Genomic DNA, 140599 nt, shown 5'->3' with positions numbered 1-140599 from the left:
CCTTAAGGAAGCAAAAGTCTCTTCTGGTAAAGCTCAAGTTGCAGCAATGAAAGAGGACTTCAAGAAATTCACTGCTAGGAAGGTTTTGATTGCATATGAAATCTCCGAAGTCGACACTAAACTTGAGGAGCTGCATCGAGAGATTACCAAGTTGGAGAAAAAGCGAGCTGATTTGGTCGAGGAAGGCCCTGCTGTGAAGGCTCAGTTGGAGGTGCTTACCAAGGATTCCAAGGCTCTGATCATCTCGACAAAAGATGTTATCAAGGAGTTGGAAGTTGACCAGGCCGTAAAGAAGGATCTCGATGCCAAGATTGCCACCTTTGCTGATCGCTTGAATTCCTTTAAATTCCTGCTTTAGAATTTTATCTTATCAATATGTAATGATGGCACTATTTTAACCATGGCTTTCGATGCCGATTTGTATGTAATATTTCGACAATGGTTTTGGCACGTAGGCCATATAATTTGACGTTTAATTTGCCATGTCTTTTCAGTTTCCACTACGCCTTTATTCTGACGGCTATTCACTTATTGTTGCACCGTTCAAACTTCCTTGCACCCCCTTACGTAGTCGTTGCTTGGTTTCTGGGGAATGAACCCATTTATTGCAATCTTATACCACGTTTTCTTGATTCAATGTAAGTCTTTGTTCATTAAAGGCCAAAGCTATTCACGATGGTAGTGGTGATTTATGTGGCCGGTAACCATAAGATGAAGAGTTGGCAATCGATTGCCACTAATTAATGCACTCCTTTGTTGTTTTACTATAAATAGAGCATTCTTGGTTACTTCTTTTCAGCAACTTCTTCAAGCTCTTCCTTGCCTTTTTCTCAGAATTCTTTTCCTGCTTCCTTTTCAACCATGGCTAGCCGTCGTGTTCTTAACCAGATCCGGAGCTTGGCCTTTGAAGAAGACCTGTTTTGGGAATTGCATTCCTCCCTTTCTCTGGCTGAAGAGCTTACCAGGCTCGTTAACCAGCTTTTGCAGAGGAATATTATTGCCTCTGTAAAAACTCCTCTCCTGGAGTTCCTGGGCCTCCTGCATGAAGCTGTACCCCTATATGAAGAACACCGGGAGCTTACTGCTCGAGTGTTCTTTGATGAACACCAAATTGAGGAGAAGATGGAAGAATTTGAAGAGTTGAAGGCTGCTCTGAACCGAGCGGACCCTAAGGGGAGTGTGGGAGCTCTGAAAGCCTTGGTGGACAAGCTTTCTTCCGCTGCCCGTGAGTAGCTGGATCTTCGACAGGAGAAGTCGAGACTGGAATCCCAACAAGAGGATGTCTTGAGGCGCCTGGAGCCTCTTAGGGCTAAATACGATAGTTATAGGGCCAATCCCCCTTTTTAAATTTTCTTTGCCATAGTTGTAAATGCTCTATTCCAATTAATAAAACATTCGAGTTTGGCAATTTACTTTGTTTATTTTCTTATTCTTGCTTCCTTATTCGATGTTTACTTCATACAACGTTGGCTTATACGTTTTTAAGTATTTGCCATTTACCGTTATTTGTCGATTTCGACCTTCTAATTCTTTAATCGAATAAGCGTTGTGTAAAAGTACTTTCTCGACTGTGAAAGGGCCTTCCCAGTTTGGGGCACACTTTCCATAGCGTTTATCCCTTTTATCGACTGGTAATACAACCTTCCATACGTAATCACCGGGCATAAAAGATTTAGCTCTAACCTTTTTATTATAAGCTTTAGCAACGCGATCCTTTTGCCTGGTTAAGGTATCCAATGCCAATAGTCTTTCTTCGTCGAGATTGACTAATTCATCAAGCATCATATTCCAATAATCTTCACTTGGAATTTCCTCTTGCCTTTGAATTCTGCATGATTGTAAATATACTTCTGCTGGTAACACCGTTTCTTGGCCGTACGCTAATCGAAATGGCGTTGCCCCGGTAGCTTCTTTAGGTGAATTCCTGTAAGCCCAAAGCACTTGGCCCAATGTTTGATGCCATCTTTTAGGTTTTCGACCAATATGTTTTTTAATCAAGGAGATCAATGTTTTGTTGGCCGCTTCTACTTGACCATTCGCTTGAGCGTAATAAGGAGTCGAGGTTAGGAGTTTTATGCCCCAAGATTCCGCGAATGATGCCACTTTTTGGCCTACAAATACTGTGCCTTGGTCTGTAGTAAGTGACTCAGGTAACCCGAAACGATACACTATGTGATTCTGAATGAAATCGATCACCGTGTCCTGGGTAACATTTTGTAGAGGAATTGCCTCTACCCACTTGGTAAAGTAATCTATAGCCACTATTATGTACTTGTGTTGCTTAGAAGAACATGGGTTAATTTCGCCAATTAGGTCTAAAGCCCATCCCCTGAATGGCCAAGGTTTAACGATTGAGTGTAATTCACTTGCTGGCACATGTTGTATCCCTGCGTGTCTCTGGCAATCTTGGCACCCCTTGGCATACTCCATACAATCTTTCATAATAGTAGGCCAATACATCCCTTGTCGAAATAGGATCCATTTCATCTTGATCCCTGCCTGGTGGGCACCACATAACCCATCGTGAACGGCCGAGATTGCTATGAACGCGTCGTCTTCACTTAAACACTTCAGTAGTGTTCCGTCGACGTTTTTCTTGAATAGCTCGTTTCCCATGATGACATAGCTCATTGCCCTGTATTTCGTCTTTCTGTCTGTGGTACCCACAGGATTTTGCAAGTAATCGACAATTGGCTTTCTCCAATCATTAGGTGCCATGTTGTCAATGACTAGGACGTTGAGGTCAGAGGGGTTTAGTTTTTCTTTGACTTCGATAAGCTCTTTTAGCCTATATTTATCGACCATATATCCTGACGCGATTTGTGCCAATTCATTGGCCTCTTGATTGTCTATTCTGGAAACATGGCCTAGCCTAGCGTCGTCGAATTTGGCCAACAGATTATTAGCTTTCGTGTAGTACTTAGCTAGATTTTCACTGATGCATTTGTATTCCTTGGTGAGTTGCTTTATTACCAACTCAGAGTCTCCTTTTACGACAACGTTCCTTGCCCCCAAGGCTATTAGGATCTCGAGGCCTGATATCAAAGCCTCATACTCGGCCTCATTGTTCGAGCACTTCTTCTTGATCCTAAACTTGAACTTCGTGGGGATGCCCCCTGGGGATACTATGAACATCCCGATTCCGGTGCCATTTTTATGGCTAGAACCGTCGAAAAATAGCTTCCAAGGTTGGACACCCACATAGGTTACAATTTCTTTAGGCAAAGTATGATCTACTAGGAAATCAGCGACTGCTTGCCCCTTAACTGCCTTTAGTGGGGCATAAGTGAGTGAATATTCGGTTAGGGCCAAAGCCCATTTGCCAATTCGACTGTGCAAGATCGGTTTAGATAACATGTGCTTTATTATATCATAATGAGAAAAAACCATTACATCAATTGGCTTTATATAATATTTCAGCTTTACACAAGAGAAGTACAAGCATAAGCACAATTTCTCGATCATGGTGTATCGAGTTTCTGCATCATTCAACACCCTACTTAAGTAAAATATGGCTCTCTCCTTGCTATCTTCATCTTCTTGAGCCAACATGCTTCCAATGGTTCCATCTGTGGCAGAGATATACAGCTTCATTGGCTTTCCTCCTATAGGTGGTGTCATTACAGGTGGACTGGACAAGTACGCTTTGAGTTCATCGAATGCTTTCTGGTGCTCTGCTTCCCAGCGAAACGTGTCTTCTTTCTTGAGTCGAAGAAGTGGGGAAAATGATTTGGTCTTCTCGCTGAGGTTGGCAATAAATCTCCTTAGGAAGTTAATCTTTCCTAACAATGATTGCAGTTGTTTCTTGCTGGTTGGTGGATTTGTGTCGAGAATGGCTTTGGCTTTGTTCTTGTTGATCTCGATGCCCTTTTTATGCACCACAAAACCCAAAAAGTCACCTGCAATAACACCAAATGCACATTTAAGGGGATTCATCTTCAAGCCATATTTTCTCATCCTCTCAAAGGATTTCCTTAGATGCAACAAATGGTCATCCCTTGATGGGGATTTCACCACAATGTCATCAATGTAAACCTGCATGAAAGTTTCGATAAAATCATGAAAAATGGTATTCATTACCCTTTGGTAGGTCGCGCCAGCGTTTTTCAATCCAAATGGCATGACCACCCACTCGTATGTCCCCAAGGCACCAGGACATCGAAAAGCTGTTTTCGACACATCCTCTTCTGCTATGAAGATTTGGTTGTAACCTAAGTAACCATCCAACAAGCTTAAATATTCGTGACCAGCAGCTGAATCCACCATCATCTCAGCAATAGGCATGTGATACTCGTCTTTTGGAGTGGCAGCGTTAAGATCTCGGAAATCGATGCAAACTCTCATCTTTCCATTCTTCTTGATCACTGGAACCACGTTGGCTAGCCAGTCCACGTATCGAGCCGTTCTGATAAATTTACACCTGAGGAGTCTTTCAATTTCTTCCTTGATTTTCACCAACACATCTGGATGGAACCTCCTGGGCAATTGCTTGACCGGTTTCTTGTCTTCTTTGATGGGTAACTTCAATTCCACCAAATCTCGACTGAGGCCAGGCATTTCATCATAATCCCAAGCGAAACAGTCTTTTAATTCCTTGAGTAATTTCACCATCCTGTCCTTCAACTCCGGGTCAATGAGAGCATTGATGTATGTTGGCCTCTTTTCTAAGCCATCTCCTAGGTCCACTTCTTCCAAAGGGTCTTGTGCTTCCATTTTCTTGGAAATGTCGACCACTGGCTTTTCGAAACCTAATGGACCGTCATCATAGATGCAATCCAGTCTCAAATCGCGAAGATCCTCGAATTCGCATTCATCGACTCTCTGCTCGTTTTTTCTTATGCACGTGTTATCCTCATTTGCTGTTGCCTCCTCTTGGGATGTCATTTCGACAGGCAGAATTAAGGCATTGGTTTCTTCAGTAGCCATTTCTTTGGCTATTCTTGCGGCCTCTAAGGCCGTCCTTATTCTGTTTTCGGCTGCATAAGCCGAAATTCGAGCTAGGCTCGAATTAATCATCTTTAACCTCATTTTGCCACTCAGTTGTGGCATCCTTTTCTTCATCGCTGTGCCATCCACTCATGGCATCAGGTTTGTATGCTTCATTAAGGTTCAAACCCCTGATAGGATCTAATGTCACTGAGTACTCTGAGTACGGGTTGAAATATTGAGAGGCCACTGTGTCTAGAGGAGCAATTGTGGCTAAACTTTTGTCGAAATTCTTTTTGCTGACGTAGCCTGTCTCCGCTAAGTAGTAGCTCTGATCTGCTTGCACGTTCTCGACGACTCCATCTGCTTTCCAAATGGAAATACGTTGGTGCAGGATTGAGGGCACTGCCCCCACGCCGTGGATCCATTCTCTCCCCAATAGCAGGTTGTAGTTGGCTTTTGAGGGTACCACGATGAACAATGTGGAACGGGCTACCGTTCCTACGGTTATGTTCAACATAATTGCTCCTAAAGAAGAACCTGTCTTCCCCTCGTAGTCGGAAAGGACCATGTCGTGAGGGATTAGGTCTGCTTCAGTTTTGCCCAATTTCTTGAGCATGAACTTAGGCATTAAATTGATTGTGGCTCCTCCGTCGACAAGAACTTTATTGACTCCTTTTTCGTCGACTTTTGCCCAAACGAACAACGACTTCAAATGGCTTTTCATCTGCTCCGTTGGCCTCTGGAAAATAGCTCTTTCGTCTTCGACGGATCCTTTTTGCATCACGTAGTAGCACAAGGGGTTGTCATCCGGCTCTTCCTCGTCGTAGTAGTCCTCTTCATTTTCGGTTACCTCTGAGATTCTGTCGAATTCAGCGGGTAAGATAGACACTATGCAGATGATGTTAAGATCTTCCCCATCACTGTCGTCGAAATCGTCGAGCATGTCTTCATCCTCATCCTCAGCCACATCTTTCCCTTTTTCTTTGGCCGGGTTTGGTGGCACAACTGTTCCTTGTTTGATGGCGTGGTCGAGCTGGTTAATAATCGACGCCACACTAGGTTCATTGCGAGGGTTATCTTCTGGCTTTATGTAACGCCCCGATTTCTCGAGTGTTACACAGTAACTAATTAACCAATTTTCGTAAAGAGTTTTCGTCGATTCACTTATTAATCTCGAATTAATGATAAAAGTTCAATTTTACAAAATTCTCGAAACTTAACCATTTCAAACTTGCGGAAATAATCATCAACGTAAACCTCAACTTTATTAATCATTGAAAAGAGTATGAAATAAATATCCGGAAGAAAACTTCAAAGTAAATTACATCAAGTTAAACTATCTCAACTAAAATAAAGTAATGGTTCAATACTTCCAAAACTCGGTACTCTCAACCCAAAAGAAAAATGGATGTCTCACAACCCAACCATATCCTTGGCCCCTTCCTCTTTATCTTCTTCCTCTTCATCAGAAGTGTAGTCGTCATCTGTAGTGGCTCGTCACGTAGCATCAACTCCCAAGAATGAGTCGTCGCCATTTTCTTCACGACCATCTACCCCCCCCCCAAATAAACACATAGCAAACAAGAAAGGGTCAGGTCTAAAAGAAAACAACAAGAACATACAGTACAGTGGATATAAATGAACATCATCCGCTATCGAAATAATTCTCTTTCTCTTTAAAGTTTTAGATGTTAGTTAGTCACCTAACGATTCCTCACTTCGCACAACCCGCCAAACACTTCCATGGCCATCTTCGTGCTTCCGCAGAGGCACGGTAATCACGGTGACCGCAGTCAACCAAACACGTGGAGCCGCAATGATCCACAAAAATCACGGTGACCGCAGTCAACCAAACACGTGGAGCCGCAATGATCCACAAAAATCACGGGTGACCGCAGTCGACCCAAAATCTCCCTCGCGTGCAAGCCCATCGTTCTCATGGACCATAGTCTACCCGACCTATGTCCGTAAATTAATTAATTTCACTTGCAAGCGAGTCACAACAATATTAGTTCTTTTTCTCTTGGTTCTTAAGGCTCTAAGTCAGTCACCCTAAGTCTTTTAGCTTAATCGCACACAATAAATAGCACCATTCACGATAACAAGGGAATTACAGCTAGGTGAGCGACCCTTTGAATAATTTCCAATAATATCACAATTCACATAAGGCATAGCAAAAACTTACACTTACGCATGGCACATCATGGCATAAATTATCAAATAAGGTAACATAAGGCTTATGCATGGAAAACAACACATTTTCGCAACTTAGCTTTTTGGACAGCAGAAACAACGTTCATTGAAACTGGTCTACAGAATGCGTCCTCCAACAAAAAATCATGTATAATATCTTTCTGGAAAGCTATTTTAAAGATCTACAACTCTCTAGTTAAAATCATTTTCATTTGAGCCCCAGAATTATGTGATATTACTCCTTAAAGTTTCTGTCCGACACAGGGAAAAACAGCAAGTATGACAGTTACCCAAAACGACCTACAACACACAATACTAGACCAAAATTTATGATCTTTATATGCCTGGAAAGCTCTTTCGAAGATCTACAATTTGTATTTTAATCATTTCTTTATTTGACGACCAGAAACTAGTGAAAATAGGACCTGAAGTTTACTGTCCAGCACAGAAATCTGACAGAGAATGCATTTGCCATCAATTTCGTTTAAGTCATTCTATTCTAAGGGTTCTAAGTCATCTACCAGCATCAAATATAGTAACATGTTCACAGTGTAACCCAATATGACCTGGAAAAGTCCAGCACACATCGCATATTCAAAACCTCAAGCACATCAATCAAGTTCATACATAAAATCATGTCAAAGCATGGCAAGAATCATAATTTTTCCAAGAAAACTCATGATATAACCCCTATTCTACCCAAAAGATCCTAAGACCAGCCCTTACCTTGTTTGGTGATGGAAAAACAGAAGTTTGGAGATGGAAAGAAGGTTCAAAAGCTGCTGTCCTCGTTCTCTATTTCCTCTCCCTCGTGAATCCCTCTCTACTCGCGCTCTCTCCCTTGCTCGCGTGCGTGACCGGCGACAATGGTGGTGGCTTGGGCGGCGGCTCCCTTCTCTTCTCTCACACGTTCTCTCTTTTCTCTCTTCTGCTCTCTCTCTCTTTGTTTTTCACGTGAAGGTGCTGTAGTGTATCTCTGTTTTCTGATTGTGGAAGAATAGGGTTTCCCCCCTTGGCTAAAATCCCATGCAACCCACAAGTGGGCTAGGGTTTTGTTTTTCCACAAGCCCGACCCAAGTTCAACCTTAACCCACCAATTTAATTACCTAATCAGACCTGAAACTTACTAAAACCTAAGCCCTCAAAGGTAAATTCATAATTAAATTCGGACTTAGAAGAAAAACAATGTAATAATCCCGCTGGCACTGTACAGCCGGAACTACGTTCACTAAAACGGGGATATCTGGAGCTACAGATATCGGATCGACACGAAACCACTTGGAGAATTTTCTAGACTTGAGGGGCTACAACTCTCATGAAGGAAGTTTTCCCAAATTAAGTCGTTAAGACCCTCTAAAAATTCACACAAGTTGACAGTTCTAATCTGCCAGTTATCAAACATAGCCAAAAACTTCAATTTTATTCAAACTTCCATAAAATTGTTCCAAATTGAACTTAGGGCCTTACACTTTATGTCCCATAAGGAACGGAACTTGCCACCTCTTTCTCTCTCAGCTTTTCTTTTCCTCAGGAAACGTCTGAATTGAGTTTTGGTCATTTGCTCAGGGGCATAGTAGTTTCCAGAGCCATAGGAGTAGCTCCGTGATACGCGGGAGTTGTTAATATAGGAAGACCCCTGGCCCAAATCGATCTTCGACCACTTCTGGTGATGCTTCGGTTTTGGGGGTGCTGGCCTGAACCATTGATTCTTTGGCAAACCAGCATCAGGGACATAAGTCTTGTCCTTGATTCTTGACTTTTGGCCTCTATTGCCATCGAGTTCTTGATCCCTTTCAATCCACTCCTCGTGGGGATATTTCAACCTTCTGGACACAGGCATTTTGCTCTGGTAATGCTTCTTCATCTCAGAATCTTGATAGGCTTTAGCTGCTGACTTGTCGAAAACGGCACTACACCGAGGACAAAGCATGACCTCTTTCTCGCCATCTTTGCTTCGTGACAAAAACTCAACAAGAGTTTCTCCTGCCTTGGGGTAAACCTCCTCTAGGCTCACCTCTTTCGCGACCTCTGGTTCTTCGACAGCCATGTTTTCCTCCTTTGCTTCCTCGAGTGTCAGGCCCAGATTTAGCTTCTCATAAATGTCGACCATGCCAATGTAGAAAGGTTCCACGTAGTTGGCTTCAGCTACCTGCAGTGGGTCGGAATCAATCTTCATTTGGCTTTTGGCTTTCTCGTCATACTTGAGCCTTCCCGAATCCAATGCCCCCTGCACAAGATCCCTGAAACGAACACATTGTGAGGTCCAATGACCAAAAAAGTTGTGATATTTACAATATTTCTTCCCTTTCCTTTGTTCAGGAGAAGGAAGTTTTTGGTCTTTAGGGACCACAAGCAAACCATCAGACACAAGTATATCATAAATTGCATCACATTTGGTCACATCAAAAGTATAAGTTTTCACAGCAGGAATCGTGTTCTTGGGGTTTTGCTCCCCAAGTTTGTTTTCACGTGGTTTCAATGCTTTACAAACATAAGGATCCCCTGGCTGAAGTTCAGCCAGATTGACATCATTTAATTCGACGTCTTCAGGAACTTCTCGATAGACTCATGGACTTTGACATACTGGATCCGCATCTATGTACGCTACCTTCTCCTTCTTTGGCCACTTAGTAGTCTTGGCCCTTTCCTCAGACTTTTCGGCCTTTAGCACTTCGATGTGCCTCACTCTATCTGCGAGTAAAGACATATCGCGAATATACTGAGTGTCGATTTTCTTTCTAATGGAATACTCTAGACCACCAACGGCTAAGACAACTAGCTCGTGTTCAGGGACATGGGTGAAACATCGAGATTTAAGCATCCTAAACCTGTTTAGGTAATCATCAATTGACTCTGCTGGCTTTCTTTTAACACTAGCCAAATCTTTCAAACTCACCTTGCACTCTCCCCTAAAGAACTGCTCATGGAAAATCCTTTCCAATTGGGCCCATGTATGGACTGACCTAGGAGCGAGGGTGGTGAACCAGGTAAATGCATTTTTGGTTAACGAACTCGGGAAGTACTTCATTTTTAAATTCTCATTGATGGCTAGGTCTCCTGCTTCGATTTGGTACCTGGCTATGTGTTCTACAGTGGATTCTCCTGAATCCCCCGAGAACTTAGTGAATTTGGGGACCTTCCAGCCTCGAGGAAGTTCTGATTCGAGAACCTCCTCTGTAAAGGCTGACACAAAATGGGGTCTATTCGCGAAACCCACGTTGAAACCATGTTGGTTCAACAATTGCTCTACCACAGCAGCAACATTTTGTTGCCCCCCAGCGTTCTGGTGTCGAATTCTTTCTAGCACACCATCAGCGTGTTCTTCCCTGTTTACCATATATACATTTTGCAATGGCGGCTGCACTGCCTCGTACAAAGGGTTTGCCCTCATCTCTTGGCGTTGCGGCGCCTGGTAGCGCATAGGGGCAGGGACATGGTTAGGCGACGGGATTTGGTTAATCCCTGGTGCCGGTTGGATTTCGACTGGTGCCCCCAGGGCTGTCGCCAAACGATCCATCTGTCGTGCCAAATGATGATTATTGGCATTATTATTTTGGAGCACAGGGTTGATTAGCTCACCTATCTGTCGAGATAACATGTTAACCATTTCATGGTTACTGTCATCTACCTGTTGCCTAATGGCTTGAAGTGAACTAGTATTCATACCTGTAGATAAATAAACTTGTGAACTGGATCCAGGAATAGGAGGGCTAACTCGACTCCCCAAATTTAGCATTGTTCCATTTGCCCCAAAAGGGGGTATGCTGAATGGGGGAACATTTTCAGGGAACGTCGAATACGTGCCTTGTATGCCTTGCATCATGGACGTAGGCATACCATAAGGCATGTTTTCCCTCGTAACTGTTGGAACAATTTGTGTCTGCACTGATGTAGATACAGGCATTTCTGCAACTGCAGAAATTGCTACATCCTGGGTTGGCATAGTGGTGCCATGCCCCATTCCAGTAGACACTTCTTCATTATTGTTACCACTACTTCCCCCAGGGCTGCTCTGATTACCCACGTTAGACCCTTGAGGAGAGGTTCTTCCTCGATTGCTCGCCATACTTATAGTCTTACCACTTCTCAGGTGCATATAAATCACAATCAAGGCAAGTAACAAATACCAAATAGCATGCAGCAAACAAAACACACGAAACGCTTCTGTAAAACTTAGTTTTCACAAAAACGGTCCCACTGGGTGTGCCAATTTGTTTACGTGGTTTTTTGGTAAACAAATATCCTCTTAGTTCGACTAAAGGAAGTTTAGATTCAGGGTCCTTTTGAGAAAACGCTTTGCCAAAGTGTTGCGTGTGTGAGTGCTTTTTCGATAACACCAAGTTAGTTTAAACAGAACTGAATTTCATTACACACGGGTCAATTACAAAGAAATCACATACATCTAAATAACATAAAAACTACAAAAGATGAAGATCTCGACAGGGAAATGCGTAGAAGAACTGGGGAATTAACAAACTTAAATGCAAGAAAACTAAAGCGTTGGTTCTGCAACATACTCCTCCATCATCACGTTTTGCTCTCTGAGTCTCATTGATGCGGACGTTTAGAGCTTTTTGGTGAACTTTCGGAGTTTTGAGTTGGGAACCCTTCTTTCTGCTGCTACTTCTTCTATTTATAGTGCTGTCATTGCCCACGTTCTTGACGGTTTTTCTTGGGTGCATGATGGCTTCGTGGGTTTTGAATTTTGGCGCCATGCCCCACGTTTAGCCGCTGGTTTTCGAGCACGTGACTCTATTGCCACGTGGGTGGTTCTGAGTCGTGGGCAACCGTTGCTATTCGTGGCATCATGGGTATATGCACGTGCTTGTAGTTACTGGTTACTCGGTAACTGCCTCTTCCATTAAGATGATCGAGATTTCTTCATCTGCTGAGTTTGTCGAGATATAACTCTTCCTAACTTGACTTTGAGGGGCACCGTATGCTGAGTTGCCGGTTTCGCCATAGCCCTTGTTGTCGAGAACTCACCTTTGCACCATGATGTCGAGAGTCGTAGTCCTCGTAGTTTTTAGCCACCGCATTAGACCGTGGTGTAATATACCTTTTCGTTTATTTTGTATATTTTTTTTTTCTATCAATAATAACCATGATAATCTAATTTTTTTTGGTACATCGGAAAATTAAAAACAACAGAAAGAAACTACAAGGCTAACAAGTCCCTAGCCAAGATGGGAGCTAACTGCTGAGGCGGAGCCTCAAGATACTCTATAGGACATTGGAGCCCTCCCCCCATGCCAGCAAGACAATCCGCTGCTGCATTTGCATCCCTAGAAATATGGGTAAGCTCTATGCACCAATCTCGATCCAACAAGAGTTTAAGATCAAGGAGCTCTGAGGCCAACTCATGAAACTGATACCTATTCTCAGATAAAGCCTTCACAATCTCAAGACAATCGACTTCACAGATCGCTTTTCGAATGTTGGCGTTCCATAATAAAACCAAACCATGCTTAAGAGCTCCAATCTCCGCTGTAATGGGATTCCCCCCCACTGCTGCCAGCATAAAACCCGGTTACCCAATTACCGGTTCCATCCCTCACTAAGCCCCCCATACCCATCCTGGCTCCGGTCAAGTCAAAGACACCATCAGTGTTGAGCTTGAATTCACCTGCGGGAGGAGCTCTCCAAAACGCACCTCCACCCATGCCCAATGTCGTGGACAGATCACTAGAAAGGAAGGAGAAATAGTCATGATGCTCTGTAGAAATCCAATTCATAGTACTAATAGCGTTCCAAGACTTATCACCCAAGATTGCATTGTTACGCCACCGCCAAATTCCCCAAAGAGCTGTAGCAAACAAGGAACCATGAGGACCACACACCTGGTATTTGATCCAAGCCTGGACACTCCCAACTAGAAACCGAGGCCACGTGAGAGCATTCAATTTATTCCAAATTTCCCTAGCAAACCTGCAGTCCCGCAAACAATGTAAAATATCCTCCATAGAATGTTGACACCGCGAGCACGAGGGTGAGGAAGCAAGCTTGCAACGACATGATAATCTAATTTAATAAAAACACAAGGATTTTAAAAATAAATTGAAAACGTAAAAAAAAGAGTTGTTTTTTTTACAGCAAAAAAGAGTTATTTAAAGATAATATTTTTGGCCTATCTTTTTTGTTGATATATAAGTCTATTACTTACAAATGTTATCTTTAAATAAATCACATTTATTAAATTTTTTTATCAAGACAATGAATATTTATTTGGTTCAAAACATAATATAATTTCGTTTTAAAAGTTTATTAAAAAATTAAATACTTGTTAATTTCTTGATGTTGGACATTTGATGATAAAAGTCTTAGGCTTAAATATATTCTAGGTCTCTAATTAACTTTGTAAAAAAAACCAAACTCGGTCCCTAAAAAAATTATTTAAAATATTATTTCTTAGAACCTTTTCAATCAATTTAAGTTCTCTTTTTGGTGTTAAATTAGTTTTGACACTAAAATTTATTATAATTCATTTTATTAAAAATTTATTCTATACATTAATCTCATAGTAAAAATGTTCGAAAAACTAAGAAAATTTTATGTTCTACTATAAAAACAAATAAGTCAAGAACTTGTTTATGGGATAATTCAGTAAAACATACTATAATACCAGAAAAGGATATATAAAGATAAAGTTCTTCATCTTATGCATATCCGGTGAATCAAATTCAAACAATATTGTATAGGAGAGGGTGATGTCATTGCTAGCGCAAGATGAAAACTATTATTTGAATTAAAAATGTTTTCATTGTCTGATTAATATAGTAAATTAAAAATATTTGCATAACTATTTGTTCCTTAATTCTTTTTATTTCTAATTAATCCATGTGAGATCATAACCATATTTGACATAATTTTTATTGAGTCATTAGTTTACGTGACAATCATATAATCTAACATATGTAGCATGTGAAATTTTCATATTAGTTTTGATCATTCAAAATTATCTTTAACATTTTATAGTCTTTCTCTTCCCCCTTCCCACTTTCTTACCCATCCTAGCTACACCTACTATCATCACCGCCCAGCCACCACCCAACCTCCACCACCATCAACCAGCCACCACCTTCCCTCAACTCATCCAAAACAGGCTTTTGTACCCTAGTAGTATAGTTTTTTTTGGAAATTACAGCTTTGGGGTACTTTTTCTTTTATTTACCAATCTAGTATAAATCGTCACTGACAGTGGCGATTCTATTTATTTTTTTTTATTTTTTTAAAGAATCGCCAATAGCATTGGCGTTTTCATTTTTTTTTTCGTTTTTTATATAAATCGCCAACCATATTGGCGTTTTCTTATTTTTTATTTTTGTTTTTTCTGACAATCACCAATTATGTTGGCTTTTTTACCTTTTTGTTTTTTTTTTAAATCATCCACACGTTTTTTTAATTTTTTAAATTAGTAATTAAAATGGTATTTAATCAATTGATATTCACACACAATTTTGTGTCATTACTCACTTTTGCAGCACTTTAATCATAAATATTTGAACCGATATTTAAAGATAAACATATGCATTACATAGTTTAGTTGGGGATGAAGAGTATTGGCCATCTTACTCAGGTCCCAATTGCATGCCAAATCCTCAGCTTAGCGCGAGAACTTGCCGGTAGACCAAATAATTTATTATCAAAGTGCTGCAAAAGTGAGTAATAACATAAAATTGTGTGTGAGCATCAATTGATTAAATACCATTTTAATTAGTCATTTAAAAAAATATTAAAAAAACGTGTGGGCGATTTAAAAAAAATTAAAAAGGTAATAAACGCCAACATAGTTGGCGATTGTCAGAAAAAAAAAATAAAAAAAAGAAAACGGCAACATGGTTGGCGATTTATATAAAAAACGAAAAAAAAAAAAAATGAAAACGCCAATGCTATTGGCGATTCTTTAAAAAAATAAAAAAATAAATAGAATCGCCACTGACAGTGGCGATTTATACTAGATTGGTAAATAAATAAAAAAGTACCTCAAAGTTGTAATTTCCAAAAAAAACTATACTACTAGGGTACAAAAGCCTCCAAAACATCTCCACCTCTCCTTCCCTTCCCTTCTCTACCTTTTAGAAACTAAAATTAATGTTTAGTGTACATCTCTTGGATTTTTTTTCTAAATAATGTTAAAAAATAATTTAATTAGCAAAAAGGGTGGAAAAAAAATTATTTAGCAAAATGGGGTAGTTTTGGACATATAGGATCTAACGTGGATAGGGTCTTTTGAATTCGCAAGTTTTTTTGCGAATTGCACAGTTTTTTTGCATGCACGGACTACCATGATTGCTGACAAAGGTGGCAGGATTCATAAAGATTATATATTTAAATGTCCAAAATATATAAATAAACGCATTGTGCTTTGGTGGTGTTGAAGCTTTTAGTTGCTTAAGAGGTCCTGTGTTCTACTCCTACTTGCACCATTTTAGTTCTTTTTCCATCATTGATTCTTTTCTTTTTTATTTGTTTTCTCTAACCATGCTAGAGAATGCATTATCAATATTTTTCAAATATAAGAGATATTTAAGGACATTAAATTGGTACACACCACATTCAGTTAAATTAATTTTTTCATTTATTTAAATATTTCATATTCAATTATGTACATAATCAATTTCTCAATGTTAATGTGTTTTTTAATTTTCTTTTTTATTATGTAAAATTAATTTTTTTTAAGAATTTAATTTTAGTATTTATTTCTTTTGTTTATCAATTAAAATTCTAAAAGAAAATAAAGAATTATAAGTATAAGATGTGGGAGCGTAAATTAAAAACAAATTATTCCAATTAATGTACATAAATCATTTCAAAAAACAAAAGTACATAAATTATCAAATATTTATTTGATAAAAATTAATGATGAAGTTATAAAAAGTGACAGTATTGAAATTATAAAGTGAAAAATTTATAAAAAGTGACAGTATTGATAATTTATGTACATATTTATTTGATAAATTAAAAACAAATGATTTATAAAAATTAATGATGAAGTTATAAAAAGTGACAGTATTGAAATCAAAAGTGACAGTATTGAAATTATAAAACTGTTAAACTCTTGGTAAAAATAAAAGATAAGAAAAGAAAAAGCTAAAATGCTCCAAGTAGGAGTAGAACACAGGACCTTCAAGACAAATGGAAAGTTCAAAACCGCCAAGGCACCGTCCCTTTATTTATACCTGCTGGATATTTAATTATATAACACTTATGAATTCGCGAAATTTATTGCGAATTCCGCAGACAAATACTGCCACTTTTGACCATAAAGATGTCAGTTTCATGCATGTAACAATTCACAAAAAATATTGCGAATTCAAGCAAACATGGGAGTCCATGCATGCAAAAAAATCTGTGCAATTCGTAAAAAAACTTGCGAATTCAAAAGACCCTATCCACATCAGATCCTACATGTTCAAAACTACCCCATTTTGCTAAATAAATTTTTTTACACCCCTTTTTGCTAATTAAATATGTTTTTAACATTATTTAGAAAAAAAAATCACATCTCTTGAGTGCTAAGTGCTAACATCTAGAGTAAAGCGAAAGGATAGAGGGGTAAGTAGTCAATGTGACATATGATCTGATATGACAGGAAAAGTGCGATAAAGTAAAAAATGTAGGCGTATGAAAAGTATCGCTACATGACTATTCCATAAATATGGGCGTATAGAAAGAGAGAGAAAAGGTAAACAATATGGGTGTATAGAAAGTGTGTTACCGTTAATGGTTCCAAAGGAGATTAATCGTGATCCAATCATGTTTTTAGTTGCTTAGCCGGTTGATTCCGATTCAAATTGTACTTGAATTGAGGAAAGTCATGTTGGCCTTGGTGTTTTTTGCTTTCTAATGTTGTAATTATGTTTCTTCTATTTCATAATGAAATCGTTTTCCCAAAAAAATTGTAAATTAGTAATAAATAATATAGTTTGTTGGTGCCCACTAGGGTGGACCTTTAATTTTTTGGTCCACCCATGCACCATACTTCATCAGCGTTAGATCTTGGAATATTAGAATATTCCTTAATTGAATGACTAGGATTGAATCAATGATAAAAGGGTAATAATGTAATTTTCCAATCCTAAATCAAACCCTCTTCTCCCTGCTTTTGGACAGGCATCAGTGGCCCAGCCTACCATTATCTCTCTCGCTGCCGCTGCTGAATCCACAACGGCGGTTTCCTCCGCCACTGCTGGTTTTAATGCGGAGGTTGCTGTGTGAAATTTTCTTTTGTGAAAGAATCGTCTGTTTCCTTTTGCTTCTACTCATCTTCTACTAATCTTTCTCTCACACACCAGTACAGAAAAAAAAAACATAATTCTGCTTGAGGTAGCCGGATCTGGTGTGAGAGAGTCCAAGGACGCTTGACCTGCTCCTGTCCGACGGAGATGGAGCGTCAGAGAAGGCCGGCCGGTGACGCGAGATCGCGAGCCGAGAGGTGGTGGTCGGCGGCGATTTCACAAGGGAGCAAGAGAGGCCGCGAAACAGTTAACGGATCTTGACTTGCGCACAGCGGAATCTCCTAACCAATTCGGAAAACTGGTTCCACCATAGAACTGAATGGTGAGTTTCTTCAAGTTTGTTGATGGCTCGAGCTGTTCAAGTACATGCCTTTCCATTTGCGAGTCTACAGTTGCATTGCAATCCCATTCTAAGGCCAACTTGTCAATTTGTTCTATCTTCTTCAAGTTGGCTTGAAAGGCATTAGAGATTCAAAGGGGTCGGTGACATTTTGTAGCTTTAAGATTGAAAGTTTTCCTTGTAGATGGTGAAATTTCCATCGAATGTATGAGACTATGAGGTCTGGGGACGAGGACGGCGGTAGCTACACAGGATCACAGATAATGTTACGAATTTAATTTTTGTAATATATTTTTATTTAGTGTAAATTACTAATATAACCTTTGGGTGCACCGGTGGACCAAAATATAAATGGTCCACTCTAGTGGGCACCTAGTTTGTTATGCGTAGTATTAATCACGGTGTATCTTTTCTCTGCAACTGTCGAAAATGTTCTTTCGCTGTATCGGACCTAAAAGAAATGGGTTGCGCCTACTACTGGTTGGTCCAAGTTGAATGTTGATGCTAGTTATAGTCGGAATTTTGGGCTACATGTGATTGCTAAGGAACAATAGTGATGAGTGGGTTGGCTGGTTCTTATCTAGCTGAGCTCTTGGTTGTTATTCTGATCTAAATCTAGCCTAAAGTGCGGGTGACCGTAAGATTGTTTGTGAATCAGACATCTTTGGTGTCGTCAATAGTTTATCGCGCATTGGCTCCTTGAATCTACACTTTTGCACAACTCATAGTGTTGAGACGTGTTTCTTAATTCCTTGAATCTAGTAAAATAAACGAGTTATTTTCCCAATCTGAACAAACCATCAACTGTATAGATTCATTTTCTTCTTTTGCAAAATTAGAAATTTTTCTATATATCTATCTGCCAGAAAGAGAAAGAAACGGAAACGACAGCAAAACAATGTTATAAAAATCCACCGAAGATTCTAGTTTAGTATGCGACGCCTCGACTTCGAAATTTTCCCCAGTTCTTATGTTCAACTCTGTTCCATTTTCTCTCTCTACCTACTTCCAATTTTATGGGAACTTTCTCTCTCTTTTTTTTTTACAATTAGATTTAGAAATTTTCTTGCTTGGTTTCCAAGTTTATCATTATTCTATGTTTTTATATTCTACTTAGATCCCATATTCTTTTTCATCCTCTTCCTTCATCATTGAGTGCTTCTTCCACAAAACACCATTTCTGTATCTCTTTATATATTCCTTCCTTTTTTTCCTTCCTCTTCTGCCAACATCCCATGATTTTCACAGAGAAAATACAGTGCATGAAGATGAGGTTCCCTAATTACATCCAAGCATTGGAAGAAGAGCTCCTGAAAATTCAGGTGTTCTCCAAAGAGCTTCCTCTTTCATTGGAGCTGGTCACACAAGGTAACCAAACAAACAAACACATACCCTTTTGTTCTTTTAGTCTGAATATGCCACAACCTTGGTTTGTTTTCACTTTTCTGAGATCCTGATGTGGATTTTTGGCTTCTGGGTTGATTTTCTTTGTGTGCAGCTATTGAAGCTTGTAAGCAGCAGTTGTCTGGAACTACCACTGAGAATGGCCAATCGGAGTGTTCAGAGCAGACAACATCAATGGGAGAACGTGTTTTGGAGGAGTTCATTCCGATCAAGAAAAGGGCATCCACTTATTGTGATGAAGATGAGCTACATTCTCATGAGAAAAATGTTTCAAAGGGTGATAAGAACAACACTGATGAGAGGAAAATGGATTGGCTTAGATCTGTTCAGTTATGGAACCCGGATCCCCCAGCTGGGGAGGTATGAAAAACAAGGCTTAATTTTCAATTCATCATTGTTGCTTCAGTGTAGAACAGAACATGTAGTGAATTGGTTATTTCTGTGAACAATTGTTTAGGATGTGACTAGGAAAGTGCCTGTGATGATGGACTTGATGAGAAGTGGATGTGGTGGTGGTGGTGCTTTCCAGCCATTTCATAAAGAAGAAAGAGCTGAAAAGACAATTGAATCATTGAGTAAAGCACCCTCCTCTTCTTCTCCGGTAGCCACCGCAAGTTCTACCGCAGCGAAGGCCACCACCAGTCACAGTGGTGAAAGCAGGAAAAGAGTGGAGAAAGAGGGGCAGAGAAAGCAGCGCAGGTGCTGGTCACAGGATTTGCACAAGCGCTTCTTGCATGCCCTTCAGCAGCTTGGTGGTCCAGATAGTGAGTGTCCTTAATCTGTACTGAGTTTTGATTTGTTATATCTTTAGGATGTTCATGTAAATGCTTACTGATATCTGATATTTGGGGGCTTTTGCAGCTGCCACACCAAAGCAAATTAGGGAGAAAATGAATGTTGGTGGCCTCACAAATGATGAAGTCAAAAGCCATTTACAGGTTTGTATATAGGATAGATTTCCAAAATGTTTGGTTATCAATTTTGGCTTGAGATGCAAAATCACAATGGAAGTCTTTGCTTTGAATTTCTTTAATTTTCACTGTCTTGTGTTTCTAGTTTTTCTCCAGTTTTAAGGGATTTCAAACCAATAGCACTTTTGGATTAAGTGTGTGTTTGTATCAACGTTAGCAGAATTGCTTATAGACAAAATTTGTTACTACTTAAATTGGGTATGGTACACGTGAGTTAAAAATGTTGATTTATGTGTGGATACTTTTATGAAATAAGTAGTTTTTGCAAGGTAGTGTTATGAAATTCAGTTGTAAGTTTTAGGATAGCTTCTCTTTCACCTGAAAAGTCAGAAGCTAAATTACAAGAGCTTGTCCTAAAAATTGATAGTGATTTCAGAATTAATTGTAAAAGAGTTTTCAAATATGCACTATGCACTAAAAGTTCTGTTGCAGAAGTCACAATAAGTTAATCTCATTGAGTTTGAACTTCCATAGTCTCAATTATAGTCTCAAATTTTCTTTGTGTTTTTTGAACAGAAATACCGTTTGCACTCTAAAAGACCAAGTCCTGCAGTTCACAACACAGCCAATTCTCAAACAGCACCTTTTGTCCTTGTAGGAAACATTTTTGTTCAACAGCCACAATATGCAGCAGCATCAGGGGAACTGAACAAAGTTATGGCACCTGCCGGAATTTACGCGCCGGTGGCCACACATCCTCCAGCTGTTTCACACACACCAGATGCTTCAATTAAGAAGCCAGAGTTCAAGAAACTAAAGCTATTTGAGCAATCAAACTTAGAAGAAAGAGCTAACAATCACAGTGTAGGAGGAGGTGTTCATTCAAACTCTCCTTCCTCATCATCCTCCACACATACCACTACTACTTCCCCTGGCTGTAGAGTTTGAATGTACAGGATTTGTAACTAAATTGCTGTAGAAAGTCTCTAAGTCCTTTGATATTTTCTTCTGAAATGTTCTGTTTTATTGACTTTTTTCTCCTGTTGTCTGGGATTTAACTTATATAGGTAAAATACACAGAAAGTGACATTTTTGGTGTTAAATAAACACAAGGTGAGATGAAGTTTCAAATTTTGAATTTGGAAGCATTTTCAATGGCACTGTGTGTGTGCTGAAATCTCATTAATTCAGTTACTAATGGTTTGTTTTTTTTTTTTTTTTTTTTTGACTTAAATAAGTTTTTCGTCCCTAACCTTTTCATAATACCTGGTTTTCGTCCCTCGCCGGAGCAAAGGTGGGGTTTAGTCCCTAACCTTTGCCAAAACGTTTGGTTTTCGTCCCTCCGGAGCTCTGGGTCAACGCCGGAGCTCCGGTGGCCCATGTGGCAATGCCACATAGGATTAGTCAGGCCACGTGTTATTATTATTATTATTGTTAAATTTTGGATCTCATCCTCATGTATAAAATTGAATTTGGTTTTAGTCCCTGGAATAATAATCATGATTTGGCATGCATCCTTACATAGAATATTGATCTGTGTTTTGGTCCCCTATTGGACATTAAAAGGCTACTTAGGAAGAAAAAACGTGTTAAAGTATGACAATTGCAAATGCCACAACATAATTTCATGCATAAGTCAATGGTGAAAACTTACTGGAGGGGTTGGAGCTGTTGTTGGTGCCTGGTTTCCAGCTTGCTCCTGTGCTGGTTCTTGAGGATTTGTCACATTCCAGCTTGCTCCTGTGCGTGCTAATGTGGATGGACCACTATTTTTATTGATGTAGCCAAGTTAAGCCACTTGTGCAATTTATGTCTTTGTGGATGGACCACTATCATTTTGTAAGAATATTTTGACTTATGCATGAAATTATGTTGTGGCCTTAGCAATTGTCATACTTTAACACGTTTTTTCTTCCTAAGTAGCCTTTTAATGTCCAATAAGGGACCAAAACACAGATCAATATTCTATGTAAGGATGCATGCCAAATCATGATTACTATTCCAGGGACTAAAACAAAATTCAATTTTATTCATGAGGATAAGATCCAAAATTTAACAATAATAATAATAATAACACGTGGCCTGACTAATCCTATGTGGCATTGCCACATGGGCCACCGGAGCTCCGGCGTTGACCCAGAGTTCCGGAGGGACGAAAACCAAACGTTTTGGCAAAGGTTAGGGACTAAACCCCACCTTTGCTCCGGCGAGGGACGAAAACCGGGTATTATGGAAAGGTTAGGGACAAAAAACTTATTTAAGCCTTTTTTTTTTATGATGAACATAATTCAGAAGTGATTTCACATGGAAGAAATAGTGATTTTTTGTTGCAATTTTGGTAACGATTTGGTGTACAGTTTGGTTGGAGATGAATAGGAGAGAGGTTAGGTAAGAGAGAAGAATCACCTTTGTTGGTGGAATCCATTCACTTTTGAAGTTTTCTACATATTGTGAAGAAATAGGGACTAGATGCTCACATTTTCCTTTACAACTGTACATTAAATGGATTGTAACTAGTTAAAATTTAGTTTGTGTTTGGAGTGAATTTGATAGAGTTAATAGGATAACAGCAATGGCATGATGAATTGGTGATTCTGAAAGAGGGTCGAAGAATATTCACTATTCAGTAAACATAACCTACAAATGACCAAGAAGATGCAGATATATGTCAGTTGTGGAAACACCAATTTTAGCTCATGTGAATTGTAAAAGATTACTTTAATTGGACTGGACACTATGGCAATTGTGAACTAAAAAAAGATTTTGGTTTGATGTTTGTTTGAATACCAGTTAAGCGCAACATAGACTATTATCTCAATAAATAAATAAAGAGTTTTGTTCATGTTTATCTTAATGTATGTGTTAACGTTGATATAATGAATATATACGGGATGCGATGTTCGGGGACATCCACTTTCTTAGAGATTTTTCTTTGAAAATTGTTGGTGAATTTACTTTTTTAATCTGCCTACAAATTTTTCGTCATAGAGCAAAATACAGAAATCCTCAATGTTAAGAAACGAATTTTCATGGTGGAGTGTAGAAGTTTTTGATTGGTTATCATTAACCCAATCTTAAAAGGTGTTTTATAGTAAAAAAAACTTTCATGTTGCCATTAGTAAGTTTCTTGCTTAAATTATATCCGTCCATATAACAATGCTCTTCAAAATAAGAATTTGTTTCTCTTTCAAATATTGTAGCGGTTCAACCCGCCGCATATTAACCATCAAAAGTTTTAAGGAAAAAACGTAGATCAAGTTTCTTACATTTTTCTATTTTTTATCAAGTTTTCCGTCAAATCATGACAATGAATTTTATTTTTAAAAATAAATAGCATTCATTGAAGATTTATTGTTAATTTTTAAAAATAAAGAACTTGTTGAAATAGATATAAGTTCTGTTCAATTTTAAATGGGTCAACAAATAAATAAGAAGAAGTAACACAAAGTATTGTGTAGTGGTTAGCTCACTTTGTTCTTTAAGAGAGTGAGAGCAAATGCAACAAGGAAATAAGTTGCTGCAGTCGGATACCCAAACTGTTGAGAATTCAAGTGCGGAGTTTGAGTCTCACATTGGTTAAGTTTGGGTGAGGAGAAAACTTTATAAGATATGTGACCCATAAATCTAATGTCTTAAGGTTTTGGGTTAAGATGTGGCGTCGATATCTCTTGGTGTCTTACTCCTCGGTCATGAGCTCCCTTGTCTCCCCCAACACAAACCTCACCCAGAAAAACAAGAAGAAGCTCTTATAATTTTTGATCATTTAAAATCACTACAAATTATTAAACTCCTTTGTCACTTTCCTACTGCTTGATGTGTTAATCGTGAGGCTAAAATTTAGTTTCACGACTGGTGAATACCTTGGAAAACAATTGCAAATTTTCAAGTCAATTAGTGTCATAGTCTATTGGTTCAATCATTATTTCCAAATGTATTGCTTGCATACGACTTTATCTATGTATTGAAGAAAATAAACAGAGCATATACAATAATTTAGTATTCATCTAACTCACAACCTATAGGCAATATAAATATGTTCCCCATCAGGAATATTCCAGGATAAGGAGGCATATTATTTTAAGGGCCCGATTAGTGACCAGGACAGGATAGGATAAGACAGGATAATAATCATATCTTGTTGTTATCTGTTGTTTGTTGCGCCAGCAGGATATGATAACACTATCCTGTCTCCTATCCTATCCTGTCAGTTGTAAGGCCCTAAGTTCAATTTGGAACAATTTTATGGAAGTTCGAATAAAATTGAAGTTTTAGTTAATGTTTGATAGCTGGCAGATTAGAACTGTCAACTTGTGCGAATTTTTAGAGGGTCTTAACGACTTCATTTGGGAAAACTTCCTTCATGAGAGTTGTAGCCCTTTAAGTCTAGAAAATTCTCGAAGTAGAATCAGGTCATTCCGACCTCTGTAGCTCGAGATATCATCGGTTTAGTGACGATGGTCCTGGCTGTACAGTACCAGCGGATTTAATTGATGTGTTTCCTTTCAATTCCGAGTGTGATCGTGATATTACTAAAAAGGACTGAGGTTTTTGATTAGTTTCAGTTCTGAGTAAGTTCTTAAGTGATGGGGTCAAGGGTTTTGACTTGGGTTGGGCTTGAAAGAAAACAAACCCTAGCCCAAGAGAGGGGACGCAGGCTATGAAGGGTCTTGGGAGGGAAAGGGTTTCTTTTCACACTATTCTGAAGAAAGAAACCTTGAACACTTCTGAAACACGTAAAACAGAGGAGAAAGAGTGAGAGAAACTTTCCCCTTGCACCCTAGCCGTCACCGTCCCAAGCCCCACCACCGTCGACGTGTTCGCGCAAGGGAGAGAAGGAGTTTGCGAGTGAGAGGGAGAGAGGAAGGTCACGCGTGGGAGAAGAGGAGAGAAACCAGAACCTTGCTCTTCACTTTCATCTTTTCTTCAAGCCTAAGGACAAAGGTAAGGGCTGGTTCTAGGAATGGGTAGGTTCTTTAGGGAATATGCCATGAATTGCCATGAGAAACAACTTGAGTTTTGGACTGTTTTTGCATGATTTCCTGTACATGCTTGCTTGCTGGAATTTTTCTCTTGAAAAGCCATGAATATGATCCTCAAACGTTGTTTATGATCTGAATCTATGATTTTATGCGAGTTGCCATGGTATTTGTTAAGTTTTGTGCTATTTTACACTTGTTATAACATGATCCTTGCTAAATGTTTGGTTCTGAAATTTTGAGTAGATATTTGGGTTGTTGGGGCTGTACCAAGATTGCCATGATCAAAGGGGAAGGAAGGAAAATTATTTTTGAAAACCATAGAGCCATGGGAGTTTCGCTGCCAGTTTCCTGTACTGGACAGCGGACTTCAGAGCCCCTTTTTACCTGTTTATGGTCATCAAATGAAAAAGTGATTAAAATGAAAGTTGTAGATTTTCGAAATATCTTTCCATACATATAAAAATCATAATTTTTGGTTTAGTAATGTGATCTGGGGGTCGTGTTTAGTAACTGTCACACCTGCTGTCTTCCTGTTCCGGACAGTTAGCTTTAAGGCCTAATATCACCTAATTCTGGGACTCAAATGAACAAGTGTGTAACTAGAGAGTTGTAGATATTTAAAATAGCTTTCTAGAAAGGTATCATACGTGATTTTTGGTTGAAAGATGCATTCTGTGGCTCTATTTTTGTGAAAGTTGTTTCTGCTGTCAATATGTTGAAGTTGCGATGATATATTATGCATGAGTGAATGTTCTTGCGTTCCTTTACGTGGATTATATTTATTTTCTGAGTTAATGGTTCAAGGGTCGCTCACCTAGCCGTAATTCCCTTGTAACCCGTGAATGTTGTGTTGTGAAGGTTGTTGTATAAAGAGTATGATAAGACTCTAGGATTGATTTTAGAGACTTAACAAAGAGAAAAGTGTAATAAACTCGCTTGCAAGTAAATGTGAATAATTGGACATAGGTCTGGTGAGGACTATGGACCATGAGAACGATGGTACCTTGCACGCGAGGGTGTTTTGTGGGTTGTACGGTGAGTCCCCACGTGATTGGCTGACTGCGGTCGCCTTGTGATTCTGTGGACGGACGGTGAGTCTGGCGGACGGTGAGTCCCTCCACATGATTGAGGGTTGTACGGTGAGTCCCCTCCGAGATTTGTTCATCTGCGGATGATCGTGATTATGGCCATGGAAGTTTTGGTGGGTTGTGTGAAGTGAGATTCCGTTAGTAACTGACTCTTTCCCATAAAAGACATATAATGTACTTATATTATATATGTTGTTGTTGATTTTGTCATTATCATTCTTTTGTTGGACCTGACCCTGCTTGTTTGCTATGTGTTTGTTTGGGGGGGTAGATGGTCGTGAAGATAATGGCGATGACTCATTCTTGGGAGTTGATGCTACGTGACGTGCCAATACTGGAGGACGACTACACTTTAGAGGAAGAGGAAGAGGCTAAGGAATAGGGTTTGGGTTGAGAGTCTTTTGTTTTCTGTTGGGGTTGAGAGTTTCCGAAGTGTTGGTATCGAACAATTTTATTGCTTAAATTCGAATGAACAAGTTTTGATGTAATCTTTATTTTCATTCAGGCCTTTGTTTCGTACTCTTTACAGTTGGTTATTTAAAAAGTTTTACGAAGTTGGTTACTTCCGCGTGTTTTTTGGAAAGGTTATGTTTCAAGAGTTTTTGTAAAATGAAAGGTTTGTCATTAATTGAAGATTAATAAGTGAATCGACGAAAACTCTTTACGAAAATTGGTTAATTAGTTACTGTGTAACACTCGAGAAATCGGGGCGTTACATCAGTCATGTGTAAAAGTTATCCTGAGGGGTGAGCTAGGATAGAGCAGGATAGGATACCAGTTATATATTTTCTTTCAGTATCCTAACTCCAAATTAATTTATTTTATTATTATATAATTTATAATTTATAATAATATTAATTAATAAATATAAAAATATTAATTTAACTAAAATAAAAAATAAATAAAATTATTATTCATAAATAGTAAAATAGACTACTCACTTACAAATATTGATTTATTAATAATAATAGACTAATTTAATATTTTCATCTCCTATTATTTAAAAATTATTTATCTACTTATATAAAAATTTAAATATAAAGTATTTTTAAAATAATAATATTTTTAATTTAGTTAATTTTTATTGTTTATCACGTGTCACAACTAAGTGAAAAACATTGATTATAAATATTGATTTTTTTAATAGTAAAAGATTAATTTTTTATTTTCATCTCCTATTATTTAAAACTACTTATCTACTTATATAATAATTTATAATTCAAATATAAAGTACTTTTGAAATAATAATATTCTTAATTAAGTTAACTTTTATTGTTAATTATCACGTCTCACAGCTAAGTGAAAACCAATCGGTTAACTGCATAATTTTATTTGAAATATAGGGTATCTTCAAAACAATAAAATAGGCTAATTATTAAAATTTAAATTAATTTAATTTATAATAAAATATACTCATTCATGAAAATGTAAAGAAATTAAATTTAATAGAAGGATCAATTTTAAATGTATTTTTTATTCAAATAAAAATCTGATACATTTTTCCGTATCATATCCTGTCCTTATCATGTGCACCTCAAACACAGGATATGATAAGAGTCTATCCTGCTCTTATCCTATCCTGTTGATATCATGTTCACATATCATATCCTATTATATCCTATCCTGACCACCAAACGGACCCTAAATTTCAAGGGTCACCTAATGAATGTGCTAGTATATTCTCTTTTGTTTATATTATCTTCTTCTGGGTAAGAATCAGAAACCAAACAAAACATATTTCGAACCCTCCAGCCTAAGTTTCCATCTAGATTCTCATATCACACAAGAGATTTTACTCAATTAATTAGACGAATAATACAACTTAGAGTGATATTGATTTGATGTATATAAGAGTGGTAGCTAGCTATTAGCTAGCAGAGTACATATATGCGTATGTGATGACATGATAGTGTGTAAATTACTAAATTTAAGTGATGAAGGATATTCCTAATGCAAATTCCATGGAATATATATTCATCTTTAACATATATTATCTTAGAGATGTAATGCTCATAATGGTGTGTATTCCAATAAAATAATTAAATCCTTGTTTCATAATGCATACCAATAATTTGATCAAATTTCTTTTCCACATCTCAATTTCTAGGTACACTCTTTTTGTACATTATTTCTCCTTTTTTTAACTTATTATATTTAAATGGTTTAATGGTAAAATTAATCCTGATTTTGTAAGTGAGTTTGATTTTAGTCCCTCAGTGAAAAAATAACATTTAACGGTGGTCAAAATGACGTTTAGAGACAGGTTTTTACCACCACAAAATGTCATTTTTCTGCGAAGGTTTAAAATCAATCCCGCTTACAAAATTAGAGACTAATTTAACCATTGACCCTATTTAATTTTTATTTTAGCTCACTTTTTGAACCATGAACATTTTCAATAAGATCATTATATATCTTCGAGTCGAGTATGACCATCATAAAAGATAAAAAAATTCTACCAAGAATTTACTCGAACCTGAAGCCCTTATTTATTTTAATGATTATACCTTCTTGAAATTAGTAGTTGTAAACATGACCTACCGAAAAATGGAATTGAAAGATGTTAAAGAATTTAGTGGGCATGGTTTATAAATTAAACAAAGTACACTACAAAAAAAAGGCATATTGCGGCGCTTCTGGAATCATTTTGCGGCGGTTAAAACCGTCGCAAAATGTATAATGAGGCGTTTCCTTGAGCGCCGTAGTTACGAGCGTTGGGGCCGTTCTGCGGCGCTTATTTCCAAGCGTTGGAATAACCGCCGCAGAATATAGCGGCGGTTGAAAGCGCTGCAGAGTCTGTAATTCATTCCGCCTCTATTTTGCGGCGGTTTCAAACCGCCGCAAAGTTCTAAAATGAATTTTCACCCTTTCATCAACAACCAACGTGCCAGAAGCGAAAAATAGTTAACAAAAAAAAGATTCAACTACCTATAGATAATATTATCCCAATAGCATATCTAGTATCTTAGAAGTTAGAACAAAATATAAGCTAGCCAGAAACTCCACACATTTGTGTGATTTATAAAATAAAAATACCATAACAAGATACAAGGGACAAATATATATTCACTTAACATGAGGTTCTTACAGGCATAAATAAGAAACAAAACCAATCAATTAAGGTTTCAAATAGCACCCAAAAGATCCTACATACAAAGACGATAACAAAGAAAGGAAGTATATTAAAAAATGGTTTGTAAGCTTTTAACATTTTGAGAAAATGATGTACAAAAGGAATTAGATACAAATCCCAAATACAAAACTTACTTGACTCCCATTGTTGAACTTGTAGTAAATATGCTATTAAAGAAATAGGTCTCCTTTTCATCATAATATCCAATTCAAAAATCACATCAGCGTGATTATATGAATCGTGATGATGTGTTAAAGTGTAAGGTGGAACTCAGACAACCACACTCACTCTTTTACAAAGGAAATTAACGTCTAATACCAAAATTACCAATTGAGATTCAGTCCCTTCGATTCGCGTATATAATTATCTTGGAAGTGTGGTGTACTATTTAACTTTTTTATTTTACAAGGAAAAGTTCATTTGGCTCATAAAAAAAACATGAAAAATGGAAAATCAGAGTAATTAATTAATTATTAACTAAGGCGTATCCATAATATATAGAAATAGGAATTGTTCAGGGTCTCACTATTCTAGGTGGCATTTCAACACCTACTCTTTATCACAATCCACGTGGCATCTTTTCAGAGAATTTTCCATTTTCTCTTTTCTTTTTTCTTTTTTTTCTTTTTCTCTCAACTTTTCAAGTTTCACGTTTCAGCATTTCTTCACACTGTAATTTCTCTCTCTCAACTCCTTTTGCTGCTAGAGCTGAGCGAGAGCCGAGAGGGGAAATGATTTCACACTGTGATCGCTAATTAGTTACCTCTCTCTAGATACATTTTCAAGAAATTCAATCGTTGTTAGTGTTCGTCGTGCTGACTCTCATCAAGGTATCACTGTTCTCTCCAGTTCATCCCGATTTCTTCTTCATTATGAATTTCTTTGATAGTGCAATGACCATGGTGGTTTAGGGATTTTGCTACATGGGTATTTTCCTGTTAGTCTTGGTATTATCAGTGGAAGGCAAAAAAATGATTTTCTCAAAAGCAAGATGAGGGCTTTGCTGCCCTATCAACAGAAAATTTTTTATTTGCCTTCCCCTAATTCAATTGAGTAGGTAATTTTTGGTTCTTTTCTTTAGCTCTATTTGTTAATCAAAGTTGGTTTGTTCTTGCAAGGCATGAAGTTTGATAGTCATTATTGCAAATTGTTTTCGATGGTGTCACCATCAACTGCTGAAGCTTGATAGAGATGGTAATGGCCAATTAACTCTGTCAGGTACCATTTTAACCCTCCAATTTAAAATTTTGTTGCTATACATACGTAGGTAGTATGAATTCAAATCCTGTAAATTTCTCTCCTAAATTTTCAAATTCCAAATTATTTTCCCAAATTGAATTCAAAATTTGAATACAAAAATAAATATCTACTGCACATAAAATCAAAACTGAATCTGTTATTATATAAACGTTGAATCTGACCCGCTCAACTTGATTAGTAGCACTTGCAAAGTTGTTAAATTTGTTTCCTAATTTTCAAAATTTAATTTAATTCTTTAAAAAAAAGTAATTACTTAATTGATACGTAAACATATTAAGAAAACAAACTTTCCATCACGTTTTTTACCACAATTGATATCCGCACATTTTTTTTTGTTACATGATATCTGCACATTGCTATATTGAGTATATACTTTTGACTCTATGCTAAAAAGGGGGGAAATAATTTAAGAATCAATTAATACATATATAATGGGTTTTCGAAACCCCTATATGTATTACTCTCACAATTCATTCTCCACATACTGTATATAGTTTCAACTTCCTTTGATTAGGCCTCTAGGTAATTTATCCTAATAATTGTTTTTAAGTATGAGTTGTTAAAGTGAATCACTACAGATTATTTTTCTAAGATAGAAACTACCTTTATTCTCATAGTTGATCATATCAGGTTGCGATCCTTGGTAGGATTCTAGGACCGGAGGGGTTGTTTTAGGTTCATCTACAGGTTATGCTTTCCCTATTAACCTTCTTACCTATTTCGTTATTTTTAGATTTTGCAATCCTTTTCGTCTCACTTAATTTCCGTAGTGGTTTTTCTTCATATTATTGCTTCTGTATTAGAAATGCTTCTTTCATTAACAGGTTCATACTTCATACTTTCCCATTTTACCTTCTAACCCATTTTGTTATTTTAGTTTTTGCAATCCTTTTCATCTTAGTTCATATAATTGCTTCTCTTAGTATTATAGTAATGCTTCTTTCAGTAGCCCATATGAAAAATTGAAAGTGTTCATGAGATTGATTTTTGAGTTCTGATCATTTTGAAATAGTTCTCTGAATTATTATATGTAAAATGTGTTCTTATGCTCATCTTTAAGTGAACTTTTCACTGAGATGGTGTTTTATCTCTTTTTTGACATTGGTTCTTTTGTTTGTTTTTAGTTCTAAATCGATATGTATTGTGTGCCTGCCAATGTTTTTCTTTTTGTCCATGACTGCCCAACATTTGTTTAGAAATTTGATAGACTGTCATGGGCGGGAAGTGATTATTGAAGGTTTAATTATTGATTCTTTGCCCCTTTTTTTAAGCTTATGCTTCATCTGAAACCAGTTTAGGATACTGTGTTTTACAAAATGTGCTGGTAGAAGATCTTATCTCCCTTAATTTCAAAACATAGCCCACATAGGTGACTGAAGCAGTTAAAAACATAGCCCACATTGAGATGAAGGAGATTGTGAATGTAAATCTTAAAGTCAAACAAAAAAAGGAGAGATTGACAAGGTGATTTTTTTTATATACTTAGCAATGCCTAAATAACTGAATAACAAAGAGGTTCAAAAAAGTTAGAACTCAATTCGGTGTTAGGTACACATTAATGGAAATGTGTATGCCTCTTCTTCTTCCTCAAATGAACTGATGCATTTATAGCTGAGACAAAACCAAGGATTTAGTAGAAGCTCCATGTGTTGCTTATTTTGTTGCCAAAACCAAGGATTTAGATAAGTGAGTAACTTTAAAAAAAAGGACTCTCCAAAAACTGGACACACATTTGTATCAAATAATGAAAATATTTTAGTTTCTGTTGTACCTTTAGATGTTATTTTATATGTTAGACGTTTAGTACCTTCATATGCTAATTTATATGTTATTTAGATACACTTATTACTCTCCTCTCTTTTTCACTATATTGATGCGGAAGCAGTTAAGTAAGAATTTTGATGTTTCAAATATTGCCAAAGTCTCATTAATATTGGTGGAAGTACTTTTGAATTTGCAGACTAATGTACTCACCTATATTTAGACAATCTTTTGTGTACTGAAGGACATGGAGTTTAATTCTATGACATGTAGACTGATGCACTCACCTATCTTTAGTCAAACAATTGAATTTGATCAAATATTAAAGAAGTTAATGTCTGTAGTGGCTTACTATACTTTTGATGCAGAGAAAGAGAGTTTGGTGAAGGAACTGCACCAAGTATCAAACCAGACTGGCCCCAAGAACGGCTAGCATGGATTTGTTAATTTATCTGGCATATGAGAATTTAGTATGGAAGACAACTAAAAGACCCATTTGCCTAACTTCTGTGACTTTATAAATTTTAGCAGATCTTTCTCAAGTAATCATCTTTCCATGTTTCAGTCTATGCCATTTATCCCCAAGCTATGCTACTTTTTAGGATTTTTTTAGATGTTTTGAGACGATCGACTATGAAACGGATTGGATTTGTACTAAGAATGCTGCTAAGGTTATCGTGGTGTGTGGATAAGTTGGACCTTTTTATTATTTCTTTAGTAATTTTAATTTAATTTCAAGACATTTTTATTATTATGTTAGTAATTTTAGAATTCTTGCACATGTAAACAGAACAAAATAGAATTAAAAATACATCAAAGTATGGTAATTTGATGATAAAAACAAGTCATGCGAAGATTAGAAAACATTACTACATATATATAACCAAAAAAAGTTTATAGAGTTAAAATCTCGCCTTAAAGCATGTGCGAAGATTAGAAGGATCATTTTACATGAAAGTATTTATATGTAAAAATTAATAGAACAATAAAATTTAATTAAATTCACTACTTTACTAAATAATTTTATGTTAAAAGTGTACTACACAACAATATAGTTTCATTTCATTTTTGTACAAAATACGGGAAAAAACTATTACGGGGAGGAATAGTTTTCATGAAAATCCATTTGTGTTAAAACTAATAAAAAAGAGATATTCATAATTTCACAATAATTTTTCGTAATTTTTCAATCATTTTAAAAGTAAATATATATATAAAATTATGAAAATTTAACAGGTAAATTATACCGTATGGAGCTTAAAAAGTTAATGTATATATATATTTAACTTAAAAAACTATTTAAGTTTAAATTACATGATAAAATTCTTTCCCATTCACAAAAAAAAATTATGCGATAAAAACTTTCACAAGAAAAAATGTTTTGATGTTAAAAATAATATTAAGCCAGAGTCCATGGACAAGGACTTCTCCTAGATGCGAACAAGATGGACTACCCCCTATTGAGTCCATGGACAAGGACTTCTCCTAGATGCGAACAAGATGGACTACCCCCTATTGCTGAGGGATAGTTAAGGTGAATGGAGTTGCGGCTTCTATAGCCACGAGGTTCGAGGGTGCGCTTTTGCAACGAAAGCTATGGCTCTTCGTGATGGGCTGGCTATGGCTCTTCGTGATGGGCTGGCTATGGCTTGGCGCAACGACACTCGACAATTGATCTGCGAGTCAGACTGCAATGATCTTATAGAGGTGGTCATGAAGCGTGCCCAGATTACTCATCACGCTCAAGCTGGAATCCTACAGAAAGTCTTCGAGCTTGTGGACAGGTGTTGGAGGGTGGAGCTCTATTGGGTTCCCAGAGGTTAATTGTGCAGCTGATTTTAGCCAAGCAAGGTGCTTGCATGAGGAATCGAGGCTTCCAGCAAGTGGAGTTCCTGTCCCTAGAGCTTGAAGCCTTATTACTTCAAGATAAGCTAAGAGTGCCTTAGTTTTCGTTCTTTTTGTCATTTTCCGATGTATCAAAAAAAAATTTAAATAAATTTAAATATAATTTCAGTATATATTCATAATTTTTTTATAAAATTTATAGAATTATAGAATATCTCCCCGTGAATGCACGGGTATAAAACTAGTTATTAGAGACAAGGGAAGGGCCGAAGGGGGGACACGTGGTTCGAATCCTCTACGTCAAACCCTATCTCTCTCCCTCTTCGTACCTTCTCCATCACTTTACCCCCAATTGTCAATATTCCAATTCCAAACCCTAACCCTAAAACCGATCCCTCCTCTGATGAATTTCACCACGCAAACCTCTCCGATTTCACAATCGCTTTCAATTCCCTGACCCTCGGAAAACCCATTGCTTCACTCGCAATTCTTCTTCTTCTTCGATGGAGGGCTCTGCGGAGGATCTCGGAGCCCCGGAGTCATGGGAGGTCGCCGATTTGGACGAGTCCATGAACCGCTTGAACCTCTTGCTCAAGGATTCCAAGCCGCCTCCTCGCGACCACACCGATGATTCTCCTCCTCCTTCGTCTAGTGGTGATAAGGTCTCTGATGATGCCATCAACCAGGTTGATCAGTTCCTTGGTGAAGCGATTCAAAACCCTCGCGAACGCCTTTCAAGTAGGTTTACCTGTATCTATGAAATGTGTTCCCAAATTGTGTGTATGTTCACTCAATTAGTGCTCTAGAATCTAATTAAGCTATTGATTTAGGTTCTGATTGCTTATAAATTATTCATGGATGATTGCGATTGATACAATGCTGGTATAATTATTCCCTTGTGTGGTCTGATTTGGAAAACAATTCCATTTCCAGTATATCAGATTGTGATATTGAGCATGATTAATTGATTATCCAACTGGAGATATCGAATGATTATCTAACTGGAGTTGCTTTTGAGTGTGATTTTGAGCATGAATTAAAGCCTGTTTTTTTGGAAACAGTGATCTGTGGCATAGGCTTTTTTCTGTTGCTTATTGATTTTGAATTTTGAGGTGATTTATAGATATGTTTCAAGGGTAGATTAATGTTTTTATATGCATGAATGAATTTGCCTCGCACATCCAAATGGGGAATGTGAGAATCGCATCTTTGAACAATGGACACTTAGCTGAATGTTTCATAGTTCTCTTATACATGCTACTGATCTTATGACTTTGTTATGCACTTGATGCATAATTTGAATATATTATCTGTTTTATTTTAGATTAAATGCAGCTTTACAATCCTGGTGGTTTTTTTTTCCGTAGATTGATTTAGGTTTTTGGTTTGATTTGTTCAGTTTTGCGGATTGAGCAAGATGTTGAGAATTTTATTCGTGATCCTAATCAACAACAGCTTGAGTTTAAGGAGCTTCCAACATCCTATTTAAGGTTGGCTGCACACCGAGTGGCTCAGCATTATTCGTTGCAGTCAATGGTTTTACTGGATAATAGTTTACCGGATGGTTCTGGGTCAATAATTATTGTGCGTAAAACCTCTGAATGTAAGCTTCCTATTATTCGCCTTGCCGACATCCCAGTAAAAGTAGCTTCAGAAAACAATGCTGTCATTAAGGTTGCAATCAAACAGAGGCCGCAGAAGCGGACACAGATTATGAGCAATGCGAATTCAAGCTCAAGGAAGAATAGTGACTCTAATAAAAGTGTGGAGGAGAGGAAAGAGGAATATAATCGGGCTCGTGCTAGGATCTTCAACTCTAGCAATAATGGTGGTGCAGTGAGTGGGAAGCCAGAATATGAATCAAGGCAGCAGGACAACTCATTGCATGGTTCCTTGGGGGTTGCTAAGGGGGAAGACAAATCTGCTTCTGTATCTGATGTTAATTCCAGTAGGGGGCTGGTTGATTCTTCTATGAATACCAGTAGGGGGCTGGCCGAGTCTTCTATTAGTGCCGGTAGGGGGCTGGTTGAGTCTTCAATAAATACCAGTAGGGCTAGAAGTAGGGCAGAGAAGGATTCAGTTGGTAGATACAGGCAAAATAATAGGGTTGCTATATTCCGAGACCGTGAGGTTGAGCGCAAAGATCCTGATTATGACAGGAACTATGAAAGGTATGTATGCCCTTCACCATATTATTGATTCATGCACTTGTCTGCTAAAAATTGTGGCTTGTTGTGCTGTTCCCTTTTCTCAAAACGAATGTCTCGAGTTTTGAGACACGAATGATTTGTTGCTGTTACCATTAATGTGATTAGACATTTTTATATGCTTACTTCTAATCATATCACATTTCATTAATATTTTAGTTATAAGATGCAGACATTTTTATTTATGCACATGTTTGTTTGCTTCTGAAAAAAGAAAATTATCAAATTCGAACACCATCACTTCTCATTCCCTACTTTAACTATTCAAGGCATTTGGACATACAGTTGGCATACATTAAACTTCTCCCATGCACATTTACAGGATATTGGCTAGCACTTCTGTCATATTTTGAAGAATTAATCTTTTATATGTTTTCTTGTTTGAAGAATAATTGATGACTTTGGTTAGCAGATTATTTCAATTTTTTTTTTTGTCGTTTGCTAGTGCTTTTCAAACCTAGGATATTAAAACTTATGTTGTTGTTTTCATATTAATTCAGCAATGCTGTGTCAATTTTGCATATTTGTAAAGTAGTAATTACCGTTGTCGAAATTGAGATTTTACCTAGGATTGGGAGGGGGTGAAAGGTTGTGGATTTTGTGAAATAGAGATGGTAAAATTCTAACAAAAATACATAAATGTATTTTAATAAAACTAGAATAGTATAAATCACTAATACCTATTATAATAGAGATTGTATTTCAAATTAAGACCTGAAACAAGCTAACTCTTGGATCAGAATGTTAACAAATACTTAAGAATCATGAGTGTAAAACTAATGAAGTGTGATAGTTTGCGTTATTAGTTAACCTGGCCAGTGATCTTTTTCCTGTAACTTTCATGGCAGGTATATGCAAAGATTTGATCCTGGGTTTGGGTTCAATGGAGGACCGTACACAATGCAGCCACTGTATGCACCGGTAGTGAATTACAATACTGAGTTTCCACAGCTTGGATCCGCTCATGGACCCCAACTTTCTGCTGAACACCAACCACGACCTTTCCCGCAGCATATACCTGGGTCTTGGGCTACACAACCAGCACCTGCTGCAATTGGATATGGACATCCAGAGTCCATGATGCCTCCATTTAATCCTAGTCAAGTTGGTGCACACTCCTCATCAACCATGTATTTGCATTCATCCCAATATCCCTGTCAACACCCTGGGATGCCTTTTATCCATCATGAACATATTCACCAACCCTTTGCACAGGTATGAACAGCTCCCAAAATCTCCAATTTGTAATTGGTCAAGTCCTATACAATGTTGGATGTTTTGACAAGGTGCTTAGGTTCAATGTTTATGACTTAATATCTTGCTAAGGCTAATGTTTGTACAACTCACATAGTCACATGAACTGAAATGAAGCAATTCTGAAGTGTTATGCGAAGCTTTAGTGACATAAATCTCCAATCTTCAAAGCCATAGAAGGAATTTGATAACAGTTGTATGCACATATAGTTCAGCTATCTAATAGAGTAGATGAGTATCTCTAACTGGGAGTCCATTACCTTCCCAATTCTGCCAAGCCATTTTAATTTATGTATGCTAGTGAAAAACCTGAGCAATACATTGGGCATAATTATAAAGATGAATAAAATTAGTAAGTAGTTTGATTAGTTGAAGGAAAATTGAAGTTTTCTATTCAAATCAGTGCAATATTTTTATAATTAAAAGAATAGCCTGAATTAAGAAGCTGAATTCAGCACTTGCAACTTCATAAAAAATATATACATATACTTCGATGGTTATATAGTAATCCTAATACCAAGTTAAACGTTTAAAATAAAAGCAAAGTAAAATGTTAACAACATAAAAGATCAATGTGCAAGTGCCTTTGACCGGTGGTATCCTGAAATGTAAGCACTTCGAATTCGATATGCTTGTGCCATTCTCATATATCTATTTGCACTAGATAGTCTACAATAATGAGATTACCCACTATAATTACAAATCCTTAAATACTAACAGATAAACTTTCATTCACATTACAATTTAAACTTTTGAAGTGTCACTTCTGTCAAAGGCCAGTTCTGCTGAAGTCATGAAATAATGGGTTGTTTATGATTTTTTTTGAGGTATGCTAACTAAACTCATACTAACCAAATAACTGCATGAACATTAAAAAAAGAAATCTAACAAAAGTGGGAAATATATCATTAGAGCCCTCGAGACAATTCCGAATAATTTTAAACTGTAAGTGTTTATTTGATTTTTTTTTTGAACTAATGATCTTTATGCAGCAATTTGACCTATTTTATCATGTTATTTGAAAATTGTTTGACTGTTTCTTTGAATACACTTGAATTTTTTTTTGTTCTAGTTGATGATATTTTATCTGGATGTATATATGTGTATAGTCTTCTAAGTTTTTGGCACCACTTTTGCACTTAATGTTGTCAAGTTTTCCTCAGCTGTATTGTTAATTCACTTTATAGTTTCCCATCTATGCTGCTCATGCAGCAATACCATATTTCCAAAGAAAATGCTTTACTTTTTGGGAGCTGGTGGAGATGTATTCGTGTCTTACATGCATCTTATCATTTAGTTTTCATTTTTCCTTTGGATCTAATTGCACGCTTTTGTACTTGATACTGCAGTCACATCAGCAACCACCTGATGCAAGTTTTGGATTGGCCCGGCCCCGGTGAGGGGCGTGGGCCATGCCTGCACTCAATCAGCTTCAGCCATGCAATTAAGATGATGGGCTGCTGCCTGCAGCTCCAAATTTCTTTTAGCTGATTAGAGTGCAGGCCATATAGGCCGAGTTTGGCTGGGATGGATTTGTTTCTGAAAAATCAACTTACCAACATTGTTCCGTTCCTCCCATCTCGGTTTTGCGAGGGTGCTTCTTGCATTTTCCCTCGGTCCATGATCGCTCTTGTGCACATTCAAATTTTTTATGAGGAGCTTTTTAGAGCACATATGCTGCTGTTCATGAAGAAGAGTGAATTGAGCACTTCTTCAGAGCTGAAGAAGCTTGTTCTTGACTTGGATGAAGGTATGCTTTATCTAACCTGCACTGTGAGATTAAATTGTTTTAGTTTGAGTAATTGTTTCTTCCTTATGCTAGAAATTTATCAATTTATTTCTTGAAATTGGGTAAATGAATAAAGTGAAATCATCATCAGGAGCACTTACATATTTCCTCACTACGTTCCTTTTAAAGTAAATTTGTCTTGGGCCTCATCACTTGAATTGTAGTGAAAACTGATTTTATAGCGTTCAGGATGACCTTCAGGATGAATACATGTAATGCTGATGCTACATTTGTTTTAGCTGCCCTTTAATAGATGAAATATCAATTGATATTTTTTTGCACGTGTTTTAATTTTTTTAGCTATAGCTTCCTGAAGAGCTTAAGGAGTTTCCGATCTTGCTTCATTTGCCTTCAGATTGCAGGAATTTAGTATACTGATGTTACTTGTCGTTGTTGTTCGTTCAATATGATTGTCATCCTTAATCTTATGTATAATACATGACAAACTTCTATGGACTTGAGATTGTATATTTAACTACATTCTTACAATCTTTTTCTGCATTTACTTATTATTGTATGGGTTATGTGCTTTCATGTTTTGCCCATTTCTTTTCATAAAGATTGATGGCGCAGAGCCATACATAAAAGAAAGCTGTTATTTTTACGAGTTTAATTTTCATGTGTAAAGTTTTACCTTTACATTCAATTGTTTCATGTCAAACCACCTCCAAAGGACTTGATTTACTATTTTAACTGAAATCAAAACTTACTTTTTGATGTGCAAGCAATCATTTGGTGTCACTGTAAGTGTTACAGTCACAATGTATGTACATTAAATCCTATTTTATTGTTATTCTATTTGATGTCTATATTAATCATATCAGGTATTGGTATGAGTAAACATTTTGCTAGATTTTTCTGCCCTTTTTAGAATATATGGTCAAGTAGTATCATATATAATATAAACATTATTGATATATAATCCAAATTAAATTTATAGTAAATTATTTCTTTTATAACTTATACTTTGAATTTGAAACGAATAAATAAATTATGATGTGTGTATGCAGTACAATTGTTTTGAATTTGAATCAAAATTAAGGCTCGAGATTGAAATAGGGGAAAATAGAAAATTAGAATTTAAATGTACGAGCAGATGAAGTTTAGAAATTTAATAAATTATAAAATAAAAAACTAAGAAAGAGTAGAAAATAAGTTTAGAAGTAGAATAGGAATTATCTGTTTCAGCAATTTATGATAATAATTATATGTTAATTTTTTCAATTTATGGATCAAAATAAATTAAATTATCACAATTAGAATTTTGAGTATATATATTAAAAATAAGGTCTAGATTAGAAAAGAAATCGAAAACCATCATCTTGTTCCTTCCACCTTGATGCCCAGTCCATTTAGATGTCGCCCATCACTTTGCTCCATTCCATGCCATCAAACTCAACCTCCATTGAGATGTATCGCTCCAACCATTGCATTAGAATCATTCAACGCCAAACAATCGCAAGCCCTAGCAAATCACCTTGCGTCTTGCACCACCTAATCAAACTCCCATCTTTGCTTTGCACCCAAACCAACCCAGAAAGCCACCAGCAGCCTCAAATTCATAATTGACTCAAGCCTTGTGAGCCATGGGTTCGAGCAATGACCCCATCCAAACCACCTCCCTCATTTGTGTTGATTTGGCAATGTCGTAGTCACCCCAAAGGTCGACTCCTTCATCCACGACTTCTTCCTCGAGCTCGACACTGTCTTGCCAAGGAGATCGAACCACCATTACCATAATAGAAACCCGACCTAAGAAGCTATGGTCATGGTAGCACGAGTTTGCAAGACAAAGGGTGACAATGTGGGTAAGTGAAAGGTGTCTTTGTCTGACCTAGGAATGAGAAAGCTTGGCATGGGTGGTACGTGGCGGTTGTGTATGTGTGGATGTTACGATGAACCCATGCTGCTTTAGGTGAGAGTTGCGGTGAGTGATTGGAGGAAAAGAAACTTTATATGACTAGACCCACTACTTGATCCTTGGACTCTCCCCGTTCATGTCCGTAACCTCAACTCTTATCACTTGAGCTATTATCTGTAAATATTATGCAAGCACTTTACGTCACTTGATATTATTTAAAAAAAAATCCAGAATCTTTGATGAAAAATTTCAGGGATTAATTTATTTTAAATTTTATATGTTAGAGAGGTGAAAATATTGAACCCAATAAAAAACTGATTTTAGGACATGCAATTAGCATACGTGACACTTTGGAGATAAATTCTCGAATCCGAATGTCATCAAATCAAAATCTATCCCCAATCCCCATAGCATTCTCTCACTCTGCTCCCAATTTCAAATCCCCGTTTCTGAACCCTAACCCTAGCTCATGAAATCGTCTCCACAAACTTCACCTTCGGTCCCAATTGGTCTTCTCTGATGAACCCTTCACCTCCCTAACCCTAGTAAATCCCCTTTCTCTACAGCAATTCTTCTTCCATGGAGGGCTCTGCAGAGGATTCCAGAGCAGCACCGGAGTCATGGGAGGTCGCCGATTTGGACAACCGCTTCAAATTGATGCTCTCATCCGACAATCACCACGCTGACGGTGCTACTCCTTCTGCTCCGCCTAGTGCCGGTGCCGGCGACAGCGTCTCCGATGACATCATCAACCAGGTTGACCAATTCCTCCGCGACGCGATTCAGAACCCTCGCGAACGCCTTTCAAGTGAGTTTTACTTTTCCCCATTGTAACTAACTGTCTCTGCTTCAATTGATGTTAAAGTAGTCAAATTATCGATGCTTGAATGATTCGCAGTTTTTCGATTGTACTAATTAGGGTTTCTTATTTAATTTACAGTTTTGCGAATGGAGCAAGATATCGAGAAGTTCGTTCGTGATCCGAATCGACAGCAGCTGGAGTTTCAGCAGCTGCCGACGTCCTATTTGCGGTTGGCTGCGCACCGGTTGGCTCAGCATTACTCGTTGCAGTCTATGGTTTTACTGGACAATAGCTTACCGGATGGTTCCGGGTCAAGAATTATTGTCCACAAGACTCCTGGATGTAGTAAGCTTCCTTGTATTCGACTCGCTGACATTCCGGTGAAATTGCCGTCGGAAGACAATGAAGTCAGGAAGGTTGCTATTAAACAGAGACCGAAGAAGCAGTCCCAAAGTTTTAGCAATGCAAACTCAAACTCGGAAAAAAATAGGAACTCGAAAAGTGTGGAAGAGAGAAAAGAGGAGTATAATAGGGCCCGTGCTAGGATCTTTAGCTCGAGCAGTAGTAACGGCAGTACTGCGGGCGGGAAGCCTGAACATGAATCTAGGAAGCAGGATAACACCTTAATTGGTTCGTCGAGGGTTTCGGTTTCTAGGGTGGAAGGAAAATCTGCTTCTGTGTCTGATGTCAGTTCTGGTAAGGAGTCGGTCGAGTCTTCAACAGATTACAGTAGGGCTAGAAGTAGGACAGAGAAAGATTCGATTGGTAGGTACAGGGAAAGTAGTAAGGTGGCTGTATTTCGGGACCGTGAAGTTGATCGCAATGATCCTGATTATGACAGGAACTATGACAGGTATGTGTGCCTTTTACCATTGTACCATTGTATTTAGTTTTGCATTTTGTCACTTGTCCGTCAGAGGTTGTGGTATTTTTTTCTTGTTCATCAGCCTTATGAAATAAAAGGGTTTGAGAGTCACTGTTGGAGCTGTTAGATGGCTTGGATATTTTAATAGATTCATTTTTTTATCTGGCGTGTCATTTTCGTGAATATATGAGTTGTGGGGTGCGGACATGATGCATCTGTGTAGCTGTATATTTAGTGTTGATTCACTATGGTAGGAGACCAGGAGCTAACCAGCTTTATGCAGTGAAGATTTCTTCAGTATTTAGATTTGCTTCTGAATAAAAACACTCAAATTCTATTTCTTATCTAACATCACCTGCTATTTCTGGTTCCAACACTTAAAGAATTTGGAAATTAGATGAGCATCTATTAAACATCTCATGTGCACATTTTCAAGGATATAGGCTTGGCGCCCATATTGAAGCTTTATTTTGATATACATTTTATTTTTCAAATATATAATTGATAATAAGTTGTCTTTGGTAAACAGAACATTTCAGATTTCCTCTTCTTTTCCGCAACTCCTTCAAAATGAGGATATTAATTTTTTTGTTATCTTGTTATTTTAATATTTTAATATCAACATGCAATTTTATATTAACAACAGCTATATATTCTACTGAAATATGTTTTGGGGTTATTATATAATATGTATTGTAACTGATTGTAAGGTGAACGTTTTTGCATATTTGCTGAAATGCCACGGTACCTAAACACCTAGTTTTATTTTCAGTTTGAAAATATCACAGTGGTGTGTGCATTTTTTTTCTGCTCGTACATATGCTAGAAAAAGCCCCTGAAACATCTTGGTGTTACCAATCAGTTGATACTTCAATAATAAACCTGTTTTCAATCAAACAAAATAGAAATAAGAGTATTCTCATTTCTCAGTGTTGGTCCCCAATCCCCATATCCTAACTCCTAAAAACTCTTGAAATAAAGTATGTACTTTAATGCTGCACAATAGATATTCAAGATTCTAGAGATTTTGATACTTAATATGTACTTCATTCTTGCAACTGTTCTGCTGTAGGTCTCTGCATCCGAATGAAATGCTATTTAATCTTTTAATGTGCTGACATGTTTGTATGTTACTATGTTCCATAAAAAATTGCAAGTTTAATAATATAAATGTTGAGATGAGGTTAGAGTATGCTGGATTAATCTGATCAATTATTTTTTCCTAACTTCCATTACAGGTATATGCAAAGATTTGACCCCGGGTTTGGGTTCAATGGTGGTTCATACACCATGCAGCCAATGTATACACCAGTAGTGAATTACAACACTGAGTTCCCACAACTTGGAGTTGGATCCATTCACGGACCCCAGTTTTCTACTGAACACCAACCAGGACCTCTACCACATCATATGCCTGGGTCATGGGCTCCATCATCATCACCTGCTGGAATGGGATACGGACATCCAGAGACCATTTTGTCACCATTTAATCCTAGTCAAGTTGCTTTACGCTCCCCGTCAACTTTGTATTTGCATTCATCTCAATATTCTTCTCAGGGTCCTGGAATGCCTTTTATCCCTCATGAACACCAACCCTTTTCACAGGTATAACTCCCCCTAAATCTTCAATATTTGGTTGGTCAAATCATATACAATAAATCAACAAGGTTTATATTTTTCCTTTTCTGTGATTTTATATACCGTTCAGCATACTTGTTGCACTGCATTCATGAGTCGAATTGAAGCAACTTAAAGTACTATTGTTAAGCTTTAGTTTTATGAGAACCTTCAGAGGACAAAGCCATAAAAGGAATGTTAACTATTTTTCCTTTTCTCGTATGCAACTGATTCTAGTGGTGCACTTGCACATACATGCGATGCATACAGAGAGAGAACCATAATATCATTTCATGAAAACTGTAGGGATGTGTTTCCGTGGCTTTGAATGAGGATATTCCTATTTTTAGATAATTGTGCTTTGTGCATGTGAATTGTGAATTCGTTATGTGCTTGAACAATTTCTAAAATTGACCTGGGGGGTACTTCTTTCTTCAATGCTAAAAAATTAATTTGGAAATGAAAAGTGAGTTGGAAAATGTCTTTTTTACTTTGCATCTGTGGAAATTAAATATTTGGCATCAGTTGTATAGATGCAGGTCACCTGTCTGATAGAGTAGATGGGTATATATACAAGCGAGGCAGTTGCATCTGCAAATCTGCTAGCTCATTTGGTTTATCCTATTACTATCCTGTTTCTTGGAAATTCTTCTTCTTTTACCTTTTCTTAAAAAATATTTTTGTTTTCAGTAATGTGTGATAGTCTTGGTCTTGGAGGTGTGGTGTGCATCCCTTCTTTTTCTTGAGGATGTCAGTTTTTCCGCATCTGTTCTGTACCTTGTGTTTTTTTTTGTTCAAGGATAGTGATGTGGGAAAATCTATTGATGCCATCCCCACACCTACTCTCACCATATTTTAGGTTTATTTTCTGCTTCATTTTGGTCATTGAGGTTTCACATATTTAGAATTTTGCCTTCCATTTGGATCTGATTTTACTCTTAAATGTCCTTGATGCTGCAGTCTCATCAACCTCCGCCTGATGCAAGTTATGGATTCGCCCGGCCCTGGTGAAGGGGTTGGGCCATGCCTGCACCTGATCAGCCAGTGACATATAGCTGATGGGCTGCTGCAGCTCCAAATTTCTTTTCGCTGATTGGAGTGCAGGCATACAGGCTGAGGTGGTCTGGAATGGCTCAGAAAGACCAACATTGATCCATTCCTCCATTCTCAGTCTGGCAAAGGATGCTTCTTGCATCTTCCATTACTGTGGCCCTTGTGGACATTTGCATTTTCTGTCAGGAGCTTCTAGAGCGAGCATATTGCTCCTGAAGATTAACAAGGGTGTATTGGGGATTTACCCAGAGCTGATTAAGTTTGTGGCTGACTTGGACGAAGGTATGCTTTGCTTGACCTATGCTGTGGAATACAGTTCTTTTATCTTGGCTGCGCAATTAATTCCTATATCTATTGAAAGTTCATCATTTCCATTTCTTGAAATGGGGTAAATAGATTAGAAAGTGTTGAATCATCAGGGAGACAGGGAGACAGTGACACATTCAAATATTCCTTTACTAAAGTTGTTTGACAAGTTAATTCGCACTTGAAACTTGCCATCTGAAAAATAATGTGAAACAATATTTCAATTCTTCACTTCTAGCCAAGTTTATGCAAACATGTAAAGTAAATGGAGCTATTGTTCAAGTTACCTTTACAGAATGAGTATCAATTACTTATTTTCTGCTTTCGTCGTTTGGCTACAGCTCCCTTAAGAGCTTAAGGGCTCACTGCAAAAGAGTTTGGCGTGCTCATATTGCTGGAATTCTTGATGCTGAGATTCAAGTGGAATTTCTGAAGATCTAATCGCGTGTCGCAATGCTACAGTATGGTCTGATGAAATTACATGTTGTACATGACCTTTTGTGGACTGTGATTGTATATTAAACTATTTAACTTTCCCTTTTTTAGTTTGGATTTCATTGCTATTTATCTTTTAGCTTTTCGTGCAAACCATGAGGTGCTCATTGAGTTATTTGCTTACAATTTCCCCCTCCTGTTTTTATGTAAATCACTTAATCGAAATACGTAATCTTATTCTGCGTGGATACATTTTAGTGGTAGTATGTGAGATGGTTTCTGCAGAGGATTTGAGCCGAAAAGAGTTTGTTTGGATTGACAATTTTGCCATTTTTGAAAAATCAAGTGTGTTAGCATGCATGCATGCGCTATTTTATTCGAGAGTTATCCATAAGTAAAATGTGTTTTCAAAGGTTAAAAGTGGTTTGACGAAGATAAAAGTTCAAAAAATGGTGACCAGCAGATGATTTATTTTTGTAACAAGTTATTTCTTTTGCATATAATCCTGATTTGATGTGGATTGTTAAATTTAATACTTTGTCCTTGCTTATGTTTGGGAACAACATGTATGTGTGTGATTCATCATTTAGACCACAAGTTACGAAAAATTGGGTGGAAACTAAGGTGATCCTTTTATAAAAAGGACAACCGGTAGTCTCATGAGCTAGTTAGTAATTACGCATTTTCAATTCCAAGGTCATATCATATTGTTCACCGGTGCTTCCTTCTAATAAATTTACAAAATCCGTACATACTCATCTTGTTCTTCATTTCCATCCCTTCTTCAAAATCAAAAAAATCAAATCATGAATAGAAAATTGGATGCCTATATAAATATTTTATATTATGAGTGCATCACTATTAAACTCAAACACATGTATTAATGTGTACATACAACCGTTGAGCACATAAAGAAGGGCTTTGCAAAAGTAACAAAACCTTTACATAACCAAACTAAAAACTAGCCAAGAAAACTCATGTGCTTAAATTTTAGGAGGAGAATCAGGCTTTGTTCTCTTCAGATTCAATCAAAAAATCCTGCACTTTTCCGAAATCAATGCTGGCTGAAAAAACGGCTCATATATCCACAGTCAGCTTCTTGTCTACGCTTGAAAAGCTTTGATAGAAAGCTTTGAAATGCTTGTAAGCGATGTCTATATCTTCCTTTCCACATATTTCTCTTATACTGCAACCAAAGTATGAGCAGACTCAGATAACCCATATTTTATATCCTTGGAGTGGGTCAGAAATGAATGGCACAAGAAAGTAAAAACATTTGTTCTTTTACAGCATGGTTTTTTCTTGTAATTATTTATACAAGAAGAAATTAAATAAAAATTAGACAATTAATCAACAGAGATAGCAGGTAATGTGCTTAGTAGTGCAGAGAAAAAAGACATTTCCCTATATCTGATACCTGATTTTAAAAGAGAAAGTCAAACCTTAAACCACAAAGTGATTTTTTATATGGCAAATGTAGTTGAGCCAATTGACAGAGATGGTTATACTTGTTATACCTTTTTAGTATCAAGGCTGAGTATATATGACAAGATTTCACATTTCACAAAGGCTTTAATAATATAGGTTTTGTAATTATTATTTTTAAAAGCATTCATGCAAAAATCAGTTGATACCTGTGCATTGAAAGTTGAGCAATTCCACAATCGACAGTTCGGATGCCAACCCCAGAAGCAAGAATTGGACCTATGGTTGATCCGCATCCCATGTCATTTCTAACCGCAAATTCCTGCAGTATTAGCAGACAAGTTAACTTTCAGCTACCTAAATTGTGTGATACAACAGCCATAAGCAGAGAAGTGAAGTCCATCATGCACCCTCCTAATCTATAAAATGGCTAGAACTATACATTAGTTAGCCATGAATGAACTAGTATGAACGGGCAGTTTGTTAAAACATAAAAGCAAAAGTGATTCTAAGGAAGTGGGAAAAGGTGATTTATTTTTTAGAACTTACATATAAAGCAGAAGCTAATTTGAACTTAGTTACAACTTACAACTATAAAGACATCTCATTTTTTAGTACGGGCAGCTTTTTAGACATTTTATATATAAAGCAGAAGCTAAGAAGTTGACATTTGCTTTTTTTTTGTTGTTGTAAATTTTGATATTTTCAAAAGCTTATCCAAACAAATAAAAATAAGTGTGAAGTACTTAAGTGTTATTTTGTAAAGTAATATGAAACAAACACATTCAATATCTGATTAGAAAAATTTCCTGTAGTTCTGCATTAAGACAGTCTCCAAACCTTTGTAATGAATTTTTTACATTCATAATATATTTGAACAAATGAAATCATAGAATACCTGAGTTGGAAGGTTATGAATTTTCCCAACTTCTTTAAAAAGAAAAGATGTGATTCCATTGGTAGCATAGCGCTGATTTGCATTGTGCTTAATAACGAGTCCTTTCTGAAGCTCTGGTCGGTGGAGTTCTTCATGCTTATCCATAAAATTTGGATGAACTCCATGGGCCATATCTGCAGACACTATTATGGATAGAACCCAAAAGGTACTTTAGTATTCCTTTTCAGACTATTATGTCCGACAACATATTAAGGACATCGTCAAGTTCACAATTGCTTGCAAAACATAGGAAAAGAGACTACTGTCCATTCAATTCAATATGTCCTTTTACCCTGAATAGAACTATTACATTATTACAGCATTTAAAATCTAATTAAGAACAAAAGCTCAATGCTGCACGGACAAAATCATTAACACATTTTCATTGAATCCTGAAACAAATTTTGTGCATAAGTTCTTCCTCTTTCCCTCTTCTTATTTTTTCATTTTAAATTTCAATTTGTCCCCAAAATTTCAAATTGCCATCTTAATAGATCCAGTGATTAGGAGAGCCCCAGAAACATAATAATTAATTAAACAAATTCAATGATTATTTCCTTAGTCATATACCATAGAAAAATTAGTCCAGCAACAATCGGTCACCATGGCCATGACTGAAACAGATCATGCGACTCTTTTTTTTTTTTTTTTAAATTTCAGCCACTATTTTGAATACCAAACCCACTCCAACATTATATATCAATTCACAAAACCTGAACACAGTTCCAAGCAAAAATCCATAGTGTGAGTGAGACCTTCAGGAAGCCACTATAGTTATCTATTCTAGATGAGATGAACTATAAGTCTATAACACATGATTGACAATTGAAGTTTGCAACCAAGCACATGGTATCAACACTATTGTTCATTCATTAGTCACAACTTAAAAGGTTGATAAGAGGATGATATACCAAGAAATGACTGGCGAATAGTGCGTTCAAAAGAGCCTTCACCAACATAGCTATTTGCTAAATCAGAAACTATACGTCTCATGGCCTGAAACATGGTGGGTGCACCAGCTCCTTGAACAGAATCTGAACCCACCTAAATAGCAGCAGTTAGACGTAGCATTGAGAAATCAACAGTGAAATGTCAGGATATTGGAATCAAAAAATGTGTATACCAACACATAAAAAGGAGAAAATCTATAACGTAAAAAAAAGAATATAAAATCCATATAGTATATTATCCTTGTATTCATGGCTTGAATTTTAAAATGATGGAATTATCTTTTTTTTTTTCTTTGGGTAACGGTTTCAATTTGAGGTTATTCAGAACAATTCAAAACATGATTAAGCAAGGAGAAAAATACCTCCTCATTGTCAAATAAAGCAACCATCCGAATGGCATGTTCGCTTGCTAAGTCGCCAGGAGATTCACATGAGTCAATAAGTGCCCTTAATGCACAATAACTTGAAGCTAGATTATCTAATCTTCCAGAAAATATAAATTCGTTGTTTCCACCTCCAAGGCAGCTAGGTTGAGTATCACAAACATTCAGTTCAATATTCACTATGTCATCGACATCACAGTTCAACTCATCTGACAATATCTGAGGATTGAAGACGAGCTATTATAAAGAAAATATAGGTAGGTAATTTACAGTTAAAATAAAAATTTAGAAATCAGCATCTTCGTTATTGGATAAGCATGTTTTAATGTTCTATAATAGTTAAAATAAATAACATTCCTCCATGAAAATGGCATCTTGTTCTATTATCAAACCCTTTGAGAGCAATTCACATTCAAAATCAACTCAAAGGTAGTAGGGGAAAAAAGCTACCTGCATAAGCAATGGATGATGAGAAGGTTTGGATGACAATGTCGTAGCCTTCTCTTTTGACTCCAAAGAAGTATCCTCAAGTTTCAATGAGAGTAAAGGAAGAAGATGATTCTCTAGATTTGGTTTAAAACCATCCTGGTTCACTGTCCTAAACAATGAAGCAAATAAGAAACAGTGATAGAATCAGCTAGCCTGCATGTTTCTGTAGCAAAAAATTGGCACATCGCAAACAAGCAATAGGGAAAAAACAACAGTATAGCCAGATAAGAAAACCAAATAAACTCCTCCATTAACAGTAACACTATAATGATAGTTTCAACACAACAGCCTATAAAGATCAAGCAACTTGAAGTATATAAAGCACATATGAAAGTGCTTCAGTTTGAACCCCAAATCCCAAAGGTATCATCCGAATCAGTAAAGTCATTATCTGCAATTCTATATATATATATTTTTTGATAGGCAAATGTTATTCGTTAGTAAATTAGTCCCTCCTCAGGTTCGAACCCTTCACCCTTCACCCTTCATCCCACCCAACCCCTACGTCCCCTAGCTCTTATCTGCAATTCTATATAACTAGGACTTGAAAATATCAACTAAGTACCTAAAATTCGATAAATGTACACGCAAGCAATGTTAATGACGGTCACGGTCCTTTCACTCAATAGAACAAAAGTTAAGTGGCTAGTAATTGCTTATCAATCATAATTGAAAAATATTTATTCAAGCATATCACATAATCAAAAATTCATAGCGCGCTATAGCGGGGCAATAGCGCTATAGCGTAGCGCCCTGGGGGTTCACCGCTACTCCACTATTTACCGCTATAGCGCCGCAATAGTGCTCGAAATAGCGTTTTTTGGGCTTGCCGTTACACTACGCTATCCGCCATTAACAACCCTGATATGAATATCAGTCAGCTCCACATGTTATGATGATAGACTGATAAAATAGTATGGTATGAATGCGATGAATGGTAGAAAGTTGAGTTAACAATGTACCGGTCAAGGTGAATGGCAAGTGTGGGTATACGCAAGATTGGTTTCTTAACTTTGACAAGCTTATGAAGAAAACAATTTCCATCACCATCACCATCACCACTACGATTTCTGAGAATGACCCTTCCTGCAACACTCAAATCTCTATCAAACCACGTATGCCACAAGCCACCACCATAGGTTTGAACATTGAGCATCAAGTAGGAACCCTTCGACGACGCCGTTTTGGGCTTCAATTTGAGGCAGGGGCTATCAGTATGCGCCGCAATGGCATGAAACCCACCATTACCGAGCTGGTAGTTTTCTCCGACGGCGAAAGCGAGCAAGGACGACATGTTGCGGGTGAAGAAGTAGCGTCCTCCGGGTTTGAGATCCCATTGTTCGTTCTCGTTCAGAAGCTCGAAACCCGCGGCGAGGAGTTGGCGTTTTGCTTCGGCGGTGGCGTGGAAGTGGGTCCAGGATTCGTTGAGGAAGTCGAGGAGGTCGCCGACGATGGAAATGGATCCGGGTTGTTGCGGAGGAGGTGTGGTGGAGTTGGCTTTGACGGCGGAGGAGAAGCTACGGCGGCGAGTGGGTACGGCGGAGAGTTTTGGGAAGCGGAGGAGATGGGATGAAGAAGAAGAATAGGAGTGAAGTAGAATCTGGGGTCGAGTTATCAATGCCATCTTTCTAACTGACTTCAGCCACTTCTATTCTTTATGGTTTTTTAACCATTATAGTTATGTACAATTTTGTGTTTCGAATAATAGTTCAAGGGGTAAGAATTGATGTATATATAGATTAGGGAGAAGGTCTACGAATCAACTTGGAAGCCCTGTTGTTTGTATTTCTGACCCGAGTAAGACTATTATGAGCGACAAAATTGTCTTTTGAAGTATTGAACACATCTACATTCAGATGAACTCAAGCCCAAGACATCTGTTTAAACCAAAACAACTCATGTCGGTTGATCTATGTGTTTGATAGTGACAATTTTTTTAACTGTGCATTAAAATTAACCTCTTTTAAGTGGTTAGTTCACTTCATCCTTTAACCTTAACTATGAAATTAGAGATTTCATCATCGTCCAAGAGACTTGTTTACGGCGGATTAATTGGATAGTCAATGTTGGAAAAAATATTAAGCTAGTAAAATAATTTTGTTGGAGAGATCCATAGGACCTATGAAACTGCGAAGATTATGATCATATGATTATTCTAGACTATCTCAATATCAAATATATACACCTTTTAATGTGTTTGTTAACGAATTCTTAGGAGTAAAATTGATGATTTTATGGCATTCCATTTTGATATTACTTGGACAAATTGTGCTTAGAGCTCTGCAAGATTTAACTGCCTATATATATATATGCCGCTTAGTTGGTGAACAATTTTGAGTTGCACAGATATATGAACTTAGAGAAATGTATACGAAAAAGAAACTTTGGGAGGGAGAGAAGAATATGAAAAAAGATTACAGAGGTACTCAAAGTAACAAAGACGTAATTAATTTGATAATCTAGTCCTGCTTGATTCATTGCATTAAATTTGTTTGCCATATTACTCCAGTAACATCATAGTTTAACTGTTTAAGTATAGAAACTATAACTTGATGAATCAACCACAATATTCCTCATGCCACCAATTGTGGATGCCAACATGATGCACACTCCTATGGATATTGAAGCCTGAAACACACATGAATTCACAGTCAATACACACAGGAAACAACTCAGTGATCCTCTGGATTCTTTCATCTATTTTATATTGTTTCATTTGATGCCTTTTAAATGAAAAGTTTCTATTGTGAATTGTTGATCATTCATTACCCAATTGATGAACCAGTTGGTGCTGAATCTCTTTGGCTTCTTGATTATCAGCCACATTACGCCAGGAAGCTGAAACAATCAATAAGCAAGTACATTGTTCTTCTGGTTTTTGAACTCTTTCTTGTAAATAAATTTGGCAAATTATAAGCATAAGGAGATTGAAAGGGCAAGAGAGTCTTACAAAATATGAAGTGGGAGCAAAACCAAATCCACCAAAGAATCCAAGAAGGTCGCCAAAGAAAGGGAAAGTAACCCCAATGAACAATGTAAAAGCTGAAACATTTTCACAAATTTGGTAAAATCAAGGATTTTCATGGGGAAAACAATTTTTCTCTCCCTTACTCTGCTCTTTAGAACTGACAGATTGCCTTGTAGTGATATTATGGATTAGTATTGAGTTTTGGAAGCTCACCTACATAAGAAGATCTAGCAACAAGTCTGAGTGCAAGTCCACGTGTGAAGTTCAATCTTCTAATCATCATCCTCTCAATCAAGTCAAAAACAGGCATGGCATAAACCTAGAATACACAATTTCATATTTACCTCATCAATTAAGAAACATGAATATCAAAATTGATCAATAGATGGTTGGTTCAAGCGATAGATAGTTAATTTTCACTTAAGTAGGGTCTCAGGTTCGAGTCTTGGGAATGAAAAAAACTCACGCTGGAAGAGCTAGTTTCATCAGGATGTGGATGTTTCTTGCTCGAATAGAACTACTTCACGTGGAGGATACTAGTACTAGGGCGACCATAAAAAAGAGAGCAAAATTTGATGTGAAAACTACAAATTTTATATTTTTACCTGGTAGCTACCAACAACATGGATGAAAACCATCAAGTTAGCTGAGGCGATAAGCCATGAGGGCCTTTCAAGAGCCATAAGCACATTATCATCAACAGCTTGCCCAAAAGCCCAGTATCCAATGAGTGCAACAGGGAAATAGCATATTGCATTGACGAAATAGGCAGCAATAGCACCTTTCCACATTGATATCTTTGAGGGTTTCTCTGGGGTTGAGGGAATTGTGGCCTGGATTTCAAGGGTCACTGCATGGCCAGCAAATGCAAATGAAATTTGACCAAGTGCATTGAAGACCCTGAACATTAAGTCTGTTGTGCTGGTTTTCTTGTAAGCATAGCTAACATTGTCAATCCTTCCTCTACTCAAGCAAGCCACCCAGGCTATAGTTGAATAGCTGCAGTCAAAGCCACATGAAAACCAGGTTAGTGTTTTTGAAATAATTATTCACTTGACTTTCAATTGCTTTATGGTATTTACATTTTATCTGTTTGCATTTCATCAAAACTATTAAACTATCCCCAAATAGTAAGGAAATGCAGATGGTTCATTGCTGATGCTTATCTAGGTGTTATAGTTCATAACTTTTAATATAACATCAACACCAACACGAGGGCGAGCCTCGACACAACATTAAGGTTGTTGCCATGTGACTTTGCGGTTTCAAATTCGAGCCGTTAAATCAGACTTTTGGAAAAAAAAATGCTAAGTTAGACTGCCTACATTAGCACTAGAATTGCCCTTTTTCATATAACATCAACACCTTGGTGGTCAATTGTGCCATATGGTGAAATTGGATTACCTACTTTGCTATATGTTCTTAATGAAATATACGAGCCCACCAATCTTGATTGAACAGTTTGGATTTCTTGATTGCGTTAATGCAGGATTGCCTTAACCTTAACCCAAAACCGTCATATGGCCTTGTAGGATGTCAATATTCCATCTTAATCAGGGTTAAGCAACTAGTCTAAACTGTTATGAAACAAATATCCTAAATGCTAGACATCATGAGATAAAGAAGTACCTTAATGACATCACAGCTGCTGCTAAAGACACCCCAGCAACAGAATTGAAATTTGGAAGCTGAGACAGGAAGAAATGGATGGCACCAAAAATCAGAATCCAGTAAGTTTGCTTGAGTTGTGTGCAATTGGTGCATGCTAACTCTGTAAACTTCTTTAGGCACTGCCCCCCAATAACCATGTAGACAATGTCACACCCAACTTGAACAATAAGTTGCTGGGGGAGCACAATCCAGGGTCCAAGTTTTGGTCCAAAAGCATGTCGACCAAGATCAATATAGCGATCGAAACGAGTTCCCGGAACACACTCATGTAGCTGGATCATTTGCCACATTGAGTTTAAAGTCAGACACCATGATAGCATCAACAACAAGATCCCTGGAACCCTACAGAGAAGAGAAAAAGATAAACTTTCAGCAGGAAATTTGTCAAATTGCCAACTTTTTGTGTGGGGTTGAAGCTAGTTCTTCAAGTTTACCATCCTAGATATGCCATGGCATATGGCAGGCCAAGAACACCTGCCCCTATCATGGCTGTCACTGTGTGGAAAGTTGAGTACCACCATTTGGCGTCGCGAGAGGGGCCATTCTCCACCCATTTTCCTTCTGATTGAGCTTCCTGCAACTGGACAAGATGCAAAAACAATAAGAGAAAATATGATATAAAAATATTCATATAATCTTTACTTAACAAATTATGTTTATAGCTGGTTGTATCGGAGTCTTTATGACTAAATAGTCTAGAATTTCAATACAAGGTATGTGTGCATGTGCATTTTGAAATAGTATAAGCTATTTGTGTGATATTTACTCAACATTTTAAGCTTTTGAAATAGTGGGTTAATGAGAATAACAATTGCAAGAGACCTTGCTGAGTGATTATGGATATGCACTGAAATGGAATTACCTTAGAAGGTGGAGAAGGAGCAGAAACCATTTTAGCTAGCTCACAAATCAAAGCAGACAAAGAAGACAATGATTTTGGAGTTCAAGTGAAGTACATCAGCTATGTATATATATGTGTGTGGTGATTAATTGACGTGTAAAAAATATTTGATGCAATAATTTTATAAACATCTTGACCCTACTACATAGTGACTTAACACTTTCATATCCAACTTTGCACTATTTTAGGCTTTTAGCTTCATCTCTGCCTATAAAGCCTTTTTGGCTTAAATCAAATCAAAATAAAAGATGAGTGTATTCAAAGAACAACAAGTTTGGGAGAAACAGGAAGTCTGATCACTTGATAAGTTGCAAGATATGGTCAACCCACTAAATCCAACAGTCAATGGGAGGTTAGTGAGGAATTACTTTCACATCACTATCTGATTCTGATAATACTTAAGCCTAACCCAAATGCTGCCTTGTTACAATGTATGGGAGCTGTGGAGTTTAGAGTAATAATTTTCCTTTGTGGATTCACTTTGTTAAAATATATAACTCAAGAGAATACTTTTTATGATGGAACATCATATCATAAAAACTTGCACTTTTTATTAGGGGAGGTGAGTGAATTGGTCTGATGGCCAAAGAATCAGTATTGAGAAGATCACATATATTATTAATATGTAATGTAAAAGTGGCCGAATCCTGAAGGTAATGAGAATTTTGAAAGATTAATTTAATTTTGGAATAATGGGAAGGTTTTGCTTTGCAGGTAAGAGGGTAAGGCATATAATCTTTCATCATTACACATCTTGACAGTGGTATTTTTTTTATCCTTGGAAATTAAGCCACTAAATTCTGGGCTAATATGATTGAATTTTATGAATGCTATTCTTGTCAAGTTAGTGGAGGGGAGGGGTCTCATCATCCTTCTTTGTGAATGGCTACAACATGTACTACCAGAAATAGTAGTTATTTGGCCCATCTTATCATGGTTCTACTCTTGCCGCCAAGAAGAAAATGAACCACATCAGATGTTAAGGAACCCACTTAGTGTGTATTTGTTTATTCATTGAATTGAATGTGAATGGATTTTTTTTTTCAATCCAACTTGGCTTAGTTGAAAAAACTGTATTGGAAATCAAATATGTTTGTTGAATGTGGTTTCAACCAACCAACACACTCTTTAAGACTTCATATATAATTCAATTGTTTTGGTGCAAAAAATCATTATTCGAGAGTCATTATTATGGGGTTGACTAACTAGATTTATATGGATTCAGTTCTAGTAATACTAATAGCAAAAAGGAAGATTGACTACAAGACCCACATTAAGCACGGATGAAAGTCGGATTTAGTGATCCTACATTGCAAAGTAGAAGGGTCGTGCTCAATAGATAAAAGTTACTTTAGGGATAACAGACTAATTTTCCCCATAAGTTCATATCAATGGAAAGGTTTGGCACCTCGATGTCGGCTCTTTGCCATTTAGAGCTGGGTTGTAGTGTGTTCTAAGGGTTAGGTTGTTCGCCCATTAATGAGTTAAGCTGGATTCAAAGCGTCGTGAGACGATTCAGCCCATATCCAATGTACCGGGTGTTAGAGCATTGAGAAGACCTTACACACCTGATGCTTCAGTATTATAGGAAAATAAAACCAAAACACAATCATCAAACAATAATATAACGTGAAAAATTCCAAAAAGTCAAGAAATAAACGTGATCTGTCACTATGTGCATGCAAGTTTTTACAACATATAGACTTCACTCTCAAACACTTTATGAATGCATTAAACTCACACTTTCCAAAGTAAATATTTAAAATATTTAAATTGAATAATTATTTCTTCACACCTTATTTTTGAGGTGTGGAGAGGTGGAGGAAGAGAGAGATATGAAGAAATGAGAGAGAAAATAAAGATGTGATAGATGATTTGATTGATAGAGAAAAGAGAAATAAATGAGAGAAAATGTGGAAAATGAATGAAGATGTGTGTATATATCATAACCCATTTAAACTACATCACACAATAACATAGAAAAAAAAAAAACACAAATATAAAATTAAAGTGTTTCCCACCAAACCAATTGTGCATCTTCAAACAAAGAGTATGAGTTTGCAAATTGCAATGTTGTCGTCGTCGGGCTCAATTCCTTGAGGAACCTCCACCGTTTCGCTTATATTGACGTCGCCGCACAATCCACAACCTGAAAACAGCGCCGTCAGGAGACCTAAGAAGAAGATATGACTGTTCCCCGCGAACTCTCCTTCTCAAAAAATTAGGAAGTCCATCAAGGAGTTTGGTGAGATGTTTGTCTCTGGTAGCTCACGATGCAAGGTCAAGACACCTTCAATTTGGAAAGTAGCTAAAACGTTGTGCAGTGTTCAATTTTTTCGATGAAACATCATATCTTGTCCTCCGCCAATCGTTTACTTCAATCGCTCTACTCCCCCAAGGTCAGTTTTCTTCATATTCCTTCCAATTATTGTTTTTTTCTTCTTCCAATGCCAGATATCTGAATGTTGCATTTTCCAAGTGCTACCTACATGTTGTTAGATAACCTCTAATTGACAAAATTTGATAATACTTTACTAGGAATAGAGAAATATTGGTGTGGTTGGCAGGTTGCTTTCATGACAGATAGCCCAAATGAAACAATAGCTTTTCATTTTTCTTGAAGCTGTCTAACATGATTTAGTTAGCAGCTGGTACAAAATCAAGTATGAAATTATGAGGGAGTATGGACACCATTTTCAGTCTACACTCTTTCAAGAAACTATTTTGCTTGGTGATTTTTTATATGAAGCTAAAAATCATGGCTGAGACAGTTAAGGAACTAAACGAAATAAGAAAACTGGGACAATTTATGTGGAGTGATGAGGAGTTGATCACAAAATATTTTTAGAGTGGGACTTTCTTATATTTATTTACTTTTTAGATTTTCCAATTACACAGTGTTCCTTGCACTTTCTGTCATTTAAGGGCTCCCTATATATATGTTGGTAGATAACCTCAAGTGGCATTTGGTAATATTGGGGTAAGAGAAAGATCGGTGTGGTGTGGTGTGGTGACTTAGATGATAGATAGCCCAAATCGAAACCTTAATTTCTCATTTTTCTTGCAGCTGTATATCATGAATTAGCAAGCACGTGGAACTGGTTAAACATCCAGTTTGCAAGTATGAGAGACACCATTTTAAATTTAGACTCTTTCAAAATTCTGTTTATATTGGTGATGAACTAATGATTGAGAAGGAGGTAGAAACGTAATCAGTGTCAAGGTTATCAGTGCATCTAACTTGCCGTCACCACCAACCCCTTCACAGAACTTTCTTATGCAATCCATGTTAAATGTACTACCAAGGATCCCTCAGACTAGCCGAGGAGCCCATGTTCATGTTGTATCTGAGAAGGGTGCTAACTAGTGGCACGCAACAGCAAAAAAGGGAAAGAGTAGCAGATTGCATTCCAAGCAAGTAGGATATGATGCAGAGGATTTGGAGCTTGCTGGAATGATTCAAAACGTGAATCAAATGCCCAAACATTGTCCATCAGAAACCATATGGCAAAGAAAAGCTCTAGTGCTCTTCTAAATTTGTTCATCAAATGTGAGCTTCTAAAATTGACTGCAACAAAAAGGTTGAATGAATTAGTGATTTTTAACAATTTACTTTGAATTTTGATTTAATATCACTGTTCCCAGATCTGCCAAGTGGTTGAACGCATTCCCCAAATCTGCCAAATGGTTTTTTTATATATTAAAATAAGTTAAATTTGATCTGGAAAACACAGGATTGGAAGTTTTGGGGGTTAATGATCTACGAAGGAGGAGAAATGAAGGAAGATTAAATAAAGCTTATTTGGGGACCACTCAACAACACCATTATCAGTGCGAGAAGATGTTATTCGTGTTTGGGATTCGGAGACAGGGAAAACTTCCAAGAGTATTTTTTTATCAGCCAAAGTTCAGTATATAAAAAGGGAAGTATCAGGGGTACTTCAACCCAAGGGAAACAAAGAGCTAGGAACAAACAACAAACAAGAAAAAAGAAAGGAAAACGGAACAAGAAGCATACGCAGCTGCTAGGAACATGGGAGAAAAGAGAAGCTGATAGTTTACATTTTGTTACTAGCTCCTTGATAAGTAATGAACATTTTGTTTTTAATTCTTTACTTTCTATTTCCATCTTCTCCATAGTATGACATGATTTGATTTTCAATTATCCAGTTTTTTTAATGTCAATGAATGTCTTGTGGATTTTAACTGGCTTTGGGATACCAGAATGTTGTCTCTTACGAGGACATTTGTGACAGAACTCAATGAAATTGCAATGTCACCTCATTTTGATCATTTATGAGTATGCGCATTGTACATTTGTTAAGCTCGAGTTTATTCTATTCATATTTATATTGTTTTGCGAATCATTGGTGGTCGAAGAATTTGGTTCTACTTTATTTGGTTTATGTCTTCTTACTACATGAATGTGTGCTTTAATTCTAGGAGGCCGGTTAAAAACTTATCCAATGCTAGATCCTATTCTTCTATGGTTCAAACTTATTTCTCCGAAGCTACTAACTCTACTTTTGCAGTTTTGCTTGTAGCAGTTGGTCACTGATGAAATGAAATGAATTCCATTCGTTTATTCTTTTTTTATAGCACCAAATAGTTAATCCTCGACTGTGTAAATGATAATCTCCTATCTATTTCAATTTCCTTTAATTTTACTTTGACAACGCAATTTTTTTTTGAAATGGACAACATAATTAATATAATTGTATCATATTAATATTCAAAAAAAAAAAACACACCGCGCAACGCGCGGGTTATAGTCTAGTCTAGTTACAATTAACTTCAACAAAGTTGCGAGCAATATTTCATGATAGCTAGCCTATAAAGCACGAGTTTTGGCTGTCGTACCCAACACCCGTACTCGTTTCTCTTCTTTTAAATCAAATTTATTTTCTTCTTAATTTGTTTCTCGTTGATTTTTTTTTTGAAAGATACGTATCAGTATCTTTATGAAATTTGCAGTATTTGGACTTAGTTTTGGAACCTTATTCTAAGTTTACTATCATAAATTTGTACCAAAAAAGTTTACTATTAAAAATAATTTGTTATTTTATGTCTTATCATCACCAGATTGGAACACCTTGGGCTTGACACAAGCGTTTACTATATAGAAAGCTAATTTTTTTAAAATGAATTTCTTTGAATATAATAGTAGTCATAGTCAATTTGAATAAAGGGAAAATAGAACTAGTGCTAAGTTTTCAATAAGTATAAAAGTTACCGTATAATCTAAAAAAAGTTTTTTTTATTCATATACAATTTGCGTTATATATATTTTTTTAAATGGAAGGGTGAGCTATTTCATGCATGTATGGCATGCAAGGGAAGGGAGTGTGGGATTTTGTCAACCTTATAGAACGGCCTGTTTCTTGCCTAGTGATTTGCATTAAAATAATATATAATATATTCTTATTTGGAATTTACAAATGAATAATGTTTTGATAAGGGTGTTCCACAGTCAGTAGCCATCAGATTAATTTTTCATTCCTAGGTCAGTACATTAAGTGGTAGAGAATTGACCGAACAAATAACTTTCTTTATTCATAATTGTTGAAATCGAAGCCAACCACACACATGAAGTTGTAAGAAAAAGTTCAAATGAATAATCATTTTGTGATTGAAAATAACAAAACCATACTTTTTGTGTACCATTTTTAATTTTCACAATTAGGTCCTTTAACTTTAAAAATTGATGACTCTTCAGGAAAAAAAAACTTAAAAGTTAAAAACTTTCATGAACAAGGCTAAAGTGTTTGCTATGCTTAGTCTTATTGAAAAAACAACAAAAGTCAGCTTCAGCTAATGAGTTAAGCATGTGGACAACCAGTGTGATCCTCTTGGTGTCTTGTTCCTGCCACGCTCTTACCACAGCCCACAGGATCGATCATTCCATAGTTCCTCCTGCTCACACTCATATAAATTAGTCATCCTCCTAATGTTCAGTTTTAAGCAAAACCACTTTGTTTGATGCAAACAAGTCCATCTGATTCTGAGGTGCATAAACATGTCATGGTGGAGTGGGCTCATTGAGCTGAGGCCTTTGTTTCACTTGCTGTTTCCCCTTAGCATCCATTGGATTGCTGAGGAGATGACAGTTTCTGTTCTTGTTGATGTCACAACCTCTGCCTTGTGCCCTGGAGGGTCAACTTGCCCCAAAGTTATTTACATCAATGGGCTCCAACAAACGGTATGAGTATGCATGGTCTGAATTGAAATCTTTTGTGTCTCTGTTGGTGCACCTATCTCCTCTCACACCAATCAAATTGTGTCAGTACGTGTCAACTAAAAAAAATATACAGTTATGACTTTACATAACTGGTTTTTAAATGACATGAACATGACACAAATTTTATTGGTGAGAGAGGTAATCGGACACCAAACGGGACAAAGAATTTCCATCTGCATGATTCCAACTCGGCCACTCCACTACTTCCTCTTTTATGCTCATGTGTAACATGTTCTTTTGAGTTGGTGGGAAAATGAATTTTAAGGCCTTGGAATTCAAGGTTTCTATTTTTGTTGTTATTAGTCTATTCCTAAATTCGTTTTTTTTAGACTACTCATATATAATGGACCACCAGCAAACATTAATTCCTGCAAAATTTCAAGCTCCATATGTCTATTTGTGGGGCGTGAGGGGCGTGTTGAGAAGTCTGTTAGGCCTAACACGAATTCTAATAATTATACAATTGAAAAAACTTGCTGTTACACTTGTAAATTTGTCCTGCAGATTGTTGGAATTTTCAAAATGGTGGTACTCCCACTACTAGGTCAGCTTTCAGACGAGCATGGCCGTAAACCTTTGCTGCTCATTACCATGTCCACCACCATATTTTCTTTTGGTAAAGCATTAATACTTTTGAAATTTATCATCTTAATATCTCATTCACTAAAATCACAGCAAAAATTTAAATGATCCTTTTATTCTGCTATGCTTCAAATTTCCCTTTGCTGTCTCTTCATGATACTACCAAATTTATCTTAAGATGCATTTATTGCAGATTATTTCTTCACATTTGTAACCTTTTCAACGTGTTCTTGTTTCAGCTGTACTAGCATGGGACCAATCTGAGGAGTTTGTCTATGCCTACTATGTGCTGCGCACATTTTCATATATAATAAGTCAAGGGAGTATTTTCTGTATATCTGTTGCCTATGTGGTGAGACTTTATCTATAAACTAATTGAATATAAACAAAAAAAATGATAAATAATTTTATTTACACCTTTATACTATCTCTCTCAGGCAGATGTTGTCAATGAAAGCAAAAGAGCAGCAGTTTTTAGTTGGATTACTGGTCTCTTTTCTGCTTCACATGTTCTCGGGAACGTGCTGGCTCGGTTTCTTCCTGAAGAGTACATTTTTGTGGTATGTTTGTGAAGTGAGAGTTCTATATTCATGTTCAGATCATGTCATGATTTTTTTCATGCTTCCTGTTTATTCATGAATAATAATACTCTCTTATTTATGATTTGCTGATTTCAGGTTTCTATAGCACTGTTGACCTTCTGTCCTGTTTATATGCAATTCTTCCTAGTTGAAACGGTGACACCGGCTCCAAAAAAGAATCAAGTGTCAGGTTTCTGCACTAAAGTTGTTGATGTTCTTCACAAAAGATACAAATCTATGAGGAATGCTGCAGAAATAGTAATTTTCAGGTTGTTTGATGTTATGTGTTGTTACCTTTACATTTAATTTTCTGTATAATTTTTTTTGTGATAATTTCTTTGTTCGTGAAATACAAAATGTGTTCACTAATTCTAAAACTGTGATATATTTCATTTTTCAGTCCTACATTAAGGGGCATGGCTCTTGTTTCCTTCTTTTATGAATTGGGAATGTCTGCCATAAGCAGTGTTTTGCTGGTATGTATATACAATTAATTAAATATTTACATATCTTTTCTTTCTTGAGAGTTGTTTAAGGGAAATTGGAATTTGGAGTTTGTTGAAAATCACATATAAAGCAACAGATCTATGATTCATTGATCATTATGACATGCTAGTATTACATTTACTTCTATTTTCAAGGTTTATACTTAGTTGACAAATTTCTTTCTTGCATTCCATTTCCATAGCTTGACAATCTCATAATTGCTGTGCAGTACTATTTGAAAGCTGTTTTTGGTTTTAACAAAAACCAGTTCTCAGAACTTCTAATGATGGTGGGAATTGGTTCAATATTTTCTCAGGTATAATGTTGCCCAGAGAAAATTTCTTCCTTTAATTCCTCCATACTCAAAATTGTAAGATAATTAATGTTTTTTATTCCAGATGGTGTTGCTCCCAATACTAAATCCTAAGGTTGGAGAGAAAGTGATACTCAGCGCTGCCTTACTTGCATCCATAGCATATGTAACACATCTTGTACTCTTCTACCACTCCATTGCTTCCCTGAAGCAAACTTGCTGATATATCATTGTGCTTTTCATGTTATATTTCTGTATAGGCTTGGCTCTACGGATTAGCATGGGCACCCTGGGTAAGTGAACTTGGTAATTTTCCATGTGTAATTTTAGAGAAATTCTATTACGAATCCACCCATGAACCATGCTTTTCTTTGCCAATTGCATCAGATGTAACATTTTCAAGTATCTTGAATATTTAGTTATAACTGGAGTTTGTGATTTGTTTACCCTACCTTGTGCTATGCAATTTATTAGGTACAATGTCATTTTACAAATTTGGAGTGCTTATCCAGCTAGCTGAAAATTTTATATACCAATGTAGGTACCATACTTCAGTGCCTCATTTGGCATTATCTATGTCCTTGTGAAACCCTCTGTGAGTAGTAGATGAATTTTCCTCTAGTGTGATAAAATTATTACCCACTTTTCTAGTTAGAATAGATGATTGTCTTGATATTGCTATTACTTTCTTGTCATGCAGACTTATGCTATTATTTCAAAAGCATCAAGCTCAACCAATCAGGTTTTCCTCTCCCCTTTTTTCTATCATGTAGTCATTTGCTCAAAAACTGCACAGAATGCAGAATGGAGCTCTACAAATAGCATTCTAACAATGAATTTTCTCACTATGTCAACTCCGGCACAAATCTTTATCTATAACACACTTTGTATGCTCCTAATTTTATGCTATGACTTCACTGCAGGGAAAAGCACAAACATTTATCGCTGGGGCTCAATCTATATCTGATTTGCTATCACCTATTGCTATGAGTCCATTGACTTGTGAGTGGAATACTATTTTAGCTTACAGCATATTAGAGACCAGTTAACAATTCTCAATACTTACCATATAAATAATTGTTGTTTCAGCATGGTTTCTGTCTAGCAATGCTCCCTTTGATTGCAAAGGTTTTAGCATTATATGTGCATCTGTCAGTATGGTAAGCTCTCTACTTTCTATCTTCATTAATACATCCTTTGCCTCAACAATTTATGTTCCACATTCCCATATTAACAACTATGATTAGTTTTTAGGGAAATTTCCAAACGAACAATTTCAACGATATCTTTCAATTTCTTATTTTACTATGTTCAACTCGATGTATTCCTTTATAGGTAAAGTACATTGAATATATAGAAATGGTTATAACAAAGTTTCTATTATTCATATTAACAACTACTTTAGAATGAATGTGTTTATGCAGCGCTAGCAACTAGCAAGTTCATGACTATTTTTGTAGCTCCAAAATGTTTCAGTTACTCTTCATAATCAGGTTGCGGAAACAGAAAATGAAAAGCTCAAAGAAAACCTCCAGGATGAAAAGAATAAAAACATAGAGCTAGAAAAACAGATGATCAAATTGAAGGCACAATGTACTTGTTCATCAATGGTTGTGGGTCCTGGTCAATTGAACCAATAGGTCTCCTCGCCAACTTTACTTGTTTGATTACTAAAGGAGAGATTGAGAGCGAGTGTGCATTTAGTTGGGGTAGTTATGTTCTTTTTACCACTATTGAAATCAAAATAAGCAACAAGAACATCATTTAGCAATTCAACTTAAATGTCAAATGTTGGTTGATATCTTCGTCTTTGTGATATGTAATGTCCTTCTTTGGATGACTTTTTTCCTGGTCTTGTTTAACTTTTGTGTTTGGAGATTTTGATTATCAAAGTCTTATTTTGGAAGTGGGAGTGTTTATAGTATGCATGCTCTTGCACTCAAATGCAAAGACATCAAATTCTGATCAAATGATATAAATATAAAGAAAAGAGGGTTACTTTTGTGTAGTTCAGCTCTAATATAAATATCTAGCTCGCTTACCCTACAATTTCGTTTCACTTATCACAAGCACATATCAACCTATAACATATTTTGACAACTAGAGACAAGGATTAAAGTCTGGTAGAGCTATGTTGAGCAGTGAATAAATGCTAGAATTTAACCGATTCCATTTCATTAAGATATCCAAGGTCACTTTGAAGACCAGGTCCTCTCTGTACCTAACCTTAACCTTATGTATTTTAACATTCAAAGCTTGAATGAATTGCTTTGCATCCACCAAAGCCATTTCTTGTGGTTTTCTTCCCGACTACCCCACCATTCATGTAGCCATTCTTTGTGGACCCGCACGTTGGATATATATATATATATATTTATTAAAATAATATTTAATTTAAACTAAAATATGTAAATTTTACTGTAGTATAATTTATGCGTTATTTTCTTTTGTCCCTCATAGATCCATTGAAAGAAATTTTGATTTTCAACATGTATGCGATGGATTTTGTTCACAAATTAAAAGATTTATTTGCAAGTTAATTCTAACACACATAACCTTAAAAAAAATCTAACACATAAAGAGCATATTATGAATAATATATATCAAAAGTAAAAGTATGTTCATTTTTCTAAAAAATAAAGATCATAGGTGGACTAGGTTAGAACATGCTACACAAAAGAACTATCGCCTACTTTATACTTATTTATATTTTATTGTCATTCTATTTGTGCACTCATGGTATGTTGGTGGTTAAACAAAATGCAATTGTTAATCTCATCATGATAATATCATGTATGTTAAAGTATTGACTATCTTATTAGTTTTAATAAAAGAAATATTAATATATTATAATAAAATTCAATAGGTTGTTAGATGATAGGAATTGTGTTTCCATTTTTATGCCATATTTTGTATTGTATTATATGATTAATAAAAGTTTTTATTTTCTTGAATTCTTATTTTATTAATTGTTATTAGAGATGACAATGAGCGTGGATAGTACATATCTGTCACCCACCCTGCTGATAAAAAATCACACTCGTACCTATATTTAACGGGTTCTATAATATCTATGGGTATCCATGGCTACTCATGGTTTATAAAATAAAAATGTCAGTCTAATAGTAAGCAAGGTTAATGGTCAAATTAGTCCCTGAGTTTGTAAGCGAGTTTGATTTTAGTTCCTCTGAAGAAAAATGACGTTTAGTGGCGGTCAAAAACCGTCAGTAATTGTAAAAATGACTGCCACTAAATGTCATTTTTCCTGAGAGGAACTAAAATCAAACTCGCTTATAAACTCATGGACTAATTTGACCATTAACCCTAGTAAGCAAGTTCCATCTTGTTTAAGGGTGAGAATACAAGTTCGAATTCAGAAAAAACAATTGACAAAAAATCTTGGTCCAACATGGAGGCCCAATTCAATGGTCCAACACCTAGCATCTCTGAAATTGGTTCGACCAAAAAAATCACATAGCAACTCTGAAATTTTCTTAGCTTGTATGTCTGAACTATCCAAAGCTGTTGGAAGTTTTTGCATTACCACTGAGAAAGATTCACAGACAACATGGAAGTGATGTCTGTGTCTGTAATGTTCACCAAATGTCAAAAAATTTCCTCTGTAAACCCAAACAGAAGCCAAGTTCACCAACTTCCAACAAACATAACATTACCCAACAAATCTTATCATTCCAATCTTCCTTCTTCATCTTCTTCTTCAATTTCATGTAACAGGTTCTTTACTATCATAGCAGCAGCAGCAGCAACAACATACCCTTCCTTCACTCCCTCTACCACACACAACCGCCATTGGATGGTGCTCATGGACAAGCCACCTCTTGGGGTCATTTCCAAGTCACAAGTCATTGATTATTATGTGAAGACTCTGCAAACAGTTATGGGCAGGTAGTTATGTGATGTTTTTTTAAACCCATTTTCATATTTTCTTGTTTGGTTGAAAAAGGCTATAAATTTGGTTTCAGGAGTGAGAAAGAAGCTCAAATGTGTCTCTATGATGCTTCCTGGGATACACACTTTGGTTTTTGTTGTGACATTGATGAAGAAATATCCTCCCAGCTTGCTAGTAAGTTTTTGTTTTTGTTCTTGTCTAGTTAGCCCAATTCTTTCATTTTTGTGACAATCTTGGGAGTAAGGATAATTGTTTTCATAATTTCACATGTGTTTTTGTCTGATATGAATGATACTTAGTTGCTGCAAACATAAATATTTGAACTAGTCTTGTGGAAAAGGTATTCTTATTATATACTGAATTTGATTCTTATGTATAAATGTTGCTAGGTTTGCCCGGGGTCTTGTCGGTTAGGCCTGACCCGGATTTCAACTCTTTGAAAAAGGACTATAGTTTATCAAGTGGCCAGGCAGGTCTGTCATCAGGATTACAAACTAGAACCAATATGTTGTTTCCTGCTGGAAATTCAAAGCATTGGCTTGTTAGAATGGATAAACCTGGGGTTGAGGTTGTTACCAAGGCTCAGATTGTCGATTACTATGCTCAAATTTTGACTAAGGTCATGGGAAAGTAAGGACAGTGAGCTCTATTTCTGCTTTCTTTATCAGGTTTCTCCTTTCCCTTTGAGTAAATGACAATCGTGGCTGCAGTGAGAAGGATGCACAGATGTGTATATATCATGTTTCCTGGAAAACCAACTTTGGCTTTTGTTGCGAACTTGATGAGGATTGCGCTCAGGATCTAGCTGGTTAGCCTTGTTGAACTTTAAGTTTAGTGTCAACTCATAAACTACCCCATTAAATGTAACGCTTGCTGTGGTATAGGTGTTCCTGGGGTCTCATCAGTTCAGCCAGATGACAATTTTGAGTCTGAAAATAAGAATTATGAAGGTTAGCCATTTTGTTCCGCATATTTTTTTTTTTTCAGTTGGCAACTTCTTGTTTTATGATAGATTAAATTTTAATTTTCTTTCAATATTGATTTGATTTCAACTGATGTTCAACTATGCCTGTTCATGGTTTCCTAGACTCTATTACTGATCATATGACATTTCTTTCTCTGATTTTCAGGTAGTAACCTGGAAGATAGTTTGAGTGTGCCAAACTCTTCAGAAGCAAGTCAGGAAGCTTCCTTGAGAACAAAGAAACTTTTTGTGACAGGTTTGATAATAACACTGATTATTATCGATTGCTCAGATGGTATTTGTTTGTATCGTTTATGTTCAGTTTGATCTCCCAACCTATTCTTGTAAGAGTATAGATCATTGTTGCAGGAGAGCATTTTTTTGTTATTGCAAGAGATTGACAATTATTTGTCTCTTGAACAGGGCTATCATTTTATACATCTGAGAAAACCTTACGTGCAGCATTTGAAGGCTTTGGTGAGCTTGTTCAAGGTAATTTCAACTTCATATATTTGCTCAAGATAGAAGTAATCTGTCCCAGATTTTACTAATAAATGGTTATGCTTCCCAGTTAAGGTTATTATCGATAAAATTTCAAAAAGGTCCAAAGGTTATGCATTTATTGAATACACCACGGAGGAGGCTGCAGGTGCTGCACTCAAAGAGATGAATGGCAAGGTAAATTCATCTTTCATTCTTACTTGAAAAAATGTAATTTTCCTTTGGATTAGTGCTGCTTTGCAATTGTCACAGAGAAAGAAAAAGAACATTGGTTCTATAAGTTTGTTGCCATGATGATTTTGCTCTGATGATTTTTATTGTTCATGCAGATTATCAATGGCTGGATGATAGTGGTAGATGTTGCCAAGACTAACCCACCAAGATTCAACAGGGGTCATGCCAGACCACCAGCTTAACAAGTGAAAAGAAATTTGTAAGGTGTCATATGAATTAAGTTCCCTTCAGAAGCTTATGTGCTCTACCTTCATACTTGGTTGACTTATAGGCATGATTGAGCAAACTAGACTCTTGTTCCTGTTGGAATATCTACAAAATATTAGAAAATCATGTTTGTCCTCAATCTTTGGAGTTGTCTCCTACTTACTTTTAGTTTTGCAATCTATTTCTTTATTTGATTAGGGTTAAGAGTCTTATTTTATTAGTGGACTTTGATTTGTGCAAATTGTACTATGTAAGTTCTTGATCTAATTATTAGTGTAAGTATCACATCAAATGAATCAAATTTCATATTGCTGAGAGCCTACTTTCTCTCTTTTTCTCCTTCCCTATCTAAGCTCAATAATTTCAAAAGTTCAAGTTGGCACATAGTCATACTCATGCACAATTCAAATAGTAAAACAAATTACTTGATCTACATCTTAAACCAAATTGTAGAATTTACAGATCAAATTCTGATCAATGCCATACACATTTCATAAACTCTACAATCATCTCCATCAACATTCATGTGAGTGTTCACATAGCATAAAAAGCCCGCGTCCTAATTTAGTTTTTTTTTACAAATCCATTTTGGATCACGTGATGTTAGTACTCAGCACACAGAACTAGATTTCTTCGAAGTAAGTTTTTAGTTTTTACCTTTTAGTTTAACTTCTTCATGTGATTTTTTTTCTTCATATTTTAATATCATTGTATATATTTATTTAATGTTCTATAAATGTTTGTGTCAACACGTGCCCAATTTTATCCATCTTCACTTAATTTTATTTCCCATCCATAAGTTCAATTTTAATTTTCTTATTTCAATTTTCATTTTAACATTATTCACATATTAAAATAACAAAAAAATTAAAAAAAAAAGGAAAATGGCAAGAGAAAAGAACAAGTCAAATAACAAAGAATAATAACAGAGCAACATCAAAGAATGTGCTGTGCGCTAAAGAGCAAGAAGCAGAGAAAGGAAAACAACATGGAAGAGGAAACATGAGAGGGATTAACACTGTTGTTCCTGTGGAAATTGGAAATCATGAAAGAGACCATATACACTTGCAGCAGCTGAGAAAACCTTACGTGCAGCATTTGAAGGCTTTGGTGAGCTTGTTCAAGGTAACTTCAACTTCATATATTTGCTCAAGATAGAAGTAATCTGTCACAGCTTTTACTAATAAATATGCTTCCTAGTTAAGGTTTTTATGGATAAAATTTGAAAAAGGTCCAAAGGTTATGCATTTATTGACTACACCACGGAGGAGTCTGCAAGTGTAGCACTCAGATAAATGGCAAGGTAAATTCATCTTTCGTTCTTACTTGAAAAAAATGTAATTTCGCTTTGGAAGTTATTTGCAAAGACTTAACAAAGGTTAAAACACCATTATTACTCATGTCAAGCACTATAAATACAGGTTTGAACTTTGATCATTCCATCACTCAAGCATTGCTCATTGCTTACATACTGCTATTGTAAGACTTTGAACTTTCTCTCTGATTTTGGGCTGACTTGAGTGCAAATTATACAATTCAAATAAGATAACACTGCAAAGGAGAGCACAACCTGACAATCTAGCTTACCAACTGATTAATCTAGAGAATACTGAATACTAATTGGTGAGGGACATGGTGGAACTGACACTTCAACAATACCTTCAAGCATAAGCGTCACAGTTCTCATGGTGGGTCTAAGACCCGGATCCTCTTGAACACACCAAATAGCAATCATCACCAACTTCTCCAAGTTCTTCTCATCCTCCAATGCCTCCTGATCACCCTCAACCAAGGCAAATAAAGCACCATCGTTGTAGCAGTCATAAGCCCAATCTGTTAGGATTGCTTTTGCTTCATCTTCTGGCTCCGCTTCTACACTTCTTCTGCAGGAAACTATCTCTAGTAGCAGCACCCCATAACTAAAGACATCCACCATAGCCGTGATAGGCATGTTTTTGAACCATTCAAGTGCAACATACCCTTTTGTTCCCCTTATGGCAGTGTTGGTTCTGCTCTGGTTCATCTTCAAGAGCTTGGCCAATCCAAAGTCGCATATTCTTGCACTGTAGGAATCATCAAGGAGTATGTTCTGAGGCTTTATGTCACAGTGGATGATCTTTGTGCCGCACTCTTCATGTAAATACGCAAGTCCTCTAGAAATCTCAATTGCAATTTGTAGCCTCAGTTTCCAACTGGGTTTTCTTTTTCCCCCATTGAAAAGAAAACTTGCCAAAGTGCCATTGCTCATGTACTCATAAATTAGTAAACGCTCAGATCCTGCCTCACAGAATCCAATTAAACGAACCAGGTTCTTGTGGTGAGTAAGACCAATGGCATTCAACTCATTCTTGAACTCCTTGTGAACCTCTTCCAAGAGGAAATTGTTCAACTTTTTCACCGCGACACGAGTTATTGTGGAACCCATGTTCAGGACTCCTTCATAAACAACACCAAAAGCTCCCCTTCCTAGCTCTTTGTTGAACCCGTTGGTGGCTTCCTCCAGCTCCTGGTAAGTGAAGCAACACAAATTTGTTTCAAGTTGAACACCACTACCAGTAGTACCTTTTCTAAGCTTCTTCTTGTACTGAAGAATAAAGAAAGTGCTGAAGCATATTGCTCCAATCAATACAACATTGAGAAAAGCAGAGGTACCCAAAAGCACAGACCCAACCAAAGCTAAAGTGTTCCTGTTCTTGTTTACGATGATGGGAAAAGGAATTGGAGGAACATCAAGAGAGGAATTGTCTTTCCTTACTTTCAACAAGGCCTTAGCACCATTTAGAGTGGCATCAACTCTCCCATTTGAAAGTGGCATTTTCTTCTTCCAGCAGCTATCACCTGCCCTGAAAATGGCAACAGAACACAAACAATCTTCCATACAAGACTTCCTGCACTGTTCTTCAGTGAAAGGCTTTTGAAGCACAGAATCGGAAAGAGGCCAATCAGTATCTATCAAAACCTCATAGTCATAGAGGTCTTTCTGGTGACTGAGTTCATCTTCTGCACACCCCTGGATAAAATCAGGCTTGCAGCTTCCATAAGGATCATTAGGATCAACCAGTGAGTATCTTTTTGGGCACTGACATTTTGGCCTCTTATCTTCACTCAAGGTGCAGTAGCTGTTATATCCACAAATGCCACTACCTCCAGAAACAATGTAATTGCAGATATTATCTGGTTTAGACCACACTTGAGTCCAACCTCCACCCCCAGTTGAATTCTTCGGATACAGATAGAGTGTGAGCACCCCATCAAAATCAAGAGTTGCTCGAAGATAAAACTGAGTAGTAGATACTGTACTCTCTCCCTCTGACACCTTATACTTTTTATTGTTCTCTCTCAAAACATACAAATCCCCTGATCTGTCAAAGATCAGTTTTGTTCCAGGACTTGATGAGCTGGATCCTGTGGTTCCACTTTCATAGTAGTTTTCATTGACATACCCAGATGGCAAATTTATAGAATGTATCACAAGGTTTCCATCATCTTGAAAAAGGAGCTCAAACCTTCCCTTGCTGAAATTTGTGTCCCTGAGCCTTGAAGAAAGCTCTCCACCCTTATCAAGAACCTGAGAGGGCAACAAGGTGTCTCTAGGATCCTTGAAACTCTCCCAGACAGGGTTGGAGTTACCATCCTCAAGCACAAAGTTGCCAGTGTCATTCAACAAACCAAGAGAAACTCCAGCACTAATTTCCCAAGTGTTCCATAACTGCTCACCACTGGGAGCAGTGAGCACTAATCCTTCACCACTGAGCACCACCTTTGAGCCCCTTGGAGCAGGGTTGCCTTTGTCAGCATACCAGACAATGGTCTTCTCTGGAATCTTGGCATACCAAGTTGAAAGCAAGAAAAGGTCATCAGTACTGTTCTTAAGTTGGAGAAACCCAAAGGCAAATTCACCAGAAGGTGAAACCACCCAAGGGGAAGTGCTTTTTCCAGCATTAAGAGAATCACCAATGGTTATGCTGCTTCTGGTTTGTGATAAAACACAGATGGGTAACAGAATCAGTGAGCACAAGAGAAAGGGAAGCAGAGAGGAAGCCATGCCTAGCAGAATGAACTTGGTCCATACGCTTCAGTTCTTCTACTTATCAGTATTGTTTTAAAGTTGACTAGACTTTTTTTTTATAGTAATATAATCATATATACTTCCATATGATAAAAGCTATTCAAATAAAATTGGCTTAATTGCAACTTTGGTCCCCGACGTTTACCAATGACACGATTTTGGTCCCCACCTAATTTAATTACATGGATGGTCCCCGACGTTGTAGGCCGTGTGCAACGTTAGTCCTACTGTTTATTTCTTAATGAAGGAGGCTTACGTGGACGTCCAATTGGAGAGAGAAATGAGGTATGAGGAGAGAGGGAAGCACGTGAGTATCACGTGACCCTTATCTGAACCCATTATACCCAAACCCCTGACCTCCCTGGAACGAAGAAGGTAACGCGATTTAGATCCCTAGGGTTTCAGATTTGGGTATAATGGGTTCATATAAGGTTCACGTGAGTTCACGTGATACTCACGTGCTCTCCTCTCTCCTCAGATCTCTTTTTTCTCTCCAACTAGACGTCCACGTAAGCCTCCTCCATTAAGAAATAAACGGTAGGACTAACGTTGCACGCAACCTACAACGTCGGGGACCATCCATGTAATTAAATTAGGTGAGGGACCAAAATCGTGGCATTGGTAAATGTCAGGGACCAAAGTTGTAATTAAGCCAATAAAATTTCATATCAAATGAAATTAATTATTAATTTTAATACTAAAAAAATAATTAGTTTTCACTAAAAGTTAATGCAACAGACAACAGTCTTTTGTCTGTTGACTTAGTCAATTTACCAGTTTGGATGGCTAAAAGTCCTACCGGTAAGTACACGTCCAGGACTTCGTCAATTTAATAAATATTACAACTGCCAACAAGAAATGTCCTTCAATACATTAATTATTTCAAAAAATGAAAATTGAAAAAATTATGTTTTGAACACGATTTTTTTTGTACATCGGAAAGCCAAATTATGGTTCTATAAGTTTGTTGCCATGATTAGGGTTAAGAGTCTTATTATATTAGTGGACTTAGATTTGTACTAGTTATACTATGTAAAAAAGATCTAAAATAATTGTTATTCATTTTTTTTGTAGTATTGTATCAACTTTTATTATTTTCAAAACTTTTAACATGTCTTCCATTATTTTATATTATTTTTTCTCCATTCCCTACAGTTTGACACTTGTGATTTGTCTTTGCAATTTTGACACGATGTGAGTACTGGAACCATCCATTATGAGCTAGCTGCCTAGCTGGCTTCCAATGAATTATTTGCTAAAATCAAAATACAAAACAAAATAATTTTCCATCAAACCCAGTTTCATTTCACACCACCAAAACCCAGTTTCATTTCACTTTCATATTTTCCATCACCCTCCTGACATAATAGTGGAATTTTGGCTTTCTGCAATCCGCAATTGACAACAATGGTAAATGGCAACTTATCTATATGGAATCATTTCCAATCAAATTACATGTCCATTTGGAGAGTTGATTATGTAAAAGGCAATATGCTTTTAGCATGGACGTGCAAACACAAGATATCAAGTGAACATTTGTTGCATGCATAAAGTGCATATAGCTAATTAGAATTGGAGATCATTTTTTTAGGAAAAAACAGTATATATTTAAACATTCTATAGCAAGAATACATGAGTAGTGTAGTCATAGTCTTCACATTCTCATTTAGGAGATTAGGAAAGCTTAACTTCATAAGTGTTCCTCATCCAAACAGAAATCCCCAGAACATTAGATTCCCCAACTAACTAAACTTCCTTAAAAACAATTTTTTTTAGTAGCCAATATATACCTAGAGCATTATGAATTTTTTTTTTTAACAACGTGAAGCAGTGTCTCTTTCTTTTTAGCCAATCCCCAGAATTTTTTTTTTAGTTGCCATTGCAGTGTCTCTTTCTTTAACAACGTGAAGCAACAGAAAATTTTAGAGAAGCAGCTTTGGACATGTCAAGATTTTGATTTTACGCAAGTCACAAGCAAAATAGTTCTCAAACAGAGCAATTAAATTTTAATGAATTGTAATCTCTAAATGAAGGGGAAAAACATGTTACCAAGTATCTTGAACGATGCATCAACATCAACACATGTCCGTAAAGGTAGTCAGTTCGGACGACTAAGCGCAAAGCATTCTTCTAACCAACTGGCTCAACATAAATTAAATTGTTAGAATTGTAATGAAATCCACTTAAGCAAGGTTAAAACCTCAATGCCACCAAAATCACATGCTAGCAAATAGTTAACCGCCTAACTACCACTATATATAGGTTTGATTGTATTGTAAGTTAAATACAACTCATTTGTTCTCTTATTGCTTTTTCAAACTTTGAGATTCTCTCTCTAATCTTGAGCATTAGAGCTCATTTTGCAAGTAGATCCCTCGCCCCTCGCCGTGGATTCTCATTCATCATCATACACCACTACGTTTGATCTAAAGTTCGTCTACCTCAGCTAATTAAAGGTAGAAGTTGAATGTTTGTTTGGATGACAAGTAGCTCTCAAACATCATATATTTTAACAGTTTTAATTAGTACATGGGAGCATGTAACCGTGATATGAAAGATTGTTGGCATTTAGCTACCGATGGAAAAGTCTTTGTTTTAAAGTAATGTGAACCGATCAAGTTAAAGACTTAGGCTCGTACACAAACTGACAAGCACAAATACAAATAGTAGGTCGACATGATCCTTTTTCACACGGGAAGTATAGATGCCATAGTTGAGTTGGTGCCATATAAATTCAATGCATCTGAAAGATTGCCAAATATCTCTCACACTCTCATGTCATGTGGTGTGAACTCTGTTATGTAAATGTTATGCCAACTCTCTAGAGCATTCAACACTCACCCTCAACCTCTGATATCATCAATGGTGAAGCAAATTACTCTTCTCACTTTGCTTCTTCTCTTCTTCATTGTAACAGGTACGCACATAGTGACTTTGGTTTTCATGTCATTGGTTGGTAATTAATTGCAGTTAATCATGTAAATTAATGTTGTATGCAGAAGTGGAAGGGGCTAAGAAGTCATATGGGGTATACAGCAACAAGAACAGCATTGTGAAGAAGCTGTTTGTGTTTGGAGATTCTTATGTTGACACAGGGAATTTCGTGAACTCAGGATCGTATAAGCCTCCTAGTGGAATTACTTTTCCTGGTAAACCAGCTGGTAGATTCTGCGACGGTCGCGTCCTCACCGATTACGTCGGTAAGTGTTATAAATAATAATATAAAGTCATTTACGTCGTAGATTCTGATTTGTTTAATATGGTATCTTAGTCTCTATGGCCACGCCGTCTAAAGTTCGATCAATGGCGACCCAATTCTTTTAATGAAGTTGAATTTCAGCACATGACAGTGACTCAGTCTGTGCATTCTTCGCGTTTCGAGACTAAAGATGTTTTTTTCGTGAGGGGCATGCTAAAAATAATAATATAAAACATTCAATTCATGTGACATATTATACCTAACAAAACGTTTTGATAGTAAATAATGACCTTCCGTCTAGTATGCCTTCAAAGCAGGACAATATAAGAAATAAAGTTATCATGCTATTCTCATGGTTTCAGTTGGATTTTATAATGTGATATCTGATATCATACTAAACATTTTCTTACACTCATTGTAACTGATATCGTGTGCTATGCAGCTTCATATCTGAAAATTGAAAACCCCACACCATACACGTTGAGAAATTCCTCAAAACTGCAACATGGGATCAACTTTGCTTATGGAGGGACTGGTATTTTCAACACTTTGGTTGATGGACCAAACATGACACTCCAAATTGACTCACTTGAGAAGCTAATCCAACAAAAAGTCTACACCAAACCCGACCTTGAATCCTCAATCGCTCTTTTAAGCGCTGCTGGTAACGATTACGCAGCATTTCTAGTAAAAAATAAAACCATTTTGGTGAGTAATGAGTGCTTAAACTCATTATCTTTTCATCTTTAGCACATACTTTGAATTTGATGATACTTCATATTAGGATTCTCTGCTTCCACTGCAGCAGCAACAAAATGACAAGAGTATAAAAGTTTTGACCAATTTAACCTTTTTATGAATCAATCTGAGCCATTTAATATAATAATCAAGAGTCAAATAGATTTTGAAGTGTGCAATAAGTCTATGTTACTAGTAGATTTTGCTAGTTTTTGAAATGTAACTATGCTTTTGAAAATAAGTACACATATTGATGTCTTTTTCATGTTCCTATGTTGCAGGAAATAAAATCCTTCACAGAATCACTTATCAAGCAATTGACTTTGAATCTTAAGCGCGTCCAGAGCTTAGGAATAGGTAAAGTAGCAGTTGGGTTGTTACAGCCTGTGGGGTGCTTGCCTGGGTTAACTGTGGTGTCTTTCCATCTGAGCTGCATTGACCCCTTAAACTTGGTCTCCAAAACTCACAACCAAATGCTGCTCCAAACTGTGCAAGAACTCAACAAGGAAATGGGGAAACCAGTTTTCATCACACTAGACCTCTACAACTCTTTCCTCACCACAATTAAAACCATGCAGAAAAAGCATGCTGGTATGTTCTTTTTGGACTTTCACTAAGTGCTGTACTTTAATGAGTCAAATTGTTGAAGACTTACAAAAGCATTGAAGTTTGTTTTCCAAACTAAAAATAATGTGCATGTTTAGAAATTCTTTTGTAATTGATTTTGGAAACAGAGTCAATTGTGAGAAGAAACTTCTGAGTAGCTTTTAAGTTTCAGAGTTGATTTTGAGGAAAGTGAAGTTGATACAAACATGTTATAAATGTGTGTTTGCATGGAAACTTGATAGGTTTTCTACATCGAAGGGTGAAATGATTCCGAGAGAAGTTTCTAGGAGTAGTTTTTGTGATGATAAAAATATTTTCAAAATGTAATCATGAATCCGAACACGCTATAAATTTGAACAAATCAGTGTTCCTACTTCCTATAGAATTAACCATTGTGTATTATCATAGGAAATACTATTGATGATGACTTCCTTTTTTTTCTCCATTTTGCAGAAAACTCAACACTGATGAATCCACTGCAGCCATGTTGTGAGGGAATTAATTTTAAATCTTGTGGAAGTGTGAATGATAAAGGAGAAAAGCAATATAAGTTATGTAAGAAACCAGAGTTTTCACTCTTTTGGGACAATGTTCACCCTTCTCAGAATGGTTGGCATGCAGTGTCTATGCTATTGCAACCTTCTCTCGATCAACTTATTTAGAAAAACTTTTGATAGTTATGGAATTGTATTCTTTTAGCATCTTCAGCTTCAGAAATAAACCTTTAAATTACAATTAAGGTTGAGTAATTGAGCAGATTATCATTTGGATCGAAAATCAATTTGTGTTGAACTCAATCTCTAAAGGTGATCCTTTCACATTTTTCCTCAGAAGTACAAATTCAGTCAGTAAACCTGATATTAAAACAATTAATGAATTCATGTCATCTAACATAAAGTAAGATATCACATGTGAATGTGGGAGGGGTCATCACCCTGAAATTTTCAGATTCCCATAGAACTATAGAAGTATACATATGACAAGAACCCTAAAAAATATCAAAGTATGGTGATGGAAAGGATTCAAGTAGTAGCTTATAAGTTCAAGTTTCTTGACAATAGCAGAACCCCACTAATCTTTCAGGACTCCTTTTATGAATTGGCACTGGGACTCAATCTATAGTCACAAAAGTTGTCTAAGGAGCATGAATTTCAGGTGTAACCTGAAGAAGTGTTTGGGTATGTGAGAGAATGAACAAGGAGACTTAGAGGTGCATGCCAATCAGGTGTTGTCATTTTGCTTTCATTTAAGAGAAATTGGGAGCTTTGCCTCAACTACTCAAAGGACTTTCACTAACTTTCACATTGAGGATAGTGTGGATCTTTTATAGGGGGTATAGATTAGTCTTGCTCTCCAACTATGAGAGTGTATGTGAGGAGAAATAATAAAGGAGCAGGGAACATAACCCCTAACTTATACAATAGTTGTATAATCTATTTGTGCAACTAATTCTAACAGCTGAAAAATTAGTAACTAACCAACGGTTAGTTAGTGAGGCCAATAGAGGGAGTCAAAAAATAAATAATTATAATAGAAGGATATCTATTTGTAACTCTGAGTAGTGGGAGAGGTCCTAGAACTCTCAAATTCTTATGGGTTTACATTGTATATCCTTTCTTTGAATCAGACCTGCTATCACATTGGTGAAGAATTGGGAACAAAGCACAATTTTATTGGTGGACTATTCGAATTTGAGTTAGATCTTACTTTACCCCAAAAGCGCTCAGGGGTGAGTGTTGTTCTACTATTAATAAGGACTATTTTATGATATCTTTAAAACATTATGTCACTTCCATTGCAGCTATTCAACAGTTGAAACACAGATTCAACTACCCCATTGTATATGGTCTAATAAGGACTATTTTATGATATCTCTAATTAATGTGAGACTTTTCAACACACCTTATCACACCCATGACTAATACCACAGTTGAATTTGAGCTAGGTTTAACTCTTTCTAAATGCTATCTTAGGAATGAAGGTTGCTCTACCATCTCATGAAAATGGGACACCAAATAGTGAGAGGCTGACAAAGCATTTTGATCCCATGAGCAAGGACTTGGGGAAACAGACTCAAGCACCCAAAACATAGAGGTGTCATAATGTGATTGGTGTCGTGAATTTCTAGACGGGCACAGGAGTAAATGTAATCTAACTAATAGGTGCCAACTTTAGTGTGACATTTCTCAACCACTTACCCTGCCTCTGTCTCACCCAGCAGGATATAATTAAACCAAACCACAACCTCCTCTGCTACTGGCTAATGATCTTCATTCATCAATGGCGAAACAAACTCCATCTGTAATCTCTATCAATCTCCCTTTGCTTCTTCTCCTCTTCACTATAGCAGGTACACATATAATGACTTTGTTTTTCAAATTTTTTTTTTTTTGAAAAGCAAACTTTGTTGTTGGTAATTAATCATTTTAATTAATGTTGTATGCAGAAGTGGAAGGCAACAAGAACAACACTATGAGTGTGAAGAAGCTGTTTGTGTTTGGGGACTCATATGTTGACACAGGGAATTCCATGGACTCAATATCCTATAAGCCTCCCAGTGGAATTACTTTTCCTGGTAAACCTGCTGGTAGATTCTGCAACGGTCGCGTCCTCACCGATTACATTGGTAACACTAGAAAAAAACTTAGGGAATTGATCATTTCTCTCATGTGACATGACCACGATATCTCTCACGTGGCTCACTATTAGAAATTAGGAGGCCTATACTCAACCACAAAAGCTAGCTCAAGAGTTAAGGTTTGCACTATCCTTATAAAGGCTATCTATGCTCTATCTCTAGCCAATGTGGGACTTCTAACACACCCCCTCACGTCCAGGACTGAACAACCTGGAACGTGGGATCAACAACAACGGGTGGCCCAATAATGGGAGGTCTCCACAACAAACAACAAATGGATCTAAGATAGGCTCTGATACCATATTAGAAATTGGGAGGCCTATGTGGTCATGTCAGAGGAGAGGAATGATCTATTCATCTTCCCAAAAACTAATCACTTATCTAATCTAATTAGTCTTTACTCATTCCATATTTCCATTGACATGGTGTGTGCTTGATACAGCTTCCTTTCTGAAAATCAAACCCCCTGCACCATACGCATTGAGAAATTCCTTAGAGCAACAACATGGTATGAACTTTGCTTACGGAGGAACTGGCATTTTCAATACTTTGGTTGATAGGCCAAACATCACTGTTCAGATCGATTCATTTGAGAAGCTGATCCAGCAAAATGTTTATACCAAACGTGACCTTGAATCCTCAGTTGCTTTGGTGAATGCTGGTGGTAATGACTATCTCACATATTCAGTAAAAAACGGGAGCATCCAGGTGAGTGAGTGGTTAAGCTAATTATGTTTGCATGTTAGCTCAAATTTTTCTTTAGTTGAAAAAAAAAAAGAAGTGGTAAAAGTACATTTACACTATCGGTCAAGGCGCTAGTGACATGCTGGGAATATCATCAGAGACTCACTCCTTACATAGGAGCGCAAGGGATCTTGTTGAAACACAAATGATATTAATATTCTTTTTTGTTTTTCTTTGTGGCAGGATATATCAGGCTTCACTGCATCCCTTGTGAAGCAAATGTCTTTAAATCTGAAACGCATACACACCTTGGGAATAAATAAAATAGCAGTTGGATTATTAGAGCCTATTGGGTGTATGCCTATGTTTACTGCAGCTTCTTCACAAGACAAGTGCATTGAAACTTTCAACTTGGTCTCAAAAAATCACAGCCAAATGCTCTTCCAAACGGTTCAACAACTCAACAAGGAAATGGGAAAATCGGTTTTCATCACACTTGATCTCTACAACTCTTTCCTCTCCACAATTGCAACTATGAAGAAAGGGCATGCTGGTAAGTTCTGTTTGTGCTTTCACAATTGCAATTTGCAACCATCAAATTTGTTAAAGTAATACTTGAAGGCGACAATGATCGAACTCTATTCCATTTGGTCATATATAGTGCCTTGATAAGCACCAAACTTTTCCAAAAAATTGAAGCTATAATATAATATATAGTCATAGTTCACATAATATTTGGTTGCATTATTAAAGGAAAAGCTCTCAATGGTGACCTCCTTTTTCTATATTATGCAGAAAACTCAACATTGATGAATCCGTTGCAACCGTGTTGTGTGGGAGTGAGTGCGGATTATTACTGTGGAAGTGTGGATGAGAAAGGGGAGAAGAAATATAATATATGTGAGAAGCCAGAGTTTTCATTCTTTTGGGAGGGAGTTCACCCTTCTCAACAGGGTTGGTATCAAGTCTACAAGAGGTTGCAATCTTCTCTACAGCAACTTAGAGAGTGAAAAAATTCTGATCATATATTGTGAAATTGTATTATTTTAGCATCCTCAGCTTTTTGAAACGTTAAATAATATACAGTATGCTTCAATTAATTAGAAAATCTGCAAATCTGGTTAATTTGAAGTATAGCATCTTCAATGAGAGAGGTTCTTATTTTTAAGGACGGTTGTTTATTTTGGGGAACAATTGAAGCATAGTGACATGTCTTGTTACTTAAACTTTAGCAACGTTGCTTATCTAACCAATTATTGCTTATTCTCTTTTTGATTGCTATTTAACTAAAAATTTATATTTTCTCATTCATTCAAGACCCAACCATAAATATATGTAGTATATGAGACTCAACGAAAAGTAAAATAAGAAATTGTGGTTGGAGTGAAATTTGCATCAATTGCTTATGAGTCACTTAAATCTTATGTGGCACTTTGGGCCCATCAAAATAATGTTTAAGCAACTCATTTGACAACTTATGGTTCGAGATGCTTTAAGCGTGAATGATACCAGTGGGACAAGATTTAAAACAAAACAACTCCAATACACATCTATGGAGGAGAGAAAGGCTATGCTTGGCATGCCATTTCAGCTAGCTTATAGCTTATTTGACTAGCTTAAAGCTTATTTGACTAGCTTAAAAGCTCTTCAAAAGTGTTTGGTGAAGGAGCTTATTTTAGTAGCTTAAAGCTTTAAGCTATAAGCTATCTCAGGTAGCTTATAGCTTAAAGCTTATAGCTTATTAAATTTATTCTCATTTTTATCCTTATTATTTTATTAAAATTTTACCATTACCCTTATATATTTATAAAAACACTAAACTTATTTTCCCCTCACACTTACGTATGCAGTTTCCGCCATCATTCCCGCCAGACCGCTGCGCACCACAAGTATTATAAATATTATATTAATATAAATAAATAAAAATAAATATTATATTTTTAAGATGATATATAACTGTAGCTAATAAAAATATTTAAAGTGATAATAATTTTAATATTAATATCATATTGGTATTAATGTGAAAATAAAGTAATGTTAAATATAAAAATAATTATACAAGTATGTCCTTTTATGTCATTTTACAATTTCAGCTTGTTTAACAGCTAGTTCTACCAAACACTTTTGTTTCAATCACGTAGCTTTTCAGCTTTCAGCTAGCTTATCAGCTTTCAGCTATCAGCTAGTTTATAAGCTTTCAGCTAGCTTTTCAGCTTTCAGTTAGCTTATCAACTAAACATGCCAAACATAGCCAAAGTATTGCTACAATTTATCGAAAGTATTTGAATTCCAAATTTTTGTATATGCCCTTCATTTATCGAGGAGAAATAGGGGCACATATTCAAGGCTGAAAATTTGGCTAAAATTGCTAAAATATGTTCTTTTCTATAGATGTTATTTAAAATTGAAAGAACTTGTTGTGACTTGAAGGACAAATCGTTCAAGTGAAACTTTGACCTAAGAATCTAGAAGAATAAAGGGTTCATGATAACCCTAATTTATGTCAAAAGATTGACCACATTCTTTCGCGGAAGAAGAGAAAGTATGGAACCTGACTTGCAACCAACAAACACAAAGCTATCAGGTAACATTTAGGAGGATTCGTATTGAATCTTCAGATAAGATATCAAGCAACTACATAGTTAGAATAATTCGTGTTGAATCTTGAGATAAGTTATCAAGCAACAAAACAGTCAGAAGGATTCGTGTTGGATTTCAAGGTAAGCTAGCAAGTAACATAACAATTAGGAAGGTTCATGTTAGACTCCTCAAAAGGTTTGATTCCAGATGTTTTGAGCTTGGCGAATGCTTAGTCATAAATGCAGCTATTTGTTGCATTAGTAGTTAAGACATTTAGTCTATAAATATGATTTCCTTTGTACTCTGTAGAGGTTTACAATCATCTACAAAAACTTTAACACCACACATTCTGAGTGACAAAGATTTCATAACATAGACTAAGACATTGTTGATACAACTTTTCTTTTTAATGCAATTTACACTTTTTTGGGGAGAGGCATGGGGAGTTCACGGGCCAACAATACAGACCACTAAGAGAACCAGACATCATATTTTTACCCAAAATCTTAAAACATTACGTTTATGGGTCACATTTCTTATAAAATCTCCGCTTCACTTATTTTTAACTAATGTGAAATTTCAACTCAGTTGCATTCTCACCATTATGTCCTCATGGTTTCTCATAATGAGTTTTCTTTCTATACCACTTTTCCTTTATTCCAAATAATTAATAAAATAACATTAAAAAAGAAAAAGAAAAATTGTGGCATCTCGCGACAAGAGCATGGGTTGAGGATTATATTCTTTTGAAGTTGAGGACAGATTCTTATAATTCAGTTTTATATTGTTTCCTAGTATGTAATATTACAAGCTCTTACCTCATATTTTTTTGTTTTTGTTACAAGCTGTTACCTCATGTTTGATCATCTATTTCATCTTTTACTAAGCATATCTAAGTTACACAAAAAGTGTATCAAGACCTAAATCCAACCAAATTAGAAGGCTTTGAACCCCAATAAATCATCATGATCAATCTTTTATTTTATTTTAACTTATCAACTCTGAATATTTAAACCAAAATTATAACTATTATTATTATAATAATGTTCTAAAGTTTATAATAGGTGTTGATTGTTGAATAATCAGTTAAATAAAGAACGAAAATTGTTGCACAATCGCGTTGTTTTCACGTTGCGTAAAGTCAACAAAACCAAACCCAACTCAACCTACGCCACCCAACGTTGTCACCTTCCTCTGCACATTATTATAAAAACAAACATCATCAATCTCTGTCCCTCAAACACAAACCCCTTCATCATCATCATCATCACAATTCATATCTTCTTCCACCGACAACGCTTAACCATGTCTCAGGTGAGTGAATTCATCTTCTTCTTCTTCTTCTTCTTCTTCTTCTTCTTGTGTTGTATCGTCTTCATTAGATTTGGTCAAAATTGAATTCTGGGTTTTGGTGAAAATCCTTTTTTGTTTAACAATTCGTGGATTTATGGCACGGTGTTTGTTTCCTCTTTTGTCAATTGAGTTATTACTGTTTGTGTAAGACTTTATGAGGTATAGGGAATCTGTATGTATGTATCATGATCTTAAAGATTTGATGCAATTAGAGGGTTTTGAGAATTAAGATGATTTTGTATTATTTTTAATCCCTTTTGATCTGAATTTTTTGCATTTGGATTGCAGACTGTGGTCCTCAAAGTTGGTATGTCATGTGAAGGATGTGTTGGAGCAGTGAAGAGAGTTCTGGGTAAATTGGAAGGTATGTTTTATTTCCTTGCATTTAAGTTGCCATTATATCAGGCTTGTTAATAGCGCGTCATAGCGGTGGCGCAATAGCGCTATAGTGTAGCGCCCTGGGGGTTCACTGCTACTCCACTATTGGCCGCTATAGCGCTCGAAATAGTGTTTTTTGGGCTTGCCGCTATGCTACGCTATCCGTCATTAACAACCCTACATTATATTGTATTCAGCATCCATTTAAATAACTTGCTTGTGCAAACTTTCTCTGCTGCCCAATATCTAATATCACTAGCCACTTGAGTTTATAGTTTTGTACGTTTTGTCAATTCCAATCAATGAAGATATGTTGTCAGCTTGATATCCTGATTCTCCAGAGCTTATAGTTTTGAATGTGTGTCTGCTGTTTCCTTAATTTTGTAGGGCCTTCCTGAACTTTATTCCCTTTCCTTTGTGAATTAATTTAGCGCCATCAGTCCAATGACATACACCCTAGAACATTTGGAGTTCTTGTTGATGCTGTTTTTCTCTCTTTCCTGTTGGGCTGTCATTATATGATCATGTAGATTTCATTTTTGTGGTTAACTTTTAGCCATCATCAATACTCTTAGATTTTGTTATGTTGATGATCTCTTGTTAATTCTGGTTACTTAAATGTTATTCTGATTTTGGTATGGTTTGTACATAGAGCTATTGACAGCCTTCTTTAGGTGATCTTTCATCATAGTTCTATTTTTTAATTCACAAGTTGCAGGTTTAATGTATTAACCCTGTTTTCTTAAACTTCTCTTCATATACCTGGAGCATATAATCTGACCATTAGAAGCATAGTTCTGATGTCCCTTTCCACCCATGAATTGAATTCATGATTTTATACTAATCTGCTACCTATTGAGATGGAAACTTCTATTTCTTTCACATATGAACTTTTCTTTTTAGCTGTCCTTTGTTAGAGTGCAGTTTATCAAAGTATCTACTCTGTTTTGCACCAACAGAATAGCTGCACTTCCCCTTCCTCCTCTAAATACTTTGGTCTGCTTGTTTATATTTTATTTCTTCAATTGTAGATTTGTATTTATTTTTTCCTTTGCTGGATGGAAAATTGGGTAGTATGCAACTATGCGTAGAAGAAAATAATCCAAGTTTCAATGCCAATTTCTTTCTATGGATACTTTGGCCTGCTTGTTTCTATTTTATTTCTTCAATTGTAGATTGTATTTATTTTTTCCTTTGCTGGATGGAAAATTGGCTAGTATGCAACTATGCATAGAAGAAAACAATCCAAGTTTCAATGCCAATTTCTTTCTATAGTTTTGATTCCCTTGGTAAATGAATGTGTTAGAAGTAAACACGGACATGCTTGGATTAGCTTCTTTGTTGAATCAATTCTGAACCTCAAAACCTACTCTAAAATTGATCCTGTTTGCAGAATCAATTGTAGAAGGGCTTCCAAACATGCACAGAATCTTAATATTAATTGAACAAATTGACAGTAGACCAACTCTAGTTCCCCCTGCAATATTGTAAAATAATTATAAGCATTGGTGTTATTTACAGGTGTGGAATCATACGACATTGATTTGAAGGAACAGAAAGTGGTAGTGAAAGGAAATGTCCAGCCAGACACAGTTCTGCAGACTGTTTCCAAAACCGGGAAGAAGACTGCCTTCTGGGGAAATGAAGTAGCACCAGCCGCCACCAGCACCAGCTGAGACTAAAACAAAATAATTGTTGGCTGAGTCTGTGTGGGAACATTAGCTCTGTGAATCGAAAAAAAAAACTACTTGATGGATTTGCAAAAACTATAGAACATGTCATCTGATGTATTTAGTGTGCTATAATAAAGTCTGAAGAATATTTGCTGTTTTCCCCAGCTATTGTACTGTATTGATGTGCTTCAATTAATATCTTTACTTCCGTTGTTGATGTTACTATTGATTTTCTTCTGTCTGTTTAACGTATCTTCCCACCTCCTAACAACAAAGTAGAATTAATGATAGAATGTTATGGCTTTGATTGATTTTTGTGAATGATTTTATGTAACGAAATAGAAGGTTGATGTTGTATATTTCTATTTCAATCTCTATAATACAAAACTGAAAGCCTCTGTTACTATACAACACTTTTTAATTGAAAGAACATATTTAGTGAGAGAAAATTCTATCACAAAATTCATAATTAAACGAGTAGCTAAAGGTGAGAAATTTAATGATGAACATGTTAGTGACAGAAAATTCTATCACTAAATCCGAAGTTAAGTATTAAAAAACAAGGACAACGTTGAGGTTTATCATTTTTGCACTGATCTCACTTTATGTATATTATTGAACAAGACATTTGTCTCTTTTATCTTATTTAACAAAACACTAATTACTCTTACTTTATTGAGAACATTGCACTAATCTCACTTGAGGTATACCATTATTGCACTGATCTCCTTTATTTATCATTATAACAATCACCACCCCTTAAAAATAATTTATATATTTTCATGAGAATTTGCAGTTAAATCTGTAAGTATTCGCTAGTGTCATATTGAGAAATTTAGTCTAATAAAAAAGCAATATCCCCTATTATATACATAGAATTTCATTTGAATTATTGAAAGAATTTTGATTATGTAATTTTCACAAAATTTAACATAACTGCACCTACAATAGGTGAGATCACAGTTAAATAAAATATTAATATACTTTTTTTTTGAAAATAAGTATTAATATACTTCTTAAAATCAAACAATTTTGTTTGCATAAACCATAGGATATAGAAGATTTAATTCTAGAAGAACCTTAAAAATAGTTCCATAGAAGAATATACTAGGAAAGAGGTTATATTATAGAAAGTATTGCTAGCAAATTAAAGGACTTTCCCTATAATTTTTAGGCTATAAGTCTGAAATACACTAATAAAAGTCATTGTTTATTCTTTGGTTTATATAAATAAAGGGATATGAGAAAATTTTAACTTCCCAACATGAAACTCACATAACAAAATTTAACCATCAGAATGTAGAATGTGATAATCAAATTATATATTTATATTTAATTTCCACTTTTACTGGAAAAGAAATGAAAAAAATATGATTGTACGCGTCCAATTATAAATGTTTTTGAATACGTGACACATAATTCAATTATTTCCACATAATATATAGGAAAATACAATGAATAAAATATTTGCTGAAATTTGCATTTGTCCAATTCAAAGTATCATGAGTAAAATTAGCAATGCCAGGCTAGAAGGATTTGACCAATTCAAGTGGCTTTTGCATCCATGCGGTGAAGAAGAAAATCCCCTGTGATCCTTCACAAAAAGCTCTAATTTTTTAGGTAAAAATCTTAGCACAAGCTTTTTATGGCAATTGATCCCATCACAGGCTTCATGCTTCCAGTGTCACTCCTTTTGAGATTTCTTCACTAACAATTTCGGTGAGTCTTCTTACCACTATGTGTTTTGCACAATCTCATTTTCCCTTGTTTCTTGAATGTTTTGTTAATTGCTGTGTTTGGAATTCGGATCCTGTTCTTGTTTGGTTTTGTTCATTGTCATTTTGGACATTGCATTGTTATGAATGGAGTTTCACATATAATTGGTGATTGTTAATAACACTTGTTAATTTGTGGTGATCTTGATTTTGTAACATGCTCATATGTTTCCAGAATCCAATAATTCATCTGAGGATGGAATCCAAATCGAAAAGGATAACCGATTTAGAGAATGGTGATGAGGGAGAAGACTTAGTTCTAGCTACTTTGGTTGCAAATGGAGATGACATTAGCCCTCTTGTGAGGCATGCTTTTGAAATGGGGCGCCCCGAGGGTTTGCTCCGCCAGCTGAATTATGTGGTCAAGAAAAAAGAAGCCGAAATCGAAGAGATGTGCAAGACACATTATGAGGAATTCATCCTCGCGGTCGACGAGCTTCGCGGCGTCTTAGTTGATGCTGAAGAGCTCAAGAGTGAGCTCCAGAGTGATAATTTTAAGCTGCAGCAGGTTGGGAGCACCCTCCTTGTCACGCTTGAGGAGCTTCTTGAGTCTTATTCTGTCAAGAAGAATGTGACTGAAGCGATTAAAATGTCAAAGAATTGTATACAGGTGTTGGAGCTTTGTGTCAAGTGCAACAATCACATTTCCGAAGCTCAGTTCTACCCTGCGCTGAAAACGTTGGATTTAATTGAGAAGAGTTATATGCAGAACATTCCTGCCAGAGCTCTCAAAATTGTGATAGAGAAGAGAATTCCTTTCATAAAAATGCACATTGAGAAGAAAGTTTGTAGTCAGGTTAATGAATGGATGGTCCACATTCGGAGTTCTTGTAAAAAAATTGGGCAGACAGCAATTAGTCGTACTGCATCGGTTCGCCAGAGGGATGAGGAAATTCTAGAAAGGCAAAGAAAGGCTGAAGATCTAACTACTTCAGGAGCGGAGGATCAAGCTTATAGTTTGGATGTTGAGGAAGGGGATGAAGATTCCGCTATGAAGTTTGATCTCACGCCTCTTTATCGTGCTTGTCATATCCATCGCTGTATGGGGATCCTAGAGCAGTTTCATGACTATTATTATAAGAATAGATTGCTACAATTGAATTCAGACTTGGAGATTTCTTCAGCACAGCCTTTTGTCGACTCGTATCAGACATTTTTGTCTCAAATTGCTGGGTATTTCATAGTGGAGGATAGAGTTTTGAGCACTGCTGGGGGACTTTTGGTACCAGATCAGGTTGAAACTATGTGGGAAACTGCTTTAGCTAAGATGACATCAATGTTGGATATGCAATTCTCACATATGAACTCTGCCAATCACCTTCTACTGGTTAAGGATTATGTGACACTTGTTGGATCTACTCTAAGGCAATATGGATATGATATAGGTCCACTTCTTGATGTTCTTGACAATTGTCGCGACAAATACCATCTACTTCTTTTGGAAGAATGTAGGCAACAAACTGTTGATGTTATTTGCAATGACTCTTATGAGCAGATGGTGATAAAAAAGGACAGTGATTATGAAAACAATGTTCTTGCATTTAACCTTCAAACTTCAGATATTATGCCTGCTTTTCCTTATGTAGCACCATTCTCCTCCATGGTCCCTGATGCTTGTCACATTGTGAGATCCTTCATCAAAGCCTCTGTTGATTACTTGTGCCACGGTGTGCGATCCAGTTTCTTTGAGATTGTGAGGAAGTATTTGGACAAGTTCCTGATCGAAGTATTGAATGAAACATTACTTGATACAATCAACAGCGGGAGTATCACCGTTTCTCAAGCCATGCAGATTGCTGCAAACATAGCTGTTCTTGAAAGAGCTTGTGATTTTTTCCTTCGACACGCAGCTCAACAATGTGGTGTACCAAGCCGATCAGTTGAGAGGCCTGCAGCCGCGTTATCTGCAAAGGTTTTACTCAATACTTCAAGGGATGCGGCTTATATTACACTGCTGGGTTTGGTAAACACAAAGTTAGATGAGTACATGAATCTTACGGAATGTGTTAATTGGACTACGGAGGAGGCAAAGACGAATGGGAACGACTACATGAATGAAGTGGTGTTTTATCTTGATTCCCTTATGTCAACAGCACAACAAATTTTACCCTTAGATGCCATGTACAAAGTCGGGACAGGCGCGCTTGAGCACATTTCCAATGTAATTGTGGCTGCTTTCCTTAGTGATAATATCAAAAGGTTCAATGCAAATGCAGTTATGAACATGAACAATGATGTTAAGATGTTGGAAAATTTCGCGGATGACAAGTTCTATTCTTCTGGCTTGGGTGAAATTTACGAGGGTAGCTTCAAGAGCTGTTTGATTGAAGCGCGGCAATTGCTTAATCTTTTGTCAAGCAGTCAACCTGAGAACTTCATGAATCCTGTTATAAGGGAGAAAAATTACTACTCTTTGGATTACAAGAAGGTGGCTAGCATTTGTGATAAATTCAAGGATTCTCCAGATGGGATCTTTGGAAGCCTTTCAAATAAAAATACAAAGCAAAGTGCTAAAAAGAAATCAATGGACATGCTCAAAAAGAGACTTAAGGATTTTAATTGATGAGGCTTAGGGAAATGTTCTTTCATTTTCATTGTAGTGTTTCCTCTGATATGGATGTTAAACTTCAGAATGAATAGTGTTCTTTGAAGGTTTATTATCATCTGTGTATGATTTCGCTGTCACTACACCATTCAGCTGCTGGAATAATATATGTTTCATAGTATCATTTCCTCAACATCTTATTATATAGGTGATTTTTCTATAAAAAAAAATTTATTAGAAATTAACATGCATGGTAATGGCAATGGGAAGCTAACGATCTTTAGATGTGAAGTGGAAACTAAGAGAAAGAAAATAGAAGAAAAGAAGATGGAAGGAAGAGAAAATAAAGAATCGTGAAAAGATTTTTAAGTTGTTTAAATTGAGTAAAAAAAAAATAGAATGACTGATCGGATTTTAAAAATATTATCCAAAATTGAAGGGAAACACCAATATATAGCCCTTGACAAGCTGCGGGCTAAACGAGCCCATGGTCCAGTATATTCTAAAAATTCACATAAAATTAACTTAAAATTTAATTTTAGGTAAAACAATCATTTTTCTATTTTAAATATAAAACATGAAAATAGAAAAAAAATTAAAAGTATACTGTTATTTTTTTTTATTTCCTTTTGATTCTATTATTTAAATATGTGCATATTTAATAAAAATTATTTTCTGATGTATTAAAAAAACATTAAATAAAAAAAGTGCTAATTAGCTGGCCAACCTGGTAGCTAGCACACTTCAAAAGGATTGATTTTCAAGTTGGGTTGGGTTAAGCTAAGATTAGATCATACATGGTTTATTGGTCCAATTCACCCTTTAACTTGGGTTGTTCGGAGTGAGCCATTGGGTCCACCTCTAATAAGAATCACAAAAGAAACAAGGAAGTAGTGTATTCTACCTAGCTAGAGCCATAGGAAGGAGGATATGGATGATGTGGTTGGATTGCACATGAGGTGGACAAGTGTGCTGACGCGGTGGTTTGTGAGATGGATGATATAGACAAATCAAGTGAGGGAGATATGCAAGTGTGTAATGTGATGGAAATGGAAAATCTACCCGGCTACAAGCTAAGCTCACTCGTTTACCTGGCAGTTACGTCGATCGTATACATAAGCGAGGAAGGTAGTCAAAAAAAGAAAGAAGAACTCATCTTCTTTCTTTTATAACTTATGAGTCATGCGAGACTAAAAAGGAAGGAATTAACACTACTTGGTGAAAATAGGTTTTTTAGAATCAATTCTGATAGTGAAGAGGACTTATGGCACAACACATCACATTTCATAAATGAAACGAAGCAATTTAATTCACGACCAATATAAATTAGTGAGGATTTAAGATTTAAGGAAGTAGACGGTCATCTCCAGGGTAAAACATGTGAGAACGAACACCATAAGATTTTCATAAATAAAGCTATAGTAAAACTAAATAAATATACACAATTTCAAAATTTAGATAGTGCAACTAATCATGAATTAAATACAACTAACCTTTCCAAAGTCAGAAAAACATGTTGTATTCAAATGACATTGAATCTCTAATTAGCACTTACTCCCTCACTGCCACTCGAACCCGACATCATATGTCCTCCATTGCTACCACCATTGATACCTTTCACTACTTGACACCTAACACCATCGCTTCCACCATAGACTTTTCAGCCATTACCCAAGATCTTCTGCAATGTATGGTGCAATGTGTCTGGTGTTGACAATGATAGTGACAAAGGTGTTGGGTAGCGGTAAATATGATGAGTATACCACTCAACAATGAATGCGGTGGAGGTGAAGGATAAAGAAACTAAAAGAGGCAACATGCACGCAGAGGTAATTAATATTTGTTTGCTACTACTTTAACTTTAATACATGGAGTCATGGAGAATAGATATAGTGGGGCAATTCATTTTTTTTCCGTTTCCCTCAATCTCACATAAAAATGAAGCTCACGATGTTTACACCCTTAAGCAAAATAATATTTGTTGAAGGCTACTAAATATTTGTTTTATATGTGGTTGGACAAAATGAATTTTAATTTAAAAATAACTTTCTCTTTACTCATTCTCTATCTAACCAAATAAAACGATAAAGATTTCACCTTTTTTTTCTTCCTTTTCTCAGTCGTAGATTGAATCCAAACATGACGCAAGGAGACTAGAAAATACTTTTGAATATATTTTCAAAAGCAAAGTGTTAAGAGGTTGCTGTTGATATGCTCTCAAATAAAATGTTTTTATTTATTTTCAAACAAGATGCCGTTGATCTCCTTAATTTCTTTTACGAAAATTTTAATCTATTAATTCAAATGATGGGACGCTAAGTCCAAAAAAATCCAATGTCAAATACAAGGAGGGGCATACCCAAGCTTCAGAACATGTCGTGAAGGAGCCTGCGACCGCTGCACCGAGGGGCATGCACAAAGAACCCTGAAGCCAGTCGTTTGATCAACGCATGATTTATGCACATTATTTGTGATATTCTTGCTTGATTACATTAGTTTTGTGCATTATTTAGATGGCTTAGTTGAGTTATGACCCCTTACACTTATTGGGGGTTTTAATGAAAAAAATGCATAACTCTTAATTTTTATCTTCTACTACACTTTGCACTGGAATAGGTTGAACTTGGAGCTCCACTGGTGATCGCATAATTTTTCGTTGAAAATCGAGAAGAAATATCCACAACTTTTATGTTAAGCTCCACTTGTGAATCAGTCTCTAACGTGGTCAAAATCTAGTTGCAATAGTTGTTGTCTCTAGACCTGCGAGTCTGAACAGTCTAGACCAAAATGACCAACATATCTTGGACTACAGAACTTTGAATCGGGCCTTGTTAGAATCCACATGAAGCTAACTTAAAGAGCTACAACTTTCATGCATAATTACTGTGAAGATTCAGTTGGTAAGTGGGTCCCATGAGAGTCTGAAGTTTATTGACTGACGAATTGGGCCAACTAAATACTGGGCTGCTTACTTCTATTGGGCTTGGATCTGTGAAGTGCTGAAGAAGGGCAAAAGAGGCACAAGTTTGCTGCTAGTTTTTCCTATAAATACTAGTAGAATAGGCTAGGTCAAGACACTTCATACTATCTTATGCTTTGCCGTTTGCACTTGTTTTCTGCAAATCCTTAATTTTCTAGTTTCGATTGCTTTCTTTCCTTTTAACTTTTCCGAGTTTTCACCCAAATCCATGGGTTGCTAAACTCTTAGTCGATCTTAAGGTTTAACCTTGTATGTATGCAGACTTGAGATCCTTTTCTTAATGAATATTTTGTTTCTTGCTTTGGTATTTGATTTATCTTTCTTCTCGTGAGATTCTGATTCTGTTTTTGTGATTTATCTAATAGAGAGAAACCAGTGTGAGAAACGGTTGTAATCACACTTCGTTTAAGAAAAATAAATCTTTCGCATCAATTGGTGTTAGCTTGGGGATTATGTGACTAAATTGTTCTTATACTTTGAATGCTTGATTGCTCTTTTTTTACCTGAATCAATCAAATTCTTGACGATTGTCTATAAGAGAATTAAAAATCTCAATTCATGATTGTGAGTTTGAATTCTACCCAATAATTAAAAAGAAACAATTTTTTTTTATGATCAATGATTGTCTAGTGCAACTGCATGTTATTTCCTTAAGATTCGCGTCTTTCTCATCTGATTCATAATCACTTATTTACTGGTTTAGTTTCTTGCAAATAAATCGATCAACTCCACCCATTACTTGTGTTTTGCTCTCTTTCAATTGATAATGTATCGAGTTATTGTGAGAAGTGAGAACGATTCTATGACATGTAAGAGCGAGGTGGTGCGTGGAATGACGGAATTGTCCTTGAGGGTTTTTGCTTTTTTTTTTCTCTCCTTGTGTTAAGGAACAATACATTTGTGTAATCTTAACCATCATTAAATGAGTTCTTTTTTACAGGAGATATAAACTTGCATCAGAAAATATTACACAAGCAAAGGAAAAACCAGAAAACAACAACTACTCTACTGCATCCAACAAAAGGGATGGAATTAAAATTCTAACGTAAGTTCATTTAAAATTAATTTTTGTTAAAACTTAATTCATTAAGTTGGACTATTTATTATTAAATTGAATATAATGGTCAATATTATGATATTATCTTATCACATCCTTTTATTAAAAATAACTCTACTGTTAAAATATAATAAAATACTACGTATTATTTTATACCTGCCTTCACATGTGTGTTAAATGAATTTACGTTAGAATTATGAGTTATAGTGCAATACATTGTATTCTTATCCATAACATAAATGTTTTCATGATAGGTATTTAATAGTAATATATAGCAATAAATGATGATGAATTGTATTGAAAATACTTTCCTAATTTGTTAATAATAAAATATATTAATAATTAATGATTAAATGAAAACATTGACTACACATGTGAAGGCATGTATATATAATAGTATTTTATTATATTTTATCATTAGAAAATTAATTTTCAAACAAAAGGATGAGATAAACATGACCAATATATTCAAAATTAATGAATAAATTTTAACAATAATTATTAAATATTTTCAAAAATTTAGAGAAATTTGGAAAGAAATATTTCTTTTTTGAAGGAATTTGGAAAAGAAATATTAAATGACATAATTAGTAATGAATATTAAAGATCTTTAATATTCATTACTAATTATGTCATTTAATATTTCTTTCCAAATTCCTTCAAAAAAAAAATTCTTTCCAAATTTCTCTAAATTTGTTATATTTTAATATATTTTTTTAAAACACTTAAAAAACAAAAGTACAAAACAAGAATATATCAAACTAGAAGTCAAGTCAAGAAGCATCCCATATTTTTCTCCCTCTGATACCCCCCAAATCCCAACACTACTACCGTCTCTTTCACTCACACGTCACAACCCTCAAGGACAAATTTGTCATACCACACACCACCTCGCTCTTACGTGTCATAAAATATCCTCTTCTCTCTCTCTCTCTCTCTCTCTCTCCCCTCACACCAGAAAACGCTCCTTGCAGCCATTGAACCTCACTCTCTCTTACCCTCCTTTCCTCATCGTGAAATCTCCACCGTCCATTTCTTCATCCAACGGGTCACATCACTCCCTCCCCCACACACACCATAAACCCTACCCAAACCTCTCTCTCTCTCATCAGAGGCGCGCGCTCTTTCCCGCTCCTTCGCTTTCTCTCTCTAAACCTCGATCCCTCTCTCTCTCTTCGTAGATCTCGCTCTTCGCGATTCGATTCTGGATCCTTCGTCTTCATCGCTTTCTGTATCGTTGTGTTGAATTTTTTTCAATTTTTTCCCTCCTTTCTCGGTGATTTGATTTTCTTGATCTGTCATCGTTTTCTCTCCGACGGTGATTATGCGGTGGTTGTTCTCACCTGATTCAGGTTGATCGTTGTGTTTGAATCTGTGTGTGTAATTTTTTTTTTGTTAGATTTTTTTTTTGAATTTTGCGGATTTCTGAAGAATTTCTGAGTTGAGTTTTGGTGTGATTTTGATTCGTTTTTGGGAATTCTGAATTCTGAGACGTTACCGAGTTGACTCAATTCGGTGACTCAGTGAGTTTGGGGGTGAGTTTTGACTGACTAGTGTGATTTGGGGACGGAAGGGCAATGCCATCGGTTGGGATGAGGCGAACGACGAGGGTGTTTGGGGTTGTGAAGGGCGGCGATACCGCTCGCGTGTTGCGGTCGGGGAGGCGGTTTTGGCCGGATTCCGGGGAGGGGAAATCAAGGAGAGGGAGTGAGGGAGGAGAAGAGGGCCAGGGCGGGGTGAAGAAGCCGGAGAAGAAGGCGGAGCGGGCCGTGGCAATGGTGGATGGTGATGGCAAGGATGATAGCATCCGTCTTTCTGAGATGGTTAGGCAGAGGAACCGAAGGACTCTCAGTTTGAATGATGGGAAGAATGGCCGTGATAGATTTTTTGGGATTGTGTACTTCAGAAAGAGGAAGAGAAACGGTGGTGCTGGAAGCTCTGTGCTGACAAAAAGTGGGAATGGTGATAGGAAGATGTTCCGATTGCAGTTTTCTAGGCGGCAACGGAGGAGGAGGGAGCGGCGCGTGCTTACGGTTGTCGCGAAGCCCTCTTCCGGCGACAATGGTGGCTTGTTTTTGCGGTTCTTGTTTCATGTGTTGAGCCAATTCAGAAGGTTTCGCATCACCCTGAAGGAGCTATCTACCTTCCTTCTATCAGAGCCCATTTGCAGTGCTTATGCTTCACGAGGGATTCAGTTCTTGCAGGTAAATTAATTCAGTTTTGTTCTGTTTAGGGTTTGTGATTCGTGTTCTGTTCTGTTCTGCCCTGTTTTCCCCTGCATGTATAAACAGTTAATTTAGTTCCTTTCTTAGAATGATGAAAGTTTTGTGAACTGAGATTTTGTTGTTTCTGAATATCTATGTCAAATGGTCTAGATCTTTGGGGATTTTGGTGTAATTTTATTTATTCACATGTGGGCGATTTCATATTTTTCAGAAGTTAATTTGATTAATTTGTATGGATGGTTGGAATGGAAGGTTTATAATAGCATACGATTTTGTGTTGTTTTTATTTATTTATTATTTTTGGTATAAAAAGTCAAAGAATTGATGTTTTTCTTTAAAAAATTGAATCTTAGTAATTGTCTGCAAATGGGTTAGTCCACGCTGTCAACCTTTTACTCAGGACAACTATATATGAGTTCGAATTAATGTCTGGTGATTTATGATTCGTTCATATTTGTAGTTTGTCCCCCAAATAAATACATAAATAATTTAATAAATTAAACAGTAACTATCTGATGGTTGATTTCCCTGTTTTTTTGTTTTACCCTATAGTCTTAAATAACATTTTTAAGTTTGATCTTGTTTCAGGGTTCTGTTACTGCAAATGTTGGGGTTTGCCAGATTTTTGGAGTGACGCAGTTCATGCCATTGTTCTCTGTGGATTTCTCTGCTGTTCCTCTCTGTTTTAAGTATCTGCATTCTGCGATGCTTTTTAAATCTATGATTAGGTCTTTTTCTCTTGTTTATGCTCCCGTGCCTAGTGATGTTGAGGAGGAAATTAGTTTGTCAGACTTCCAGAATGAAGTGAGCATTTCATGCAATTCCTTCAAGAGAGAAGCTCTAGAGAGTGGAATAATCATTCCCAAAGTTGTTGATATCAGTGATGGTTTATCTTTGGATTTTTCTGTCAGGAAGAGTTCCAGATTAGCTAGTCGAAATCGACAATATAAAAAATCCTCGAAGAAGAGGAGAGTAAAGTCACTGAGGAAGAGGAAAACTCAAAATCCTTCAAGCAATGGAGCATTAGTATCTGGTTCAAAGCGTGGACGGGAAATAAATCTTTCTGTTGTTGCATCTAACAAGAAACTTCGAACGTTGTCCAACAGCAGCACCAATGTAAGCCTTTCAGAAGCAGACCCTGCCATGGAGGATTCAAAAGAAGGGCTGAATTCATCTTCCTGTTCTGCAAATATATTGATTGCAGAGGCGGACAGATGTTACCGGATAGAAGGGGTGGTCGTCACTTCAGAAGAAGTGCCTGCCGCTGGAGGATGGCTTCTCGTGGTAAAGAAAGATGGATTGACAAAATGCACTGTCAAGGCTGAAAAGGTAATGAAATCCTGGTATTCCAATCGGTACACCCATGTGAGAATGTTTCCGTTGGACAATGGGTGGAAACTAGAGTTTGTTAATCATCAGGACTGGATTGTCTTTAAAAATCTTTACAAGGAGTGCTCCGGGCGTAATGTTCCCGCTCCTGTTGTGAAATTTATCCCAGTACCGGGTGTTCATGATGTCTCTGGCTACGCTGACAGTTGTGGTGTTCCCTTCAACAGACCAAGCACTTACATATCTGCAAATGGTGATGAGTTGTCCAGGGCAATGAATAGGAAGACTGCTAACTATGACATGGATTCTGAAGATGAGGAATGGCTGAGTAAATTCAATAAGGAGTTTCAGGAACATGTGTCAGAGGAGAATTTTGAACTAATTATTGATGCTTTGGAGAAGGCTTATTATTATAACCCGGACAATTGTTATGATGAAAAACATGTGGCTAATTGGTGTCAGGATCGTGTTAGCAAGGAAGTGGTAGAAGCTGTGCATAGTTACTGGATGAGAAAGCGGAAACAAAAATGTTCATCACTGCTCAGGGTTTTCCAGGTAATTTTGCCATCACCTCGTAGAAGTTGTTTTTTTTAGCAAAATAACCTGAGCTGTTGTCTTCTCATCCTGTAGCCAAAACATGGGAAATATTTAGGACTTGTGGTTTTCAATTGTCCTGATATGAATATATAAAATATCTTGAATCCACTTTCTTTCTTCTGTCTTTTTCAGTTTCAGATGGTTACATTTGCTTCCTATTTTGAGTTATTTTTCATTTTTATTTGCTTTTTAGCATCTTAATTTTCAATATCATGTTTTTCCTCTGTTTTTATTAGAATCTAAATTAGGTGTTGTAGACTAAATTGGTGGTTATTGTTGTAAACTGCAATGCAACCTTGTTATCTGACTGACATGGTTGATATGATTTCTTGTGTCAGTGTCATCAATCAAAGAGATCTCAGTTTATTCCTAAACCCTTCCTACGAAAGAAGAGATCATTCAAGAGGCAGCCTAGTCAACTTTGTAGAGGCAATCATCCAAGTGTTTTGCAAGGTAAGATTATAATTGTATCAATAATTGGAACTTGGAATGGGGGTTGCTCTAGGTCTGTCAGAATATTGCGAATTTGATGCTTTTGTTTTCGATACTTTAACCTGTTGGTGTTGTGTTTTGATTTAGCGTGTTTGGTTCCCCGTTGGTAACCTCAAAATCAGTTCTCGTTGAGTAAACTTTAGATGACAGTATAGATGTTTGATAATCATCTCAGAATTGATTTCAGCCAAAATCAATTCTGTGATGAAGCGAATATAATTAATTCTGAGATTTCACTACATTGCCCCACAAAAATCAGATTTCATGAATGTATCCACCCACTTTCTAATCTGTTCATTTCACTTTTACCATAATCAATTTGACCATAATCAATTTTATCTGAAATCAAGTGTGACAACGATGGTCCAAACACACACATAGTTCTTTCTTCTTGACCTTGTCTGACAACTGACATGCATTTTTTTTATAAAAGAAGTTAGACTTTATTTATGAGCCATTTTAACTGGAGGTGTTTTTACATATGCATGTTTTAGAAACTTAGTCTGATAGTATTCATTAACAACAGTTGCAGCTGACCAAAATGCTGTGGAGCTTAAGAATGCCATGCTCAAGGTTGAAGCAGCTAAAGCTTCTGTAAAGGAATGGAAGGAAATTGCAATACAAAAACGCAAAATGGCTCAGTTGCTGATGGAGAAAGCAGATTTGGCAATGTCCAAGGCCATAACGTTAGTTAGAGCAGCCGAAGCAGTATCTTCTCAGGCTAGCGGAGAACTGGTGGAAACCTTGGCCGGAAACTTTCTTGATTGACGGGTAGAGAAATATTCCTTATGCTAATTATCATATTATTATCATAGCACCCAATTTTCATCACAGGAAGGGTTACTATAGCCATGTTTTATTTATTTATTTTAAATTTGTAACTGTGTATATATCTCTTACTTGTATATACATCTTGCCGTATAATAACCTCATACCAGTCTTTTGTACAAGTAGATTAGTTGATTAACTTGGAGGAAAGGATTCTAAGCAGGGAGGGAAAAAAAATAATGAAAAAGAGATTTAGTTCTAACTCAAGCTTTGTGTACCTGTGCTTCTCCAGTTTTGTTTGTTTTTCCAAGCCCTTTTTGTGAACTGTTAGATTTTGACAACTGAGTTAGAACTCATGTTCATTGGGACTTTATGTAGAATAGAATTCTTGATTACTTATTATGTCAAGGAGTCCCAATTAATTATATGGCGTAGCAAGAACCAAGATGAAGTGGCTTTTTGTTTGTTTGTTTTTGGAACAAAGAAATTGGTATGACTACCTCAGTGGCCATTTTTTGTTAAACTCAGTGGGCTTATGTGACATATTTTCTGGAGAAAAAGATAACTTTGTTTTTCTGGTAAAAAGAAACAAGAACTTTTCGTTATTGGGCCGTGGTCTCTTTCTATTGTTAATGGGTATTTATGTTTGACAAAAAAAAATCTTGGTATTAGTCTTTGGACCCCAAAAAACCCTTCTTGGTAACAACAATAGATTAGATTATGAAAAGTATAGAAAATGTGACGAACTATGTTCTAGATGTTACTTGGTATATTGTTGCAATTTTCTTTTCGTTCTATTGATTGGAAATAGTTTGCTTATGATTTAAAATGAATAAAATGTTTTCAGAAGCTGAAAATAATTCAATATAAATAATACAAATTTTGTTCATTGGTTTGCACAAATGAAAATGTTAGTATGATTAGTTTATTTTATTTTAATTGATATGTTGACATGAATAATTATATGTATATATATATATATATATATTTTTTTTTTTTTTTTCATTTTCATGATTTTGTAGAGGAAATTCTGAGAATTATAGTTATTTAACTTTTTTTTTGACAATTATTAAAATATGAATATTATTTCAAATAACTATAGAAACTATTAACGTAATTTTATTTTATTCCTAATTTTAAATTTTGGAGAAGGAAATTATAAAATAAATTATAGAAGTTTCAATTTTTTTTGAAACAGTTTCAAATTAAAATAAGGTGATTTGTTTTTTTGGTGAATAAATAAAGTGATTAATTTTAATTAATAATAAAAATACACTCGCTGAAAATGGTAAAATGAAACATACATTTTCCCCGGAAAATGCTGGTCCAGTGCTGGAATAAATAAGCAATTACAATTGAACTAGTTGAGAGAAACTTGAAAAGTTTATATGAAATCATAACTTTAATTTTACTACCACTGTTACACATATTTTTCAGTTATCACTTCATCTATACTAATAATATTCTTGGGTCAAATTCACTATAATTTTTTTTCTTGGTTAACCTTATATCTTTTTTTTTTTGATAATATTTAACCTTATATCTTTGCAATTGACGCAGGTCCGCAGGAGCATGACATCAAAGACTTAGTATTCAGAGCATGATTTGGCCCATGTTGTTTTGTATGAAGAAATTGTCAGAACAAAGCCCAATTCCAGTGCCATATTTTGCTAATAGGTACTACTTTGAAAAAAATTTACATTTAGATGAATTAATTCATCAATTACTTTCGAAGTTCAGCAAAGTCTGTTTTTTCTCATGAAATATTTAGAACTTGTAATTGCTATTAATTTTGATATTTTCATTTGCTTGGGTGGTGTTCCAAGCCAATCTATTTATATGACTTTTTGCTGAAATAAGGCAAGCTAGTTGAGGATATCATTCAGACTTGGTTTATCCAATGAAGACAATCTTCAATTAATACTTGTTTCTTCATTTGTTGAGTTTTACTGGATGATGAAATTTTCCTTGCGTCTTTGCTTAAACTTTTTTTGGTTTTGGGTGGATTTCAAAGTATGGTGAATGTATAATTAACTTCTATCAGTAGAGTTTCAGTTTCTTGGAGTTGTTAATTTTATCACCACCGCCCAATATCCCTATCTAATCTAATCTTGTACATTATTCAAGTAGTGTCTAAACAAGACAAAAAAAGGAGAGTTGTTTTAAGATAGTCTTTTTCAAGTTTTGGTGAGTGAATAAACCTATTTTTTAATTAACAAGAGGGCTAATTGCCCAAACAAACAAAGAAACTAAACCAAAATAAATCTAGGAAAAGAAACTCCTACAATCTAAAACAGTAATGTTCGATTGCCCTTAGGAAGTTCGTTAAGAATGATGATTCCAAGTGTTCTGAAAACCAGATGGTCCGACTAGGCATCGGTTAAGAACTGGTTAAACATGTTCAAAACTGATGATTAAAATAATTTGAATTCAACTGGTCAATTTTATTTTTTACTTTTTTTTTAAATTAAAAAATTGATCTTTTTGTTTATTTAAAAAAATGTTTTTAACTGGTCACTACTTGCGGCACCACGCCTCATGTCAGCCTCTTTGCTCATTTGTTGTTAGCGTCACAATGGAAAAAAATGCTAGGGTATGAAGATTTGAGAGAAATGTCCATGGTGCCTCGCTCATCGGCCTTTGTGTGCCAGTGCCTATAGGGTTTTTGGTAGTAACAGTGAGGGAAAAAGGATGTTGGCCACGACGCCAACTTGGTTGTGGGTGGTCAGAGGTTGGTTCTTAGTATGGCTCGATAAAGATGGGTGAGGGTTTTACAACGAAAGTGTTTGAGCTACGGTTTGAGGAAGGATTCACCGTCGTCAGTTGTGATGAAGTTGATGGCTTCTAGTCTATGAGTTAACCCACAACTCGTCCCATTTTGAATGCCCACAATTCATTTTTCTTTTTTTTATGGGCTAACTCACCCACTGCGAAATGAAACGAGAAGACTTATCCAACCAACTTTTCAAATGTACGACCGGACGAGACAAGTCAATTAACCTGTTTTAGGCATATTGATGGTGTGGCGGGTTTCGCTATATATCCCAATCTACTATGCATTTTTATAACATGATAAGTGAATCATATTAGACGAATAAGAATTAGCTCCATTGCAAAATTTTGTTAGGTGAAATAGTCAACTATCCACTTGATTTCAGTTTTGGTAGGATTCATCATTTCACAAAAAAAATTATTCTCTGTTTTTGCTTTTTCGGTTGAAAATAATTTCCTTGTATATATTTTGTTATAATATTGTGATACACAATGGGCCCGTATTTAAAGATAAACCCACCCACTAATGCTTAAACATGTCTCAACGTCTATAGAAAGTTCAATATATATTATCAAAATATATTGAACATTTTGCCTAGACATTTGATTGTGCAGCATATGGCTTTTCTTTTTCTATTTGTGAAGGTATAGAATATGATTTTGGATTAGTGCATGTATATGAAGCAGGTTATATCTCTTGTGAGATAAATGGGTTGATATTTATTTGGTATATGATTTTGGATCACCCAGCAAATATGGATGTAGCTTGGATTAATCATGTGAGATTGTGAGTCATGCTGGTTCTTTTTTTTTTTTTTTATGCGAATAGCGCTTGTGATGATCATAAATACAAAATTCTATTAATCATGTTTTGCAAACAACGTAACCACAAATAATCTATGATGCTATTATTTAATTTAATTTAATAATCTATGAAACTAGAAACACAACGAAACCTCGTATCTATAAATGCCAAATGTGCACCTACTAACAACTTTGATGTTGGCCTCAGCCTCCAATTAATGCACGCAAGAAAAAGTAGAAAGAAGCACACGTGGTTGCAATGATACCAGAATTCCAGAAAGAAATTTGTTTAATTTATTACATGCACTAAAGTGGGTAACTGCCGACATGTGAACTTGTTCATCTTTCTCCATGGTTTGTGTGATTGTGAAAGAAATGAAATGAAAGATACTGCTCGTGAAATGAAAAGCTAACCACAAAAAAAGAAGAGAGCCACGAAAGAATGAACTAAAAATAGACGAAACTTGGCATTATAATTATAGAACCATGATTAATGCAGTCGGAAAAAGCTGATCAGAATTTGGTAGTAATTGGTTAACATGTGGACTCTATCATCCTTAGCTAGACACCCAGGTCAATAAGTCTAAGAAAATGTTGCATGTTTTTCATGTGACACAATCGACACACATTAACGGTAGTTTAAATGTATCTTGATTGTGTGTAATTGGAAAAGTATAGATCCAAATTTTCTGCAGGTTAGTACTCTTGATAATTATTGTATTATTAAATTAAAATTATGATCATTTATATATAGTTGTAACTTGTAAGATAAAAAGATTTTATGTCTATTTAAGAAATATGAAGAGGAGGTTTTTAGGAGGATACATACTATGTAACATAACATTACTCACCATCAATGATTGAGGACAATAGCTGCTCATATGTTAAATCCTCATTTAATTTAATTTGGCTGAGTTGTCAGCCTGTCCTGCACTATTTTGTTAGGCATGTTTTCAGTTTTTCATATGAAAACTTGAAAGTTGAAAGTGGCATTATGTATTTAGTTTTGAATTTTCCCATGTATAAATAAAAAAGTTTAGGCTTAATACATCAGAAGGCCCCTGAAATTGTAAAGGGAATCAGTTTCAGGGCCTGTAAAATTTTCGCATCAAATTGGGTTCCTAAGAATTTTTTTTTAATTCAATTAAGGCCAAATCTCAATTTTGTCCTAGTCATCAGTGACACCTGGCTTTTATAAGTTTTTTTTTTTAATTAAAAAAATAATTTTTAATTCCAAGTCAACAAAATAATCAGAAAAAAATTTTAAAAAACTTAATAAAAACCTAATCTAATAATCCTAAACTAAACAACCTAATAATCTAATAAACCTAATTTAAAAATCTAATCTTCAACACCATATCACCAACCCAGAAACCCACCGCAACCCACGCCACCCTCACCCCCACCAATCGCAACCCACCCCACCCTCACCCCCAACCCCACCCAGAAACTGAGCCCACAAAGAGAAGATGAAGAAGAGGAAGAGGAGAGGGAGAGGAACAACCTTGCGATCAGATCTAGGCAAGAAGAAGCACCACCAAAACCCAGCACCCAGCTCACCTTGTCATCATCTTCAACATCTCACCCAGAAACTCACCCACCTCGTAACCCACCCCACCCTCACCTGCAACCCACGACAGAAACCACCCCCACCCAGAACCCATCACAACCCACCCCACCCCACCCGCAACCCAGATGGAGGACAAGAGATAGAAGAGGGAAATGGCGCCATCATCTGAGTCTGTTCCGCTCTACCTCATACCACCACCACCACCCCCACCGATTCCCCTTTCGTTTGCTGCTATTATTTTGGTTGTGGGATCCATGAATTTGACAAAATGCAGAAACAAGAGTTTCCTCTCTCTCTCTCTCTCTCTGTTTCTCTCTGATTCAGATTCAGATTTCAAAGACGGTGAGAGGGGCTTCGCTTCGTGCTTCTCAGTGGAAAATGAAAGTGGGGTGTGGGTTGCTAGTAGTAGCTCTCAGTGGACGGTGGCTGAATGGGAGGGGTGGAGAACGACCCAAAACTTGTCTCTTTCGATTTGGTGGTGGTGGAGAAGGAGGAGGTGTTGATAATGGTGGAGAGGGAGGGATCATAAGGGTTGAAGCTGCGGGTTGGTGGAGGGTTAGGGTTGAGGGTGGTGTCGGGTTGAGTTTCCTGGTGGGGTGGGGGTTGGGTTTTTTTTTTTTGTTAATTTATGATTTGGAATAAAAAATTTAAGTTTTCAAAATTTTCAATTAAAAAAAATTAGAAATGCCACGTGGAAAAGCTGAGTAGGCTAAAGTTCGAGCCACATCATCTGCTGGACCACTTTGTCCTTAATTGAATTAAAAAAAAAAATTTAGGGACCCAATTTGATGCGAAAATTTTTCAGGCCCTGGAATTAATTCCCTTTACAATTCCAGGGGCCTTCTGATGTATTAAGCCAAAAGTTTATTAGTTTTAATTTCTTTTGTAGCACTAAATGATTAAAATAAATTTGACTATCAATATCAGTATATCGCTGTTTTTCATTGTGTTTGAACTATGGATGAAGATGAAAAGGAAAGAGAAATAAGATGCAGTGGAAGAAGATGATGAAGAATTAGAAATTAAGAATTTTATTAAGAGGTACTGAAAATATGATTTAAAAAAATTACAGGAGTAAAATTGATTTGAAAAAATCCACGTGGACATTATTTGCTGACTAGGCTCGCCACTAGACCGTTGACCAGTCGAAATCAATGAAAATAGCTTAATGTGATTATAAAAATTACAAGCATAACATTTCAAAGAAATTTTTTTCAGGGACCCAATTTGATTCCTCTTACAATCTCAGGGACTCCAAGCATATTTAAGCCTAAAAATTTTAATCATTTTTTCTTAAATCTTTATCTCTATGGTGTTTTTCATCTTCATCAACCTAGAAATTCCCAAAGATTATGAGAATCAAACAATACCACCAAAAGAAAAAAAATCAAGACTAAAATACCAAAAACACAACCTTAAGATCAAATGCAAGGTAAGTATGTAAGTGTCTATACAGTATGCAACGACACAAGGGACCAGGACATAGGGATTTGAATTTGGTATTATTCATCTTCATTTTTCCTACTTAGTGTGGATATGTGTACACTTCATCATACTTCTCAGTTCTGACCCACCCTCTTCCTCACTCAATGCCTCCCAGACACTACCTTTTTCAGTAAAATTAAATACAACCTTCAAATCCACAACCACCAAAAAGCCTTCCCTTCGGATAATTTGATGTTAAGTTATGTTAATTTGGGGTAAATTAGTGTAGTAATTAGTAATTGAATTGATGTTGAAGAAGAAGAATTATGTTTTAAAATGGTGTTGAAGAATGTAGATGATTAGGTTATGGTAATTATGGATTGATGAAATTGATGAACACGAGAGAGATTAAAGATTAAAAAAATTTAACTACGAAATTTGGATTAGGTCCCCATTTTTTTAAAAAAATTGGTTTTGGTCCCTCAATGAAACACCTGGCGCGCCACTTCAGCGCTGCCATACATCTAGCAAGTCACCGGAGTTTTTTTCTTTCCGGCGAGGACCAATGCCATCTATTTCCCAATGTCTGAGGGCATATTTTAAAATATTTTCTGAGGAGGGACGAAAATCAAAACTCGCTCAAAATTCATGGGGTGAGAAACTTATTTAACTCTACTACATATTATTTTTTCCAAAGAGAAAAATTTAGCTACCCAGATGACATCATTTGCACTTTTTTCTTGTTGAATTGATGCTGAGCAACTACACAATTGTCATCACTTGAAGTTACGCGCAACTAAGGGAACTTGGAAGTTGGGATGATTGAATGAATTGTACTAACTCTTTTGGACTTGCCATCCCTTGTTTTGTCTTGTGTGGACAAAGACAGAAACTTCCTTAAAATATCTCCCAACCCAGTTACTGAATGTGACTCCACTCTATACTTTCTTGATTTCTATTTACACCCTCAACTATAATCTTTTATATATTTTTTCATTAAACTGTGTAAATAGTAAAAAAAAAAAACTGTAACTATATCTTTAAACAACCGGTGAACAAATAGATTTAGAGTGTCTTTCAATAGTTTAATTAAACGCTTATGATATTAATCACTTATCGCATAAATGTTTATTAATATAAATTCTTATTTATAAATTAATCTAAGAAGCTTATGGAAAAATAAATTCAAAACAAACACTTGCATAAATGCCTCTTTAAAATGAGAGTTTTCTGAGAATATTAGTTGTTGGAGGAACTGTCATATTTTTTGGGAATGAGAGTTCCGTGAGATTGAAGAAAAAAAATACTAATAGTCTATTTATACTCCAATAGCTTCTAAGTTCTACTAGTATTCTATTTATACTCCAGTAGCTTCAAATGATATCTGAATTGGTTCATAGAAGATCAAACCTCCACACATAAATTTCATTTGGGCAATCTGAATTAGAGTATTACCTTTTCACTCTGTCATGGAGGAAGGGTTGGAGGCAGATGATTCTATTGTGAGGTCACTGAACAACAGCACAAGGATGAGCATAGGATCTTGGAGCAGGAGGAGTTGGGCCTCAGTAACTGTTCCTGAGCTCTGGAGTGGGCATGGTGGGGATGTGTTTGAAGGGAGCATGAGGAGGGAGGTTGATGATGAGGAAGAGCTGAAGTGGGCTGCCATAGAGAGGCTTCCAACATTTGAAAGGATGAGGAAGAGCATAGTGAAACAGGCTTTGGAGAGTGGAAGGTTCAACTATGAGGAGGTTGACATATGCAAGCTTGGTATGCAAGACAGAAAGACACTCCTTGATGGTATTCTAAGGATTGTTGAAGAAGATAATGAGAAGTTCCTCTCCAAGATGAGGGAGAGGATTGATAGGTTATTGCCTTTCTCTCCTAGTTTCTTTTAGAATACAAAATCTGTTTTTCGAATCAATTCTGGCATTCTGCATCGGTTCTGGTGCTCAAAAACTATTCACATAAGTATTTGGTAGAATTTACTCTAGTTTTAAAATTAATTGTAGAAAGAATTCTATCATTATTGTAACTTAGTTTTGATATGAGTAATGAGTAATGACAGTTCTGGTTTTCTCTCCTAGTATCTTCAAGAACACAAAATCTGTTTTCTCATAACGATTATGGCGCCTAGAAATTACTCATAAAAGTTTCTCTACAAAATTGATTCTGGTTTTAAAATTAATTGTTAAAAAATTCTGCAATATTGTAATTTTGTTTTGATATGAGTGATGAGAGTTTTTGGTTCTGATGATTGGCCAACGAATTCATGTGTTTTAGTCATATTTGAGCCGATTTTTGAATCATGGGAATATTTTTATTAATTTTGTTGATACTGCAGGGTCGGTATAGAGATTCCTAAGGTTGAGGTTAGATTTGAGCATTTGAATGTAGATGGGGATGCATTTAATGGAACCAGAGCACTTCCCACACTTGTGAATTCCACCATGAATGCGATAGAGGTATTTTTGCTAATTCCACCATGAATGGAATGTTACCTTCCAGTATCTTCCAAATTTCTCTCCCTTTTTCATTTCTATTAAAAGAGAAAAACTTCTACGTTCTACTTTGTATGAATTTATCCCCGAATGATAGGTCAAGTGTTAAGAAACATATGAGATTGAGAGAGGAAGGTCTAGGGAATAAACATTGGTGGACACCCAAAGGGTGTAGACCACTAGAGAAAGATAGGAAGAGAGGAGAAATAAGTGATGAGTGTGACATATGATGTGATGTGGCTGGAAGAAAAAAGATAAACAGAAAAAAAAATGTGTTTAGAGGTGTTTGCACTATTTAGTGGTTCATGAATCATTGTTGAGGTCTAGAGATCAATCTTGAAGGGTTGTAGCTTTTCTGTTTGATGTAAAAAAAAAAAACTGAGTTTTACATGTTAATTCAACTCATTTATTCTACAGATAAATGCTTAATATGTAAGTTTTTGAGTTAATTGTTTTTTATTTCAAAAAACTTGAATAAGATATATTAACAAAACAAGTTAAATACAATCACAGAGTCATGTTTAATTCTCACGTTTGAGTTTATTTTGTTGTTGTTGGTGGTTTATGGCAAGCAGAGAGTTCTTGGATCAATAAAGCTTCTCCCCTCAAGGAAATGTGTTGTCAAGATACTTCAAGATGTTAGTGGAATCGTCAGGCCAGCAAGGTACTTGAGGGGGTAATTTTATTAATTGGGGGTTACATGATGCATTTTTTAAGAGAGGTCTTAATTCGTTAATACTTATTTTCTCTCTTCAATCTCATTTTCACTCATATTTATTTTTTATAATCGTTCTACATTTTCTATCTTATTACTATTATATATCTCATTTCTTTTCTCCTTTCTTTATAACTCTTTGGGTGTAAGTGTAGAGTTGAGGTGTTATGATGATGAGTACAAATATAGCCTTATTTTTTTCTCATTTTTTCTCCTTTCCGTGACCGAGGAAAGAAAATTAGAAGAGGGATGTTAGAAATAAGCAAAAATGAGAAAAAAAATAACAAGTCAAAAAAATGAATATTTTATATATTAAGATGAGAGTCTAGTATATAGCTAATATGCAAACATTCACTAATACATTTATCAAATATTCGGTAGAAACTCCAAGTAACATTCATTACTTCATACTAAATTACACTTTGTTTCTCATGTATCCGATTGTGCAGAATATTTCCAGTAAGTTCTTACTTCAATGTTTACTCTAATTTTTTAAATTATTTTATTTTAGTTATTTCTAGTAAAATAAAATAACTTTACTGTTTGCATATCATTATTTCTAATTTCTTTTGAAATAATTAATTATTTGTAGTAATTTTGTAAAGTGAAAAACATATTTTTTATTTGTAAAAAAACAAAATAAGTAATCTTTTGCTTTTCAAAAAATATCTTGAAATAAAAATCAATTTTTTTTTAAAAAAATTAAATCACTTATTTTTTAAGTGGAAACAAACAGGGCGTTTCTGGCATTCATCATTGGTTTCCTGCTATCCTAGTATCCCCGCGCCAGCAAACATGACAATGTACTAGTCAGTGTTTTGAATGCAAGAAGACTAGAGTTCTAGTTTTTTTTTTTGACAGTCTAGGCTGGAATACTAGAGTTCTAGTTGACTCTGGTTGAACTCTGCACAAACATTTCTTTTGTTATTTATGTGTCTCATGAATTTTTATTTTTATTTTTTCAAAAGCATCAGTGTATTATTTAGGTATGTTGCTTACTATTTTCCTCTCTATACACTGTGCAGGGTGACATTGCTTTTGGGGCCTCCAGGATCAGGAAAAACCACATTGCTGCAGGCACTTGCAGGGAAACTGGACAAGGATTTAAGGGTTGGCCATCCTCTTGCTCTACTTAAACAAATGTTGCAATCATATTTTCCTATAATCTTTTTCATTTTATGATTAATGAATTTTACTAATACTTAAGCATGATTGAGGATTTGGATTTCAAGTTTCAATTAATAATAGTGCTTCACATGTTAAAGAAATTAAGAAACAGTTACAGGAGTTTATTATGTCAGAAAGTAGAATCTCATTGTATGTGTGTCATATGCTAATGCTGTCAAGTACTACTTACTCACATTGTATTCCATTCAACTCTGTCATGAGTATGCTAAGGAATATGGTTAATCGGTGAATATAAGTTATCATTCTACAATTGATTCTAAACTTAAAATCAATTCTGAGGAGAAACTTCATTGAGTAGCTTCCGAGTTCTAGAATTGATTCTTAAAAAAAAGTTCATCCAAACGTGTCTTTGTGCCATTCTTAAGAAAAATAAGCTGATCTTAACATGCTATAAAAGTCCAATAAAATGAGTTATATAAAATCCAAGTTTCTCTTAGTTTTTGATTCTGCATTGTCAAAATTTACATATTAATAGGTATCAGGAAGAGTCACCTACTGTGGTCATGAGTTACCAGAATTTGTTCCTCAAAGGACATGTGCTTATATTAGTCAGCATAATCTTCATCATGGAGAGATGACAGTCAGAGAGACACTGAACTTCTCTGGACGCTGCTTGGGAGTTGGAACAAGGCATGATCTGCTTGTAGAATTGACAAGGCGAGAAAAGCAAGAAGGAGTCAAACCAGATCCTGAGATAGATGCTTTCATGAAAGCCACCGCGATGGAAGGTCAAGAAACAAGTCTCATTACAGATTATGTTCTCAAGGTTTGATGCCTCTACTTCTATTTGATTTCTGTCCTTTTACTCAGCATATCAGGTTTCTTGTTGTCTGACATGTCAAAGAAAATGGACTCAGATTCTTGGATTGGAACTATGTGCTGATACTATGGTGGGAGATGAGATGAGAAGGGGAATATCTGGTGGAGAAAAAAAGCGGTTGACTACTGGTATGGGAAATTAATTATAAGAAAGTATCACCTTGCTGAAGACAACAATGAGTTTTCTGAACTTAAAAACTCTTTTCAGAAGCAGTTTTTAAAACCTCTTTTCCAAAGAAGAAAATAAAAAATAGTTTGAAGAGATTTTTTAGTAAGTTGGAAGATTTGTGACTCGAAAGCTAAAAACAAAAACAGAAAGCAATTTTCTAACTGGATGAGTTTTCTCGATCGCTTTCCGTTTCAAAATCTTCTACTTGTCTACTTCTAAAGCACTTTCATACCATGGATGCAGGTGAGATGTTGGTAGGACCTGCAAAAGTTTTTTTGATGGATGAGATTTCAACTGGTTTGGATAGTTCCACAACCTTCCAAATTGTTAGGTCCTTGAGTCAGCTAGTTCATATCATGGATGTTACAATGATAATCTCTCTTTTACAACCTGCACCAGAAACATTTGAGTTTTTTGATGACATAATCCTACTTTCAGAAGGTCAGATTGTGTACCAAGGTCCACGTGAGAATGTTCTCAACTTTTTTGAGAGTGTGGGCTTCAAATGCCCTGAAAGGAAAGGAGTTGCAGATTTTTTACAGGAAGTTACTTCAAGAAAGGACCAAGAACAGTACTGGTTCATGAGGGACAAACCTTACCATTATGTCAGTGTGCCTGAGTTTGTAACTCACTTCAATAATTATAGCATTGGTCAAGGACTTTCTGAAGAGCTTCAGGTTCCTTATGACCGTTCAAAAACTCATCCTGCTGCATTGGTTAAAGATAAATATGGGATCTCAAAATCAGAACTCTTCAAGGCATGTTTTGCAAGAGAGTGGCTACTTTTGAAACGCAGTGCTTTTATATACATATTTAAGACTACTCAGATTATGATAATGTCTTTGATTACCATGACAGTGTTTTTTAGAACAGAAATGAAACATGGCCAGCTTGAGGATGGGAGAAAATTTTATGGTGCACTGTTTTTCAGTCTCATTAATATAATGTTCAACGGAATGGCTGAGCTTGCAATGACTATTTTTAGACTCCCTGTGTTCTTCAAGCAGAGAGATTCATTATTCTATCCGGCATGGGCTTTTGCACTGCCCATATGGATCTTCCGGATCCCTCTCTCTTTAGCAGAGTCAGGATTATGGGTAGTCCTTACTTATTACACTATAGGGTTTGCTCCAGCTGCAAGCAGGTATGGATATTCACTAATTTGTTTGAGTTTAACTACTGACGTTTAAATAAGTTTTACACAGACATCCAATTAGGTTTCACAATCTCGCCATATCATATTTAAATTAGACTAAAACAAAACAAAAGACAAGATAATGAGATATGGTTGGATGTTTGTGTAGAATAATCTACTTTGTTAGTGTGTTGTACTAACTATATTCTTTGTATATATCAAATATAATCAATCATTCCAAAAGGTTTTACTTTTACAGCTACATGTAGACCTATAACTACATGTAGACCTATAAGTTGTTTACATCCCTTGAGTGAAAATAAAGAAGTTAATCCCCATCATATTTATGGTTTGTTTTCAATGTGTGTATTTCATAAAATTCACACTATAATCCATGTATGATTATTAATCTCACCCCCTTCCCTTGCACTATTAGCTGCATGCTTAGGAATAAGTATTCAGGTAGTGATGTTTTCAAATTTAAATTAATTGATAGTTTGATACACTTTTATAGTTTATTTGTTTTATTGACTTGCAAGTAGCAAGCAAACAACTCTATTCATTAATGGATTAAAATAATTATTACAGATTCTTTCGTCAGTTATTAGCATTCTTCTGCGTTCATCAGATGGGTTTGTCTCTATTCCGATTCATTGCTGCTGTTGGAAGGACACAAATTGTGGCAAATACACTTGGTACCTTTATACTACTAGTAGTTTTTGTACTTGGTGGGTTTATCATTGCCAGAGGTGAGCCTCAGTTATTCTTTTGCACCCTCTTCTTCAATGATCTGATGAAATACATGATAGAAAACAAAAGAACGGTTAATGTTTGCAGATAACATTGAACCGTGGATGATATGGGGTTATTATGCTTCTCCTATGATGTATGGTCAGAATGCCATTGCCATCAATGAGTTCCTTGACGAGAGATGGAGCGCGGTAAGATCTTTAATGTGTGGAAATCTATTCTTTATTTGCATTTTCTTGCAAAACTGCACTAATTTATCTTCTTTACAGCCTAATCTGGACCCAAGAGTCCCTGAGCCCACAGTTGGGAAGGCTCTTCTTAAGGCTAGAAGCATGTTTACAGAAGAATATTGGTACTGGATTTGTGTTGGTGTTCTCCTAGGCTTTTCTCTGCTTTTCAACATTTGTTTTATTGCTGCTCTAACATTTCTGAACCGTAAGTTCCCATACTACTTGTTTCCGTTACAACTATAAGGTTGTTTCTAACAATGTCTTAAATTGCAGCATTTGGAGATTCTAAATCTATTGTTGTGGAGGATGAAGATGAGAAAAAGGGAACTGGAAAAAAGAGTTTTGTTTCAACTGCTAAATCGTTCGAGCGTACTAAATCTTACCCTTTTCTTTCTTGTCATTATATTGTAAAATATTTTTCTGTTATCAGAAACTATACTTTCTTACTGGTAATGTAGAACATGTCATCTTATGGTATATAAACCAACTATCCCAGAAACTTAACTTGCCGGGTGAAGACATATGAATAGTTTTATGATATACTGCTAACATTTGATTAATCATAGTTTGGTTTTATCAGAATGTGTATTTTGTCCTGCATGATTTGAAACGTTTATTCTATTGGTGCTCTCAAGGACTTTGTCATGTTTTCAACTCTTGTTTCTTGTGTAAATATATTTCCTTTTCAGTTACAAACTAAAATGGTTGTATGCAGACACTGAAATGGCAGAAAGAAACACCTCGGAGAGTTCAATTCGCAAAGCAGATACAGCAACAACCGAGAGGGGAATGGTCTTACCCTTTAGGCCCTTATCCCTTGCTTTTGATCACGTGAATTACTACATCGATATGCCTGCTGTAAATTCTGCTCACTCTTGCCTCATTTTAATCATCTCCATTGTTATTCACCTCAGCACTTTTTTCATTTCTCTACTTTCCTTCCCATGATAAATATCGATGTTGATTTACTACTTCTACATTTAGATTAGTCCCATGATGTCTTTGAAATGTGTTAACAGTATTTTCATATCAGGAAATGAAAAAACAAGGAGTTAAAGAGAGTCGGCTCCAATTACTAAGAGATGTCAGTGGTGCTTTCAGGCCTGGAGTGCTGACAGCATTAGTAGGTGTAACTGGTGCCGGAAAAACCACATTGATGGATGTTCTTGCTGGAAGAAAAACTGGTGGTTATATTGAAGGAAACATCAGCATATCTGGTTACCCGAAAAACCAAGCAACTTTTGCTCGAATCAGTGGATATTGTGAACAAAATGATATCCATTCTCCAAATATAACGGTCTATGAATCTATTGTGTTTTCTGCTTGGTTACGTCTTGGTAAGGAGGTCAATAGAGAAATACAAAAGGTATGCTTTATTATAATCAACTCTTGTGTTGAACCTCCCCCACTTTTCTGATGAACTTTTTTCCCTATTTGTTTAGACATTGTAGTTGCTAATCTTCATAATCAGAAACATGAAAGTGGCCTTTATTTAAATGAACTCTTCATCCTAATCTGCAGCAATTAAATGTTACGACCTATTTTTTCTTAAACGGCCTCTCTTATTACAGATGTTTGTTGAGGAAGTAATGAAACTCGTTGAGCTATATCCTGTGAGGAATTTCTTAGTAGGCCTTCCTGGTGTAGATGGTTTATCAACAGAACAGAGAAAGAGACTCACCATTGCTGTAGAATTGGTTGCCAATCCTTCTATTATCTTTATGGATGAGCCGACCTCAGGGCTGGATGCTAGAGCCGCAGCTATTGTAATGCGTACTGTCAGAAATACAGTAGATACAGGAAGAACTGTTGTCTGCACAATTCATCAACCAAGCATTGACATATTTGAAGCTTTTGATGAGGTATGGCTTTCCAAGATTTGGAAAATGAAACTTTTTATTTCTGAGAGTTATGAAGGCACATTGATCGCTCAATTTTATGTTTTCTTCAGCTGCTTTTGATGAAGAGAGGAGGACAAATCATATATAGTGGTCCCCTTGGTCAGCAATCTCAGAAGCTTATAGAGTACTTTGAGGTGAGTATGGCTTCTACACTCCAAAGGGCATAGATTCTTGTCATGAACCAAGATAGATTAATCATTTTACATTATATTTCTAACAAGCCCCCTTATTAGGCTTTGAAATTCAAGTTTTTATTAGAATAATGGGGGTACCAACGATTGAACTCTATGACAGTTGTTCATATAGGCTCTGACAAAATGTCATGAACAAAATATCCAAAAGCTTAAGTTGTTCGGTAAAGATGCATGAATAGTTTTATATTATATTTTTGACAATTCTCGAATTCAGTAATCCTATTTGCAACCTTATGCAGGCTATCCCGGGAGTTCCTAGAATAAAAAATGGATATAATCCTGCCACATGGATGTTAGAGATCAGTTCTCCATCAGTTGAGTCTCAGCTTAGTGTAGACTTTGCAGAATTGTACACTAAGTCTGAATTGTACCAGTTAAGCATCACTTCAAGTTGAATTGCCAGAATACTGCTTCCGTTCCCTTTCTTCAATCTGAAATCAGACATTAACTTCTCTTTTCATTTCTGATATCAAATATTTTCAGGAGGAATCAAGAACTTATTGAAGAGCTAAGCATGCCATTGCCGGGAACAAAGGATCTTGATTTCCCAAGGAAATACTCCCGGTCCTTTATCACACAATGTAAAGCTTGCTTCTGGAAACAACATTGTTCCTACTGGAGGAATCCGCAGTATAATGCAATCCGGTTTTTCATGGCAATAGCTGTAGGTGTTATTTTTGGACTCATTTTCTGGAGACAAGGAGAAAAAATGTAAGCCCACATGTTTTTCTTGTAGTATTGTACATATTGAAAGAGTTGTTAACTATTAACCTTTGATAGGAAAACCACATGAATCAAGTAAGATCAAGAGTAACTTAGGTTCATGGTTGGACTGTGACTGAACTAACAACTTTGTCCATGTTTAGATGATGCTTCCTTTTGAAATTTTAAAATGAATGAAAAATTAGTAGACTTGAAATATTTGTAGGAATCATCAATATCATGTCAAATAGTACTTAAAGTAACAGTTATGAAACTGCTGAGCCATCTTCAAGAACACTTGTTTGTCTCTTTTTTTTTGTGAAAAAGACATGAACAAGGTAGTTATCAACATCCCGAAAAATAAAACAAAATAGGGTTACTTTCATGCTCATTACAATTTTTTTTGTCTGCAGACACACGGAACAAGATCTTATGAATATCATGGGAGCTATATATGCAGCTATTTTCTTTCTTGGAGCCTCCAACACTGCCTCTGTTCAACCTGTCGTTGCAATAGAAAGAACGGTCTTCTACCGTGAAAGAGCGGCTGGAATGTACTCAGCTCTTCCTTATGCATCTGCTCAGGTAAATGCAGCTGATCCTTTCGCATAAAAAAAAAAGCAAAAACAATTGATATTTTAATCCTCAATAACTGAGAAAACTCACAAAATCTACGAGTTTTGCCTTGCAGGTAGCAATGGAATGCATTTATGTTGCAATCCAGACATTGTCCTATACTCTTATCCTATACTCAATGATTGGGTTCATTTGGCAAGCTGACAAGTTCTTCTGGTTCTACTACTTCATATTCATGTCCTTTGTCTACTTCACACTTTATGGAATGATGACATTGGCTCTAACACCAAACCACCAAATTGCTGCAATTGTTATGTCCTTCTTTCTGGTTTTCTGGAACATATTCTCGGGTTTCGTTGTCCCAAAATCGGTATGTATAGCAAAGCCATGATCAAATATATTTATAGTCAGGGATTAACATAACAAATTGCACATCAGCTTGCATTCATATCTTGAAAGTTGAAACCTTTCTGCAAATAACTAAGATTCTAAGAATGAGGAACTAGATCACACACATGACATCAAACACCTTTTAAGTATGCTCAATTACAAGTATTTCATTAACAGCTGTTGAGATTTGGCTCATTGTATTTTGGGTTAAAATCTTTAGTTTATTAGGATTTGATTTAATGTGGATTGTAAAAGGTTTTAAGGGATTGTTATAGGATTTATTAGGATTTTATTGTAAAATAGAGATCAATAGAATCCACTAACAATCCCTTAAAACCTTTTACAATCCACATTAAATCAAATCCTAATAAACTAAAGATTTTAACCCAAAATACAATGAGCCAAATCTCAACAACAACTTATACAAACTGAACCCAACTGCTTCTAACACATCTGCAGCAAATTCCTATATGGTGGAGGTGGTGTTACTGGGCATGCCCCACTGCATGGACTATATATGGGGCACTGACATCCCAGTTTGGAGACAAAGATACTCTTATTGAGGTACCAGGATATGGATCAATGTCTATAAAAGCATACCTTGAGAAACAGATGGACTATGAGTATGGCTTCCTTGGAGTTGTTGCCGTGGTTCATTTGGTTTTTGTTGCCTTTTTCCTTTTTGTATTTGCATACAGCATCAAGGCCTTCAATTTCCAGAAGAGATAAGTGACATAGTATTGAATATAGGAAGAATAAATACATGTACAAAAAAAGGAGGGAAGAAAATGTTTGAAAGGTTTCAGTACCATAAATTGCTAGCATAGACTAGTAGCAATGTAACTTTCAATTCATCTTTTCATATGTAGACAGGAATTTATTTTGTAACTAGTTATTGGTCATTATTCTCGGTTTGGCACTAATGAGTCCTCTCAAATTATCCAATTCGAGGTGAAGATAATTGATTGTTGTGAAAATATGGACATTAAGATTGAAGTTTATTGATCAGGATTCTCTCCCGTGGCTGGACCATCCAGCAGTGTGAAAAAGTGAGTTGCACAATAAAGTAATTATAGTCTCTCACTCAGGGTAAATCACAATCTTTAAATATAGAGATCAAATTACATGTGAGATTTGGCTGAAGGGAAGGCGGGAGAGGATCCAAACTCTTATGGTTCCTATCATGGACCATTTTGTTCACGATTAGATTGAGATACAAAATAACAAGCTTTTACAGAGAATGGAAGTTTTTTTTTTATGAAATTCATTCTTTGGAAGTTTTTTTCCTTCTATTTATTACTTGCTTTTAAAGCTCAAAGAAATACTAATTATTATTTTATCAATTATGCCCATACACCTAATCATCAATAAATAAATATATATATATATATATATATATATATATATATATATATATATATATATGACACTTGAGGTTTAACATTAAATACAATAAGTAATAACAAATTTCCTTTGTAATAAATATATTAAATAATATGATTAGAAAATGAAAAAAAAAATTATCAAAAGCTATTCCACTACCTACATTTATATATTCACAAAAAAACCTACACTAAATAATAACATTTATAATTTTTAAAATTAACTTGAATTTTGCATTAGTAACAAAAATTAAGAAATAAAATTAATTAATAAAAAATAATTTAGATAAAATTGGTTTAAAATTAAAAAAATCTTTAGTACTATTAAATATAACGTATATGTGTATTATTTGAAAAAAATATTGAATAAAACATCTTGAAATAGATATTTTATCTATTAATATATATTAGTAAAATTGACTTGAAGAAGCATAATAGAACAAAATAACTATGAAAAAAGTTGAATTAGTTTAAATTTATTAAATAGTATTGTATGCTATTAAAGGTATAACTTATTATAATTCTAAAAGTTAAAATTACATTATTATTCTTGGTCTTGATAGGTGTAATCACCCCATTTCAAAAACTTGACTGTCTCTCATAACAATTAAAACTTCCTGATAAAATTATAAAAAAATGTCATGACAACTTATTTAATGATATTAAAATATTATTACTTATTTTAAAATACTTCAAATTAACTTAATCATTTTTCTTATTATTAAATAAATAAATTGTTAGATTTTAAAAATTACTTCAATGCTAATTATTAAATATCAATTATTAAATTTTAGTAATATTGACTATTTACCAAACTGAAAAATAAGACTATTTATGAAAAAAAAATAGATTTTATAATAAAAAATATTTTGATATTTATTTATTTAAACTAAAATAAATTTTATATATAACACACTTGAATTTTGCATAAAATACATTAAGCGATGAAACTTACCAACCTTTGTATTAAAATACGTTAAGCAATAAAACTCACTTGTGAAAATTTGTATTGTGAAAAGATATTTAACTATCTTGAAAATAATAAAATTTATAAACTTGAAAATTTGACTTGAGTTCTAGTGATAAATATTAATAATTAAAATTAACTAATATTCAAATCATATTTATTGTTAATAATTAATATAAAATATTTTTAAATTAATAAATATTGCGATAAGGTATTTATTATTAACTATAACATATATGTACATTTTTTATCTATCATATATTAGTAAAAATGACTTTAGGAGGCATAATAAATGAAATTAATTATGACTAAAGTTGAAAAATTAAAACTTACAGTGTAAAAAGTTGTACACATGTATCCAATCATATCTCTTAATTTTCCATTTTTTAATTCATATTTAATTATGACGTGGCGAATAAGTGGATTCTAATTGGATGACTGTGTAAACTTTTTTTAAACTGTCAGTGCATAATAATTATAAACTCAATAATATTTTACGATATTAATTTTTTTGGAAAGCATAAATATGTATTAATCAACAGCTTTGGAAACAAAGCTCAAAAGGGGACAAAGGAAGAAGGGTGGTTATTACAATAAAAAGATAAACACCAACCAATGATAAACATCCCCAACAAACCAAGAAGGAAATCCCAGCAAAAACCAACCTACTAAGATTTACAAGAAAAACCAAAAACACCAAAAACCAACCCAAGAACTAAATGATCCAATCTAACAACCAAACAGAGAAATCCAAAGAGAAATGAGCGACCCGCTCTGCCTACCCACTAAAAACCTGCAATGAAGAGGAGCGCTTCAAGAATCACCTTAAACTCCGAGCAGCAATGTTAGCTGTTATGCCTTGTAATGCTTCTTCATTTGAACAATTGTAGACCAACAATCTAATGCTTGTCACTAAGGCTCTCCTCGCTCTTGTCATAACACCCTGAGGTTACCCCGAGGAAAGAACCATCAATTGGTTCTCATTAGAAGCAATAGGTGTAGACACAACCTCCTTCGGGACACCTGAATCTTCTTCAACCAAAGCGACTTGCTCCTCTATGCTCCTCTTGGCTTCTCCTTCTTAGGAAGACCTCTCTTGGGTTGGCAACTGTGCGAAAAGGTTTTGCACCTGGTGGTACCCTACAGAAGCTGAAATTCCATCGACAAAAAGGGTACTACATGATCGAACTCCCTTGTTGTTCACCGGTTCATCTTCAACTTCAACTCCTTCCCCCGCTTCCATCGCCCGGTCCTCCTTCTACAACCCATTCACCAATCCTTGCAGCAGGTTGAATATTGTAATTAGTTTTTCACTTTTCAAGGCAATGATAAAAAAAAAATACACGGCCTTTGTATTTTTTGGATGAGGGATATACACCTGTGAACTAAGATAGTGAAAGGTTTAAGGGTGTAAGTAACGAAGAAAGTAAAGTGTGAGTATATCAAAATTTAATATCTTAAAAATTAATTAGTAGCAAGCAGCCCAACAATTTTTATTTTTTTTTAGCTTTTTCCTCTTCTCTTCTACTGTATGATAATGAAATCTCTATAGAAGACATTATTCTATGAAGAGGAATCACAATGAAGAAGGTGGGGGAAGGGGTAGGGGAAGAGGTTGTAGAGGACGTAAGGGATAAAGGGAAGAGATCGAGGGGAAAGGGAGGGGGAGGTGGGTGGTATGTTGTTGAGCAGGAGCTGAGTGGTGGTTGTGGAGGTTGGGTACGTAGGAGGAGGTAGAGGAAGAAGGGGAAATAGAGGAGAAAGACCCATAATGATTAAAATAAATTTTAGAGTGAATAAAGTAATGTGAAAAATCCACGTGAATGGTCATGTAATTAGTTAGCACAATGAAACATCATTTGTCCTTATTTGAAATTTTTTTTTGTCAAAAACTAAACGTCATGAAAAAATTTATAGAGATCTATTTGAATTTAACTCTATATATCAGCATCTGGAAAAATTTTTTATAATATGATTTTATTTTATTTTATTTTCGGTTTAGCATCAATTGTGACTACTGACTATAAGGCTCATATGTATGACCTAATAGCTCTCATTTTCATTCATTACTTTTAAGATGAACTTAGCTTCTATTACGTCACACAGTTCCATTTGTCTTAAAATTATTAATCTAAAGCAACATGTAATAATGCGATAAAAATGATAAAATAACTGAAGCGTTTATAGTGTGTCATTATTAAAAATCGGAATTCGTCAAAATCTGTGTCCAATATTTTAACACAGTTCTAATGCAATTTAATTTTTTTATTGAATGAAATTACTCTTTGAAATGCTTGTTACTAGTTTACAAAGTATTTAATATCGTTGAAATATAACTCTTAAATACATACATTAGGAAAAAGGATGAAATTATGTTTATTTTAAAAAAATAAATGGTAGAACTAAGCAATTTCAAAAAATGGCGCCTGCGATATGAGGGGATCAGCATAGGCTCACTCTTTGGTAAGAACGTCATGAGATTTCTCTAAGGAGGGTTGCCCACCAACTAAGATTTTACTGCATTTAGACGGATTCAAGCTCTTAACCTATAAGGAAATAAGAGTTAAACCTAAATCATGTGGTCGATTATGCCAAGTTGCCAACCCAAATTGTCATGCATGAAACTAAGTTTTAATACCACACTTGAATTGATGATATATTCTGGTACATAAATAATTATGTAATTTTGATAGAATAGAATATTCTTACATTTATTATTCTGTAATTATGCATGTAATTAGGATTTAACCTTGATTATTAGTCAACTTTGTATTTGTATAAATAGAGGTTTATTCATCAATAATAGACACGGAATTGATTTCCTTCATGGTATCATTGAGCAGGTTCAGATCCCCTCTTCAAATCTGACCTAATTTTTATTTAATTTCCTAATTCTTCCTCCAAACCCACCACCAGCCGCTGCCCCTCTCTCCTTGCAGCCTCCACGCCGGCGCCGCCGCAGTGCTCCTCTCTATCTAGCACCGCCGCCGCCTCAGGCCTCCATCGCTCTCATCGGTTCTTCCCCTCCCCTCGAAGAACCTTTCAACGCTACACAGGGTTTTCTCCCCTAGTGCCCGCGTGCATCACTGAGCAGAGGCTCATCTAGATCCGTCGGACGCCCAGCCGCCACCGCCGGTCACCGTCGTCCCTCGCGCCGGCCACCACGTCCTCTCCGTCGCTCGCGGACCCCGTTTGGCAGCACCAGCCCCGCGTGCAAAGCCAGACCCGTGCCCGGGATCCAGACCCGACCCGCACGTGAGCCCGTGATCTTGGTTGTTTTGGGACGACCGATTCACCTAAGCCCGGCTCGACCAGACCGGTTCCTTCAAACCCGGTCCAACCGCACCTGCAGCAACCTTTGACAAAAAAAAAAAAATCTTATTTTTCTGTTTTGCAGGTTGCATGGCTACGTCTGCTTCTACCCCTGGCTCTCCAACCGATGCCCCCACGAGTGACACTGCCACTACTATGGTCACTCCACTTGTCCCGCCAACATCTACCAAGTCGGATTTTCATCCGGCACTTGCTGTCACCAATATCAAAAACAACATTCCTTTCAAACTCGAGATAGACAAGGATCATTATGCTATGTGGGCTGAATTGTTTGAAACTCATGCTCACGCCACTCAGGTGCTCCACCACATCATTCCTCAAGCTGGCATGGAGCCTCCTGCGCGCACCGATGCTTCTTATGCCCGGTGGGCCACTCTGGACTCTACTGTCAAACAGTGGATTTATTCCACCATCTCCTTTGATCTTCTCGCCACTGTTATGGAGAAAGGTTCTACTGCTATGGCTACTTGGAACCGTATAGCTTCTATGTTTGAGGACAATCAGAACTCCCGTGCTGTCGCCCTCGACCAGGATTTCATCTCCACTCGCATGGAGGATTTTCCTAATGTTTCGGCCTATTGTCAGCGTCTGAAACATATCTCTGATCAGTTGAGGAATGTTGGTGCCCCAGTCAGTGATCATCGTCTTGTTCTCCTGTTAGTCTCTGGTCTCACTGAGCCTTTTCGTGGTGTTGCCACCCTGATCCGTCAGAGCGAGCCTTTGCCTCCATTCCTCAAGGTCCGCTCCATGTTGATTTTAGAGGAATTCGGTCTCGCCTGGATGTCAGGTCCGGCCTCTCAGACTGCTTTGCACACCTCTGCTTCCCGTCCACAGGCCTCCGTTGACTCCTCTCAGCAGCGTCCCACCTACCGCAGCGATCAGGGCCACTCCAACCATCGTTATGGGTCAGGGCCCACTCGCAATTATCAGGGTGGTTCTGGTAAAACTAAGAAGAAAGGTGGCTCCCGTTATCCTGGATCATCTGGCTCCTCTGGTTCCTCTACTGCATCTCCTCCACCCTGGCGCCCACCACCGCAGGCATCCTGGAATCCCTGGGGTTGGGCTCCTCCCCCTGGTTGGGTTCCTTCCCCTTGGGGCATGCCTCCTTGTCCTTACCCCACATCTCAGTGGTCGCGTCCCATGGGTGCTCCGCAGCAACCCGGCGTTTTAGGTCCGCGTCCTCAGGCCTACACCGCTACTACTTCTCCAGCACCCACTGATATCGCTGCTGCCATGCACACCATGTCCTTGACTCCTCCAAACACCACGTGGTACATGGACACCGGCGCCTCATCCCATACTGCGGCCTCTCAAGGTACTCTCACGTCTTATTCTAATTTAAGTCATTTAAATCAGAAACTGATAGTTGGTAGTGGTCAGGGCATTCCAATTCAGGGTTCGGGACACACTTCTATTCCTACCCCTCACAAACCTTTAGCACTCAATCATGTCTTGCACACTCCGCGAATTATTAAAAACTTAATTTCTGTGCGACAACTCACTACTGACAATAATGTTTCTGTTTCTTTTGATCCATTTGGATTCTCGGTGTCTGACTTCAAGACGGGGATGCCTCTCCTGAGATGTAACAGCCTCGGCGACCTCTACCCAGTCACTCGTTCCTCTCCTTTTGCTGGTCTTGCCTCTAGTGTCTGGCACAATCGACTTGGTCATCCAGCTTCCTCAGCTTTAAACCATCTTATGCATAATAAACTTATTTTTTGTGAACCTTCGCGTTCTAGTTCTGTTTGTGATTCTTGTGTTTTCGGCAAACACGTTCGGTTGCCTTTTAGTTCATCTGAAACTATTACTTTGAGACCATTTGATATTTTGCATAGTGATTTATGGACGTCTCCTGTTTTAAGCACGGCTGGTCATCGTTATTACGTTTTGTTTTTGGATGATCACACTGATTTTTTATGGACGTTTCCGATTAGCAAGAAATCTCAGGTTTATGAAATGTTTACTACTCTTGCTACACTTATTAAAACACAATTTTCAGCACATATTAAATGTCTTCAATGTGATAATGGACGTGAATATGACAATGAATCCTTTCATCGGTATTGTGATGCTAATGGCCTTATTTTTCGCTTCTCTTGCCCTCACACTTCTTCTCAAAACGGCAAAGCAGAACGGAAAATTCGCACCATTAACAACATGATCTGCACCCTCCTAGCTCATTCGTCAGTTCCTCCTTCATTTTGGCATCATGCCCTTCAAATGGCAACGTACCTTCTGAACATTTTGCCACGCAAGACTCTTCAGAATGATTCTCCTACTCAGCTGTTGTATCATCGCGACCCTTCCTACTCACACTTACGTGTCTTTGGTTGTCTATGTTTTCCTCTATTTCCTTCCGCTACAATAAACAAATTGCAACCACGATCGACTTCGTGTGTTTTTCTGGGGTATCCGATGAATCACAGAGGTTATAAATGTTATGATTTGTCACATAGAAAAATTATAATATCGCGGCATGTCATTTTTTATGAAACCCGATTCCCATTTGCTGGCCTATCCTTGACTCCTGCCCCTTCTTATGAGTGCTTCACCGAGGACCTCCCTCCTTATTTGATCCACCATTGGCAAACCGTATCATCCCGACCACCTGACCCTCCGGTCCCGCCGTCGAGTCCCACTGACTCTTCGCCTCCCCTACCGGCTCCCGTCTCCCCTCCTGCTTCTCCCTCGCCTTTGCCTTTGCCTCCGGTCCCACCTGCACCACCCGTACGGACCATGACTACCCGTAGCATGCACGACATCTCCAAACCTAAACAGCCTTTTAGCCTTTCGGTCTCTATTGATGACCCGTCCATCTCACCCTTGCCTCGTAACCCAAAACAAGCCTTATCCGATCCCAATTGGAAGTCCGCTATGCAGTCTGAATTTAATGCACTTATTAGAAATAATACGTGGGAGTTGGTTCCCCGTCCTTGTGATGATGTTAATGTTATTCGCTGTATGTGGATTTTTCGCCATAAAAAGCAGTCTAATGGTTTGTTTGAGCGTTATAAGGCTCGTCTTGTAGGTGATGGCAGGTCTCAGATTGCAGGTGTGGATTGTGACGAGACTTTCAGCCCTGTGGTAAAACCGGCTACCATACGGACAGTTCTCAGCATTGCTCTCTCCAAATCCTGGCCCATTCATCAGTTGGATGTCCAGAATGCCTTTCTGCATGGTGATCTCCATGAGACTGTCTACATGCATCAACCATTGGGTTTCCGCGACTCTCAGCACCCGGACTATGTCTGTCGTCTGAAAAAGTCTCTTTATGGTTTGAAACAGGCGCCTCGTGCTTGGTATCAGCGATTTGCTGACTATGTTTCCTCTATTGGCTTCCAACACAGCAGTTCAGATCATTCCCTTTTTATCTTCAGGCGGGGTACTGACATTGCCTATATTCTGCTATATGTTGATGACATCATCCTCATTGCTTCTTCTCATGCTCTCCGCAAATCTTTTATGACACTTCTTGCATCAGAATTTTCTATGAAGGATCTGGGTCCTCTGAGTTATTTCCTTGGCATCGCTGTCACTCGGCATGCCGGTGGCCTTTTCCTCAGTCAGAGCACTTATGCTAGTGAGATCATTGCCCGCGCCGGCATGGCGTCGTGCAACCCTTCTGCTACTCCGGTTGACATCAAGCAGAAGCTCAGTTCTTCTTCTGGGACTCCTTGTGAGGATGCCACTTTGTATCGGAGTCTTGCTGGTGCCTTACAGTACCTCACCTTCACTCGTCCTGACATTTCCTATGCTGTTCAGCAGGTGTGCTTGCACATGCATGCTCCCCACACCGAGCATATGCTTGCTCTCAAGCGTATCTTACGCTATGTTCGTGGCACTCTGACTTATGGTCTTCACTTGTATCCCTCCCCTATTGCGAAATTGGTTTCTTATACGGATGTTGACTGGGGGGATGTCCTGACACCAGACGCTCTACTTCTGGCTACTGTGTTTTCCTCGGTGACAATCTTATTTCTTGGTCGTCTAAGCGGCAACCCACCCTCTCTCGCTCTAGTGCTGAAGCTGAATACAGGGATGTTGCTAATGTTGTCTCCGAGTCCTGTTGGATCCGCAATTTACTTCTCGAGCTTCATTTTCCTCTTTCTCAGGCAACATTGGTCCACTGTGACAATGTTAGTGCCATCTACCTCTCTGGAAATCCAGTGCACCATCAGCGTACCAAACATATAGAGATGGATATCCACTTTGTTCGGGAAAAGGTCGCGCGTGGCCAGGCTCGCATCCTTCATGTCCCTTCCCGTCATCAGATTGCAGACATTTTTACTAAGGGCCTTCCTCGGGTCCTCTTTGATGATTTTCGTTCCAGTCTCAGCGTCGGTGAACCTCCCGCTTCGACTGCGGGGGTGTGATAGAATAGAATATTCTTACATTTATTATTCTGTAATTATGCATGTAATTAGGATTTAGCCTTTATTATTAGTCAACTTTGTATTTGTATAAATAGAGGTTTATTCATCAATAATAGACACAGAATTGATTTCCTTCAAATTTTTACAGGCTGAACATAATCATTAAAAAAAACCCCAATTATTAGGAAGAAAACATTAAATATGAGGTAAGTTGCCAGGGAAACTTTCCAACTTGCATTTTCACGCGGATAACTAGATTTATTTGTATGTAGATGACTTTGTAGGAGTATCATTTGTGTTCTAATTAATTAGGGCACCACCTTTTTTTTTTTGCAGGGTGGTGTTGGTTGATTCAAATTTTTATAATAATATGAAACTTGTATTCTGTTCAGTAATAATTATTTGTTTAATCCTCAAATTGATCTTTGTGTTTGTCTCGTCGTCTGATGTAAGTTACTTTCCGGAATAATTTTAGCAAAAGGTCCTCACGTTTGCACAACATTTCTACTTAGTCCTCACCAGAGGTCGGAGCTTTGATTAGTGATGACATGTTCTGCTGACTGTATTAATGAGGCTTACGTGGAATTAAAAAAAATAAAAAATTACACATCAGAAAATTAAATTAAATTAAGAACTCAAATTACCCCAAAATTAGCCACAATTCTAAATCTATAATTTGAGGACCTTTTGCTAAAAACAATTCGGGGAAAGACCTACCTCAGATTGCAAGACAAACATAGGGACCAATATGAGGATTAAGTTATAATTATTTTAATTCACGTGATTTTAAAAAGAAAAGAAAACAATTTTTCAAGAAAAAGATCAACACATCCATATATCTATATATGTAGAGGAGTGATAGTGGTTAATTGATCAAAGCATAAACATAGAAATAAAGTTTAGAGAAAGAGTGAAAGGGAGAAAAGAGAAACAAGAATGGATGGGGCACAACACAAATATTGCACATGATTGGAGGCACTGGAGAAACAAGCTATGCCCAAAACTCCTTACTTCAGGTACAAATTATATATCATCAATGAATATTAATTAATTGTATCATTGTATCATAACAGGTAAAATCATCGAAAAAAAATTAATAATAAAAATCGTTGAATCAATTGCACGCTAGCTCATCTATATTACCACAAATGTATAATTAGCAAGGTTAATTAAGAATCTCATATTGATAATACGAAAATCATACAAAGAAAGTTTATATACTAGTAAAACCAAACTTTTTTTATCAATTTTTATTTACACATCTAATTACAGACATCTCAATGACACTTCATTTTCTTTTATATTTTTCATTACTTCGATCTATACCATTGATTCAGTTTCCTTTATAATATGTTTGTTGTTGGTGTGAATGAATGGTATGCAGCAAAAGGCTATTTCATTAACAAAGGCATTGAGAGAGGAAGCCAAAACCAGCCTCTACAGCAAGAAAGTCCCGAGAATTTTATCAATTGCAGACTTGGGTTGCTCTTCTGGACCAAACACTTTCATGGTGATATCTGAAATCATCAAAACCGTGGAGAATCTTTGCCTAGAAATGAAGCACGAGTCTCCTGAATACCAGTTCTTCATGAATGATCTTCCCGAGAATGATTTCAACAGCATACCTTGACAACTTCAAAGAGAAGCTAAGTGATGAAATGGAAGCTGAGACTGGTCCATGCTTTTTCACTGGTGTTCCAGGCTCCTTTTATGGCAGGGTCTTTCCAACAAAAACTTTGCATTTTGTCCGTTCCTCTTACAGTCTTCATTGGCTATCCCGGGTATATGTTAGTTGATTATTAATATCTATAATATACTTTTCCTAAACATATTTTTTTGTACATGTTACCATATATGCTAGCATCCTTAATTTTTTTTTTTATGTAAAAGGGGAAAATAAGGGTTTATTTAGTTTGACCATTTAATGTTTTTCATTTTCAAAGAAAACATAAAATAAAGCTAAGAACATGTTTCATTGATATTTAAAAAATATAATCAAACAAAAAATTTTAAAAAGACGTTTTCATTTTCATTAAAACGAGCCACTTCCACCACAACTGCCACCATTGTTGTTGCCATCACTAATCAATTAGCTAAAAAGCAGTAATGGTGGAGGTTGGTGGTGCTGGCGTAGCGACGATAATGGTGGGTCGGAGGCAGTGGAAGTTGTGGTGGCAGCAGTGGTGGGATGGAGGTGGTGAAGGTGGTGGTGGTGGTGGCTGCAACAGTGCTGATGGAGGTAGCGTTAACGCTGAAAGTGGTGGTGGTGATAGCGGAAATAGTGTTGGCAGAGTGACAATAGCGGTGGTGGCAGTGATATGGCGGTATTAGTGGTCATGGCGACAAAATAGTGAAAATAAAACAGAGAGTCAAAACAAACATGTTTTCTAATTTTTATAAATGTAAAAATGAAAATAGAAAATGACAAACAAATATTTTCTCAAACCAAACACGTCCCAAGTATAACCAAATGGGTTCATACCTTTTCTCTTTAATTTCTCAGGAGTGTGATAAAACTATTACACATTTGAGATTGAAATGTATAATTGCTTATTGGTGATTAATTAGGTTCCTCAAGCTGTAGAGAATAACAAGGGCAACATTTACATGGCTCGCTCAAGTCCCTCAAACGTCCTCGAGGCTTACTATGAGGAATTTCAAAAAGATTTCACATCATTTCTCAAGTATCGTGCAGAAGAGCTCGTTGAAGGAGGTAGAATGGTTTTAACACTTTTAGGAAGCACAAGTGAAGTGCAATATAGCAAAGATGGTTGCGATATTTGGGATCTTTTGGCTTTGGCTCTTAGTGACATGGTGTCTGAGGTATGCACATATATTTTGATTAATCAAAGGTTCTGATACCTAATCACCAAATAAAAAAAGAAAAGGTTAATATAAATATTTATGTTAAAAAAGAAAAGGTTAATATAATTAAAACATTTATTTTCATAAAAAAAGTTCATATACATTTTGTAGGTTGACGACTTGACATAGTGGTTTAGTGCTTGATCCTTGAAAACATTGATTGAAACATTAAGATAAATTTTCTTATAGGAGAGTTGACATGTTTTTACCCAATATGACACAGGGAAAAATTAATGAAGAGAAACTAGACACTTTCAACATACCTGTGTTTTACCACCCATCTCCATCTGAAGTGAGACTAGAGGTTCTGAAAGAAGGTTCATTCACCATTAATTGCCTGGAGTTATCTGAAGTACATTGGAATGCTCATGATGGCTGGAATGCCTTCGATTCCAAATCTCTGGATAACGTTGGCGGATATAATGTTCCAAAGGTCATGAGGGCCGTGACCGAACCATTACTCGTCAATCACTTTGGAGAAGCTGTCATTGAAGAGATTTTTCACCGCTATCATGCAATCCTAATTGATCGAACGTCAACTAAGGACAACATTAAATTCATTAATCTTAGCATATCAATGACCAGAAATGAATGAGGGACAAGTTGTCTGCATAATTGTGGTTCCTAAAAGAAAGAAAGAAAATAAACTTGTTATCTGTTTGCTTAATGTTTGTAATAATTAATTAGCTTGGATGTTGGTTTTTTTTTTTTATAGGAAAATGTTAGTTGTTAATAAATTAGTATAAATTATTCATCCTCATGATTCGAACCCTTACCTCACCTGCAATTACCCTTAGCTTGGATGTTGGTACTGGGTTCTCGACTTACCCAGCCCAAACAAACCATCCTGAGACCCAAGTGGTTTGCTGAATTTCATTTGGCTTGTGAATTTATATTATTATGTTCTACTCCCTCCGTCCCTAATTATAAGCTAACATTGAGACTTTTTTGTGTCACTAAATATAAGCTAACCTTGCAAAAGTTAATATTTCTTTCCATATTCACCCTTGCATTTATTGGTAGTGGAGCACCACCATTAGTAGTACAATGATGAAAAAGTGTTATCATAAATAGGGGTAAACATAGAAAGTTGTACATTTTTTTTGAAAACCAATGTATCAATTAAGGCTTTCTTAATAAGTGTGATTTTTACAACTTTAGCTTATAATTAGGGACGGAGGGAGTATTATTTATGCTTTGTTGCTTTTCAAAAAAAAATTTATGCTTTGTTAATTCTTCCAGAATATTAATATTGTTAGAATAGAATAGAATATTAGGTTACAATATTCTTTATTTATTTATCTATGTAATTACGTATATAATCAGGTTTAAATTTGTTTAGATTTTATTGTTTAGTCAACTCTCTTGTATAAATACGGTGTCTAGTATCAATAATAATCCCAGTATACAATTTCTTCAAATATGTTTTATATAGATAGATGTTCTATCATATTTCGCCAACATTATCGTAGTTAAATTACCAATTCAAAGAGACAAAAAAGGTAAGATGATATAATAATTAAATTCAGAGAAAGTTTAACAACCATACATAATAGGAAATTAAATAACAATTTCGAAAAAATTGAGAACATTAATTTCACATTTCTTAACTCATGCATCAAAACCTTAAAAGTAATATATAAAAAAGAGCAGACTTCGACGTTAACATCAGTGATTCTTGGTGAAATTTATGCTAAGATGAATACGAGATGTACCAATGACTAAAATTTGCAATAGACCAGACTACAGGAGGGAGCATAGACCATGAAAACTTCAAATTGTTACATATAAATCAACAACTTGAATATCAGATAGAGACAGATTTAGGTGGCGAGGATCCAAATTAGACAGATGATCAATAAGCTATGCATGTTTCCTAACTCATCGTGGATTATGGATGTTGTACCAAACATACTGTGAGTTGTTGGAATAAGAGAACTATGATTGAACCTTAATGATAGAAGGGAATATTCATTAGGAACATTTAACACAGGGCCATAGTGCTCGATACAATAACACAGGATTCTGAATCAGCATTAAGTCAGATTCAGTTAAAAACATTCAGAAACTGAAAAGATTTCTTACAGTAGGACTAAAGATTGAGTTCTAGTTCCTGTCCCATATACATGATCTGATAACATAGTCACAGGGACAGACAAGTTATGTAATGACCATACTTAACTCTTGCATCAGAGGAGCATGAAATTTCTAAAAGGGTCTTTCACCATTTTGAAACTAACGGCTCTTATCGGTTTTAACAGGAGCCTTTTCCAGGTCGTCAATCTCCTTCCTGCTCTTTACCAAACTCCAACTCTTACTATTGAAATCTAGTTTGTCCAAGTCATCTGCAACTCCCACATAACCATACAGAATACTCTCCACTTGCTCTCCCTGATCTGTCTCTCCTATGTTAGAGCTTTTGATACTTCCAGATTTTACCTTCTCATATTCAGCTCTCCCCCGGTTATTTTCAGAAAGGTATTTATGAAGCCTCTCTGCATCTCCCAGCCCACCAAATGTGCCCAAGAACTTCACCAAAATAACACTTTGGTCTGCAGGCTTCCCTAAGCATAATTTGACTCTTCCAGTCACAAAACCTTTGCCTGCAAGTTTAGAAGTAAATAACATTGCCAAATGTGCAGTTTTCACTAGGCAACAAATAATGAGTGAAGATTCCAACACGTGGTAGAAATTTAACATCTATTGTGCTAAACGTGCATATTCAAATGGATATTACGTGTATAATCAAACTAACAAAAAAGTAAATTTGGTTCATTAAAAATTATATTAAGTTTGAATCTTGAAACTCAACACAAACTCACCTCTTAGAAATGCTTCAATAGTTTCCATGCTTACAACCTTCCAGTTTTGTGGATTGTCATCATACATCGATATGTTATGGATGATAGCTATAGGAGGCCAAAGAATCAAATCCTCCTTTTGAGCCAGAGCTTCGGCATGGGGCAGGACCTGGGGAACCCAGGTTACTGTATCTTGAGGAACAACAGTATCCCATCCCATCATAACACATATTGCTTTATGAAGAGCCAAATGTTTTGCTCTCAGCCCAGTCTTATGGGACATAAAAGCATGAGTAACTAAGCGCTGAGTGTCCATGAATTCCTTTGAGGAGCTGTATAATAAAGAAAGATAAACGGGACAAATAAACATGTTATGAGTCATAAAAAAAAAATTAATAACACTTCATGTTAAAAAATAAAACTTACTGGTGACTTATGTATGGCTCTTGAGAATAAAAAAGAAGTACAGAAGAAAACTAAAAAGATAAGCTCAACTATTTTTATTACAATGTATTTGAGGAAGTTCATGTTTGAAGCCAAGGGAGAAAAGAAGAGAGGAAGCATTACACAATAAAATTCAGCGGTAACCATGAAGTTAAATAGGTGACGTCGATTAAGTGAAAAAAATTAAGATCATATTTAGAATATTACAAACCTCAACAGTTATTGGAAAGTCTCAAAATAATCATTTTATATAGCATCAATAAATACAACCTATGTAATTAGCCCTCTAGTTCACTTTCTAATCTGTTCATCAAAGCAATAACGAACAAAACCCCTTGCATGTCATCAACTTCCTAGAAGTACCTCAGATTAGGTACTTAGCATTGTCAACTATAAATTCCCCTCAAACCGAAAAGAAAAATGATGAAAAAACCAACTGTAATTGATTTTGTCTAACTTAATTAGATTAAGGCATACAAGAAAACTAATACAATACCTCACGGCTCACTCTATACAATTCCAATTTCAGATTAATCTCAAACATCACAGAGGTAATATATCTCTGCTAACACCTGAAGCCTCCTACAGACACCACTTCTACAAGATCTGCAACTCATGTTCATCACAAAGCAAGTTGCCAAGTTTACCATATGTTTGACCCTATTGGCATGGGATTGGTGCTATTAAAAAACCCACACATCCCCCTTATTAAAAAGTACAACAATTACACATACCAACATGTTAGAATTCCAAAGTTGTTAGAAACTAAGATGTGATCCCAAGAACAATACGCACACTTGAGACCACCTGTAAGTTGAATACTAAGGAAAACCTGACTCAATGTGTGTACAGAAGTGCTCCATTCAATAAAATGGCATCATAGAAAAGAAAACAAACCTTTTACCACATACGACGCAGAACAAAGTACCAGCTTTTCCTTGGTCTTTGTACCTTTTTTGGACAGATAGGTTCAGATTCAACTTCTTGGAGTACAATAAGAAATTTTCATGTACCATTTGTTCAAACTCCTCAGAGCCCTCAGTTGGCTCAGGTTCTGCAGCATTTTCCCAGTCCTCTTCATATGACTCATCATTAGTTGTATGCTTAATCTCATCATGACCATGATACTTTTTCCAACCTTTATGCTGTTTCTGAATTGCATTTCTTTTAGAAAAATGCTGAAACTTATACCAGTTTGAAGAACCAAACTTTGAATGATGCTTTACATTTTGACCAGAATACTTCTGATATTGAAATGGATGTCTGTGTCCATGTCCTGTACGATCTGGAGGTAATGTCCACTCATCAGAAGGAAAATTTCCTTCATTCCCAAACTCATTGAATTCATTCTTATCTTTCCTGTACACCTTATGGTTGAACCCAACATTATCAGATGAATACAACACATTCATATCTTCATCATCTATCCACTCTCCACTTTCATATAAATCTTGAAATTCTTCAGTTGCGTCCCATTTACTTGATCTCATTGCTCTCAAAGCATGCACATCCTTTTTATCATGGGTGTTGTATTTTCTTTTCATAGGTCTATTTGAATGGTCATGAATACCATGATCCTGTTCCATTTCCTGCATTCTGGTAGATTGTCTGTAAGTAGTTTCTGATTCATGTATAGACAAAGGTGAACTTTCAAACCTTTCTTGCTGAACCCCTAGACCTCTATCTCTTTGATATTCATATTCTGTTCTTAACATTGATTGGCGATCAGCCTCTGGTGGACCAAGATATGAATCTTCATAATCTTGCGGTATTATTTTCCCACTTTCATGATAATTATATCCTGAACGTAAATAGGCCTCATCTTGCATCGAAGGAATTGATGTTCTTCTCATATCATGATGGTCAAAATATTTCGGTTCCTGAAATGAAGGGCGGTCATGTATAATAACCCTTCTTGGATCGCCATAAGAACCTTCACTCCTACCAGATCTATTTAAATCAGGATGTGAGATGTAAGGTCTGGACAACTCTCTTTCATCATATTCCATTACAGCTTGCTCATAGTCCAATCGACTATGAGGAGCTATCCTTCTAGGTAAATCACCATACTGATATATATGATCATCCTGCGCTGCTCCTACCGGTAATTTGGAATTAAAGTAATCCAAATGCTCACTCCTGGGAGGACTAAACTCACAATGTTGGTGACATATCATATTCCTTTGCCCAATTTCAGGACCTCTTGTAGTGTCTATAAGTGGCCTTTGACCATGTGAACTAAAATCTACCCCTTCTGCGAGTTTTCCACGGCTCCTTGAGATGTCATAAGATGCAGGTAAACAGACGCCATCATCTCTCATGCACAGAAAATCACTCCTCGACATTTCTGCGGAGGAGCTCCCATAACCCCTAGAGTGTGAAGTGCCTGCAAAATCCTTTGTATAAGAGGGAGAAACGCCAGAATACGGAACATTCCTTCCATGAAATACACTTTTATCTGCCCCACTGTGGGATTCAGTGACAGGTATCTTATCCATAGGTAGAGATTCTCGGTGATGTAGTCTTTCATGCTCAAATCTCCCCACTGCCACACCCCTTGATGGCTGCGGAGGCAAGGGCCCACTAGCTTCTTCATATTGTGGTGCTACACTTACACCCATATCTGGAATTAACCTATATGAACCTCCTCCTCTTTCATTTTCACGCGGCACAAACTTTGGATCCACAATACCTTGTCCATTTCTGCTTTCAATCAAGTCCTCTCTGTTGAGGTAAACACATTTCGCATCCAAGTTTTCATCATCATCGACACCGTAATCCATGTTTTTTGGTAACTCATATCTTGTTCTCATCTCCATAGGCGGCGGTGGTACCGGTGGCGGTAGTGGAGATGAACTTCTATGGCCAACCCCATCATCATAATGTGACCTTTGCCTCACTTGTTCAGCAGGAGGCGACCGGGATCGGACCCTACCGCTCCTTCGAGCACCCAAATGCCAATCACCATCCCTTCCTTCAAACCCATTACCACCACCACCCCTCCTCACCCTATCCATCGGGCTCACGTTCCTCTGCTGCACCGCAGATCGATCCAGCCTCCTCCGAAGCGGGTCGTGACTCGCTCCTCCGACCGGTCCGAGTCGGTGCTTAGCACGCAACTTGGGAGACGGAGACAGTGCAGCGTGCTCTTCATCGCGCCGCCTGTATTGCATGGTTAATTGACTAAACCCTAGATACCCTTTTGGTCGAATTTTGGGAATTCGAAGAGAGATCCTGGAAAAGCGAGAAAACCCTACCGATTCTCAAACCCTAACCCTAGAAAGAGGGATTGCAAATTGAGAGAGATCAAGCTAAAATTGAAGAAAGCGATTGATGAATGAGATGAGATTTAATGTTGTTTTTTCATCAAATTCAAACCTTTTGGAGATGAATCGATGCAGAGGGAAGATGAATCATCGCGATGAATATTTCTGCAACTAGAACTCAAAGGTTGGATTTTTTTGTGGATTCATGAGCTTCTTCTCGTTTATGCAATGTAGTCAACTGCTGAATTTGATCAAGTCTTACCTCGATAAATGCTACAGCATTTTTTTTTTTTATCTTTATAAGATTATTAGATAAGATAAAAGAATATAGATGGGCATCACACTCCATTGGTGTAGACAACTAGAGAGATATCAAGATATGATATGAAAAATAAGTGATAAGTGTGATATATGATGTAATGTGATTTGAAGAAAGAGATAAATAGGAAAAAAAGGTGTTCGCTAGTGTCTCCACCATTTGGTGATCTATGAATAATTATTGGAAGATAAAATGGTTTAAAACTTTATATATGACGATCATATGATATTTGTTGCTCTTTCTTATAATTGGCTGACTAGTTAGGGATCATTGAGATAGTGTTAATACTTAATAGCGTGCTATAGCGGCGTAATAAAACGGCTCCCAGACATTTATTGAGATGAAATAGTGGTGCACCTTATTTGGGTCGTGTAAGCTGTAAAAGAATTAAGCAACAACTTAAGGCCCCCAAATTTACTAAGGCCCCAAAAAAATAAAATTAGTTACTAACCATTAATAAATTTTAAACAATCAAAGTATAAAAAATTAGAATTATATATTTTTTAAATATTAGCCAACTAATATTTTATGTTAAGTTTTTAAAAAAAATTCTAAAAAAAAGGCTCATTTAACCTTTTCGCTTAAGGCCCTAAAATGTATGTACACGACCCTGCACCTTATAATAGCGATTATAGTGGTACGAAAAGCGACCAAAATAACAGGAAATAATGGTGATGTATGGATGAAGGGAAAAATAACTCAAGCCCTCGATTTTAAACTAGTGGGGGACCTTTTTATAGGCATTTTAAACTTTTCAAAGTCATTTTAGGTCAAACTTGAAACAATGAAGCTTCATTCTTTATTTTAAATTGCAAATCGGGCTGTCTCTGCCCTCACCTCACTACTCATTTTGCACTTTCACCGTGGACCTCTAAGGACCACCCCTTTCTCTAGTGACCATCCTTCACTAGCAATAATGTTACCTACACACCTCTTTTTGAGGTGGAAGAGGTGGAATGAGGAAAAATATAGGAAGAAAAGAAAAGGTTAGAAAGAGAAAGTATGAGATGTGATAGATAATAAGAGAAGAGAGATAAAAACAAAAATATGTGGAAATGAAATGTTTAAAAAATGAGGTATGTATATATCATTGTGATTCACTAGCGACCACCCTTCATTGTTAGAAGATGATAATGAATGATTTATTACGTAACTAGGAGCCTATGAACTATTATTTCAATATACATGTTCATGCTTTATTACTTTAAGTCTTAGATGATTGATCTTATTTTTAGTTTTTACCTTGCTTTTGAGTGGTTTTTAATTATGTGTTATTGTTCAAACTTATGACTTTTATCACAATTATGAT

At 36.3% G+C, this 140599-nt stretch overlaps 15 protein-coding genes, 1 long non-coding RNA gene and 1 pseudogene across 23 annotated transcripts; 12 read left to right on the top strand and 5 right to left on the bottom strand.

Annotated features, from left to right (window-relative positions):
* Positions 1-12280: 12280 nt before the first annotated feature.
* On the bottom strand, positions 12281-13085 carry LOC130719864 (uncharacterized). The gene is made up of 2 exons (XM_057570462.1): positions 12695-13085; positions 12281-12633 (listed from the first exon to the last, which is right to left on the bottom strand). The coding sequence occupies exons 1-2, from the start codon at positions 13083-13085 to the stop codon at positions 12281-12283; spliced, it is 744 nt and encodes a 247-aa protein (XP_057426445.1).
* Positions 13086-18654: 5569 nt separating this feature from the next.
* Positions 18655-21170, top strand: LOC130716603 (transcription factor HHO2-like). Its single transcript, XM_057566575.1, has 5 exons — positions 18655-19068; positions 19199-19464; positions 19562-19868; positions 19966-20042; positions 20592-21170. The coding sequence occupies exons 1-5, from the start codon at positions 18936-18938 to the stop codon at positions 20961-20963; spliced, it is 1155 nt and encodes a 384-aa protein (XP_057422558.1). The 5' UTR covers positions 18655-18935; the 3' UTR covers positions 20964-21170.
* A 3274-nt stretch (positions 21171-24444) lies between these two features.
* On the top strand, positions 24445-26570 carry LOC130720249 (uncharacterized). Its single transcript, XR_009012993.1, has 2 exons — positions 24445-24956; positions 26354-26570. It is a non-coding gene; the product is annotated as an uncharacterized LOC130720249 (long non-coding RNA).
* A 7775-nt stretch (positions 26571-34345) lies between these two features.
* LOC130716983 (uncharacterized) lies at positions 34346-39865 on the top strand. Its single transcript, XM_057567055.1, has 5 exons — positions 34346-34819; positions 35481-36252; positions 37137-37503; positions 38892-39292; positions 39632-39865. The coding sequence occupies exons 1-4, from the start codon at positions 34585-34587 to the stop codon at positions 38940-38942; spliced, it is 1425 nt and encodes a 474-aa protein (XP_057423038.1). The 5' UTR covers positions 34346-34584; the 3' UTR covers positions 38943-39292; positions 39632-39865.
* A 1665-nt stretch (positions 39866-41530) lies between these two features.
* On the top strand, positions 41531-46520 carry LOC130716984 (uncharacterized). Its single transcript, XM_057567056.1, has 5 exons — positions 41531-42000; positions 42133-42847; positions 44098-44464; positions 45437-45811; positions 46177-46520. The coding sequence occupies exons 1-4, from the start codon at positions 41772-41774 to the stop codon at positions 45485-45487; spliced, it is 1362 nt and encodes a 453-aa protein (XP_057423039.1). The 5' UTR covers positions 41531-41771; the 3' UTR covers positions 45488-45811; positions 46177-46520.
* A 432-nt stretch (positions 46521-46952) lies between these two features.
* On the bottom strand, positions 46953-52115 carry LOC130716982 (probable aspartyl aminopeptidase). The gene is made up of 7 exons (XM_057567054.1): positions 51417-52115; positions 50416-50563; positions 49945-50184; positions 49544-49676; positions 48594-48775; positions 47905-48017; positions 46953-47456 (listed from the first exon to the last, which is right to left on the bottom strand). Exons 1-7 carry the CDS (start codon positions 52076-52078, stop codon positions 47348-47350), a joined length of 1587 nt encoding a protein of 528 aa, XP_057423037.1. The 5' UTR covers positions 52079-52115; the 3' UTR covers positions 46953-47347.
* Positions 52116-52880: 765 nt separating this feature from the next.
* Positions 52881-56108, bottom strand: LOC130716985 (lysine histidine transporter-like 6). Its single transcript, XM_057567057.1, has 8 exons — positions 55956-56108; positions 55528-55673; positions 55052-55435; positions 54028-54421; positions 53636-53741; positions 53405-53496; positions 53224-53292; positions 52881-53082 (listed from the first exon to the last, which is right to left on the bottom strand). Exons 1-8 carry the CDS (start codon positions 55983-55985, stop codon positions 52984-52986), a joined length of 1320 nt encoding a protein of 439 aa, XP_057423040.1. The 5' UTR covers positions 55986-56108; the 3' UTR covers positions 52881-52983.
* A 5636-nt stretch (positions 56109-61744) lies between these two features.
* Positions 61745-70332, top strand: LOC130721394 (organelle RRM domain-containing protein 1, chloroplastic). Of its 7 annotated transcripts, XM_057572191.1 has the most exons (15): positions 61745-62193; positions 62737-62848; positions 63054-63166; positions 63252-63374; positions 63492-63664; positions 63796-63871; positions 64111-64197; positions 64280-64360; positions 64455-64487; positions 64736-64789; positions 64895-64936; positions 65118-65196; positions 65284-65354; positions 67930-68100; positions 68178-68278. In XM_057572191.1, exons 1-14 carry the CDS (start codon positions 62011-62013, stop codon positions 68062-68064), a joined length of 1362 nt encoding a protein of 453 aa, XP_057428174.1. In that variant the 5' UTR covers positions 61745-62010; the 3' UTR covers positions 68065-68100; positions 68178-68278. The 7 variants fall into 7 exon arrangements, with proteins under 7 accessions (XP_057428174.1, XP_057428173.1, XP_057428176.1 ...); XM_057572190.1 differs by lacking the exons at positions 67930-68100; positions 68178-68278 and adding an exon at positions 65688-66036; XM_057572193.1 differs by lacking the exons at positions 67930-68100; positions 68178-68278 and adding an exon at positions 65671-66036.
* Positions 70333-71375: 1043 nt separating this feature from the next.
* On the bottom strand, positions 71376-74119 carry LOC130721393 (G-type lectin S-receptor-like serine/threonine-protein kinase RLK1). Its single transcript, XM_057572187.1, has one exon. The coding sequence runs from the start codon at positions 74053-74055 to the stop codon at positions 71605-71607; it is 2451 nt and encodes an 816-aa protein (XP_057428170.1). The 5' UTR covers positions 74056-74119; the 3' UTR covers positions 71376-71604.
* A 2662-nt stretch (positions 74120-76781) lies between these two features.
* Positions 76782-79399, top strand: LOC130721406 (GDSL esterase/lipase At5g03610-like). Its single transcript, XM_057572206.1, has 5 exons — positions 76782-76996; positions 77079-77279; positions 77721-77986; positions 78298-78607; positions 79076-79399. The coding sequence occupies exons 1-5, from the start codon at positions 76885-76887 to the stop codon at positions 79282-79284; spliced, it is 1098 nt and encodes a 365-aa protein (XP_057428189.1). The 5' UTR covers positions 76782-76884; the 3' UTR covers positions 79285-79399.
* Positions 79400-80814: 1415 nt separating this feature from the next.
* LOC130721384 (GDSL esterase/lipase At5g03610-like) lies at positions 80815-83170 on the top strand. The gene is made up of 5 exons (XM_057572177.1): positions 80815-80972; positions 81069-81248; positions 81703-81968; positions 82188-82497; positions 82740-83170. The coding sequence occupies exons 1-5, from the start codon at positions 80903-80905 to the stop codon at positions 82952-82954; spliced, it is 1041 nt and encodes a 346-aa protein (XP_057428160.1). The 5' UTR covers positions 80815-80902; the 3' UTR covers positions 82955-83170.
* A 2506-nt stretch (positions 83171-85676) lies between these two features.
* Positions 85677-88150, top strand: LOC130718791 (copper transport protein ATX1-like). Its single transcript, XM_057569417.1, has 3 exons — positions 85677-85838; positions 86166-86241; positions 87777-88150. Exons 1-3 carry the CDS (start codon positions 85830-85832, stop codon positions 87929-87931), a joined length of 240 nt encoding a protein of 79 aa, XP_057425400.1. The 5' UTR covers positions 85677-85829; the 3' UTR covers positions 87932-88150.
* Positions 88151-89440: 1290 nt separating this feature from the next.
* LOC130721448 (exocyst complex component SEC15A-like) lies at positions 89441-92431 on the top strand. Its single transcript, XM_057572244.1, has 2 exons — positions 89441-89647; positions 89879-92431. Exon 2 carries the CDS (start codon positions 89900-89902, stop codon positions 92264-92266), a length of 2367 nt encoding a protein of 788 aa, XP_057428227.1. The 5' UTR covers positions 89441-89647; positions 89879-89899; the 3' UTR covers positions 92267-92431.
* A 4787-nt stretch (positions 92432-97218) lies between these two features.
* On the top strand, positions 97219-103541 carry LOC130718098 (uncharacterized). Of its 2 annotated transcripts, XM_057568566.1 has the most exons (5): positions 97219-98489; positions 99099-100394; positions 100775-100889; positions 101455-101699; positions 103257-103541. In XM_057568566.1, exons 1-4 carry the CDS (start codon positions 97863-97865, stop codon positions 101694-101696), a joined length of 2280 nt encoding a protein of 759 aa, XP_057424549.1. In that variant the 5' UTR covers positions 97219-97862; the 3' UTR covers positions 101697-101699; positions 103257-103541. The 2 variants fall into 2 exon arrangements, with proteins under 2 accessions (XP_057424549.1, XP_057424548.1); XM_057568565.1 differs by lacking the exon at positions 103257-103541 and having other exon boundaries at positions 97220-98489; positions 101455-101973.
* Positions 103542-109514: 5973 nt separating this feature from the next.
* Positions 109515-120460, top strand: LOC130718097 (pleiotropic drug resistance protein 2-like). Its single transcript, XM_057568564.1, has 20 exons — positions 109515-110134; positions 110612-110732; positions 111344-111432; positions 112509-112593; positions 113147-113437; positions 113529-113619; positions 113903-114803; positions 115383-115543; positions 115632-115735; positions 115814-115979; positions 116048-116143; positions 116490-116632; positions 116808-117140; positions 117346-117636; positions 117726-117809; positions 118109-118242; positions 118353-118580; positions 118985-119156; positions 119263-119517; positions 119997-120460. Exons 1-20 carry the CDS (start codon positions 109737-109739, stop codon positions 120264-120266), a joined length of 4413 nt encoding a protein of 1470 aa, XP_057424547.1. The 5' UTR covers positions 109515-109736; the 3' UTR covers positions 120267-120460.
* Positions 120461-129796: 9336 nt separating this feature from the next.
* Positions 129797-133065, top strand: LOC130719863 (S-adenosyl-L-methionine:benzoic acid/salicylic acid carboxyl methyltransferase 3-like; annotated as a pseudogene).
* Positions 133066-134381: 1316 nt separating this feature from the next.
* LOC130716893 (uncharacterized) lies at positions 134382-139253 on the bottom strand. The gene is made up of 3 exons (XM_057566929.1): positions 136603-139253; positions 135283-135593; positions 134382-135063 (listed from the first exon to the last, which is right to left on the bottom strand). The coding sequence occupies exons 1-3, from the start codon at positions 138876-138878 to the stop codon at positions 134696-134698; spliced, it is 2955 nt and encodes a 984-aa protein (XP_057422912.1). The 5' UTR covers positions 138879-139253; the 3' UTR covers positions 134382-134695.
* Between the last annotated feature and the right edge of the window lie 1346 nt (positions 139254-140599).

This window comes from Lotus japonicus, chromosome 5, assembly GCF_012489685.1.
Source record: "Lotus japonicus ecotype B-129 chromosome 5, LjGifu_v1.2".
NCBI lineage: Eukaryota > Viridiplantae > Streptophyta > Magnoliopsida > Fabales > Fabaceae > Lotus > Lotus japonicus.
This window is presented reverse-complemented; position numbering and strand designations above follow the sequence as displayed.

Excerpts from the sequence above, each read along its gene's own strand:
- LOC130716603 (XM_057566575.1), top strand. The coding sequence starts at position 18,936 with ATGATTTTCACAGAGAAAATACAGTGCATGAAGATGAGGTTCCCTAAT. Across the intron at positions 19,465-19,561 it reads CGGATCCCCCAGCTGGGGAG|GATGTGACTAGGAAAGTGCC; the intron begins GTATGAAAAACA and ends ACAATTGTTTAG. Across the intron at positions 19,869-19,965 it reads GCAGCTTGGTGGTCCAGATA|CTGCCACACCAAAGCAAATT; the intron begins GTGAGTGTCCTT and ends GGGCTTTTGCAG.
- LOC130721448 (XM_057572244.1), top strand. The coding sequence starts at position 89,900 with ATGGAATCCAAATCGAAAAGGATAACCGATTTAGAGAATGGTGATGAG.
- LOC130721406 (XM_057572206.1), top strand. The coding sequence starts at position 76,885 with ATGTTATGCCAACTCTCTAGAGCATTCAACACTCACCCTCAACCTCTG. Across the intron at positions 76,997-77,078 it reads TCTCTTCTTCATTGTAACAG|AAGTGGAAGGGGCTAAGAAG; the intron begins GTACGCACATAG and ends TGTTGTATGCAG. Across the intron at positions 77,987-78,297 it reads TAAAAAATAAAACCATTTTG|GAAATAAAATCCTTCACAGA; the intron begins GTGAGTAATGAG and ends CCTATGTTGCAG.
- LOC130716985 (XM_057567057.1), bottom strand. The coding sequence starts at position 55,985 with ATGGTTTCTGCTCCTTCTCCACCTTCTAAG. Across the intron at positions 54,422-55,051 it reads GCAGCTGTGATGTCATTAAG|CTATTCAACTATAGCCTGGG; the intron begins GTACTTCTTTAT and ends CTTTGACTGCAG. Across the intron at positions 53,497-53,635 it reads TGCTAGATCTTCTTATGTAG|CTTTTACATTGTTCATTGGG; the intron begins GTGAGCTTCCAA and ends AAAATGTTTCAG.
- LOC130718791 (XM_057569417.1), top strand. Across the intron at positions 86,242-87,776 it reads AGTTCTGGGTAAATTGGAAG|GTGTGGAATCATACGACATT; the intron begins GTATGTTTTATT and ends TGTTATTTACAG.
- LOC130721394 (XM_057572189.1), top strand. The coding sequence starts at position 62,011 with ATGTCATGGTGGAGTGGGCTCATTGAGCTGAGGCCTTTGTTTCACTTG. Across the intron at positions 64,488-64,735 it reads GATTAGCATGGGCACCCTGG|GTACCATACTTCAGTGCCTC; the intron begins GTAAGTGAACTT and ends ATACCAATGTAG. Across the intron at positions 65,197-65,283 it reads TGCTATGAGTCCATTGACTT|CATGGTTTCTGTCTAGCAAT; the intron begins GTGAGTGGAATA and ends TTGTTGTTTCAG.
- LOC130716984 (XM_057567056.1), top strand. The coding sequence starts at position 41,772 with ATGGAGGGCTCTGCAGAGGATTCCAGAGCAGCACCGGAGTCATGGGAG. Across the intron at positions 42,001-42,132 it reads CCCTCGCGAACGCCTTTCAA|TTTTGCGAATGGAGCAAGAT; the intron begins GTGAGTTTTACT and ends TTTAATTTACAG. Across the intron at positions 42,848-44,097 it reads TATGACAGGAACTATGACAG|GTATATGCAAAGATTTGACC; the intron begins GTATGTGTGCCT and ends CTTCCATTACAG.
- LOC130716893 (XM_057566929.1), bottom strand. The coding sequence starts at position 138,878 with ATGCAATACAGGCGGCGCGATGAAGAGCACGCTGCACTGTCTCCGTCT. Across the intron at positions 135,594-136,602 it reads TGCGTCGTATGTGGTAAAAG|CTCCTCAAAGGAATTCATGG; the intron begins GTTTGTTTTCTT and ends TTTATTATACAG. Across the intron at positions 135,064-135,282 it reads TATTGAAGCATTTCTAAGAG|GCAAAGGTTTTGTGACTGGA; the intron begins GTGAGTTTGTGT and ends CTAAACTTGCAG.
- LOC130718097 (XM_057568564.1), top strand. The coding sequence starts at position 109,737 with ATGGAGGAAGGGTTGGAGGCAGATGATTCTATTGTGAGGTCACTGAAC. Across the intron at positions 110,135-110,611 it reads ATGAGGGAGAGGATTGATAG|GGTCGGTATAGAGATTCCTA; the intron begins GTTATTGCCTTT and ends TTGATACTGCAG. Across the intron at positions 111,433-112,508 it reads GGAATCGTCAGGCCAGCAAG|GGTGACATTGCTTTTGGGGC; the intron begins GTACTTGAGGGG and ends TACACTGTGCAG.
- LOC130716982 (XM_057567054.1), bottom strand. The coding sequence starts at position 52,078 with ATGGCATTGATAACTCGACCCCAGATTCTACTTCACTCCTATTCTTCT. Across the intron at positions 50,564-51,416 it reads CTTGCCATTCACCTTGACCG|GACAGTGAACCAGGATGGTT; the intron begins GTACATTGTTAA and ends TTCATTGTTTAG. Across the intron at positions 49,677-49,944 it reads CTTTATTTGACAATGAGGAG|GTGGGTTCAGATTCTGTTCA; the intron begins GTATTTTTCTCC and ends GCTGCTATTTAG.
- LOC130718098 (XM_057568566.1), top strand. The coding sequence starts at position 97,863 with ATGCCATCGGTTGGGATGAGGCGAACGACGAGGGTGTTTGGGGTTGTG. Across the intron at positions 98,490-99,098 it reads GAGGGATTCAGTTCTTGCAG|GGTTCTGTTACTGCAAATGT; the intron begins GTAAATTAATTC and ends ATCTTGTTTCAG. Across the intron at positions 100,890-101,454 it reads TCATCCAAGTGTTTTGCAAG|TTGCAGCTGACCAAAATGCT; the intron begins GTAAGATTATAA and ends CATTAACAACAG.
- LOC130721393 (XM_057572187.1), bottom strand. The coding sequence starts at position 74,055 with ATGGCTTCCTCTCTGCTTCCCTTTCTCTTGTGCTCACTGATTCTGTTA.
- LOC130721384 (XM_057572177.1), top strand. The coding sequence starts at position 80,903 with ATGGCGAAACAAACTCCATCTGTAATCTCTATCAATCTCCCTTTGCTT. Across the intron at positions 80,973-81,068 it reads TCTCCTCTTCACTATAGCAG|AAGTGGAAGGCAACAAGAAC; the intron begins GTACACATATAA and ends TGTTGTATGCAG. Across the intron at positions 82,498-82,739 it reads TATGAAGAAAGGGCATGCTG|AAAACTCAACATTGATGAAT; the intron begins GTAAGTTCTGTT and ends TATATTATGCAG.
- LOC130716983 (XM_057567055.1), top strand. The coding sequence starts at position 34,585 with ATGGAGGGCTCTGCGGAGGATCTCGGAGCCCCGGAGTCATGGGAGGTC. Across the intron at positions 34,820-35,480 it reads CCCTCGCGAACGCCTTTCAA|TTTTGCGGATTGAGCAAGAT; the intron begins GTAGGTTTACCT and ends TGATTTGTTCAG. Across the intron at positions 36,253-37,136 it reads TATGACAGGAACTATGAAAG|GTATATGCAAAGATTTGATC; the intron begins GTATGTATGCCC and ends CTTTCATGGCAG.
- LOC130719864 (XM_057570462.1), bottom strand. The coding sequence starts at position 13,085 with ATGGAGGATATTTTACATTGTTTGCGGGACTGCAGGTTTGCTAGGGAA. Across the intron at positions 12,634-12,694 it reads CTTGACCGGAGCCAGGATGG|CAGTGGGGGGGAATCCCATT; the intron begins GTATGGGGGGCT and ends TTATGCTGGCAG.